The 128,036-nt window shown below is 32.8% G+C and overlaps 4 protein-coding genes across 7 annotated transcripts; 3 read left to right on the top strand and 1 right to left on the bottom strand.

Annotated features, from left to right (window-relative positions):
- Window positions 1-9,044: 9,044 nt before the first annotated feature.
- LOC134724612 (degenerin unc-8-like) lies at window positions 9,045-54,345 on the top strand. The gene is made up of 14 exons (XM_063587739.1): window positions 9,045-9,179; window positions 15,041-15,454; window positions 20,460-20,567; window positions 22,665-22,786; window positions 27,736-27,816; window positions 29,721-29,812; window positions 30,115-30,278; window positions 33,001-33,087; window positions 36,179-36,299; window positions 39,384-39,459; window positions 45,363-45,420; window positions 49,792-49,880; window positions 51,813-51,888; window positions 53,818-54,345. The coding sequence occupies exons 1-14, from the start codon at window positions 9,159-9,161 to the stop codon at window positions 53,953-53,955; spliced, it is 1,647 nt and encodes a 548-aa protein (XP_063443809.1). The 5' UTR covers window positions 9,045-9,158; the 3' UTR covers window positions 53,956-54,345.
- Window positions 54,346-62,422: 8,077 nt separating this feature from the next.
- Window positions 62,423-92,587, top strand: LOC134726142 (degenerin unc-8-like). The gene is made up of 12 exons (XM_063590541.1): window positions 62,423-62,530; window positions 72,298-72,696; window positions 74,637-74,821; window positions 77,800-77,880; window positions 79,346-79,437; window positions 80,432-80,595; window positions 82,256-82,382; window positions 83,265-83,340; window positions 88,577-88,634; window positions 89,297-89,388; window positions 91,190-91,265; window positions 92,020-92,587. Exons 1-12 carry the CDS (start codon window positions 62,423-62,425, stop codon window positions 92,347-92,349), a joined length of 1,788 nt encoding a protein of 595 aa, XP_063446611.1. The 3' UTR covers window positions 92,350-92,587.
- A 7,877-nt stretch (window positions 92,588-100,464) lies between these two features.
- LOC134724611 (zinc finger protein 112-like) lies at window positions 100,465-116,518 on the top strand. Its single transcript, XM_063587738.1, has 4 exons — window positions 100,465-100,496; window positions 109,586-109,905; window positions 111,607-112,086; window positions 112,945-116,518. Exons 2-4 carry the CDS (start codon window positions 109,779-109,781, stop codon window positions 114,807-114,809), a joined length of 2,472 nt encoding a protein of 823 aa, XP_063443808.1. The 5' UTR covers window positions 100,465-100,496; window positions 109,586-109,778; the 3' UTR covers window positions 114,810-116,518.
- A 2,433-nt stretch (window positions 116,519-118,951) lies between these two features.
- LOC134724610 (BTB/POZ domain-containing protein 6-like) lies at window positions 118,952-126,010 on the bottom strand. Of its 4 annotated transcripts, XM_063587733.1 has the most exons (5): window positions 125,834-126,010; window positions 124,274-124,349; window positions 121,785-121,963; window positions 121,055-121,317; window positions 118,954-120,129 (listed from the first exon to the last, which is right to left on the bottom strand). In XM_063587733.1, exons 4-5 carry the CDS (start codon window positions 121,297-121,299, stop codon window positions 119,103-119,105), a joined length of 1,272 nt encoding a protein of 423 aa, XP_063443803.1. In that variant the 5' UTR covers window positions 121,300-121,317; window positions 121,785-121,963; window positions 124,274-124,349; window positions 125,834-126,010; the 3' UTR covers window positions 118,954-119,102. The 4 variants fall into 4 exon arrangements, with proteins under 4 accessions (XP_063443807.1, XP_063443803.1, XP_063443806.1 ...); XM_063587737.1 differs by lacking the exon at window positions 121,785-121,963 and having other exon boundaries at window positions 118,952-120,129; XM_063587736.1 differs by lacking the exon at window positions 124,274-124,349.
- Between the last annotated feature and the right edge of the window lie 2,026 nt (window positions 126,011-128,036).

Here is a 128,036-nt window from a genome sequence, read left to right as displayed (position 1 = left end):
TGCATATGCTAATGCAGATCTAGTGTCTCCCATTCACAATGGAATCATTAATTATCTCTTCAAGACATCAGTTACAACAAATGCAAGCTCCCTGGCCAGCTGATCGAACATATCAATGACCCAGTCGTTGCTATCACTATCACTTGGAATATTGATTTATCCCAACAATGTCTCCAAATCCCAAGGTCTCAACTACCTGTGGTACAAAGATTCATCTACCGTAGCTTCAACATGGACTGTTTAATCAGCAACTGCAACATTAACCCCTCCGATTTCGTCGATCTGTATCCACTGTTTGTCATTGATGTGAGTCACTAGTCCAAGCGATTGAAAGGGTCGACCGTTGACATTCAGATCCTGATCGAGTTCGAGCCCAAAGTACCTGCAAACACCGAGGCATTTGCACTTGTGATTTCCGACAGAATCCTGCAGTTTGTATCCGATGTTCAGAAGATGAACATCGTGTACAAAAAGTTAAAAAATGGATAGAATTCACCTACTTTGCCAGCCGCCCTGCCGATGTCTATGCGATCGTGGTGAAGGTAATTAAACAAATGAGAGGAATGACGGTACCGAAGAGTAGAAGCAAAAATATGTGACAATGGTGTACCATTAATAAATGGATAACACATGGTTGCAGCAAATTGCTAATAAAACCAATCCCAAGCATGCGTTTTTATTCATCGTTTCTGGAAACGATAGCCAAATCCTTACCCGGTTCAACCCCCACTGCAACTCAAGGAATCCAAGACCTAATGGCATTGGTAAACCTGGAAACCAATTATTCCATCCCTAACATTCATATACATACAGGTAACAATTCCTTCCGCTACTCTCCCGATGATGGTGCCAACTGATTTTCTATTGCACTGAGCAAGGTTCCTATGACACCGAAGACATCAACAATGAAATCCAGCGGCAGCTACGCTCAACAAACACAAAACGAAGATCATCATCGATGCCAACCGGGCGACCATGAACGCAACACTGACCGTCGTCAAACAATAGCATCAACACCGTCTTGGGATTCAAGTGGTAGATTTACAGGTTCGGTATGATCACAAACTGTTATACAGAAGGGGAGCACATTGTAAATATCATCAGAATCAACAGCATTCTGATGAATACTAGTAGTGATATCAACCATGAAGTTATGTAACTGTAAACAGCAGTCTTCAATCTACATTTTTTTTTCTCCCGCAGACGGTCCTGGTATGATAATCTTTCAATCACAAAGAACCTATCAGTGGTATACTTGCCAGTGATCTTGCGAATGTGTTTCGAATCAACTCGATGCAGAAATTTGAAGGTATCAACCTACCTTGAATGCCTATAAACGCTTGGACAAAGCTGTATCTGTAGCACTGGGCGCTTGTTCTGTAGTTAGTTTGGTGTTAACCAGCAGTACCCTTGGTTCAGCTTTGACCGGTACAGGTGCTAAAGGCACTTTTCCTCTGGGGTTTCTAGCTTGCTTGAATGATACTACCGTAATGGATCTAACACTAATTTCTAGGCATGTAACGAAAAAAAAAGAAGGAAAAACCACGATACCTTGCGATTGCCCCAATCCCAAAAGTCCTTGGTTGAGCAATGTGTCAGCTCTGTTTTAGCTAATGATGAACAGATCGATGATGCAGAGTTTGGGAAAGTCGTCACCTGCCTCAAAAACAACTATGACCATAAAGATTATCTGCAGCAACCCATGTCCAATTTCAGCGAGGATCTGTCAAAATGTTCATTTTAGGTTTTTCCCACCATCCCCTATACAACATATCCTAACACTTCCAATCATACCGTCCTTATCAACAATATAAAAGTCGTGGTAATCATACCCCGTGGACATGTTTTTTTCATCCCATGGCTCACGATTTGCACAGCTCCATCGGTTTCTGTCTTTGCCCAGACGGTGGTCAGCTGTTTAAATTTGTTTAGTCTTTCACATCCCCAAGTGCGGATATTTTCCCCTTTCCAGCACAAGGTTATATTTTTGGCGAACCCACACTTCGTGTCAACATCTTTAATGACTTTGACAATCCAGGGTGAGTCCTGAAATACTTCTCGCCATTTGAGAGTTTCCTCATCAGTATTTTCAAAAATTTCTACCACTTGCGCCATATTCTCTCTCTGATCATACATATTTGTAATCTTACAACCCATTATGTTTACCATCTGTGTTTTTTTTTTGTGTATTTTCTTTCTTCCACAAAGAAACATTTTCCCACGACCCCAACCCCCACTTTTCCCCTTCAACCCCAACCACCCACGTTTCCCCCTCTTAATCTCGTCAACGAGCGTGCAAGATTTTCGGATTTTTTGGTCCGGTCTCAGCAGAAGAATCAAACTGTTCACGCGTATTTCGATATTTTAAAAGTCCTTCGTTACTCCGTGGATTAAATTGACTATATACCATTTGTTCCTCTCTTTATAAGCTTCCAAATGAGGATTAAGGTGTATCTGTAATAAAGGGCTGAAGGGTCACAGCATTCCATTCCGCGTAGTTTGGCATTAAGGTCCTCTGTAACCCCTGTAATGGTCATTGCAGCAAAAAAAATCCTGAATTAAGAGCTGACAGTTTGTAGCAGTCCATTCCATGCTTTATTCAAAATAAGCTATTTTCTTAATGTTCAAGCGTATTTCGATATTTAGGTCCTTCGTTGCTCCTCTAATATGCGTAGCGGGACACATGGACTATAAACATTTAGTTCCTCTCGTAATAAGCTTTCGAATGAAGTATTAGGTATATCTTAGGGGCTGAAGGGTCCTTGCAGTCCATCATTTCATTATTCAAAATTGGCTATTTCTGAATTTTTACCCGTATTTTGGCATTTAGGTCCTCCGTAACCCATCTAATGTTCATTGCGGCACATAATGATTATACTCTGTTTATTCCTCTATCAATAAGCTTTAATTTGGTTTACAATTTTTTCCTCAAATAGGAGCTGACGGGTAGCAGTGGTCCATTCCATTATTCAAAACGGGATATTTCTTAATTTCGTATTTCGATATTTAAGTCCTTCGTTACTCCTGTAATATCCATTGCAGAACATATTGACTATAAAACTTTTGTTCCTCTCTTCATAAGCTGTCGATTGAGGCATAATATATTTCTGTAATTAGGGCCTGTAGGGTCATAACAGTCCATTCCATTATTCAAATACCCATTGCATTATTCAAAATTTGCTATTTCTCAATGTTCATGCGTATTTCGATATTTAAGTCCTTTATTACTCCTCTAATATGCGTTGCAGAGCATATCGACTATATACCATTTGTTCCTCTTTTGATAGGCTTTCGATTGAGGTATAATATATATCTTGATTAGGGACTGAAGGGTCAAAGCAGTCCATTCCATTATTCAAAATATACATTTCATTATTCAAAATGGGCTATTTCTTAATTTCCACGCGTATTTCGATATTTAAGTCCTTCGTTACTCCCCTTGTGTCCAGCGGAATATATTGACTGGAAACATTTTGTTCTTCTCTTGATAAGATTTCGATTGTATATCCATTTTATTATTCAAAATTGGCTATTTCTTAATTTGCACGCGTAATTCGATATTTGAGTCCTGCGTTACTCCTCTAATTTGCGTTGTGGAACATATTGACTATATACCTTTTGTTCCTCTCTTGATAAGCTTTCGATTGAGGTATAATATATATCTGTAAATAGGGAATGAAGGGTAATAGCGGTCCATTCCATTATTCAAAGTATCCATTTCATTATCTAAAGGAGTAGGTCCGGTAAGGATCGATTTTGGCCTCAAATTTAAGTTTCATCTGACGAAAGATTTTGACCACTTTTTAAACACTTAAGTGTCTATTTCATATGATTCAATTAATCTATGTGCAAGATTTTAACCTATTTAGTCATTAAAAACGATCCAATTCAAGCTCAAATATGAAAAATCTATCAAATATGCGAAAAATGTCACTTTTCAGATGGTTTTTGTCAAAAACGAAAGTGGCCGCATCCGTGTTCATCCTCAATCTTTACCTATGTTATGTATTATCATCAAATACAACTTCCATTTCAATATTTTGGATGAACACGAATGCGGCCACTTTCGTTTTACCCGGAAACCGTCTAAAATTTAACTAAAATGCTGGAAATGTGAAGATTTCAGTAATTTAGCACGACTTCATGGTGCTAGTACCCAATATATGTGCATTGTATTGTCAAGAACAGCCCATATTATCGTAGCAGAACCATTCTACTATCCAATAACTAAGAAAAAGTTTAAATTTTAACAATTTGTAAAACTGCTATATTTTGGGGCCAAAAAGAGGTCTTACTGAACCTTCTCCATTGGCTATTTCTTAATTTGCACGCGAAATTCGATATTTCAGTCCTTTGTTACTCCTCTTATGTCCGTTGTGGAATATATTGACCATATAACTTTTGTTTCTCTCTTGATAAGCCTTCGATTGAGGTATAATATATATCTGTAATTAGGGGCTGAAGGGTCATAGCAGTCCATTTCATTATTCAAAATACCCATTTCATTATTCAAAATTGGCTATTTCTCAATGTTCAAGCGTATTTCGATATAAAGCTATTTCGATATAAAGCTATATGCATTGGATCTAAACAAAAGCTTTCCATTACATCAAATGAAAACATTAATCTTGCTTTAAATAGACAACAAATTATAGAAAGTACATGTGAAAAGGTTCTAGGTGATTTTATTGATGCATCTCTTTCTATGTCTTCGCATATCGATAATATAATCAAAAAAGTTAACTCTTCTTTAGCTTTACTAAAAAGGATAAAGAAATATGTAAATCACAAAGCTAGACAAATGTACTATAACGCTTACGTTTTACCTCACTTAGATTATTGTTGTTCATTATGGGGAAACTGTAATAACTTTCTATTAGATAGTTTACTAAAACTACAAAAAAAGGGCAGCAAGAATACTTTTAGACGAACATGATTACACTAAACCTTCAAGAGAACTATTTCACGAATGTAACATTGTGCCAATCACACACAAAATACTTTATCACAAATCATTACTAATGTATAAGGCAAAACATGGCTAAGCTCCAGAATATATGTCCAGTCTTATTGTATCAGCTTCTGCAAATCAAAAATATAATACGAGATTTTCATCCTCAGATAATTTTATTATTCCAAAACCAAATACAGAGATGTATAAGTCTAGGTTCTCGTACACTGGACCAAAAGTGTGGAATGCTCTACCTAATTCAATAAAAAAATCAAATACAGTATCCGAATTTAAACAAAAATACAAATCTATGTACTTTTAACATTATCATCATATTTGTACTGTAATGCAATATGATAATTGTTTATTGTATTTTAAATTGTATATAATCTTTATTTATTATTATTATTGATGCATTGTTTATTTTTAATGTAATTATTATTGTATTTAGAAAGCCTTATTGGAAATTGGTGTAATCCAAACGAGTTACTCTCTCTAAATAAAGATACTATTATTATCATCATTATTATTATTATCATCATTATTATTATTATCATCATTATTATTATTATCATTATCATTATTATCATTATTATTATTATCATCATTATTATTATTATCATTATTATTATTATCATTATCATTATTATCATTATTATTATTATCATTATCATTATCATCATTATTATTATTATTATCATTATCATTATCATCATTATTATTATCATCATTATCATTATCATCATTATTATTATTATCATCATTATTATTATTATCCAAGTCCTTCGTTACTCCTGTAATATCCGTTGCGGAACATATAAACTATATACCTTTTGTTCCTCTCTTGATCAGCCTTCGATTGAGGTATAATTTATATCTATAATTAGGAACTGAAGGGTCATAGCACGTATTTCGATATTCAAGTCCTTCGTTACGCCTGTAATATCCGTTGCGGAATATATTGACTATATACATTTGGTTTCTCTCTTGATCAGCTTTCGATTGAGGTATAATTTATATCTATAATTAGGAACTGAAGGGTCATAGCAGTCCATTCCATTATTCAAAATATCCATTTCATTATTCAAAATTAGCTATTTCCTCATTTTTACGCGTATTGTGGCATTTAGGTCCTCCGCAAATCCTCTTACAGTCATTGCGAATCAGAATATAGCTATAGTGTTACAGTAAAACAAAAACTATATTTATTTCACTATTCACCGCTTCAATTTGAATAATGAAACATAAACCATTTCATTATTCATTACTTCAGCGCGGTGTACTCGCATATGATAGTGAAAATGAACTAGCTGGATTCACACTTTATATACACTAAAAACTTTTTCGGAATATTTTACTAACGTTTCTAGGATGTGATATATGTTCATGCTTGCTCATTATTTCACATACAGAATACGTTCTTTCGTCGTACAGTTCTTTCGTCATTTCGTTCGTCCGTGCGTCCGTTCGTCCTGCTTCAGGTTAAAGTTTTTGGTCAAGGTAGTTTTTGATGAAGCTGAATTCCAATCAAATTGAAACTTAGTACACTTGTTGCTTATGACATGATCTTTCTAATGTTTACGCCAAATTAGTATTTTGACCCCAATTTCACGGTCCAATGAAGATAGACAATGAAAGTGGGAGTTGCAGGTTAACATTTTTGGTCAAGGTAGTTTTTGATGAAGTCCAAATAACTTGAAACTTAGTACACATGTACCATATGGTATGATCTTTCTAATTTTAATGTCAAATAAGATTTTTTACCCAATTTCACGGTTCATTGAACATGAAAAAAGATAGTGCTAGTGGGGCATCCGTGTACTTAGGACACATTCTTGTTATATACTATTTGAGTTCCTCCTGAAAACGTGGATTACATATCTCTATTTACAACTATTTATTTTAAATCTACTAGAGAGATAAAAAAAATCGTGATCGCGGCTTGCAGACTCCCTGAAATGCTTATGATGATACACGACTTTGATTCCTGTTTCTGAAACTATTTTTATGCACTGGTATATTATGTTGAAAGTTTTTTTTATAAGTTTGTCAATTCTTCTGCCATGAGCAGTTTGAATGTCAAATTCGTAGCATCTTTCTCAGTTAAATGAAGTATGGAATACGGAATCAATTAGGTCGAATTATTCACTTGCAAGTGAATAATTCATCATCGATGTTTCTTAGTTTTAATTGACAAAATTGAACCATACTGGCTGCTAAAAACGAGCTATTACTTCTCTATTTCACTTTAATTAATGTGTGAACAAAAACTCGTAAGTTACATTTTTATGTATGATCTCGTAGCTAGTGCCTTTTTAAGCTGTGGTAATGTTTATTATATGTATTTCATAAATAACTGTCACACAAAGCTAGAGCTATACTAGAGATTCTGCAAAACTTCGACTTGTGAGTTTTGAATGTCAACTTAGTTTCTTCCGTCCCAAAGATTGTTCTGTTCTTATTTCATAAGTATTTACTGTTATGGTTTATATAAAAAAAAAAGACATTGGCTACGGTTACATGGAAATGTAACAATAATAAACATATATATTATTGTTACATAGCAGACTAAATGCCGGAATGGTTGGTTGGATAAGGACCTGTTTAATTACGAATGTAACCATGATTATTGAGGCTAGTACGGTTACATTGCGTTATTGTTACATGAAAAACAGCAATGTACGATGGGAGTAGTAAAATGTACTAAATAATAAAAGTTGAAGACATTTATTTTATATTTACAATACATACTTTTATTAAATACAATTTCTTTACTGTATTTTTTTATTTACAATGACAGTTTCTACAAATCCGGTAAGAGTTTTTTAACATGTACATACAGAAGTTCCCAGTATTTAAGTTATAGTTGCAAACTTTACTTTTGATGTATTATTTTTTTTAGAACTGCGTTTGTATAGCTGTATGAAATTTGTGTCTTTATATTGTTTCAGTTTCGTTTAAGACGCATCGCAAGTTAATTGTCCTCCCTAAACAAAATTGTTAATAGGAATCTCTCCATCCATTGTTCAAAGTATAATGACAGTAATAAGAGTAGGTGTGCAGTTAAATAAAAAAGTGAAACTATTGAACAAAAAAAGGCACATTACATCTGAGAAACAGTGTACATGTGTATCCTTAATTTTAGAATTCATTTATACTTTTTCCATTATTCATAACCGGTTTATTCATAACCGTTTTTTTTTTAACCGAACCCGATTATGTGGAAAGTCTATCCAAATTATTTCTGCAAAGAATTCCGCACAAGCCGGTGTACAGTGCTAGGGTATGTTTAGGGCTTTATAGCTTGTTGTTCTGTGTGAACCTAGGCTCCGTGTCGAAGACCTATAATGATTTACTTTTATAAATTGTTATTTGGATGGAGAGTTGTCTCATTGGCACTCACACCACATCTTTTTATACTTACATAAAATAATAATGGAAATGGGCAATAAGTCAAAGAGACAACAACCCGACCAAAGAGCAGATACCAGCTATACACTGCAAAATAAGCAATTCAATTTAAAAATCTTTCTTAAAATTATTTATATTTTGTAATTTTTAGAATTCAAAATGTCTATTCAGTATTATATCAAACTTCGCTTTAATTGAAAAAGAAAAAAGAAAGAAACATTCGTTTATAGTTCTATTTATTGCCACCTTAATTTGTGAAAAATTAGAAAACTAGTGGCGCAAACAGAGCGTTGGCGCAGTTAAGTTGTGGCATAAAAAGGGGGGGGGGGGTAAACAAATCTTGTTCAATTTCGTCGACAAAATTAAGTCGAATGCTGAAGCCATTAAACGATAATGTTGTTTTACACTTAACATGCAAATTGAAGATTATGATATACATATTGAATTCATTATATTAGCTGAATAAAAAAAATATTCCCATGAAATACCAAGACGCAAGTAAAATTATCAAGTGCTGTAAACCAAATTTTACATGTTCGCTAAGTAATGACTGTAATTCGTAGTACAATAATCCGGTTCATTGTGTCTATTGGTCAATTTCGTGTTTTACATTTTGTATTTTTGTAATGGCAATACACTGTGGAGTGACGTCAGAGTGGTCAAGTTAGCTCAATGTGAGTATTGTTAACCTCGTTCATTGATTTGTATTGAGAAGGGTTAGCAATCGAATGTTTAGTAGCGACAACATTGAATTACTCTGAAGGAATTGTTCGATCAGAATATCGTCTGCTGAACTATGGATATAAATATGAACGACGTAAGTTTTAGACTAAATTAACAAAAAAATAAGTTTATGGAAAGGGAGATATTTACATATCCATAGCTGTCATAATTAATACTTATTTTGGATATTATAGCCAGATTCTGTCAAAATGGAAAACTGCGCTTTCCCCAAATTGATTTTAAATCCAATTATATTCTTTTGTTTAGTGTCATATTTCTCTATTTTTATTCCTCGGCACATCATTCTGCTCCATTCTGTGAACCCCAACCAGACCCTCAACAATTGTATTTTTTCATAAACTTGTAACTTCTCAGGAAATCAGGTTAATGTTATTTATCTATTGGATTGTTTTTGCTGTATTTTTCATGAATACTTGCTATTTAAAAGTGTGTTTACACTGAAAATATTCCTCGTTTGGCTGTGTGATGGGTTGTCTCCAACCTGTAAAAGATGCACCCATTCATATTTTAGGGATTGAACACTCTGTTGAACAGGTTGGGAACAAACCCCTTGTATGGTGATTATACCTGTATAGGAGGGATAAAATTATCCTTCTATTCTATAGAGGCGTATTTTTGTTTAGACTGGATTTAGATCAAAATGGGCAGAATGGCATTCTCTACTTATTATGGCAGTAACCTACAACAGTTGATGTACTTGGTTTAATATGCATATGCCCAGTTTGCTGCTTATTTGACTAGATATAAAATCTATTGTCCACCTTTCTATTGTTAGATTTAACATGAAATTTAAAGGTCAACTGTTTCTTTTGATGTTAATCAGGTATTCAGATATGTATACAATAGATTGCAAGTTTTGTCACTTTAGCAGAAAACTGGTTATCCCAAGTTTTAGTAAAGTGCATATGTTGATGCATATAATGCTAGAGAATATAGCCAATATAACTAGAAAAAGCCATTCTGCCCTAATTTGCCTTAAATCCAGTGCAAACAAAAATACCCCTCTATAGAGGGATAATTTTATTCCACTAAAGAAGGATTATCCCTCTATACAGGTATAATCCCCATACAGGAGGTTTATATATATGGAAGTGTTTAACGACCTTGATTGGCCTTTCAGCCCTCGCACGGTCGGCAGGAGGTTTATTCCCAACCTTTTCAAAGAAAAGAAAGAAAAAAAAACCGCTTTCAACGAAAACACTATGTTATATTTCATATGTCTTCACTTAAAAATAGAGGTAAACATATATGTGCTCATTTTATTTGTGGTCTATATTATTATGGTATACTAATCCCCTAATAGGAGGGATTATGCTTGATTTTCATATGATGAGGACATAACCTGTTATTCAGTTTAATTTAGGTCTGGAGCTAGCATGTCAATAACTGGTAATTTATGTATCATTGTATCACGTAGGGAAAGTGATCCGGCGGCGGCGGCGGCGGCGGCGGTGTTAGCTCACTTCTTAAAAGCTTTATATTTTAGAAGATGCTTCATACTTTGTATATTGATGCCTCATGTTACGAACTTTCCGCCAGTCACAAGTCCAATGTCTTTGACCTCATTTTCATGGTTCAGTGACTACTTGAAAAAAAAGTTCAGATTTTTTGTAATGTTAAATTCTCTCTTATTATAAGTAATTGGATAACTATATTTGGTATGTGCGTACCTTGCAAGATCCTCATGCCTGTCAGACCGTTTTCACTTGACCTCTACCTCATTTCATGGATCAGTGAACAAGGTTAAGTTTTCGTGGTCAAGTCCATATCTCAAATACTATAAGCAATAGGTCTAGTATATCCAGTGTATGTAAGGTGTACATGTCCAACATGTAGGTGTCATCTGACCTTGACCTCATTTTCATGGTTCAGTGGTTAGAGTGAAGTTTTTGTGTTTTTGTCTGTTCTTATACTATATGCAATAGGTCTACTATAATTGGTGTATGGAATGATTGTAAGGTGTACATGATTAGTTGACAGGTGTCATTAGACCTTGACCCCATTTTTATGGTTCAGTGGTCAAAGTTAAGTTTTTTAGTTTTGGTCTATTTTTCTAATACTTTATGCATTAGGTCAACTATATTTGGTGTATGTAAATATTTTATGATCTATATGTCGGTTACGCAGGTTTTATTTGACCTTGACCTCATTTTCATGGTCCATTGCTTAGTTTTAAGTGTTTGTGTTTTGGTCTGTTTTTCTTTATCTATAAGCAATAAGTCAACTATATTTGTTGTATTGAAGAATTGTTAGCTGTACATGTCTGCCTGGAATGCTTCATCTGACCTTGACCTCATTTTCATGGTTCGTTGATCAATGTTTCATTTTCTTGGTTAATGTTGAGTTTATGTGACAGTTGTAATAAAGCTTTATATTTATATAGATATAGGAAGATGTGGTGTGAGTGCCAATGAAACAACTCTCCATCCAAATAACAATTTAAAAAGTAAACCATTATAGGTTAAAGTACGGCCTTCAACATGTCTATCAAGATAGTATCAAGGATAAGTAAAGAAGGCGAGACATTTCAGTGTGTGCACTCTTGTGTTTATTTTTGATGTGTCCCATTCTCGCTGGGGTAAAGCTAATGACCGTTACTGCATTCACGGTCATCCCAAGATGTTGGATGGAAAATTAGGTCAGTTTCTGTATTGTCTGTTAACGTGTTTCTATATCAATTTTTTTACAAAGCATACACTGATACGATGAAAATGTATAAAAGATTCACATGGAATTCACAAATAACTACCAAGAAATGTGCATGAAACGGGAAAGTCCATTTGAAAAAATTGCTAAGATGACCGTAAGTCATAATTAAAATATTTGCAAGATGACCGTAACATATAACAAGGATGACCGTGATTGGTAAAAAGATGACCGTAACTTATAAAGGATGCGGGACCGTAATTTGTAAAGGCTGACTGTAATTTATAAAGAATTACCATAACTTTTAAAGGATGGCTGTCAATTTTAAGAGATATCCGTATTTGTATTTATAGCTTTTTGTTGAGTTTGTATTAATAGGGGATCGGTTAGCGGATATACATATGTTTCATAAATTTCTTTTGAACTATTTGCCGTATTTAAGGGGCATGACAATGATAGTAAATTGCACTTTACCCGTTAACAATTTGTTATTTCATATCGGTTAAGAATATGCTTCTCTTATTGGATAAAAAGAGACCAAATGACATTCATTATTCTTCAGTAATAAATTCCATCGGTCATTAACAGAACAAGACGGACCAGAAAACCGGTCGTTCACGGACGTGGTTTCCCTCTGTTAATGACCATTAGGGCGTGGTTTCTCTCTTAATGACCGATGGGGCGTGGTTTCTCTGTTTAGAGAGATGTGTCTTTAATAAAAATAAAAATCCAGTTTTCAATATAATATTTAAGTTGTTGAATTGTTAACCATATATCTTCGTAAATTAAAAAAATATAGAGTATTTGAATTAGTATTCATTTACTGAAAAATTGCATTAAAATGAATGGCAGCATTACTCCGACTAGTCTTCATATTTGCCATAGAAATCGCATAACTACTCGAGTTTCCTTTGGACATTTTGAATTTATGAGAATTTTTAAAAACATGGTTCCTCAATGAAATAAACATAATAGTTTTTGAAGAACTGGTCATTATCGTGATACATGGACTGCCCGAAGGACAGTGGTATTGACTGTGACAGCGATAATGACCTCGCCTTCGTCTCAGTCATTATCACTATCTTAGTCAATACCACTGTCCATTGGGCAGTCCATGTATCACGATAATGACCAGTTTTTTCAAGAACTATTATGTAAATATCGACGTCAAATTTTTATTACAAATTGACAGCGATACGACGAAAAGTTGAAGAAACATGAATGTGTCCCTTGTACACGGATGCCTCATCTATACTATCATTTTTTATGTTCAGTGGACCGCGAAAATGTGATAAAACTGTAATTTGGCATCATAATTAGAAAGATCATATCATAGGGAAAATGTGTACTAAGTTTCAAGTTGATTGGACTTCAACGTTATCAAACACTTCCTCAACCAAAAGCTTTAACATGAAGCTGGACAGACGGACAAACGAACAGCCAAACGAACGCACAGACCAGAAAACATAATGCCCATAAATGGAGAATTAAAACATTAATTAAACAATTGAATATCCATTAATCGATCCCATGTATATGGTTCCAGAGGAAAGCAGATTAAAATCTTAATTTGTCTTGATATATGAATAATATTTCAATATATATACAAATTGACAAGGTTCCTCTCTTATGATACGCTATTCGTTCAGGACTATTTAAAGAATCTATTTTGCTGGAGCTCACCTTCACTAGTTTGATGGTATTATTTCAAAAACATTTTTTTTCTGGTGTTTTATTTGCAAGAAAAAATGGAAGACGATATAATAGCAATGGGTGTACATTCATTGGCATTTTTTAACAGGTGTATTTATTATATGTCGTTACAATGAATCTCAGAAAGAAAAGAAATCTTTTTGGTTGTATAGTTGGAGGCTGTGCGCCGCATTTTTTTTTTATTATACTTGTTTGGTGTCATTTTATCGCGCTTTTGTTGCATGTTTTCCCCACTTGTTCATTTGCGGGTCTTGTTGGAAATTCATTTTAAAAATCAAGACCTCTTCTGTAAAAAAGATTTTAAAAAGCTATGTATTTGAAGCACGTCTTTATTTTCTTCTACCTATAGGATAATACTCTCATATAAATACGTTTATACCAACACGATTTATAATAATCATTTGATACAAACAAGGGTAGTTATATAAAATCGGATATTTCTTAAACGCTAATCATTTACAAATTACGGTCATCCTAAAACCAATTACGGTCACTCTTGTTATATGAATTGCTGATTCTGTTACGGTCATCTCGATTGTGATTTACGGTCATCTAAGCGATTTTTTAAAATCGAAATTCCTGTTTCGTGCACATTTCTCGGTAGTAATTAGTGATTTCCGTGTAAACATTTTATAAATTTACATCGTATGAATGTATGATTTGTGAAGAAAATGATATAGAAACACTTTAACAGGCAATACAAATCCTGACCTATTTTTTCATCCGACATGTTGGGATGACCGTGGATGCAGTTACGGTCATCAGCTTTACCTGGAGTGATTCTGACTTCGAACTCGGACTTCTTTTAACCTGATTTTACTGTACGTATTGCTATGTGTTTGTTCTTTTAACCTGATTTTACTGTACGTTTTGCTATGTGTTTGTTTTTCTACATTGACTAGAGGTATAGGGGGAGGATTGAGATGAAAAAAAAATCCACGTTTAACTCCGCCGCATTTTCTTGGCCTGTCGCAAGTCAGGAGCCTCTGGCCTTAGTTAATCTTGTATGGTTTATGATTTGAGTTTATTTATATATTTCGGTGTTTAGAATGACGTCCATTATCACTGAACTAGTACACACTTTTGTTTAGGGGCCAGCTGAAGCAAATGACCCATTTCCATTCTCAATTTTATTACATGTATCTAATTGTCTCGCCTTAACGGAGTCGAAACACAAGACTTAGGTAGTGAATTTTCTTTTTGGATCAAATCTATGACAATGCTGGACTCAAGAACTGTAAAAAGTTACAAAACGATCCAGTGAAATTGTAGAAGCAACTTTTACGGTCTTATTTTACAAAAACCTCCATTCAGTCAGTTCTCGGGGCCCTTTACAGCTTGATGTTCGGTGTGAGCCAAGACTCCGTGTTGAAGGCCGTACCTTGATTTATAATGGTTTACTTTTTAAATTGTTACTTGGATGGAGAGTTGTCTCATTAGCACTCATTCCACATCTTCCTATATCTAATTCGTATTATTTATAAAATAATTTAACTGAATAATACAATATATGATAGAGTATTTATGTTTTATTTAGCAGAAATTGAAACTAATCCTGTTTATTGTTTATTTAAGAGTGGTACTGGTAAACATGGCAGAAGCAGAAGCAGAACATCTATAGGCTCAGCAGGGAACACAAAGTCTTTCAGACATCTTTTTTCACGATTTTCAGAGAAGACATCTATGCAAGGTATATTCTACATATACAGTGCTAAGAAAAGTGCACAAAAGATCTTCTGGGTCTGTCTTCTCATCGCTTGTACTATTGGGATGAGCTCACACTTGTACTATCTTATGAGTCAATTTCTGGAGTACCCTGTGAATACAAAAATTGAATTGGGATTTAGTAACCTCATTTTTCCTGCAGTGACTATTTGTAACGTGAATCCGATTCGTAGCAGTAAACTATATATGGCTACAGAAGAACTCCAAAAAGTTGCCGCACAATTGCAAGTTAGCGATTTTTGGGGATACGAATCATCGACACAGGTATATATAAAAACTAAAGCATATGTTATCACAGTTGATATACTATAATTCTTATATAGAGTGTAATAGTTCTAATATAACCTCTCTTTTCCAAAATCTTTTAAGAACTTCAGGAAAATACTTCCTGGAGCTGGCATGTCAGTTAACTTCTAGTAGTCGGTTGTTATTTATGTATTATTGTCATTTTGGTTATTTTCTTTGGTTACATCTTATGACATCAGACTCGGAGTTCTCTTGAACTGAATTTTAATGTGCGTATTGTTTTGCGTTTACTTTTCTACATTGGCTAGAGGTATAGGGGGAGGATTGAGATCTCACAATCATGTTTAACCCCGCCGCATTTTTGCGCCTGTCCCAAGTCAGGAGCCCCTTGCCTTTGTTAGTCTTGTATTATTTTAATTTTAGTTTCTTGTGTACAATTTGGAAATTAGTATGGCGTTCATTATCACTGAACGAGTAAATATTTGTTTAGGGTCCAGCTGAAGGACGCCTCCGGGTGCGGGAATTTCTCGCTACATTGAAGACCTGTTGGTGACCTTCTGTTGTTGTTTTTTTATTTGGTCGGGTTGTTGTCTCCCACTCCCCATTTCCATTCTCAATTTTATATTTTGTGGACACATTTTTCCTGGATACTTGACCATCTGTTTTACTCTTGTACTGTTTTTTAACTGTGGTTAAAGTTTTTGAAATTTTGATAACTTTCTTTAACTTTCCCGTAATTGTACCTAACTTGAACAGAAGCTTCATTATGATCATAAGATAGTATCCAGAGGTAAATTTTGGAAAAATAAATTTCAATTTTTTCCATATTTTACTTTAAAAATGAACTTAGTTTTCGGCCAGGAAACATTAAATTCACTCTGTGGTTAAAGTTTTTGAAATTTTAATAACTTTCTTAAACTATCCTGGGTTTGTACCAAACTTGGACAGAAGCTTGTTTATGATCAAAAGCTAGTATCTAAAAGAAAATTTTGTTAAAATTTATTACCTGTGTATCTGAATTTAACTTATAAAGGGACTTAGTTTTTATTCCAGTTTAAATTACAGACAGTCTGCAGTTAAAGTTTTTAAAACATTCTGTATTTTTTAAAACTTGGATGGAAGCTTCTTACAAGTAAAAGATAGTAACAAGAGGAATAATTTTATTGATTTTATTCTGCTTTTGCTGAGCCTGAGATTAACAGCAAAAGTAGGCGAGAAACTGGGTTCCGCGGAACCCTTAAGAATTTTTGTAATGCAAATAAGGCCGTTAGTTTTCTCGGTTGAATTGTTTTACATTGTTATATCGGGCCTTTTATAGCTGATTATGCGGTTTGGGCTTTGCTCATAGTTGAAGGCCGTATTTTGACCTATAGTTGTTAATTTCTGTGTCATTTTGGTCTCTTGTGGATAGTTGTCTCATTGGCAATCATACCACATCTTCTTTTTTTATGTTGAATAGATTCTTCTTAATTATTTTTATACACTAAACAGTTTTGAACAGTTCTGCCCTCTGACATTTCTATTGTTTTATTTTCTACCATGTTTATTGTTTACGTAGTCTTTGAATTATAAAATTAATACATTGTCATGTAACCATCATTGCTTTTTTTAGATAGTTTTTGTAATGTAATTTGCAAAAAAATACCTATATGGTCTAAATACTCATATGGTCCGGCCCGTTCATAACCAAACGAGTATTATACTCATATGGTCCGACCATACGTGTACGGTCGGACCATATGAGTATACGCATATGGTCTTGACCATACGAGCATGGTCCAAATACTCATATGGTCCGTAACATGTCCATTGTTTTAATTGAGGCTAACACGTATGGTGCTTGTTTCCCTCAGTGGGTTGCGTCTATATAAGGCCTTTGTCCATTATTAAAGGTGAAGCTTACATGTGTGGGTGTATGTTTCCCTCAGTGGGTTGCGTCTATATAAGGTATGTGTCCATATTTGAAGGTGACACGTACATGTGTATGGGTGCTTGTTTTTCTTAGTGTGTTGCGTATATATATAATTATAAAAAAGAAGATGTGGTATGATTACCAATGAGACAAATCTCCACAAGAGACCAAATGATATTAATATATCAACCTCTTATGCCGTTTTCCGTGGTGAATATATTTATTTATTAAGGAGGATTTCTTATGCTTTTAGTCAATCAGAAAACAAAAAGTTTATAGTCAAATAATAGTTTTAAGATGACACCCTTCCACCGCAACGCTCCAACCATAGAGCGTTTTCAAAATCCTGACTGTGGTGTACTGTTCCTTTCTTCATTGTCAACTCTGACTGTCCATCTGGTTGAATCAACAACAAACGACTTCATTGTGATTAGTTTACAGATTAAATATTTATGCAACATGAATAATAATCTTAAAATATCATTACAAATGTTCGGTCTACAAGATATGCATCTATAATAAGGCTTAAACCGCAGCCGGAACTACACACCTTTTACATCATTCTGCGATATCAGTACTTTTTCAAAATAATGTTGATTGCACTTTATTTTTGAAATTTTCAAACAGTATAAGTTACGAGCTTTTATCCTTTTTGTTGATTCTGCGAATTTGTCGCAGAAAGCTGTACATAGGAATTGTGAACCGGTGGCGGCGCCGGCGTTATCTCACTGCTTCAAAGCTTTATATTTTTGAAGATGGAAGATCATACTTTATAAAATTGAGAATGGAAATGGGGAATGTGTCAAAGCGACAACAACCCGACCATAGAGCAGACACCATAGCCTCATGTAACGAAGTTTGTCAAACGTCCATTGTCCTTGACCTTATTTGGACTATTTGATAAAAAAAAGTTAACATCTTTTGTAATGTTAATTTCTCTCTTGTTATGAGTATAAGCATAACTATATTTGGTAAGTGCGTACCTTGTAAGATCCTCATGCCGGCGTCAGAAAATTTCACTTGATCTCGACCTCATTTCACGGATCAGTGAACAAGGTCAAATTTTGATGGTCAAGTCTATATCTCAGATACTATAAACAATAGTTCTAGTATATTCGGCGTATGGAAGGATTGTATTGTGTACATGTCCAACTGGCAGGTGTCATCTGACCTTGACCTCGTTTTCATGGTTCAGTGGTTAGAGTGAAGTTTTTATATTTTGGTCTGTTTATCTGTGTACTGTATGCAATAGGTCTACTATATTTGGTGTATGGGATGATTGTAATTTGTAAATGTCTATAGCTGACAGGTGCTTAACCTCATGTTCATGGTTCAGTGGTCAAAGTAAGATTTTTGTGATTTGGTCTGTTTTCTAACACTAAATGCAATAGGTCAAATATATTTGGTGTATGGAAATATTTTATGGTGTACATTCAGTCTAGCAATTTTTTTTTACCTTGACCTCATTTTCACGTTTCATGCTCAGTGTTAAGTTAATGTGTTTTTGGTCTGTTTTTCTTAAACCATGATCAATTGGTCAACTATATTTGTTGTATGGAAGAATTGTAAGCTGTACATGTCTGCTTGTCATGCATGTTCATCTTAATTTGACCTAATTTTCATGGTTCATTGGCTAATGTTTAGTTTTTCTCGGTTAAGTCTGTTTCTTAAAAACTTATATAGGTCAACTATATAAATGTTGTTCTCTCACTAAAAAATCCTAAAAATTGACCACGGTGAATATGTGGAACAGATACAATTAAGTCGACCTCATATCTTGACTTACATCTAGAAATTGACAATGAGGGTAGGTTGAAAACAAAAATTAAGGACAAAAGGGATGAGTTTAGCTTCCCAATGAACTTTCCATTTCTTAGTAGTAACATTCCAGCAGCGTACACAGTACTTTTGCATAGGTACTATTTATGTACCACAAATCTGTCGTGACTAGAAATCTACTTTTGATATTCAGTACTATTGTGTTACTTACGAATTATTGTAATATGTAAGTACCTGTGTATTACAGTACTTGATTTGTACTTAAAATTTAAGTACTACATATTTTTGGTTGCACGGTATGTTACAATTTCAGCATTTTGAACGTGTGTCTTCTTCAAATCTCAAATGAAGTTATGTCAGATGTTCAAACATGGAATTCGGTGATCATTGTTGGTATCATTTTTGAACCAATATTTTGAGTACAAATCAAGTATTGGAAAATACAAGTACATACATATTACAATAATTTAAAAGTAAAGAAATAGTACTAAATATTACAAATAAATTTCCAGTACTACAGATTTTAAGTTCAGAAATAGTGTACTATTCAAAGGTAGCTGTGTAGTATATATCTCCCAATTGATACGATATTCCCGTGCTTATATTTCGTATCATGGTTTTCTTGATAAAGGATTGCTACTCACAAGGAAGCTAGTAAACCAAGAGTTCCAAAATGGTGAAGTTGAAATCGTCCCTTCGTAAATTTTACGGACGTCATCACGAGTTGGTTGACCGTTATGGAATAACCGTTTCACAGATGATAACGGATTTGTTCGTTACGTCGAAACTACAATCCCCTTCCCTTTTCATGAATATGACCTACCGAATTACACTTTTTACAGGGTTTGTAATAACATGAGCAACACGACAGGTGCCATATGTGAAGCAGAATCTGCTTACCCTTCCGGAGCATCTGAGATCACCCCCAGGTTTTGGCGAAGTTCGTTTTGCTAAGTCTTTAATTTTTCATGTTGTGTCTTGTGTACTGTTAATTGTCTGTTTGTCTTTTTCTTTTTGCCATGGCGTTGTCAGTTTATTTTCTATCTATGAGTTTGAATGTCCCTCTGGTAACTTTTGTCCCTTTTTTATGCTTCTTCTAAATAAAATATTCATTCATTCAAATAAAAAATCTTCTCTTTTATCATAATTATGGGATTAAACTTCCAAACAAGTAGCAAACAAACACAAAATCAGTGTTATACTTCAAAAATGTGTTGTTGGTACCTATAAATTTCTTTATTTATTTCAAAATTACCTTCTTTGAAAATAAGAAGAATATACTATTGAAATAATTCGCACAAAAATAAAAGTTAATGTCATGTTTTAATTCAGAAGTATACAACACACAGCAGTACAACCTCAGGACAGAGCAGTACTACCTCAGGAGATATCAGTACCCCCTCTGGAAACAACAGTACTACCGGGCCTCCGGTCTGGCAGGTATGTTTTAAAATCGTTTCGTTTATGCAGCACAAATTTGGAATGAGCTGCCTAACCATTGTCGAAATGGAAAAAAAATCTTATGACCAATTCAACAATTGATAAGAACACGGCATCCAAAAAAAAAACCCAGCTAATGTCAGTGCATGTATAAAGTGCTTTTATGATTGTGCTTTTGTTTATCCCCTCTGTTTTGTTTGAAGGTTTAATTTGTTTAGTTTTTTAGTTACTAATACATGCTGTGCTAAAGCATTTTATCTTATGCTATGTTTTAAGATAAACTTTATCGTGCATACTATACATACTAGTATGCTTTTAACTTTTATATGTCATCAGATCTATTTTATCTTACTGTATGTTGAGAGTTGTGTTTTTAGGGAATTTTATATGTGTGTATATATTTTGTTATTCCTTCAATTTGAAAAGCTCAATAGAGCTTTGTTTATGTGGTTTAATGACTATCAAAATAAAAAAAAAATGAATAGAATTGAACATGAATTGACTTTGAAATATTGGCTTACTTAAAATGTTTTAATTTGATCAGTGGAACCATTATATAGGTAGTGGTATAAGTTATTTAGATGCATTAACACAGGCACATCTCTCTTCCAAAGAAATTATTCAACACGCTCAACTTAGTCATCATCTTTACTTTGCAAATGTTGCTTACTTTAACTGTATATGTATGTTAAACCAATAGTTGTATTTCAATGACATTTGTTAAGTAGTTTCATTTGCACTGGCACATCCCATTTTCATGGAAATTATTTGGCTCCATCTATTGACAGTTATGCATGTTAAGTTAAGTTTGTAAACAGTTTGAAAAAAAACACGCTAATGTAAAGTCAATTATACTTCGTATGCCGTTATCCTCGAGGCCCAAAACACAACAAATAGATAATAAGGTTTTGGCAGTATTTGGCCACAGCTTTATCTTGAATAAAATATAACATATATGATATATAATATGTATTTAAATTGGCAATCTTGCTCTGAAATATATTTATCAATGTCTGTATTTAATATATATGTAAATTATAATGTGGCTACCGCAAATTATGGCAGACCACTAATATAAATATATTTAAGTAATATGTCTGGTACGAGAAGTTGACTGATGAGCCCTGGTAATCAGAGGCTATCATTACTGTTCACTGAATATATGAATGTTAAATCCAGCGCAGCGAAATGTGCTCTGCCAATGTCCAACTTTTACATCTACTTTATGTTCACTAGTTGTCTCCTACTCTCCTAGTCCAAATAATTATGACGTCTTGAAAGGCTATTATAATTTTTTTCTTTGACGCCTTACAGTCGAAGTAAGGCGTCAAAGAAAAAAAATATAATAGCCTTTCAAGACGTCATAATTATTTGGACTACTACTCTCCCATCTCAGTACCATTAGCAGAAATAAGCTGAAATATAAACTTAAAAGCAGTATCTGGTTTCTTACTTCCATTCAGAACAAATACACATGTTACACAAAATTAATTTACATTGGGAGGGTGGTGGGTTTTTTAAGAAGATTATTTTCTCGTCCAATTTTCGTCTTCTGAAACCTTGCCGTCGTATTTCGAAAAGACCAAAGCGAGGTTGCGATCAAACTAATCCACACAAAAGTTAAATACCCAACAGTGAACCACCACCTACCCAAATTAAAATATTAGAGTTTGTACCCAATGGATAACGGGCTTTAAAATTGTAGATTTTAAATCCTTTTGTATAACCATTTACAAGTCGATTTATGGCGCAGACAACTCAGCATGGATCATCAACTTTGAAACTTTTACATTGTGCACAAATTACACAAAAAGTTAGGAACTACTTCTTTTTCACCATTGACATTTCTCAATTCTATTGGTTATTTGGTCAAGCACCACCATGGTTCATTACCTTAAATGTTTTATGTATTGAATATTAGATATTGCCACTGATATTAAATATTTACGTTATACTATCGAATAACAAAAAGCCAAGACATATCTCTGTATCGTCAATTAATTTTATCAACATTCACATTTTTTTATTAAAAGTTAAATACAAGCCAGATAAACATTTGTGCCAACAGTTTATTGTTTACATTCTACTACATTTTAGGAAGACCTTGATTACGACTATTCTGATTACTATATTGATGAAGATGATGATATTGGAAGCATAGTAGACCTGAGACTTGTGATGCTAGAAAAATTTAGAGGGTTATATAAAGAAGAAAACCGGTAAGTTTGTTGATTTGATTTTACTTTTTGGGACTCAAAATGAAATAGCTAATTGGACGCATAGAACAGCTGGATGACAAATCACTGTCTTCTGATGCCAAATTTAAAAATAACATTTCCTCGACTCCTCAACTTTCGTATTCTAAACTTCGTACTTTATTTGACCTTTTTCAACATTTTTTGATTCGAGCGGCACTGACGAGTCTGTTGTCCACGAAACGCGCGTCTGGCGTAAATATTAAATTTCAATCCTGGTATCTATGATGAGTTTATGTACTAAGCTTTAAATAATTTAGACTGCAAATAACGAGGTCTTATTTGTTTAACGGCTGAAAAACGACGAATCAAAGAATTCAAATTTATGTGAAGTCAGTATAGGACAATAGTGTTGATGAACATCCCATGCCCTTTTGTTTTCCACGTAATGATCATTACCAATAATTAACAAGTTCCGGGTTGTTTCCCATACTAATACAAAAAGATGGTCGACAGATACCAGACGAACACTCATATGTCCAGAATAAACGGACAACCCAATTGCTCGAAAAGAAAAAGCCCGATAGACAAACAATTAAAGTACAAAGAACACAGCATAGAAAACGATAGACAAACAATTAAAGTACAAAGAACACAGCATAGAAAACGATAGACAAACAATTAAAGTACAAAGAACACAGCATAGAAAACGATAGACAAACAATTAAAGTACAAAGAACACAGCATAGAAAACGATAGACAAACAATTAAAGTACAAAGAACTCATCATAGAAAACGATAGACAAACAATTAAAGAACAAAGAACACAGCATAGAAAACGATAGACAAACAATTAAAGTACAAAGAACACATCATAGAAAACAATCAAAGTACAAAGAACACAGCATAGAAAACAATTAAAGTACAAAGAACACAGCAAAGAAAACAATTAAAGTACAAAGAACACATCATAGAAACGATAGACAAACAATTAAGGTACAAAGAACACATCATAGAAACGATAGACAAACAATTTAAGTACAAAGAACACAGCATAGATAACAAAAGACTGAGCAAAATCGCAGAAGCCGATGAATAAAAAAAAATGTCAGAAAGTGCAGGTGAAAACACCGACCTCATTCTACGATAGCTATTTAAAGCTAGGTTCACACTGCCGATCAGATCAACTCAGTGATCTCGATTGTCCAAATTTCCACGACCAAGCGAAACCAAATTATTGATCGGGCATGTAAACGACTTCTACCCGACTTCTATTCGACTGTACACGAACTTAACTCGACCATTCGCAACTCCTTGAAGACTCCAACACGACTCCAACCCGACCAATAATTGTATACATATTCGATGATTCCGACCAAGTTTACGTTCTCTACACGATCTTTACTCGACTAGTTAGACCAAATCAGCTATACTGGATCTCCGTCTGAGCTCGGCCAGACCAGATCGTATAGGGGTCGTAGGGAAAGTCGGGTGTGTACAATTTCAGTATAAACCGTCTGAATTTTTTATATCACCCGCTGCAGCGGTGAGGGCGCTAAGTGTTACCATTGTCCGTCCTTAAGTACGTATACGTACGTCCCAACAACTAGTTTCAGTTCTTTAATTTTATTTTGCCTAAATTAAATTCTATGAAACGTACGTTTGAGCAATGTTTAATAACATAAAACACAGATCAAGTGCGAATTGGGGTGGCGTCACTTTTATCGTTCTTGGGTAATGACTCTCTATAGCGTTATATGCAAGCTGGGGCATTATCTGTGTCCCATAGAGACACATTCTTTGTTTATTTAGTTCGAATTCGTAGTTCACAAAATGTCGGAGAAAAGTTATATATTTAAAGTATCTACATGGAAATAAAGTAGTTGGATTATTTGGCAAATTTGTTAAAGCTAAGATAGACAGGTTAATAGTTCTGACGGAGCTTGCAGAGAGCATAGAAGATGAACAAAAAGAGGTAGACAGCAAAGGGTGCCGGGAATCTAGCTGATACAATGACCGACACAGCGTGGGCAATATAAATTGTAATCACAAATATACTGAACTCCGAGGAAAAAGTAAAAACACAAAAATACTGAACTCCGAGGAAAATTCAAAAAGGAAAATCAAAAACCAAAAGGCAAAATCAAAAGTCCAAACACATCAAACGAATGGATAACAACTGTCATATTCCTGACTTGGTACAGGCATTTTCTAATGTAGAAAATGGTGGATTGAACCTGGTTTTATAGCTAGCTAAACCTCTCACTTGTAAGACAAGAAACTAACTAGAAAGTGCCTTATCCAATTTCAAAATCAAAAGTATGAGAGATTTGCAGGAGCTCAACAAAGAGGATCCCAATAGTTATAAATGCTTCCTGAAAGTAAAGTAGGACGCTGATGTGTTATGGGAGTTTTGTTGTTCTTTTCTTGAGATTTGTCACTCAATAAGTAATGATGTTAGATAGCAATATACATTAATTTTACCTTCCCCTTTGTTTGCTTTCTAACAAATTAAGCCTTCTGTTTGTGTTATATAAGTGCATACATGTATGTATGTAATCAGTAATTTCCATAGATCTGATACCCAGTAGTTGAATGGTTAAAGATATTTCTTTTTTGTGTATCCATGGCAACAAACTGCTCTTTTTTTTACTAATAATATGGCAAAAAGGGGGTAAATATGTCAAATGTTTTCCCAAAGTTTAGACCAAAAATAGAATTTCAATCTTCTGGAGGATACTTTTTCTGAAATTGTTTACATATATCTATCGCGAATTCAAATAAAAATTCATTTGTCTTTCTTCTCTTTTTTTATATAAAATTGCGTTAGAAATTGTAGTAAAAAAGTGGTTGTAAACATTCGACCGTACGGTGACATAACGCTGTTAATTACTGTGTCATTTGGGTCTCCTGTGGAGAGTTGTCTCATTTGCAATTAAACCACATCTTATAATTTTATTAAGAAAAAATGTGAACATACAGAAAATACGGATAGTCGAACAAAAATGTTCTATACAACAGGTAAAATATGGATGTTCTTAAAAACTAACTTTTTGAAAGCTAAATTAGTCATCAGCTGTGTTATTGTGAGTTTTAATGCACAATTACTTTCATATTTTTAAAACATTCTCTAAGGCCAAAAGGCAGCATCTACTTTCCTTCCGGAACACCTGAGAGCATCCCAGGTTTTATTGGGTTTCGTGTTGCTAAGTTTATAGTTTTATATGGTGTGCTATGTAGACTGCTGTTTGTCTTCTCGTCGGCTATCGTTTTCGCTATTGCTGTGTCGGTTTGTTTTCGACCTTTGAGTTTGATTGTTATTTTAGTATCTTTTGTCTCTCTTAAAATTTTAAACCTCCTTGGAAAAGTAAAGACACGTAATCTACATGGAGGAATTTGTGTATTGTTAAAAAATAAATAGAGACAGCTGAAGGACGCCTCCGCGTGCGGGAATTTCTCGCTACATTGAAGACCTGTTGGTGACCTTCTGCTGTTGTTTTTTTATATGGTCGGGTTGTTGTCTTTTTGACACATTACCCATTTCCATTCTCAATTTTATACAACATAGTTTTGCAGAAGAAAAGTTACGGGAGTTAATCAAAGCGGCACACACATTTATAGAATATTGTATGGCCGAGTGGAGATCGAAGAGTCGTCGAATGTTGTCGCGTAGAGATCGGGTATTGGTCGAGTTGGCCTGGGATGAAAAAAATATATAGGTCGCAGTGATTATGAAGCGATCGGGTACTGGTCGAGTAAATCTGGACCACATATTGTACAGGTTGGCGTTGATCGGGAAATGATCGGAAATAAGTCGAGGAAAGATCGAAATTATCGAGTACTGAGTGATCGGTAAACTAATTGTTTTCCGACCAAACTCGATCTCCATATTACCCTTTCCCGATCAATTCGACCAGTACTCGACAAATTCTCGATCTCTTCTCGAGTGACTGGCTTCTCGATCCTTACTCGAATGTTTTTGACATGTCAAAAACTCTCGGGTAGAAAGTCAGATAGATGACGACCAAGGTAGACCACCCGAACATTCTTGTCGATTGAGTCAGACCAGTCTCCCGATTGCTTAATTTGTCTTGATAGGGATTGATCGAATTGGTCTGATCGGCAGTGTGAACCTAGCTTTAAGAAAAATATCCTGACTTTAATGATGTCGAAAAGACTCTTCAACATGTCCCTCTGCACCGCCGGCCGCCTAATTTAAATACATCTGCAGAAGATGCTGCAGATAGTTGCGAATCATCAACTGAATTCATCACATCAGACACGGAATAAACATATGACACTAACAAAACGAGTTAAAGAAGGCATATGTACTCCTGTTGTGTTTTGGTCAATTTTTCTCAAACTTTAAGCAATAGGTCAACTATATTCTAAGATTGGAATGATTGCAAGGTGAATATATCTGTCAGGCAGGTATAATCTGATCTTCACATCATTTTCATTTGCCAATGTTTTCTCTGACTAATAATTGGTCAACTATATTGATGCATGTATTGACTTTAAGGTGCAATTATCTGTTGTCTGTCTGAAGAAAGTTCATCTGACCCTGACCTCATTTCATGGTTCTTTTGTCATTTTAAAATTCCATGGTTGGATCTATTTCTTTATACTACAATCAATGTCATCCATTTTCAATGACTGTTTAAAGGTGTACATGTATTTCCAACTTGGTTTATCTGACCTCATTTTCTTATATCATAAATGTTAGTGTGATACTTGTTGGAAAACTATATATTTAGAACAATCAACATAAAATCAAAAGTCAGTATAGTATGCGAGACCTTTCAACATGTGTACTCTTGTTTCAATTCAATCGTAATGTATTTTATTTTGATTCCTGTAGTAGAATAAAGGTGACAAGAAGTCTTAACACAAGTATATTTATTCTTGTTCCTCTACAGTCAACAACCACATATTTATTAATTTGAGTTCTTGGTTTTCATTTTTTTTTGCAGTACAACCAAAGAAGAAATGGGACATCGAATAGAAGATATGCTGATATCATGTACTCTTGGAAAATTTAAATGTTTTGCAAGGTGATACTTACACTAAATATTTGGGCGTTTTTCAATAAAAGCGTAACTTTCAGCCCTAAAAAAAGTGGAAAATCAACTTGTCTAAAATTTAATTTCAAGAATTAATTTGAATACCTCTATTATAGACCTGTTTGTAAACAAAAATTGCAATCTTAAATATTCTTTAAAATGATATAATTTTCATAATTTGCGTACTGTTTACTTTAAAAACTAGAAAAATCACATTTTTTTCTCTGAATTGGAAAACCATTTTTATCGATAAAGAGGAGACAGTACTTCACATATGAAGGTACAACTCGTGTTACGTAGTGGACATTTTGATGCGTTTCGTAGTGGACAAAACCGTTTCGTAGTGGACAAAAAGTTTCGTAGTTGACATCAACCCTATTATATGTTAATAAAAACATAATAAAAATTACATGAAACTAACCCTTGTTATTTGTTTTGCACGAATATAATTGAAAAAAGATTAAAAAAAGACTGCATGGTAGTGGTAGTGTCCACTACGAAACGTTTTTCTCCCATACTTGTTTCGTAGGGGACCGTTTCGTAGGGGACGTATTCGCATGTTTTATTTTCCCCCCACAATCCCTATATTGCAATAGGATAAAGATTGACTTTATTCATCAAAGCATGTATTAAGCTGTACACTGATATTTTTTTCATAATTTTAAAACCAGATACTGAAGGAGATTTGACCCGTTTCGTAGTGGACAATTACAAAAATACGGTATCACTCTGGTGCATTTAATGTGCTCAATTTTTCTTACCAACAATTTAATTGCCGTTATAAAAGCATCACTTCTTTTGTAAGACCCTAATGTTTATATGTCTTGCAAACAAAAATTACACTGATTTTATAAAACTGTTTTTTAGCAAATTTTAATGACCGTTTCGTAGTGGACATTTGGTTAGGGACACACCTTCTGAAATTAAAAATCCCATGTTAAAAGCTGTTTATTGAAATAAGTTGTCTCTAAACATACTTTTGAATTATTAAAGAATTTATATTAAGTAAAAATAATATTTATTTCTACACTGTTTTACGATATTTTTGAGTATGATTGTTGAACAGGCGGTCTAGGGACATGCCATTTTGGTTGTTTTGGACCATTCAGGAATCAATATCTTATCAATCCCTCTAAAAAATAAACTGTTTCTTTGCTTTAAAATGTTCAACTAATTCAATGTACTGACTGCACAAAAAATTACTTGCAAAGATCAAACACATGTTTTTTTTAAAGTGGCTAGGACAAGAAAATACGTTTTTATTGAAAAACACCCATTTACCATGTTTCTACCTTAGTATATGTATTAATACATTCTGTGAATATTTGACAATAATTTGTTTCCCAAATTTATTATTACATTTTCCCCTCTCTTTCAAATCCAATATATGGTATCTTAATTAATTTGATTTTAGATTGATAGAAGAGAGAGGGACAAAACATAGCTTTCATATTCGGGAGAAGCCAATTTAAAAAAAAAAAAAAATTTCATTGGATAAAAGACATTTCCTCTGTGCAGGCACTGCATGGGTTTTCCTCTTTTTCAGTTGAGTTTTTCCCTAAATATTTTGCTACGAGTAATGTTCTTAAATGTTTGATTCATTCAAAATGGGGGTTTCAATGTTGTTTCTATTTTCTTATCTGTTCAAGCATGATATAGGCATTGTACTTCTTCAATTTGTCAATTTTGACTACCTTTTTGTATTGTCTTATTTAGAATTACATACTTCTTAACCACGAATAATTAACTTGATTTTAATAATCCATAATCTTTAATAGCACAATAGCCCTGTGTACACCAGTCTCGTTAAGAGCGCCCATTCGTTTCAGTTCTTCATCTTGGAGAATGAATGATTTTATATTTCTATCTGAAAATTATAAATTTGTATATTACAGCAACTTCACGGTAGTACCGCATCACGTGTATGGGAATTGTTTCACACTTATAACAGGAGATAGGAAGATTTCCAAAGCAGGACCATCAAATGGTAAACTTTTAATTTGTTTAGATTTTGCAACTTATGTATACAATTTAAAGAATCCAGAATTTATATATCATGTTCAACCATAAAGATTGAAACCATAGAGTCAATTTTTTGAAAGAGAGTTGTTATATATATTAAAGACCATGCGATTGATAAACATAAAATAAATACAGGAAAATGCGCATGTGAGATTTGATAAATTTATCAAAGGTCTCATGGCATTTCATCTGGCAATTATAACGGTTTAAACCATTGAAAAACGTGAGCATTTATGCATTTCAATACAATTAACTTGAATCTTTTAGGACTTTCGTTAGTTCTTTATATGGACAGACTCGAATATCTCAACGAGATTTCCGAAGGGTACGGGGCACGAGTACAGATACATGACCGTGATACCTACCCATATCCAGATGAGGGAGGGATTTTTGTGCCAACAGCAAGTGAAACAAATATAGGCATACGCATGGTAAGATATTTTATTATTTTGAAAAGTCAATTACAATGCCTAAATATTTCCCATTGTTAATTTTATCATATGAGAAGTCAGTTACAATGCCCAAAAATTTCCCATTGTTAATGTTATCATATGAGAAGTCAGTTACAATGCCTAAATATTTCCCATTGTTCATGTTATCATATGAAAAGTCAGTTACAATGCCCAAATATTTCCCATTGTTAATTTTATCAAATGAAAAGTCAGTTACAATTCCCAAATATTTCCCATTGTTCATGTTATCATATGAAAAGTCAGTTACAATGCCTTAATATTTCCCATTGTTAATTTTATCATATGAAAAGTCAGTTACAAAGCCTAAATATTTCCCATTGTTAATGTTATCATATGAAAAGTCAGTTACAATGCCCAAATATTTCCCATTGTTAATGTTATCATATGAAAAGTCAGTTACAATGCTCAAGTATTTCCCATTGTTAATGTTATCATATGAAAAGTCAGTTACAATGCCTAAATATTTCCCATTGTTAATGTTATCATATGAAAAGTCAGTTACAATGCCCAAGTATTTCCCATTGTTAATGTTATCATATGAAAAGTCAGTTACAATGCCCAAGTATTTCCCATTGTTAATGTTATCATATGAAAAGTCAGTTACAATGCCTAAATATTTCCCATTGTTCATGTTATCATATGAGAAGTCAGTTACAATGCCCAAATATTTCCCATTGTTCATGTTATCATATGAGAGGTCTGTTACAATGCCTAAATATTACCCATTGTTAATGTTATCATATGAGAAGTCAGTTACAATGCCTAAATATTACCCATTGTTAATTTTATCATATGAGAAGTCAGTTTCAATGCCTAAATATTTCCCATTGTTCATGTTATCATATGAGAAGTCAGTTTCAATGCCTAAATATTTCCCATTGTTAATTTTATCATATGAAAAGTCAGTTACAATGCCTAAATATTTCCCATTGTTCATGTTATCATATGAAAAGTCAGTTACAATGCCCAAATATTTCCCATTGTTCATGTTATCATATGAAAAGTCAGTTACAATGCCTAAATATTTCCCATTGTTCATGTTATCATATGAAAAGTCAGTTACAATGCCCAAACATTTCCCATTGTTAATGTTATCATATGAAGAGTCAATTACAATGCCTGAATATTTCCCATTGTTAATGTTATCATATGAAAAGTCAGTTACAATGCCTAAATATTTCCCATTGTTCATGTTATCATATGAGAAGTCAGTTTCAATGCCTAAATATTTCCCATTGTTCATGTTATCATATGAGAAGTCAGTTACAATGCCTAAATATTACCCATTGTTAATGTTATCATATGAGAAGTCAGTTTCAATGCCTTAGCGTACTATTCCTTATTATTGTCTATGATTCTTGTCTCGCTTGACGGAGTCAAAAAGCGAGACATAGGTACTGTATGCTGTTTCCGGTGTCGGCGTCAACAATGTATTAGATTGTGATTAGGTCTAGTTTATGGGGGAACCACTATTGGTAAGTTACTGTTCATTGGTTTGCGGTTGAATGAATATTGGCATTTCTCATTTCTATAGAGATTTGTTGGTCCTCCCCCTCAATCACGGTCTATTGACTTTGATACTTTTGCTTAGTTTTTGTTGAGCCTGCAACTTTTGTCGCAGAAAGGTCGACATTGAGATAGTGATCCGGCGGCGACGGCAGCGGCTTTAACTAACTTCTAATAAGCTTTATCATTTTAGCAGGTGGGAGACCTGGATGCTTCATACTTTGTATATGGATGTTTCCGTTAGTCACATGTCCCATGTCCTTGACCTTATTTTCATAGTTCAGTGACTACTTGAAAAAAAAGTTCAGATTTTTTGTAATGTTAAATTTTCTCTTATTATAAGTAATCGAATAGCTATATTGGTAAGTGCGTACCATGCAAGGTCGTTTTGGTGGTCAAGTCCATATCTGAGATGCTATAAGCAATAGGTCTAGTATATTCGGTGTATGGAAGCACTGTAAGGTGTACATGTCCAACTGGCAGGTGTCATCTGACCTTGACCTCATTTTCATGGTTCAGTGGTTATAGTTCAGTTTTTGTGTTTTGGTCTGTTTTTCTTATACTGTATACAAAAGGTCTTCTATATTTTGTGTATGGAATGTTTGTAAGGTGTACTGGTCTACCTGGCAGGAGTCATATGACCTTGACCTCATTTTCATGGTTCAGTGGTCAAAGTTAAGTTTTTGAGTTTTGGCCATTTTTTCTAATACTATATGCAATAGGTCAACTATATTTGGTGTATGGAAATATTTCATGATCTACATGTCAGTCGCGCAGGTTTTATTTGACCTTAACCTCAATTTTTACGGTTCATTGCTCAGTGTTAAGCTTTTGTGTTTTGATCTGTTTTTCTTAAACTATAAGCAATAAGTCAATTTTATTTGTTGTATGGAAGAATTGTTAGCTGTACATGCCTACTTGGCATGGTTCATCTGACCTTAACCTTATTTTCATTTTTCAAAGGTCAATGTTTAGTTTTCTGGGTTATGTTAAGTTTATGTGACAGTTGTAATAAAGCTGTATTATTAGGACTATCAACATGATATCAATGATCAGTAAAGAAGGCGATACATTTCAGTGTGTGCACTCTTGTTATCATAAAATGTGTGTTTTCACTTCAAATGTTGTCGAAGCCTTCTAATAATTATTTAAATACTAGTACACTAATGTTTAGGTTACCATTGAAAGACAAGATGAACCATATGGAAATTGTAGTGAAGATACATATAAAGACGTATATGGATATAAGTATACTCGATATGTGAGTACATAACAATTTTTTTTAAATTAAAAACCATGTGTCAGTTAATATCATTTTCTAATATATACAAATGAAATCAAGTTGAAATTTGGGTCGTAAAACCATGAGTCGAATAATATAAGCAACATCCTGAATAAAAACAAGAAAAAAAGTAATTAATTAATTATTAATTGTATCTGTTCACAAAATATCTGATTAATGGGGCTCGAGGGTCTAGATATTATTTTTTTTAATTTTATATAGGATTTTGCTATATTTTTCTATAAATTGACTTTATCTTATACTCAATAAAAAAATGAAATAAAAATATGGGATCACAGTTCATTTACGCTCACAATCTGCCTTCGAAAGAAGCATACATTTTTGTTAATGTCCTTTTCTTCTCTTGAACTAATAGGCGAAATAACGGTAATATCGAAATAAAAAAAGAACTAAATTACAGAAATCGCTTAAATTTGACAATTATTTAGTTTATATACAGGTTATTGGAAAAGACCAATAAAAAATTTAGGTCACCTATGAGTTAAAAAAGATATTTCAATTTTAATGCAAAATCAAAGAGCTGAATATCTCTGAGGGGAAAGACGGCCCTTGTTTCTATTTCATTTTTTTTTGTGACAGTACTCTTAAGATTTGTAATTCTTTTCCTAAGAAAGTTAGGACTGAAAAATCTATTCAGTTTTAAATTTCCATTTATAAAGTTCCCAGTAACAACTCTCATCACAGGGATACAGGTACTAATATAAAAACAATACAATTGAAATAATCTGTGTGAATAGTTATCAAAAGTACCAGGATTATAATTTTATACGCCAGACGCGCGTTTCGTCTACATAAGACTCATCAGTGACGCTCAAATCAAAATAGTTAAAAAGCCAAACAAATACAAAGTTGAAGAGCATTGAGGACCCAAAATTCCAAAAAGTTATGCCAAATACGGCTAAGGTTATCTACTCCTGGGGCAAGAAAATCCTTAGTTTTTCGAAAAATTCAAAGTTTTGTAAACAGAAAATTTATAAAATGACCATATAATTGATATTCATGTCAACACCGAAGTGCTGACTACTGGGCTGGTGATACCCTCGGGGACGAAACGTCCACCAGCAGTGGCATCGACCCAGTTGTGTAAATAGTTATCAAAAGTACCAGGATTATAATTTTATACGCCAGACGCGCGTTTCGTCTACATAAGACTCATCAGTGACGCTCAAATCAAAATAGTTAAAAAGCCAAACAAATACAAAGTTGAAGAGCATTGAGGACCCAAAATTCCAAAAAGTTGTGCCAAATACGGCTAAGGTAATCTACTCCTGGGGTAAGAAAATCCTTAGTTTTTCGAAAAATTCAAAGTTTTGTAAACAGAAAATTTATAAAATGACCATATAATTGATATTCATGTCAACACCGAAGTGCTGACTACTGGGCTGGTGATACCCTCGGGGACGAAACGTCCACCAGCAGTGGCATCGACCCAGTTGTGTAAATAGTTATCAAAAGTACCAGGATTATAATTTTATACGCCAGACGCGCGTTTCGTCTACATAAGACTCATCAGTGACGCTCAAATCAAAATAGTTAAAAAGCCAAACAAATACAAAGTTGAAGAGCATTGAGGACCCAAAATTCCAAAAAGTTGTGCCAAATACGGCTAAGGTAATCTACTCCTGGGGTAAGAAAATCCTTAGTTTTTCGAAAAATTCAAAGTTTTGTAAACAGAAAATTTATAAAATGACCATATAATTGATTTTCATGTCAACACCGAAGTGCTGACTACTGGGCTGGTGATACCCTGTGAAGCTTGTTTCCAAATCCTACATTTTGAAATATTTGTAAAATTTCATGAATAAATAGGTTTAACTACAAAATGCAACTTTTTTAATTTAATTTTTTTTAAAGTGTTGACTTTAGTTAATAATAACTCATAAATTGGGGTGTTCCTAATTTGGAGGAAGATTTTCAAAACAGAGTTTTACAGAAAAAAAAGAAAAAAATTGTTATTCTCCCCAATCTCATGTACCTCCTCGGACTTTGATTACTTTGAAAGTTGTTGACCCATAAATTAAAATATTGCATGTTGATGTTTGAATCATCTACAGCAAACATAATTATGTTTAAATTTAATAGATACCATTTTTAATTAGTGCACAATCTTTGAGAATGATTTAATTAACCAGTGAAGGATATCCCTGCTTCTGCGTAGTGTGGCCAAGGATTTGTTTAGTGTCTAACTATACAAATCCTTGGTGTGGCATTCCAACAATGACGTCACTATACAATATAATATAGCTGAGACTACTATAACACAGAGATTGGTGTTATAGTAGTCTCAGGATATATTTTGAATATTTCGTCATACTGATTTTTCCGGATTGTTAAAGAAAAGTAAATAGTGTAAAGGAAGGCTCAATAAACGATATTTTCGATAGAAACAGAAGGGAAATGTGTAAAAAAGTGTTTAAAGTCAATCTATTCATTTGTGTCTCCCCATCTCATCAATCTCAGTAAGATTTGTTAGAGGGTTTTCAACACTATAAAAACAAAATGAAAGATGTGAAGGAATGTAACTCTGGTCAACCCCATAGGTGATTCATGGCTTGAAGCCGTCTTTCCCCCCAAAAATGGCATCTTTGCACCAAAGGGAGATAATTTTGAGCTTTTTCAATGATATCTAAATTTTAAAAGTCACCTGGCGCCAACACGAATTGATTTTTGGAAATGAGTTTTGTACCGTATGATAAAGTAACAACTACTTAAGGTAATAAATAAAATTTGTAATGAAAAATAAATGTGTAATTTTTTTCTGAGAATCTTATACCCTTAAGAACTGCATACTCATGTTTTGATGCTACATTTGTAAACTACACACTGTTGTTCATATGTAAAATGTAATTTAACAGTAAAGGCATTAGTGTCATCGGGTGGATAATGAATTTTAACACTAGATCTTGAACTGAAGGGGAGCTTGCCAACTCTGAAGAAGAGCCATATCTTATGATCACCTTCGTTTCCCCCTCCCATATCTCCCTTAATTATATTTATTTGAAGAATTGTCATTTTATTTTACAATTTTACTATGAAGCATTATTTTTAGCTATGTCAGACTATGTGTTCCCATAATAAGACCTTCCAAAAATGTGGCTGTCATGTACCAGAAGCGACGGAAATCATTCGTAGGCCGTCCGATGTAATTGAAGTATGTACAAATCACACAGGTATGTACTTGAAGAAATTGTTAACTTGAACACCGGTAAAAATATAATTGATTTTAAGGTTTTGTGGAACTAGACAAAATTAAATAAATCCTGTGATTTTGGTAATTCTACATCTTATTATGTTCTGCCTTGTGGATAACATGTGTGTCGTATTTATTAAAAAAAATTATAATCAATAGGTAGAAAATCGTCAGGAAATAAACTTAAGTACGTTGATTTCTTACATTTATACGAAATATGAATCTATTTAAGATAGTTAAGACGTATTTAATAAAATTCCGAAGTCATGTAACTGGCATGGTATGAAACATTAGGTTTGTCATCTTTTACCACATAACAAATATAGCTGGTCTGAAATGTACACTATACATCCCCTTATTAAACGGTGCAAACAAGTTGCTCATAGTAAGCTCTCATTAAATCTAACGTTAGAAACTAGAATTATATTACACATGAAGTTTTTATATGAAGATTAGAGGAGCATTTTGTAACTATTTCTTTTTACATATGACACAAGAATGCAATCTGGTTTCTACAGAAATATTTACATTGCAATAAATGTCTCTGCATGATGCAACCAACTTAGTTTGAATGTTGAACACCTTACTTGCAAATGCTCATATGAGCTTTTGCTTCACATAAACATTTTATCAGACCACTCAAACGAACAGCTGCTAATAGTTTACTCGTATGATTTTATCATCCAATTATCTCCAGATAGTGATGATGGAATTGTAATGAATATCAGAACAAAATGGGTGCTCCAAAATGAATATAATTTTTAATTTAAAAAAAAATCTTGAATAGCAAGTAAATTCACAAAAATACCAAAGATTTTTACAGTCAATACAAATCCTTGAAAAAAATGATTTGCGAGGAAAGTTCAAAACTAATAGTCCCTAATCAAACAGCAAAATCAAAATCTCAAACACATCAAACAAATGGATAACAATTGTCATTTTCCTGACTTGTTACAGGTATTTTATTTGTGATTAAAGTCATTGTACATATGAAAGCAGAGTCTGGTTACCAGAGACATATACATTGTAATACATTCGGAAAATAGTGGAATAAACCTGGTTATTTCGCTAGCTAAATCTCTTGCTTGTACATATGTATGACAGTCGTATAAAATTATATTGACATAATGTGTGAACAATACAAACAGAAATGACAGGTAAAAAATTCAAAACTAGGAGTGCAGCAGTCAACATTGTGCTATAAGTACACAACCACGTTATATGTAACAAAGAAACACAAAAAGGCATATAGACAAAGCACATTGGAAAATAAATTGAAGACAAGAATCCATTGATTATACCATGGAAAAATAACACAATGACAGGATGTTTAAGTAGAGTCACGTTAAATGAATATTAAAACATAAGATAAATATATGTTACTTTTTGTCGAGCCTACGACTATTGTCGAAAAAGCGATACATAGCGATCCTACATTCAGTCGTCGTCCTTTCTTAAACTATTCTGGATTTCTAACATACTTGAACACAAGCTTGTTAATGATCATAAGATACTATCAAGAAACAAATTTGGTAAAAATAAGCCTATGTATCCGTATTTTAGTTATAAATGAACTTAGATTTTCTTCCAGTTAACGTTAAAATGTTTAAAATTTTAATAACTTTCTTAAACTACGCTGGATTTCTACCAAAATTTGACTAAAGCTTGTTTATCATCAGAAGATGTTATCCAGAAGTAAAATTTGTAAATAAAATTCCTTTTTAACCTATTTTACTAATAAATGAACATTAAAGAATTACGAGATATTCATATTTTGCAACCGCCGTCATAGTTAGTATTCTAAGTTTTTCATATTCCCGATTTCCAAACTGTGGCAATTATAATACATGTTTTTAAACTCCGTTTTACAATATAATCTACCACTGTGTCTCACTATTAAATTTGCAAGTAGACATACAGTGTTTATATTTTTAACCGGATCAATGACCATAACAACATACTTCATTGATGAGTTTATTCTAAAACACCTATATTTAGATAGACTAGTATCTATAATACTAAAATTGCGAGGTCCAATTTGTCAGCCGTCATCACGTTAAAAGATCTTAAAACGACGAATCAAAGAATTCAACTTTATATACAACTTATATAGTACAAAGGTGTAGATTAAAAATTACAACACTCCAGGCCCTTTTGTTTTCCACGTAATTAATATTGCCAATAATTAAGAAGTTCCGGGTCGAGTCCGATACCGATACCAATAGTGTAATCACCTGTTACTTATTACCTTATCTGTACGTTCCGCATCTGACAGGGGCACCACCAAACAGTGTATGCAGGATTAATATGCTATATACACGGGTCATAATCACAGTATTGTAGTATTTTAATCAGTAAGACTTTCTGAGATAACAATACGAATACTAAAAATCTGGACTAAAAATAAGGCGTATGGGTACAGTTTTCAATTTGTTAGCGGGCATGAGTGATTCAAAACAGCGAATTAAAGAATTCAACTTAATTTATAACTAATATAGGAGAATGCTGTTGATTAAAAAATACTCCATTCCAGGACCTTTTGTTTTCCAAATAATTAGTATTTATCATGACCAATAATTGATAAGTTCCAGTTCGACGGGTTCAAACAGAAAGATTTGAAAGCAGAGAAAACTGTGTATCTTATAATCGGCATGATTTTATCAGATGACAATACTATTACTAAAGTAAGGCTTGCGCATAGTTATATACTTTAGTTCAGTCACGGACCCGCGATGTCACGGGTGTGTTCTAGTATGATAAATAAAGGCAACAGTAGTATACTGCTGGTCGAAATTAATAAATCGATTAAGCGAATCGGTTAAACTCCGCCCTGTGAAGTGAAATAAATCAATAACTATTACAAATTGTGTCTTTGATGGAAAGTTGTCTCATTGGCACTCATACCACACCTTCTTTGACTATAAATTAGTCCACTTTAAAGTCAAAGTGTGAAATGTACAGGTATTAACAACACAATCAGAATAAAAAACCAGAGAAAATTATTTAAAATAGATAAAGACGCTCAACCAACATGCAAATTATGACAATTTTTCTTTGTTGGCAGAACTGAAATGTATGCATGATGAGCGAAAAAGACAACAGAAAAGAAAAGAAGAGTGTGAATGCTTTAATCCTTGTAGGTATGTCAGTCTTTTGAGTCTTATAAGTCTTGCTTTTAACATAAAAAATAACCATCAGTACACTCACAATGTATTACTATTCCAGACCGTATGAGTATTTGGACTGTACGCGTAAGGTCTGACTAATATGTAGAAGTTGGTCAAATTTATTAGATACACAGGAATATAACAGATCAACATATCAAACTTATATCTCAAATTAAAAAGTTCAACAATAATTGGAATGAAAACTTAATATTTTAACTATTTAAAAAAAATCACGCTTTTTAATCTGTTAATCTCCTGGGTGCATGAATCTGATTGTAGTAAATCTTTACATTAAGGACTATCAACATAATATCAATGATTAGTAAAGGAGGCGAGAAATTTCCGCGTTCACGCTTGCTGTTCATTATGTTCTTATGGTTGTCATGTGATTATTATTCTTGACCTCATTTATGTGATTCGCCTGCTTAAAAAATCTTTCTGTATGCCCATGCGACAAAATGTCGGGGACATTTTGATTTTAATCATGTCCGTTCTTTATTGGCTTGCTGAGTCAAAATTACAACCTCATTTGATTCCGTACTACATTATAACTGTTTTATCCATTTCTTATTGTTTATTATAGGTTTTTTTTCTAATTTGATATTAAACGTTTTCGTATGTTATGAATCAAATAAATGTTGTCCCTTTCAGCTAAGTTTTTTGGTAATTTCTTTAGTGTCTCTGGTTTATGCATACAAATTTGAAAGAAGTATTTGAATTTAGTGTTAAACTATGTTATATGAATTCAATACATTAGCATTTGCTTTAAAACATACTTGTTCTATTTTATAACAAAATCATAATGTACATCCCTATGCAAAGAAATTAATAAACCAACAAGTGCTGAAAAAGCAATGTCAATCCCAATCCGAAATTTCTTCCTCACTAGCAACGAGCAATTTATAAATATTCTTATTCCCCTTTCGCATCAAGTAAAAACGTTATCTAAAGGCTTTATGTTATTCATGTCTGTCTGGTATGGTTTTGTCATTTGACATTTATCGATGACTCGTTCACATGGATCATTGAGTTTTAGTTTATATTAAATTGATAATGGAAATGGGGAACGTGTCAAAGAGACAACAACCCGAACATAGAGAAGACAACAGCAGGTCACCAACAAGTCTTCAATGTAGCGAGAAATTTCTGCACCCGTAGGCGTCCTTCAGCTGGCCCCTAAACAAATATATATACTAGTTAAGTGATAATGAACGCCATACTAAACTCTAAATTGTATACAAGAACTAAAATTATAAATAATACAAGACTAACAAAGTTCAGAGGCTCCTTACTTGGGACAGGCTCAGAAATGCGGCGGGGTTAAACATGTTTATGAGATCTCAACCCTCCCAATATACCTCTAGCCAATGCAGAAAAGTACACGCATAACAACACGCACATTAAAATTCAGTTCAAGAGAAGTCCAAGTCTGATGTTAGAAGATGTAACCAAAGAAAAAAACCAAAATGACAATAATACATAAATAACATCATACTACTAGCAGTTAACTGACATGCCAGCTCAAGACTTCAATTTAACTGAATGAAAGATTATGTTTTCATCATATGAATATCAGGCACAATCCTTTCCGTGAGGGTTTTAGTATCATACCATCATAACATATATGAGAAGAACATAACCCGTGTCATGCCAACAACTGGTCTTTAACTCTTTACCATTCGGCAAAAATTGCACTTTTTTTGCCGCAGAGGAACGATCAAATTTCAATCATTCATAACTTTCATATTACTGTTTGTAGACTTATCAACTAAGATTTTTTATTGAAAATAGTTTTTCAGTAATTTTAATGACCGGTTTGTAATTTTTTTTGTCATGTTTGATCACGTGATAATCAGTCCGATGTCACGTGACAACAACAAAAAAATCGGAAAATTGTATAAAATTTCGATTCAAAATGTAATTTTTTGAAGTTTATTTATAGAAATAGTATCAACAGAGCATTCAAATACAATGTTAGGAATAACATCGCCACGAAAAAGAACCCTCAATGGTCTATTTATGTGAGAAACAGCAATTTTTATAACCAAACATGCTATGTGTTGATTTGGGTCAAAATTGCTATTTTCGAGCTTTCTGGGTAAAAAACGTAGCTAAACTCTGCAACTGAAGTGCATCCACACTTTTATCCCTACAATCATTTAAAAGACAGAAAACAAAAAGTCTGGCAGCCTCAGCACCCCTTAGTTACCGAGTTGTAATATATTATCTTAATATGTATGTCTCTATTATTCTATAAACGACTATAGCCAAAAGACAGACAATTAACTTTGTCACAAGGAACAAAGCATTTTCAATTTGAATTTAGAATTAAATTAAATTCAAGTCAAGATGTTTAATATTGGTATTGGTTTTTGTCGAGCCTTCGGTTTTAGTCGAAAAAGTGAGACTAATCGATCCTGCATTCCGTCGTCGTCGGCGGCGTCAACAAATATTCACTCTGTGGTTAAAGTTTTTAAAATTTTGTTAACTTCATTAAACTATCCTGGATTTCTACTAAACTTGGACAGAAGCTTGTTTATGATCATTAGATAGTATCCAGAAGTAAATTTTGTTAAAAAACAATTCCCATTTTTTCCGTATTTTACTTATAAATGGACTTAGTTTTTCTGCAGGAAAACATTAAATTCACTCTGTGATTAAAGTTTTTAAAATTTTAATAACTTTCTTAAACTATTCTTGGTTTGTATCAAACTTGGACAGAAGCTTGTTTATGATCATAAGATAGTATCAAGAAGTAAATTTTGTAAAACGATAAATCCATTTTTTCCGTATTCTACTTTAAATGGACTTAGATTTTCTGCCTGCAACACATTAACTCTGTGGGTATACTATTTTTGATTTGTTCCAAACTTGGACAGAAGCTTGTTTATAATCAAAAGCTAGTATCTAGAAGGAAATTTTGTTAATATTTTGTACCTGTGTATCTGTATTTTACTTATGAATGAACTTAGTTTTTCTTCCAGTTAACATTACATCCAGTCTGCAGTTAAAGTTTTTAAAATATTTATAAGATTCATAAACTATCCTGGATTTTTACCGAATTTCGAAAGAAGCTTCTTACAATCAAAAGACAGTATCAAGCGGAATATTTTTATTGATTTTTTCCCGTCGATTTTGTTGAGCCTGCAATTTACAGCAAAAGTAGGCGAGACACTAGGATCCGCGGAACCCTTACAATTTTTTTCATTTTTAAAAGAACACACAATGTGGACTGGTGTGTAAACCAGGGGGAAATAGGGGAAATGGTGGGGGTTATTATGATTTAATGTCAAAACCAAGTAACACAAGTAGTAAGAAATGCATTTTATTTATACTATTTGGACTCTGGAACCACAATATGCACGTTTTTACTGGTATGGGCAGAAATTCTAAGAAATAGTTGCTGAAAGTTACTGACATGCTGACAATGTTCACTGTTTGTATTCGTTTTTCGTAGAATTTAATCAACACATAACTGAAAGAAAACAATCCATAATGAACCGATTTTTGTGGTTTATTGAAACCAAACACAATGTTTTGATAATTCAAGATTTACACAATCCTAAAGTTTTTTCTACTAAATTTTAGCTGATTTTTATGAAAACGATGATAGTTTAATTGCTTTATTTTACCATAAAGGTCAACCCCAAAATACACAACTGCCATTTTAACGTGTATCTGAAACTCACAGGTTTCATTTAAGCCCTTGGTGAAATCTGTTGATAGTCAAATTACAGAGAACTTAAGGTTTGAATCCAAATTTTACGCAAAAAAGTGCTTATGACCCGAATTCGGGTCAGAGGAACGGTAAAGAGTTAAATAAATGTGTTTAGTTCCTATGCAAAGACCCTATAAGTGAATCAATATTAACGCCAAAATATGTAATCTTTAATGACCTGATAAAAGTATCGTAACTATATCCCTATTTAAAGGTTTTGTAGCTTCTGAGGTGGATACTGAAATTTTTGTGCTTTAAAATGAATATTTCCATAAAATATTGGATGTGAAATACCTGAACGTGTAAGAAGTCTGCATGCTGAACTATATTTACGAATGATGTCCTTATACCGATGATAAAATTTAGTAAATGTTTTGACGAGTTTGTAATATCGATAACCATGGTGTAATAATTTTTCAGTAATGCATATTTTTTTTCGTTAAAGTCTTAAACATTCTTACTTACACGAGCGAATCGTACAATTTGAGATATATTAACACCGTAAGATGGTGACAAGGGAACTCCTTCATCTCTTCTATCATAAATTTTAGTATTAAGCTTTCCGTTAATGATATAGATATCATGATCGAGGAAAGGGCAGTTGTCATTGTTAGTATAAGCTTTATTTAGAGTAAGTTCAACAGGATTAAAAAAAATGGAAAACAACACGTTTTATAATATATTGCGTCCGAAGCGGTTTTCTGGATTAACCTTCATTAGGAACGCTCAAAGCCAAACATTTGAAATCCGAAGATGTATAAGTACCGAAAATCGTTGAAGAGTTATATGTCAAAAATACCATAAATAAATAGCCAAATTAGTCTAAAGCCAACTTTGCCTGAGGGAGTTGAAACCTTAGTTTCATAATAATTTCAAAATTTATAAACAGACAATTTTAGTAAAGTATGTTAAATCATGTCAGTACCGAAGCACTGACTACTGAGCTGATGATACCCTCGGCGACTGACAGTCCACCAGCAGAGGTATCGACCCAGTGATGTAAAAAATGGAAAACAACACGTTTTATAATTTATTATGTCCGAAGCGCTTTTCTGGATTTACCTTCATCAGGAACGCTCAAAGCCAAACATTTGAAATCAAAAGATGTATAAGTACCGAAAATCGTTGAAGAGCTATATGTAAAAAATACCAAAAATAAATAGCCAAATTAGTCTAAAGCCAACTTTGCCTGAGGGAGTTGAAACCTTAGTTTCATAATAATTTCAAAATTTATAAACAGAATAAATGTCTTTAGTATACATACTGAAATCATCAGTATTTAGAGCCAAAATGTCATCCAGATATCTAAAAGTATTATTAAATTTGTGTATCAGATGTTGTTTCGATGGGTTTTTGCTAATTTTTGTCATAAATTGTAACTCATAGCAATACAAAAACAGGTCCGCAATAAGTGGTGCACAGTTAGTCCCCATTGGAATTCCAATAACTTGACGATATACGGAATCTCCAAAGCGAACAAAAATGTTATCAAGTAAAAATTCAAGCGCATAAATAGTATCAAAGCATTGTCCAATTGACATAGTTCTTTTGTTTATTGCTACTAAAAATGATCTACAGGAGTTTGAAGACATATACTCGCATTCCGATTATTTAAATGCCCAGTTAATAAGGGATGTGAATTTTTTCTTAATAAGAATATGAGGCAAAGTGGTATATAGGGTAGAAAAATCAAAACTTTGAACAGATTTAAAATCACCAATATATGCATGCAATTCATCAAGTACTTCCAACGACACTCCAAAAGTGATTAATTCTTCTATTTTCAAAGGCCTTATTTGACAATTAATTATCAGGTTTTTTTATTGTACCAAGTGTACTAGTAAGTAAAACAGACAATTTAGTAGTTGAACAATGGCTTGAAGATGTAGTACACTATGATAATGTATAAAGTTAATCTTAGAGACTTTCAACATAATTTAGTTCCTCAAATATAAGTGTATCAGCGTATGCACTCTGTTGTATTGTATTAGCATAAAATCGAAACGGATGTATGCATAAAACCACTTAAGTTAAGAAATTCAATCGTAGTACTAATTTATCGTTGGACATGTGGAAATATCCGTTCGTAGGGAACACATCTTAATTTGAGTAGTTCTCTGCATACGGGCCCATGTGCCTAAATTGATTTTCTTTCCAGGGAAAACCAATTTTTGAAAACCATCAGTCACCGAAATTGGCCATCGGAAAAATATCTGGTAAGTATTATTCAGAAAAAAGTTATTTAGAAATCGAAAGATAAAAAAACTTAATGGTCTTAGATTAAGATGACAATTTGTAGATGTTGTACTTCCATTTAATAAAAAAAAAAGAAAAAGCCTCTGATATAATAAGGATTAAGACGATTAATGGATTTGAAATATATTGATATAATTGTTCGTGCATAAATGACTGCATTATAAGCCTCTAAAGGCTGGTTGGTATAAATATACATGTTAATTGACTGCTAATGTTTAGAATTGTAATATATTGTATTTCATGTATATGTACAAAGTTGTACTTTAAAAATAAAAATATCTATCTATCTATAATCGCCTCCATCCATGTTACCAGAGCTATTCCACTAGTCTGTAATAGGTTATATTAACAGACCTACAAGTTCAAATTTAGTTTGTTTTCGGTCAATTGGAATAAATGTCGTTTTGGGCGTCGCGTATGATGTAATAAATCTAAAAACTACACGTTTTCATTATTTTATGCGTGAGGTGATCGGTTCTGATTGAGGACATCGTGAATGCGTGAGGGGACGTGAAATCATATCTTTATATCCAAGCTATAAGTTGTTGAAAGTTGCCAATATTTGTTGAGATTGTTTATGAACACGTTGAGTGCATAAGTAAAATATGAAATAGAAGCTTGAAATAAATTTTGGGAATGTTGGTTTAATATTATATCTTTTACGAAGAAGAATAAAAACTGTTTTACTTTCTTGAATGATTCGAGTAAAAATTTTAATTTTCCGTATTAGCCCAATATGTATTTTGTACGAAAATAGTTTTCTCCTCTTTATTGTTTATTTGGGAAAAAACGATTGTGAAAACACAATAGTTGATGTTTGTTTAAATATTTTGATTTATACCTCACCTCACCTCATCTATCCTCTTCATGCCGGTCGGCATTTAAGGCCCTGATACATTCTTTCCATTTTACACGGTCTTTATCTTGTTCTTGCTGTAGCCCAGCTGTTCCATCCAAGTGATGTTCTTTCAGTCTCTACAGTCCGTCTCCAGGTGGTTTTGGGACGTCCAACTTTCCTCTTTCCTTCAGGTTTCCATGTGAGTGCAACTGAGCATATTCTGTTGGTATCCATCCTTAGTACATGGCCAATCAATCTCCATTTTCGTTCTATTATATCATCACTTAGCTTCTTTGTTCCAGCTTTTATGTGAAGGTTTTCATTAGATATTGTATCAGGCCATCTTATTTTCAGTATCTGTCTTAGACATCTGTTTTGGAAGGTGTTTAATTTCTTCTTGTCTTGTTCGGTTGTTTTCCAGGTTTCACATCCATATAGTAGGGCTGATGTGACTAAGCTGTTAAATAACCTGACCTTCGTTTTAAATGACAGTACCGACGATCTCCATATTTTTCCTAGCCTGCTAAATTGGGCTTTAGCTTTCATCAACCTGTTGTCCATGTCATTGTCACAGCCACTTTTTGTTGTTATTATTCCTCCTAGGTAAGTGAAGAAATCGACATCCTCTAGGTCTTTCTTATTCAAGTTCACATGGTTGTTATTTGTGGTGTTCATCCGCATTACTTTTGTTTTAGAGGTGTTAATCTTCAGTCTTATTTTGCTGGCATTCTCTTGAAGTTTATCTGTTTTCAGTTGTATGTATTGGAATTTGGAAGACAGTAGTTCTAGGTCGACAGCAAAATCAAGGTCCTCTAGTTGGTGGTAAATTTCCATCTGATTCCTGTTTCATGATCTTTAATTGTTTGCTTCATGACAGTTGTAATCAAGCTTTATATTTGGTCTATCAACATAATATCTATGATTAGTAAAGAAGGCGAGACATTTCAGCGTGTGCACTCTTGTCAATATTTTGATCGGTTGAATAAGAAAATTACGATTTAGAAATGTACATACCTTTTGAAGCGGTGATAATTACTCCACTCAAGCACAACCGGACGATCCTCTCACGTTTTTCATTGCAGAACCAAATTTTCTGCATGTGTAGATTACCAGCCGTGATAATGATCCCGTTCTTCTCCCTAATAATCAAATTTATAAGAAATGAAGTAAACCACGAAAGCAACAAGATGTGCTTCGTACCTGTTCAACGGTCAATAGACACCAATGTGATGATGAACAGGAATCTGTATTGCAAAAAATACATTTGATGTATAGTTTTGAGAATGCTTTTTAAATTCTGCTTGCTTAGTGGCTTAGGTTTAGATGATTTTTGTCATCGGATACAAAGGCACGCAATTAAGGAAGGGAGCAAACTAGATATGTCAGATATCATCCCATAAACGTAACAGAATACTAAGTAATGTCATACACAAAAACAAATAGTCGAGAACTTTAAATCACTTCTGTTATGAATATCAATAATGTGGTCATTTTTATAAATTTCCTGATTACACAACATTGAATTTTGTCGAAAACTAAGTTTTTTTTTATCCCAGGCATACAAGGATTACCTAAGGCGTATTTGGCACAATTGTTTTCGAATTTTGGATCCTCAATGCTCTTCAACATTGTACTTGTTTGGCTTTATAAATATTTTGATATGAGCGTCACTGATGAGTCTTTTATGTAGAGGTGTCACACATCAGCGTATTGCCCCCGACGTACGCGGGGCGTGTTAACAAGTCATGTACGCTGTCAAAAAAGCTAGTAATTTTTTATGCATTCCACCTGTCAATCATAGCTGTAACAAGCATACCTAAGCGTTTATCGGTCGTTCAAGAAACGTATGTTTGCCTATGCCTGGCGTTTGTCTAACGTAGATGGGAAGCACTCAACGAAGGAAAACAGTTTCTTGAACGTATTTAAGACGCGTCCCGGTCGTATTTTGGACGTTCTATTATGGGGTATTTGATAAAAACACACCCGCATACGATTAAGTTAAAGTCGAACGATCACGAAGCGTATACAACAAGCCCTAAACGTGTCTCAAACTTATATTAAACGCGCATGTAGAGTATGTATAACGTGCGTTTAGCGTATAGGTATACGCTATACGCAAGCTTGATCCTTGAGTTGTAGCGGTCACCAAGCGTTTACCTTTGTATTTCGACGTACTTCAAACTAATGTATACCGACTTTGTCAATTTTCTCTGTACGTTTGGTGCACGCCGGTCTATACGCCAATGTGTGACGCAGGCATTATTTAGATCAAACGCTCGTCTGGCATACTAAATTATATAAATCCTGGCACCTTTGATAACTGTTTAATTTTTATTAAAATCACAGATACTTTTATTTGTATTACTTTACAAATGAGTTTTATTTTTTAAACTGATCTTCCTCAAAGTCTTCTAATGGTCACTTGCTGTCAAATTCATTTTCACCGATTTGTCTCAAATTCTCATTGAAATTTTCATATAGGATTCATACTAAAACTTATATCGAAATAAAGTTCTAAGATGAACAACTTACGATGCATAAATTCAAAATTATGTACCGGCATTTTGTTTGTATTTAGTTAGTCTAGGCGCCGTCTAATTAACCATCCGGCTGACCTTCCGAAAACTAGGTCGACGGTTATACATGTACGACCCGTTGTAAACATAACCATAGACACAGAACTCGTGTGATTGGATTTTTCTAGGTCTGTTTAATTTCATATTACAGGTTAAAATAATGTGATAATAATCGTTTTTACCTGTATAACAATGAGTTTTTTTGTTGATCGAATCCGTCAATCAAATTGTTTGCTATTGTTACACTTTCAATGTTGTCTTACTACCTGAAACACGCCTAGCTGTTTCGTAACCCATCTCTATGAGATTCAGCTATGTGGTTACATTGAAGCTCCCATGAAATTCATGATGAATACGGATTTAATGATATCAAATTATTCACCTTCAATTTTTCTTAGCTTATTTTGACAAAACTGAACCGAACGGTCTGCTAAAAGCGAATTTTTATTTCACTATATCAATTTCATTAATGATTGGACCTTAAACAATCATATTTTTTGTTGTTATATCTCGTTTCTAGCGTCCCTTTAACATAATTATAAGATATTCATACAGTGCAAACCTAGACAATACTATTACTGACATATGCGCAATATACACAATACCATATACAATTGTATATACATGTAGATATCAATTAAAAGGCTTCTTTGTAAACAAATGTAAAGTTTTGTTTTGAAAAATTCCCTTTTTTATAATTTAGATATACGTTTGAGTATTTTATAAAACATATAATGAATTTGACAGCCAATGCCCCTGCCCCTTTAAATTGAGAACTAGGAATATAAGTGTAGCCTTAACATGTCAAATGCCGTTTGAAAAGAATCTACATTTGAGTTCCATGACATATACTCTTACTTATACTCTTTTACTTATAGTAGGCATGATATGTGATTATATAATATCTTTCTTTTCAGCAAACTTTGAAAGAAGGGGTATGCTTTAATATTAAAAACAAATGCTATGAGGCTTCACTTTATGATACCGAAGACGTCCAATCACGAAGGTATTTAATACAAATACATAGAAGATAAAATCTGATTCATCTCGATTCATTATATCTTTATCTCGATAACACGGAACTGTTATATGACGATCTCGGTATAATAATCCGAGATCTCCATAAAACAGTTCCGTGTTATTGAGATAACGATATAATGAATCGAGATAACAATTAATAATCCGAGATCTCGATATAACAATTTCGTTTTATCGACATAACGATATATATATATCTTTTATCGAGAAAACGGTAATGTTTTATCGTGATCTCGAATTAGAAACAATATTTTCAAATTTTTTGTGTGTGTCCCCTTACGGCCTCCGTAAATAAAAGCAAAAATGGTGAAATGAAGTAAATAAATGTCGGTTCTGGTTTTTATAATTGGTTACTACACATCAATGTCAATATTACTGTTTAATTAAGGGACGACATCAAAAGATCAATGAAGGATAAAAAACTTAATTCAAATAGTTTGGGGTGGGGGTTTAACTTGCTGCAAGTTTTGTTTATCCTACATCGATTTTACATATATGCATATATGGGTCAATAATTTTTTCCTAAGTTAAGTTAAGATGGGGGTAGAGGGATTATTAAAAAAACTATCTGAATTAAGTTTTGTATCCTACATTGAACTTTTGATGTCGTCCCTAATGTACTACATGTATCAGATGAAATAAGAGAAAATTACAAACTACAATTCATTTAAAATCTTTTGAATGTTAAATGTATATTAAATTCAAACCTTATGACAATGGCACGGTTTTATCATGAACCAGTATATAGTATCTTATATTGCAAATTAAAGATCTTTGAAAATCAAGTTGACCTTTGTCCTTGAACTCTATTACATCGTTATAAAAGAGATCTCGCATCGAATAACGCTAAGTCTCTTCCTTTTTGTTTATGGGTTGTATCATCATATAACTTTTTTCAAACATTCTATGATAGAAAACTTCTATTACACGGTACCATTTTAACCAAATTTCTCTTGTTACTAAAATTTTGGGAAAGATATCCGACAAGACTGCGACCTACAGTCTTGATCTCAATTTCCTTTTGTTTGGCCAATGACCTCAAAACTAAAGTTCCTTGGTCTCGATCAATAACAGATTAATAGTTACACATACATAGTCAAAAGCTATTTGAACAGGAAGAGAATCGAGCATATAATTTGTTAAAGGAATTTTGGCGATTATTTTACTTAACATTGACTCCAAAAGTATAAGGTTTAAATATTTTTAATTGGAATAAGTGACATAAATCGCTTCTTCTGATTAACAAAATACCTTTTTTAGTTATATCACATAATACGTTAATTCATACTTGTTTAAAAAAAATTGGCTAAAAACGTTACTCTCGTTTTGCATGAGGTCCATTCTGGTTGACCTTTATTGTTTTTTATGTGAGGTTATTCAAATATATCACCATGAAAACGTATTATAAAAATTCCAAAAACATATTAAATGTCACAATATCGTTTTTCGATACAAACAGTTTAGTAGAAACGTATACGAAGTTCCACTTATGTTTCAAGTATGTCTTATACAGGAAGAAAATAACATTTCTAATGTGTCACCAGATAGCTTTGGTCAAATTCAATTTTGAAATCCTGAGGTTATAATGAGCACTTCTGATTTGTTGGTCTGTATCTTTATAGGTGGTAAAGAAATGAATGTTCGATCAACTATCTAATGGACACAGGTATCTTGGGAAACCTCCGTTCAATAAACAATAATCAATCATTCATCAATAATCAATATTCAATCAATAATCAATAATCAGTAATCAATCATTCATCCATTATCATAATCAATCATCAAAATGAAATACCCGAGTATCATGGTATCGTAAAGATGAGAAAACGACACTTTAAACTTTGTGTCCGATATCGGGAGTAAATTATTTCCACTATTATATAAATTTTCCTGTTTTTAGTTTAGACTACGTTAAAATTGACATATTTTACGAAGATCTGAATTACGAGAGGATAGTGGAAACTCCAGAAATTGAGGTGAGTATGAACTGTTACGGGGCGCCGAATGGGACTCTTGTGGTTTTGTACAAAATTCAATTCTGTCATAACAAAATCATTTTTGTCTTACAAAACTATGTGCTACAGACTTGTTTTGTGAGAACTTCAATTTTGTGATGACAAAATTCATTTGTGTAGACAAAATTCATTTTTGTCATGACAAAATTCATTTTTGTAGACAAAATTCATATTTGTCATGACAAAAGTCAATTTTGTCTACAAGGTATGCAAATATAAACATATTTGCATACCAAATTGACTTTTGTTACCTGATATGGAAATTAAATCACAAAAGTCAATTGTGTAAGGTAAGATTCAATTTTGTGAGACAAAATTGACTTTTGTGAAACAAAATTAACTTTTGTGAGACAAAATTGACTTTTGTGAGACAAAATTGACTTTTGTGAGACAAAATTGACTTTTGTGAGACAAAATTCAATTTTATCATTTTTGTTGAGACAAAAGTCAATTTTGTCAATTTTGTTGAGACAAAAGTCAATTTTGTTAATTTTGTTGAGACAAAAGTCAATTTTGTCAATTATGTTGAGACAAAAGTCAATTTTGTCAATTTTGTTGAGACAAAAGTCAATTTTGTCAATTTTGTTGAGACAAAAGTCAATTTTGTCAATTTTGTTGAGACAAAAGTCAATTTTGTGACGACAAAATTAATTTTTGTGACGACAAAATTGACTTTCGTGAGACAAAAATCAATTTTGTTGAGACAAAATTCAATTTTGTTAATTTTGTTGAGACAAAATTCAATTTTGTCAATTTTGTTGAGACAAAATTCAATTTTGTCAATTTTGTTGAGACAAAATTCAATTTTGTCAATTTTGTTGAGACAAAAGTCAATTTTGTCTCACATTGGTCAATTTTGTCTCATAAAAGTCAATTTTGTCAATTTTGTCTCACAAAAGTCAATTTTGTGTAACAAAAGTCAATTTTGTGTAACAAAAGTCGATTTTGTATGCAAATTAGTTCACAGAAACCAAACTAAACTAATTTGAATACAAAATTGACTTTCGTCGCTCAATTTTCAAATTAGGTAACAAAAGTCAAGTCTGTGTAACAAAAATGAATTTTGTCATGACAAAAGTGAATTTTGTCCGCTGATAGATAATTTTGTATGACAAAATTACAAATTTGTAGTATGATACAAATTTTGTTAAACTGAACTCATTTTTGTTGAACAAAAGTCACTTTTGTCCGTACAAAATTGAATTTTGAGTACAAAACCACAAGAGTCCCATTCGGCGCCCCGTAACTGTGACATATCGGGAAAAGAATCGTTTTTTGACTGATTTTTATCAATCAAACTATAGAACTTGAAAACGAGTTCATGGACCCCTTTTCTAATGGCATTAGGTTTGATAATGTGTGAAGACTTTTTTTGCACCAAAGTTTATGGAATTCAAAACTGAGTCACAGACGAATCTTTTATTTTAAATAAGATAGACAAACAGCAAAAGTTTAAATTTCGTCTTCATTTGTCTCTTAAAGTAACACACGAAGGAATATTTGTCATAACATATTTTAATTGACTGGGTGAAAAATAGCTTGTATGCAAAATTTCGTTGTAACATCACCACAGAATCAAAACTGTATCGTTTGCCCTTAAAATCCTATAATATCCAAAGGCAATTATTATTATATTTAATTGAGTTATGTGATCTTATAAAGTGAGGATTGTTAAGTCTTTTTATATATCGTTGTTAAAGATACTCTTAAACGATTTCAATGGTCTTCACCAAACTATACAGTTGTCTGATAGAAAGTTATCCATCCGTGACACAAAATCAGTATATGCACAGCAAACCCTTCAATTCAATAATCTTTAAATAACTATTACAAGTTCTTTTATATTGATAGCGTCTAGTTTTAAAACCTGTATAACTTTTCTCTTTCCAGAATGCCCAGTTTATGTCAGATTTTGGTGGCGCTGTAGGCCTATGGATTGGATTCTCAGTTTTAAGTTTTTTCGAACTTATACAGTTACTTGTAGAGTGCATCAAGCTTGCTGTTACATGTAGATGTTTCAGAAATTAACAAAGGAGGCAAATCGAGAGAAGAAGAAAATACAAATCGAGTTAAACAAGACATAATTCAGAAGCCTTAATTGATGTGGAGAATTCAAAATGAAACTTTTCTTCAATAGGATCTAGATTTAACGTTTACAACAGATTATGAACTTATAACAAATCTAAATATATTTCAAAACGAACCGTGATAACATAAGACAATCAGCTGATCATGATATTTTGTAACTATATGTATATTATGTCTTACAAATTTTATACATATTTATTTGTATTCTAAAATAACTATATAAAATGATGTGTAAAATGTTTCATACACAACTCATAGTGCTCGCCAAGACAATTTACCGTTTTGAACAGCTAAAAGGAATTTGAGTAAATATAACAAGTGTTCATTCATCATCTATGTGTTTGTTGTTTTTTTACATGAAAAGATGGGGAATTGTTATTTTGTTTTCTTCAGACCTTATCTGTGAATACCTAAAACCTGACAACTAATAAAACTTGCAATAAACTTCTTAATAAAATCATTCGGATTGTGAATACATCGCAAATCTCTTTGAAGCAACAATCCATCTTCCACTTGAAACGATATTTTAGACAATGTTTCGACTTCGAGCATCATATGAAAACATTATTTGATAAAAAAAAATCATCTGGTGTATTAAAATTGGCATTGTTAATGTCCCTGAGCTTGCAATCCTTTCATGATTCATCTATCGGTTTCTCCTGACAAAAGTCGCAGAAGCTCGACATAGGGATAGTGATCCGGCGGCGGCGGCGTTAGCTTACTTCTTAAAAGCAACATATTTTAGAAGGTGGAAGACCTGAATATTTCATACTTTGTATATAGATGCGTCATGTTACGAAGTCTCCGTCAGTCACATGTCCAATGTCCTTGAACTCAATTTCATGGTTCAGTGACTACTTGAAAAAAAAGTTCAGTTTTTTTGTAATTTTTTATTATAAGTAATAGGATATTTATATTTCGTATGTGCGTACCGTACCTTGCAAGGCCCTCATGCCCGCCAGACAGTTTTTACTTGACCTTGACCTCATTTGATAGATCAGTAAAGAAGGTTAAGTTTTAGTGGTAAAATTCATATCTCAGATACTATAAGTAATATTAGTAGTATATTCCGTGTATTGAAGGATTTAAGGTGTACATGTCCAACTGGCAGGTGTGATCTTGACCTTTTTAATGGGTCAGTGGTTATAGTTAAGATTTTTGTTTTTGTCTGTTTTTCTTATACTATATACAATAGCTCTACTATATTTCGTTATGAATGATTGCAAGGTGTACATGTATAGCTGATTAAGGTCATCTGACCTTAATCTCATTTCATGGTTCAGTGGTTATAGTTCAAGTGTTTGTATTTCTGTCTGTTATTCTTATACTATATGCGATACCTCTTATATATTTGGTGTATGGCATGATTGTAAGGTGTGCATGTCTAGCTGGCATAGTTTTTCTGACCTTGACCTCATTTTCATGGTTCATTGGTCAATGTTTAGTTGTCTTGGTTAATGTTAAGTTTATGTGGCAGTTGTAATTTATATATTTAGGACCACCAACATTATAGCAATGATAAGTAAAGAAGGCGAGTCATTTTAGAGTGTACACTTTTGTTTATGTAGAACATGGTGGATTAAACCTGGTTTTAAAGCTAGCTAAACCTCTCACTTGTATGACGGTCGCATCAAAGTATGACGATCGCATCAAATAATTCCATTATATTGACAACAATTCGTGAAAAAAAACTCGGGGTGATATCAGATGTGCCGGAAGGGTAAGCAGATCCTGCTTCACATGTGGCACCCGTCGTGTTGCTAATGTTATTACAAAGCCGTTAAACAGTCTTGTTTGGTAGGTCTCATTCGTGAAAAGGGAACGAGATTGTAGATACAACATCAGGAATATATCCGATATCGTTTGCTAAACGGAAATTACTTATCGGTCAACCAACTCGTGATGGCGTCTGTAAAATTTACGAATAGATGATTTCAACTTCACAATTTGGAACTAAAAATGGAAAGGTCAAAATTTGGAAGCTCTAAAGGTTTTTTTAACCCACCCATTTTGTCAATTTCTGGATGCAAGTCAAGATATGAGGCAGACTGAATTGTAAAAAGTCCCTAATCAAAATTTTATTACAAAATGAAAAGCTCAAACACGTAAAACGATTGGATACAACTGTCATATTCCTGACTTGGTACAGGCATTTTTCTTATGTAGAAAATGGTGGATGAAACCGGTTTTATAGCTAGCTAAACCTCCACTTGTATGAAAAACGCATCAAATCCATTATATTGACAACGATAGTCGATACGTGAACAAGACAGACAGACATAAAAGGTAAAATTTAAAAAAAGGAGTACAGCAGTCAACATTGTGTTTAATATCTTAATCACAATAAAAACAAACAAATATTTAACAAAGAAGCATTAAAAGGCATATATCAAACTTAACAACCTCATTTATTGCATGCTTGCTTATTTTTGAATTTCATTTTTGTATGTCAAATCCACCCATAAGGGATTGAAAGATTTGAAGTACTGGGACCGAATAGTTAGATTAACTTTAACATTACAAGTTGTGAGGTTACTTTCATTCTTTCGATACATTTTACTGACGTCATCACGAGGGTTGAACGTTCTGTTTCACAGATGATGACAGATATATGCCCATTTTCATTAACACAATTCCGTCTCTTCTTCCTCGAAAATGAAATCACCGCGGAATTCCAACGCGGAACCAGAATTGCAAGGGCCTTGTCAAGCTTACATTCAGAGTGATACTTGTAAAAAGTCATATGCATCTATCATATATGAAACCTCCTTCCAAAGTTAACATCTGTAATATTATACTTTTTACAAAGTTTGTAAAAGCATGAGCTTCCAAACTGATGGCCTACCTGGAGCAGGAACGCGAGACATCTCATCTATACTATTAAACGAGAAGACCTCATTTTGGGTGTCGCTTCTCTTCTTTCCACAATAAATTAATCATCATGCCTCTGTGTCCTATGGGTACAGTGCATAATCGCATTTGTCATCCATTCATATGATTATTCAGATTGAGTTATTTTGGGTGAAAAACGAGAAAAAAGACGTCCGGATATGTTTCCGTCATTTGGGCGAAATTTTAAGTCAGATTAGACTTCCGGCGTTTTTCTGTATACTCTGAATACCTTAATACTACGAATACAGTGTATTTTCTGTCTATAAATATCCGTCATTGGACTAAATTTAAGTCAGATTAGACCTCCGGTTTGCGTTTTTCTTTTTACTTTGAAACATATACTACGAATAAGGTGTATTTTCTTTCTGATATCATTTTCAAGTTTACTATCCACGGCAGTCACAGGGTTTATTTAATAGAGAGGGTCTGAATAATATACAAATGACCGCTGTGGATAAATTATTAAACTGAGAATTGACTGTAAAAAGAAAATACACTTGTGGGACGTCTGGAACGGGTGTTTTTAAGATCGAAATTTCATGATTGACCATTTCGGGATCCGGGATTTCTTTTTTCGAATTTTGAGATGTCGAGATATTTTATTTGTATAATAAATTCAGAACCTCGGGATTTCATGTTTTTAAGCCCGGGATATTGGGATCAGGGCCCCTCCGTAGTGGCGGATCCAGAAATTTTCATACGCAGGGGCCCGTTGACTGCCTAAGAGGGTCCCGCTCCGGTCAGGCTTCAGTGATTCCATATATATAAGCAACCAATTATTTTCAAGAAAAGGGGGGCCTAAATCCGCCTCTGGAACGACCACCCCCCTTAATGAATGTTTATAATATACAGATAAGCGCTAAAATTATTCATGTGTCATTAAAATTAATAGAGAAAAAACAAACAACAAAAAAAGGATTTTTTTGTGGAAAAAGGAGGAGCCGGGCTAGAAAAACAATTATCCTGTCCCAAATTACCTATGACTTTTGATACTTTTTCTGAAATTCTCAAGTCTCTAAATGTTTTACAAAATGAAGAAGATGTGGTATGAATGCCAATGAGACAGCTCTCCACAAGAGACCAAAATGACACCGAAATTAACACTTAAAGGTCACCTTACGGCCTTCAACAATAAGCAAAAGCCGATACTGCATAGTCTGATATAAAAGGCCCCGAAATGGCAATGTAAATAATTCAAATGAGAAAACTAACAGCCTTATTTATGTACAAAAAAAGAACGAAAAACAAATATCACTGAACCACTGAATTACAAGCTCCTGACTGGAATGTTCACAATACATGTAAACTAAATGTATGTTCATAATAGAAAACAAAAAATGGGAATTTTGGAAATAAAGGAGGAGGGTTAAAAAACATTTTCCTGTCCCCAAGTACCAAAAACTTTTGATACTTTTCCTGAAATGCTCAAGTCATTAAATCTTTTACAAAATTCTTCCTACAACACTTTACATCCTTTCACATACGCTCTGAATGCCCGCGATTTCGCGGGTGTGTTCTAGTGTAATACTAAAATAACGAGGTCCAATTTATCAGCCGTCATGGGGGTAAAAACGACAAATCAAAGAATTCAACTTTATATAGCTGATATAGGACAATGGTGTTGATTAACATTATACCTCTTCAGACCCTTTTGTCTTCCACATTAAATATTGCCAATAACATGTATAATTAACAAGTTCTGGGTCGAATCCGATACCGATACCAATAGTATATTCACCTGTTATACCTATCACCTTATCTGTACGTTCCACATCTGACAGGCGTACCACCAAACGGTGTATTTAGGATTTTGCTATATACACGGATCATAATCACTCATGATCACTTCTAAATTCAATCATTGTCACATTGTTCCCTATTGTAGTATTTCAAACAGTATGATATTTTAAGATGACAATACGAATACTAAAGATCTGGACTCAAAATATTGGTATTTTTGTCCATCTGATGAGTAAAGCCTTTTTCAACTGATTTTTGTCGAGCCTTCGACTTTAGTCGAAAAAGCGAGACATAGCGATCCTACATTCCGTCGGCGTCGTCGTCGTCGGCGGCGTCCACAAATATTCACTCTGTGGTTAAAGTTTTTGAAATTTTAATAACTTTCTTTGAATTGTACGAAACTTGGACAGAAGCTTGTTTATGTTCATAAGATAGTATCCAGAAGTAAATTTTGTAAAAATAAAATTCCATTTTTTCCGTATTTTACTTGTAAATGGACTTAGTTTTTTTTCTGCCAGGAAACATTACATTCACTCTGTGGTTAAAGTTTTTAAAATTTTAATAACTTTCCTAAACTATCCTGGAAATGTACAAAACTTCGCCAGAAGCTTGTTTATGATCAGGAGATAGTATCCAGAAAGAAATTTTGTAAAAATAAAATTCCATTTTTTCAGTATTTTACTTATAAATGGACTTAGTTTTTTCTGCCAGGAAACATAACATTCACTCTGTGGTTAAAGTTTTTAAAATTTTGATTTTACTTTCTTAAACTATCCTGGAATTGTAAGAAACTTGGCCAGAAGCTTGTTTATGATCAGAAGATAGTATCCAGGAGTAAATTTTGTAAAAATAAAATTCCATTTTTCCCGTATTTTACTTATAAATGGACTTTCTTCCAGTTAACATTACATACAGTCTGCAGTTAAAATATTATAAACATTTTTAAGATTCTTAAACTAGCCTGGATTTTTACCAAACTTGGACAGAAGCTTCTGACATTCAAAAGATAGTATCAGAGGAATAATTTTATTGATTTTTTTCATCATTTTTGATGAGTGTGAGATTAAAAGCAAAAGTAGGCGAGACACTGGGTTCCGTGGAACCCTTACAAATTTTTATAGTTTGTTCTTATGTTGTACGGTTATACCACTGTCCCAGGTTATGGGGAGGGCTGGGATCCCGCTAACATGTTCAACCCCGCCACATTATTTATGTATGTGCCTGTCCCAAGTCATGAGCATGTAATTCAGTAGTTGTCGTTTGTTTATGTGTTACATATTTGTTTTTCGTTCATTTTTGTCGAGCCTTCGACTTTAGTCGAAAAAGCGAGACTAAGCGATCCTACATTCCGTCGTCGTCGTCGGCGGCGGCGGCGTCCACAAATATTCACTCTGTGGTTAAAGTTTTTGAAATTTTAATAACTTTTTAAAACTATACTGGATTTCTACCAAACTTGGACAGAAGCTTATTTATGATCATAGGTAATATCCAGAAGTAAATTTTGTACAAAAATAAATCCATTTTTTCCATATTTTACATTTGAATGGACTTAATTTTTCTTTCAGTTAACATTACATACGTGTAAAGTCTGCAGTTAACGTTTCTAAAGCATTTATTAGATTCATAAACTATGCTGGATTTTTACCAAACTTGGACAGAAGATTCTTACAATCAATAGATTGTATCAAGAGGGATATTTTTATTGATTTTTTTCCTCGTTTTTGTTGAGCCTGCCATTTACAGCAAAAGTAGGCGAGACACTGGGTTCCGCGGAACCCTTACAAATTTTTTTATATAAATAAAGCCGTTAGTTTTCTCTTTTGGATTGTTTTACATTGTCATATCGGGGCATGCTATAGCTAACTATGCGGCATGGGCTTTTCTCATTGTTGAAGTCCGTACGGTGACCTTTAGTTGTTTATGTCTGTGTCATTTTGGTCTCTTGTGGACAGTTGTCTCATTGGCAATCATACCACATCTTCGTTTTAATACGTTTATATAGGTACAGTTTCCAATTTGTTAGCCGGCATGACGTGAAACAGCGAATCAAAGAATTCAACTTTATTTATAACTAATATTGAACAATACTGTTGATTAAAAAATACTCCATTCCAGTCCATTTTGTTTTCCAAATAATTAATATTACCAATAATTGATAGGTTTCAGGTCGATGGGTTCAGAAAGATTTTGAAAGCAGAGCAAACTTTGAATCTTATAATTGGCATGACTTTATCAGATGACAATACCAATAATAAAATAAGGCATACGCATAGTTATATACTTCAATTCAGGCACGGACCCGCGATATCACGAGTGTCTTCTAGTAGATAGTTAAAAAAGACGGACAAATACCAGTACACAAACCACATCTCCAAAAGCTAAAGGTGAAATTATTGTCTGTCATATTTTCCTGATCAGTGATCAAAGTTAAGTTTTCGTGGTCAAGCCCGTATTTCAGATACAAATAAAAGTATATCAACTATATGTGTTGTTGTGGTATGGAATGATTGTAAGGTAAACATGTGTTTCATCTGACATTGACCTCATCTTTATGATTCAATGATCAATGTTCAATTTTTGTAGTTTGTTTTTCTGGGTTATTGTGCTTAGTGGATATTATGATTGTAAGGTGTTAATGTATGTCTGACTGTCGATATAAATTCAATCGCCAACTAAACTGGCATGACATTTCAGTGTCTGAACTCTTGCGTTTTGCCTAGCTTTGATACAAATCGAATTTTTAAATTTTGTAACAATGTTAAACATTCGGTCTTGTTAAATAAACATTTATTTAATAAACTCTTACCACATCTTCGTATATGCAATTAAAACTCTCGGCTGTAAGGTAAACGCCGTCGGAAATAAGACCCGATTGTTTAAAGTTAAATATAACCATCTAAACAACTGTACTCAGCATGATGATGATAAAGCACACGTACTTGTCTCGGGAAAAAAAACCCGCTTTATAAAGGTATATAGGATTGAATTTTTTTTAGATAATTGCCTGTTTGATAAAGTGAAAATACAATTATATATACTTAAAAAAACTAGTCTATTAAAACTATTTACTCGTTCATTGTGTGTTTATTGTGTCGCTTCGTTTTTTGATCGAGTTAAGTCATTCCAATTGATATTTTATAGTGTGTCTGTCCATGTTGTAATGTTATACCACTGTTTCAGAAAAGGGAGAAGGTTTGGTACCATTAAAACTTTTAATCCCGCTGCAATTGTTGTCACCTGTCCTAAGTCATAAATCTGATGTTCAGTGTTTGACGTTTGTTTATGAGGTTCATATGTGTTTCTCTTTCTCGTTTTTTTTAATATAAATTAGACCGTTGGTTTTCCCGTTTGAATGGTTTTACACTAGTTATTGTTGGGGGCCTTACAGCTTGTAGTTCGGTGAGAGACTAGGCCCCGTGTTGAAGACCGCACCTTGGCCTTTAATAGAAATACTTTTATAAATTGTGACTAAAATGGAAAGTTGTTTCATTGGCACTAATACCACATCTTCCTATATCTATGTACCAATATTCAATCACCCCTTTAAATCGCTCCTATCACTTATAATGTTAATCATTCATATTTTCATATTTTTAAATGTAAACATATAGGATAATCGCATCACTTAAGAAGAATACTTAAAGTAACCAGTGAAGCAAGAAAAGACTATCACTTTATAATTTAGCTACTTTATTAAATGATAACTTTAGTGCTGAGAAGTTGGCTATACTTTATTTCATGTTAACCCCATTAAGTGGGCTGAAAAGTGTTAGTAATGTACCTGCGACAAAATTCACGTACTTATTCGGGATTTCAAAATAAATCTTGGCCTGGACATCCTACTCCAGACAATGGACAACAAATGGGTAGACAAGACAAAGAGGTAAGTTGGTTCACGTCATATAGACAGAACACCAGTGACTACATTTTATATGGGTTTTTTTCACGAACAACAATGATATGAACTCTGCATGTGTCTGAAATAAGTCTTGACAATATGATAAATATTTTGAAATTTCAAGCTTCAGCAAAACAAAGACATTTTTGAGTCCGTACAATCTTATATCAGAATAACACAAAGATTTCAAACAATCAATTTACATTCTAAATTTCTAATTTACAACCCTTCACTCCATTTCAGTTTTTTCATTATTATTCCTTATTTTATTGGTTTTTTTTTCTTTTATTTCTAATTTTCGTTTGTAGTATGTATTACATGCATTCCTCCGGTTTTTTTTATGTCATTATCTAATGTACTTTGTGTTTATATTTATATTGGGAGAGAACGTCTCTAATGTTGTTATAACTTGTGTCCAATCCCTTTTGCTACTTTTGCAAATAAAATATGTATTAACTAAACTTAACTTCAAGCTTAATATTTCTCATTTCAAACTCCGTCTATCTTTCTGTCGTACGGTTCATCTGTCCGTCCCAATTTCGTGTCTGCACTCTAACTTTTAAACGTTTTCTTCATCCAAATTTTATGAAACTCATACACAATGCTAAGAACCAAAATTAGAAGAATTAAAAACCAATTCTTCAGAGAACAATTGAAGGTCTTTCCACCTCGATAATTAGAATGAAATTTAGAAAAAGATGTTAGAAAGGGTAATTTCTTGTTGATGTTATTTGATACCTCAACTGATTTAGAAAAATAAGATTAATAGGTATATGCAGAAGACTTTTAAAATTGTTTTATAATGAACAAAACAAATTTAAAGCAAAGGTCAAAATCTAGTACGTCAAGTTGACCTTTGACCTTGACCTCAATTTCAAGGTCATAGGTCAGTGATCTCAAATCAAAAGAGCACAGGTCAATCACTTGTATGGTTGTAGAGAAATAATGATTTCAAATACAAAAGGGGAGAAAACTCCTAAAAGGGTTGACCAAAACACTTTGACTTAAACGGGTTGAAGTTGCCCCTTGTGGTAAACAGTAATTTGGCAAACACATCGTATCATTAACTGTTACAGTTTCTTTTGAATAACGATAACAAGCAAAATTCAAAATTTATATCATGACCTTGACCTTTGACTTTGACCTCAAATTCAAGGTCATAAGTCAGTGAACTAAAATTAGAAGGTCCGATATCAATCACTTGTATGGTTGTAGAGAAATACCGATTTCAAATGCAAAAGGGGAGAAAACTCCTAAAAGGGTTGACCAAAACATTTCGACTTAAATGGGTTGAAGTTGCCCCTTGTTGTAAAAAGTAATTTGGCAAACACATTATATCATTAACTGTTACAGTTTCTTTTGAATAACGATAACAAGCAAAATTCTAAATTTATAACATGACCTTGACCTTTGACCTTGACCTCAATTTCCTTTATATGGACCAAGGACTTCATATCAAAAGACTGTAGGCCTCTACAACCTATACTGTATGAATTAAGCCAACATATTCTTTATTTTAAATTTTCAAAGGGAAATAACTCCCATAAGATATCTTCTGATCACCTCAGTCAAAGTAAAACACATCATTCTTAAGAGTAGACGAACAATTTGGTGAAAACAGTTTGTAAAAATCTTATACGATTTTAGAGATATAGCGATAACAAGAAAAAGGGGACGTGGAGTGATAACTCCTATAAGAATAAGTGTTCGGTCACACAGGGTGAGTTTTGAAATCTCCATTACTGAACAACATCGTTGGCCAAACATCCATTCAATATGTTTTAAAACAAAAAAGCATCTCAGACGACAGAAGAAAAAAAAATTAAAAAAAATAATCAGAAGAAAAACAAAAGGTCTTTCCACGAAAAGTGGAAAGACCTAATTAGTTCAAATTTGGGCAGAGAGTCACTTATCTTTCTAGAGTGTAACATTTCTTTTTTACTTTTTGTATTTCATGCAAAGCATGAGCGGGAGCATTCGTGTACTGACACACTGAGACATATTCTTATTTCTAATATGTATTTACGTATTCAAATAATAAAGATAACCTCTGACAGATCTTAACTTAATATGATTCATATTTCATGTTTTAAAAAGTCATATGATACGAATGACTGGTGAAAAATAGTATTTATCCAATTCTTGAACCAATGCATGTATATATCATAAACTTATTCTTCTGTGCACGATTTTATTATGTTTTACGCAAACATATCTTATAATCGTATTTTTTTCTATCTCTCTGTCTGTTATGATGTGACAATATTGCAGCTACTTAATTGTCGTGTTTTGAAGCCGTAGTTTACCGATTGTCACCTTATAGTAAACAATCAACAAAGAAGCATGGCTATTGAGCAGGTGTATAACATGTCCAATCAGATAATTTTAATAACAGATCTTTGCGTATTGCGATCACCGGATTTTCACACAAGACGGGTCAATTGCATACGGGAAAATGTCGGCGAATGCTTCCCTGAATCAAGCAATTAAAGAAAAAGTAAACTTCTTCTAAATGTGGACAAAGTAAAGAATTTTCTTCAGAAAAAAACTTTATGTACATAATGAAAACTATCCATTTAGTTATAAAAAATATATGCATCATTTTTTTTAATTTGAAATTTCATATGTCAGACTTTAACATGAAGATAATACTCTGTTAATATTAGCATTTCCTTGGTAAAGTTAATTAAAATATCTCTAATTAAAAAGTCAGCAAATATTGACACCGTAAAAATGTGAAGTAGGGAACGACCATTTAACTTTCAGATGGGGAAGAGGGATGTTTGTTTTTTTCTTAAAAAATATTCGGATCCCCAATTTGATGAACAAAAATATTTTGGTAAAGAAGGTAATTTGTTTTTTATTCTAAATGCTTATTTCCCCCATGCCTAAAAGTGTTGAATTAAGAATAGATAATTTAAATGCATTAATTTTGTTTACGCTCTACGCGAAAAAAAATCTGACTAAGAGAAAAAAATCCACTCCCTTGAAGGTAAACGGTTGTTCCCTTACTTTCAATTATATGGGGAAAGGATCAGACGACATAGTGTTTTTTGTATTTACTATAAGTTGTGGTACAATTTACATTAAAGTTATGAATTCTAACCGTAAAATTGTATACTATAACATAAATATCTTTTTTATCAACTCGAATCTTAAACCTAGTCACCCACAAAATAAATTCGTACCTTTCTCTTATTACATATGACACGCTATATAATATATATAGTATTTGACTTAGCATCCAGAAACCTACTTTTGCACAAATTTCTGCACTTTGTCGTGGTGACCTAAACGAATTTCTTCCTCTCATTAAATGGGTCATTAAAAAAAAACTACACCTATACTTCAACTTTTATTCTAATGCAAAATGCAGTTGTAAGTGTTTAAATAAAAGTTTGTAGTATGAATAAGAACAGTAATAATAAAAACGATTTAGATTAATTTTGATCAGATCCTGTGTTTTCGTAATTCATGTGCGTACAGTGTCAGGTTAACACATTTCAAATAATTATTTTCCCATTTTCAGATCTGCAAAAGGGATTTTTAATGTTAAAAATAACTCTCACGAAAATAATATATAATAATAGATACAGTATTCACAGAGCGCATTACATAATAATAGACACAGTATTAACAGAGCACAATATACAATAATAGATACAGCATTCACAGAGCGCAATTTATAATAATAGATACAGTATTCACAGAGCGCATTATATAATAATAGATACAGTATTCACAGAGCGCATTAAATAATAATATATACAGTATTTACAGAGCGCAATATATAATAATAGATACAGTATTCACAGAGCGCATTATATAATAATAGATACAGTATTCACAGAGCACATTATATAATAATAGATACAGTATTCACAGAGCGCATTATATAATAACAGATACAGTATTCATAGAGCGCATTATATAATAATAGATACAGTATTCATAGAGCGCATTATATAATAATAGATACAGTATTCTCAGAGCGCATTATACAATAATAGATACAATATTCACAGAGCGCATTATATAATAATAGATACAGTATTCACAGAGCGCATTATATAATAATAGATACAGTATTCACAGGGCGCATTATATAATAATAGATACAGTATTCACAGAGCGCATTATATGATAATAGATACAGTATTCACAGAGCGTATTATATAATAATAGATATAGTATTCACAAAGCGCATTATATAATAACAACAATTACTCGACTGAAATCTTCACATTTTGAAAAATGAATAAAAATACACAAAAAACACATATAACTTAATTACAATGTACCAACTTATATGAATCAAACAAGCATATGAAAATTTAAAAGAGAATAAAAAAGAAATACAAGAATTAAAAAATAAAAAGATGCATTCTCAATTTTATGTACCCTAAAATATACAAAACAGTCAGCCTAAAATAAATTTAATGAAGTCAATTAAAAGTATACAAGAAATCCTTTAAAGTAGTTTTAAATAATGGAGTCATGAGTTACTTTTTAAAAATGTTTTACGAATTAACATTCTGAAGGACTGTTCCAGAGTGTAGGCGCGGCCTTGTCAAAACGCCTTTCGCCGTAGCTTTCCGTTCGAACGTCATTCGGGGGATGTAAGAGCATACTGTTATCCGACCTAAGGAGTCTACTCGGTTTGTATGGCGTAATTAAATCTTGATGGTAGCTAGTAGCCTTGCCATTCTGGGCTTTGTACACATTTTAAAGAAGTTGCTGGTCCATACGGATGGTTCTCTCAAAGTAAAGTCCAAGATTTTTCACACAATAAACGTCGCTTAATTTTCAGACGGAAATTGGAAAGATACTTCAATTGGTGTTTTGGTGTCACGATTATTTATAAACTCTGTTTTGTCTTCATTAAATTTCAGTATGTTGGCACTCATCCATAATCACCAATATCAGAAAAAAAACATTTTTCTATGCTTTAGGACAGATCGCACCCGTCTCCATGCGGTCTTATGATTTAATAAACGTGAGTATCGTCTGCATACAAATGGTATGACATGACGTGGCACTGCAAATCTCACCTACTGGTTTTGCGAAAATACGATACAGTTTCGGTCGTAGGATATCGTTAGATTGTACTGATCCATATCAAACAATGTTTCATCCAAGACACAACTTGTAAAAGATAAATCATTATAGGTCAAAGTATGGTCTTGAACACATAGCCGAGGTACCAACTGAACAGTAAGCTATAAAGGGCCCCAAAAATGACTAAGTCTTAACCCTTTCAAACGTGTTGTTTGAAATAATAACTTTAAATCAGTTTTGCATTTTCAAAAATCGATTTAAAAAAAAAATATGACCGCAATATGACGATTTATCCTAGGATGGTGTCAATACGATACAGATAATTTTATTTAGCTTCATAAGGTGGAAATGACAAACTGGCCAATTGACTATTAACCCCTGATAGTTTGTAGCGTGGAGTATAATAATACACCGATAACCTTAAAGCATAGTTTCGCAATGATTTTTTTATCATCATATTTTAAAGTCTGCTATTTTTTGGGCCTCTATTGCATTGCTTATCAATGGGAAACAAGGCTCTTACCTTATGTTGACATGGATGGAGCGTTGTCAATGGTACTCATTCCACATCTTCTTATATCTTTCTAATTAGTTATCAAAGATACCAGGATTATAATTAAGTACGCCAGACGCGCGTATCGTCTACATAAGACTCCCACTAATATATTTATAAAGCCAAACAAGTAAAAAGTTGAAGAGCAATGATTATCCAAAATTCAAAAAAGTTGTGCCAAATACAACATTTGTCCATGCAGTTCTGCTTATAATATCAATTAAGATGTATGATATGATATTTCATTGTATTATAAGTGTTGAACTGGGACTAAATGTAACATCAATTGTTGTGAGTGTTCTGCATACTTCAACTTTCGTATGTCTAAATGATGGAATTCCGTTATCTTATACAAAGCTTAAAAAGTTATCTTTCAGAAACTAGAAAGCAAAATATTGAATTATTTTCTCTTAAATTCTTTTTTAAAAGTTAGGACACGATGCAGACATCTCAAAATATTTTTTCTTTTGTCATTTTAAAAGTCGAATAGAAAAAGTTGTAAACATTTGAAAATAGAATATTATTCAGGCTGGCGAAACGTCCTTGTTAAACAGACGAGATAGAGATACAAACTCGTTTAAAAGATCAAGTTTTTCTAAACAAAATGAATACATCTTTTTCCTTCTTACGAAATAATGTCTTTTTCTTATGTTTCATGTTTTGAACTGATAATACAAATATAGTTTAAATTTGAAACCTGATAACTAATTCTATTTTTTTTTTTAATAAAACCGTACTATTGCGACAAGTGCTTTTGAATATATATTATATTTATATTCATTTTCTGAACCAGTGCATATTGATGTTGGCTGATTTTATTGTTTGGTGGTTTTTTTTTGCAATTTGCAGCATACGTGTCACATATTGATGTAAAATTAATAAATTTTAAAAAGAACTTATTTTCTCTTTTACATCTTAAATGTAACGAAGGGTGAAAGTCACACAACCCATATTCCAAGGTAAACCTTGCTTTACTTCAAACGAAAATGTCACTTTTAAAATACATAGATTAATCACCATGCATCTGATAAGGGTTATCTTAACTTTGACTATCGTTAAGTTAAAGTGTAAAATCTTATGATTTCATTAAAGGAGATTGAAGGTTCCAACCGACCAAAGGTCGTATACCCTTTATCTAATTTTAAACCCAGATAAGTAATGGAACTTTTTTTTTCAAATTTATGAATTTGCGCCAGAAGCGCGTTTCGTCTACAAAAGACACACAAATAACACTCGAATAAAAAAATGCGAAAAAAATAAATTACGAAGTTGAAGAACCAAAACAAATCCTGAATTGTTTGCCAAATACAAGTAAGGCAATCTATTCCTGCGGTAGAAAAGCCTTAGTATTTCAAAAATTCGAAGTTTTGTAAACAGGTCATTTAAAATTTTGACCATATCAATGATAATTTACGTGTTTTTCAACAGGCTGTTGGCATCCCAATGGGAACAAACTGTGCCCCTCTACTTGCCGACTTGTTTCTTTATTATTATAAGGCTGACTTTATGCAGGAACTTCTTAGGAAGCAAGACAAGAAGTTAGCAATATCCTTTAACTCTACTTTCCGCTATATAGATGACGTTCTTTCACTAAAAAATTCAAAATTTGGTGACTATGTGGAACGTATCTATCCCATCGAATTGGAGATAAAGGATACTACAGATACAGTTCAGTCGGCTTCATATCTTGACTTACTATTGTGTCTGTATTTATATTGTATGTTTCTCTGTAAACTTGTATCTATAGTTTTTAGAGAATTAAGTATCTATCTATCTATCTATCTATCTATCTATCTATCTATCTATCTATCTATCTATCTATCTATCTATCTATCTATCTATCTATCTATCTATCTATCTATCTATCTATCTATCTATCTATCTATCTATCTATCTATCTATCTATCTATCTATCTATCTATCTATCTATCTATCTATCTATCTATCTATCTATCTATCTATCTATCTATCTATCTATCTATCTATCTATCTATCTATCTATCTATCTATCTATCTATCTATCTATCTATCTATCTATCTATCTATCTATCTATCTATCTATCTATCTATCTATCTATCTATCTATCTATCTATCTATCTATCTATCTATCTATCTATCTATCTATCTATCTATCTATCTATCTATCTATCTATCTATCTATCTATCTATCTATCTATCTATCTATCTATCTATCTATCTATCTATCTATCTATCTATCTATCTATCTATCTATCTATCTATCTATCTATCTATCTATCTATCTATCTATCTATCTATCTATCTATCTATCTATCTATCTATCTATCTATCTATCTATCTATCTATCTTCCAATTGTGACGTTTCCATTTCTAAGTAACAACATTCCAGCAGCACATGCATACGGGGTATATATCTCCCAATTGATACGATATTCCCGTGCTTGCATTTCCTATCATGATTTTCTTGATAGAGGGTTACTGCTTACAAGGAAGCTATTAAACCAAGAGTTCCAAATGGTGAAGTTGAAATCATCCCTTCGTAAATTTTACGGACGCCATCACGAGTTGGTTGACCGTTATGGAATAACCGTTTCACAAATGATATCGGATATGTTCCTTACGTCGTAACTACAATCCCCTTCCCTTTCATGAATGTGACCTACCGAATTAGACTATTTACCGGATTTGTAATCACATAAGCAACACGACGGGTGCCACATGTGGAGCAGGATCTGTTTACCCTTCCGGAGCACCTGAGATTACCCCCATACGTGCTGACTATAATCATGTTAATACCCTCGGGAATAAAACCTCTACCAGTGGTGGCATCGACCCAGTGGTTGTTATTATTGATATTTCTATATTTACGTATGTTTTTCATTCATGTAAATGACAGGGACGCCATTTTATATTAAAGATCCGGAGAGCTTGTGGCAGAGTCATATTTGATATTTTAAATATGAAATTATTGATTATTAGTTTTAATGCAGTGTTTGATATTTTAGTTACTTCTAATGTTTATTAATAAATATATAATGATAATTCTCCTAGGTTGTTATAACGAACCATCTAATTGTCATTCCTCTTCATTGGTGTCAGAGACATATACTCATAATATGGAAACCCTTATCTGTCTTATGTGGCATATTCTATTATATATAAAAAAATATATATATTATAACATGAGGACGATGTTTCGCATATCATGATGACCTTCGTGTGTCCTCTAACTGAAGTTTAAATACTACAAATAAGGGGTTTTCAATAAGAAGGTTCCACATGGTCCATCATTAAACATCTGTACATTTTTCAGATTCTTTAATTTTCCATATGAAATGTTAGAAATGTAAAAAAACATTTAAGTCGTTACAATAAAATAAGATGGGTATTTCAAAGAAAAAAAACATATTTTCTTCTTGATACTTTAATGAACGAATGGTATGGTACAATAATGTAATGAAAATGCGCAACAACCGATACATTTTATAAACAATTTCATAAACATTTATGAAGCATTTTAAGAGAGTTTTGGTGGCCAAGGGTTTTCATCATAAGTTCGTTTATAATTCTGTTAGAAGTTTTAGTTAAAATTTAAATAGCTGTACGATGGTATTTTTTGGTATCTAATTTTTAAATAACATCATTATTTGATTAAAGAGGCATTGAGTGTCAAATTCATATCCACCGACTTTTATTTATAACATACTAAAACGTATATCCAAATTGTAAAAAGTATAAACTCCACAATTAAGAAGGCTTGATATCATCGTTTTGTGTGTATTAAAGTCAAGACGCCAGATTATCATTAATTGAGTTGACATCCGAACATTGCTGACGGTCGTATCATCGTTATAAACATAAACAAAGAGCTGGATACAAAGGGAACTCATGCAATTTAAATTGTCTATGTCTGTTTCATTTCATATTAATATAATAGGTTAAACATATATGTTAATCGTCGTTTTTATTAGAAGAATGAATTTTCGTGAATCGAATCAGTCAGTCAAATAAACAATCTGGATTCGCACTGTAAATAATTATGGTGAGTATTGTATAAAAAGAAAGACGTGGGATTATTTCCCGACAGATACATCCAGCTTTCCTTGACAAATACTAAAGAATTTCAGAATGATAATTCAAATTTTATATTGTCCATTTTAGGATGGGAAGAGCAGAGAATCTTTGGATTCAGCGGGGAAAACAAAGTCTTTCAGTCGTCTCCTTGAACGATTTGCTGAGAAGACTTCAATGCAGGGTGTAGGCTACATAAACAGTGCTAAATTATTGTACGCCAAGGTCATTTGGACATTTCTTCTCATCGGCTGTACTGCAGGGATGGGTTTACATTTGTACTATCTTATTTATCACTTCATGCAATTTCCTGTACAAACAAAAATTGAATTGGGATTTAGCAATCTTATATTTCCTGCAGTGACAATTTGTAACGTGAATCCAATTCGTACGAGTAAACTAGATATGGCTTCTGAAAACATTCAATCACTTGTCGAGACATTGAAATGGTCTGATTTACAGAAGTCCGACGAAGAAACAACGACACAGGTATAAATAATAAACAAAAGCTAAGGTATATAGAGAGACTGAGTAAGTTTACGTTTTCGTTTCCTATTGTTGATTTTCCTATTTTGTACAGTAATCATCCTTATTCGTACGATTTAGATATTTCCCTGCCGTATATGAAAAATTAACTCATTGTTGACGTTTGTGAGTGCAAATCTAGATACGACCCATGTTAATTAATTGACTGTTTCAAAACAATATATATTCTAAAGGGTTTTTAATTTATTTAACATAATAGTAATAACTTTGAATATTGTCATTGTATGTCTTATTGAAGAACATTGACTTTGTGTTAAATAATCTAATATGTACATGACCAAACATATGTTTACAATAATTGCTCTTCATCCTGTCCTTACTTGTTACAGAATTGCACACCATCATGCTTTTCTCAGGTGCTTTTTTTGGCGTCTCTTTATACTAAATGCATTGAAGTTTACTAAATAAACTCATCATTTATACACGGAGTAAAATTTTATAAACGCGTCAGACGCGCATTTCATCTACAAAGACTCATCTGTGACGCTCGAATAAAACAATAATTAAAAAAGACCAAATAAAGAACGAAGTTGAAGAGCATTGGGGATAAAAAAAAATACCGACAAGTTTTTTCAGAAATTTGTCTTTGTGTAACCTTTAAGTCTGTATGGATTTGTTTGTAATTAAAGGGTTTGATTGACCTGTAAATGAAAACATTCTAGTTGACACCCTATTATTCTTTATTTCAATTTTTCGATTTCTTCGATAAAAACATCTATTGAAATTTCAGAAAGGTTATACTGTATATTACAAAACAATACGACATTATTGAACCAACGAGTTTGTTAATGATTTTAAAGTATGACTGGCAGTTGTCTGACAATTTTCAGCGAGTAACGGAGCTATGAAACTTTTTAAATGCATATGCATTTTTATATCTGTTTGGTTTAAATATGCATGTGGAATGTGTTTCTTTCCTAATATTGAAACAGTTGGTGGTTGCACAAATAAGCCAAATACAGTATGAAGTTGAAGAGCACCGACAAGTACGTCGTCTGAACCAGTGACAACTCTACAACAGATTTATCCATCGGATCATTAACAGAAATGTGATACATAGCTGTGTATATTTTACTTTCGGCTTATTTATCTCTCAGTCACCCCGTCTAAATCTATCACAAGTCAATTGTTTCGTAAAGGGTGTCTGTTTAATGTGTTTGTGCATCTCAAGAACATAATACAAGACCTTTTTACGCAAATATGGCTATATAGCTCTTTACATATCTTTTAGAAATGGCAACATTCCAGTTTCTATCATGAAGGTAAAAATATTAGAAACTTGCTTTGTAGAAATGTTTAGTATTTAGTTTGGAATTCTGGCTTTTCTGTAAATTAATGCTTGGATATAATTAGTTTTCCAGACAATTCCAATTAGACCATTCTCTTAATATTAGATAACAGGGTTTTCTTCCTGGATTGTGTAAAATTTACTAACAGAAAAGCACATGGAGTACAGATGGAATTCATTGCTAGTACTTAAACATTGTTTCACCAGTCAAAAAATATCTACTGCTGAAGATATTCATATGTCTAAACTGTACCTAGCATGCCCAGAGCGCCTTACCATTCGTATTGCTAAAACAAACATTTTGAATCTTATGCAATCTGTGTTATATGTGTAAGTATTGGTCAGCAATAACCTTCACAAAGATTGAAAAATTTTAGATTTTAAGAAGATTGAATGTGATAAAAATTTTAGATTTTAAGAAGATGAATTGTTACAGCGGTTGAGTAGTTATAATATATCCTATAATACATATTAATTATCTATATTTCTACAGTAGTTTTAGTATCATTAATTTGTTAAATGTTTTGGTTTGATTCGAGCATTTGCTCCGAGGTAAACGCAAATAAGATGTGTTTTTCATTTTACTACATTTTAGGGTGCCAGACGGAGAAAACGGTTTGTTGACGAGCTTTCAGAAATAAATAAGAGTACGTTTTCTGATTATGGTGAAATGAATTACTTCTATGATTATGATTATGATGATTACGGATTTAGTGACCAACAAGACGAAAGACTTTGGATTTTATCTTGGTTTAGAGAGTTATATAAAGATGAAGATAGGTTAGCTCCTATTTCAAATTCGATAGAGACTGTCGATTAAACGAAAACTTTGAGGGCCAAGTTTAGCTAAATTAACGATAAGATAATTGTTAACTTCCGGGTGGTAAAATGTCTCTTCCGGTATAATTTGATAGTTTACTTGAAGCTGATTCCAAAATATATGGTTCTATATACTTGTATATTACTCCAACTTCCAAGCAAGGACAGAAGCTCACAAAGTTGACAATCAATTGATGATATAAATGTTGGGCATCACTCGAAATAAAGAACACATGGTCAACCAATCAAATGCATAAGGGGGAATAACTCTCATATGGAGTCTCCTTATAGCTTCGGTCAAAATTAAATGTAACATCCTGGAGCATTTTGGAAAAATAAATTTGAAGTTTTCTTTTACAGTTGCGAAGGAGATCTGAAATCAAGAAAACAGTGTTTTGGGAGATAACTCTTACACAGAAAAGTGTTAAACCGGGTCAATTCCAAACCGTATAGACTATGCTATTATATAAAAATAATAAGCGACATCTTTTAAAACAAAAATACAACGCAAGAAAAAAATTTGGCGAAAGGAATAATCAGAACAAAACCAATATGTCTTTCCAAGGAGAAGTGTAAAGACCTAATTATTTTGTTTAGCTTGGATTATGTAAACATCATTTTTTTATTTACCTGTGTTCTTAACTGTGGGGGCTCGTATCTACGGAAGCGTATTAGCGCAACACATGTGTTTCTCTGTATTTCTTCATTTGTTTGAGTTATAGCGCAAACCTTTGCGAAATAACGCGAATCATTGAGATTTAAGGGCATACGATAGATCTACAGTTACAGGGAAGGTAACATAGTTGCTAACGTAAAATGTTATTTTCGCGACGTCAAACATATCGGAAAAGATGCATTTTCGATGTTTTTCCTCATTAAAACTGATTAATTAAATAACATATACACGAGTTCATGGACCCCTCTTTTTTTTCTTAATTTATGAACATTTGATAAATATGACTGAGCTATTTAAAAACAAAATGCATATATCTATAGGATAGTTATATAGAATAAATATAACAAATAACAGCATGTGTTTATCTTTTAAAACAAAACAAAAAAGTTACGTTTTTCAGTCGAAAGGAAAAATACGTTATCAAATCCAAATTTTAAACAAATATCTGAAAGATCGACCTTATCTGAAGCAAAAAGTAGCACATGAAGGTATATAATTTTTTTCAAATATTTGATTAAATCAGGTCAACAAGGCTTAACATACGCAATTTTTTATCAAAATTTCAACATGGGAACAATACTATTTCGTATGCCTAATAATTTTTACGCAAGCCTTTTGAGTTATAACGCACGCAAACATCTGCGAATTAACGCAAACGGTCTTTGCGTTATAAGTTGAACGCCATCATTTGCGTTATCGCGCAATCATTTGATGTATACATTTAATTTTGAAATGAATGCTAATTTCAGAATGACACGAGATGGCTGTTATCCAATCAAATCAAACGTATCATAATGAAACATGCACTTAATGTAAAGTGTTATTTCCGCATTTTATTGGCGATGTGTAACATTAAAATATCTAACTACAAATAAACTCATCATAGATACCAGGGTTAACATTTTATATTTACTCCAGACTCGCGTTAAACCTACAAAAGACTCATCAGTGACGCTCGAATCGAAAAATGTTTAAAAGGCCAAATAGAGAAACGAAGTTGAAGAGCATTGAGGACCAAAAATTTCTAAATGTTTTGCAAAATACAGCTAAGCCTAAGGTAATCTATTCCTGAGGTAGAAAAGCCTTAGTTTTAGAAAATTTTAAGTTTTGTTAACAGTTAATTTATAATTATGAACATATCAATGATGACTGAAGTCAGCAGTGCTGACTACTTTGCTGGTGATACCCTCGGAGAAATAAATCTCCACCAGCAGTGGCATCGACCCAGTGGTTGAAAATAACCTCTTCATAGATACCAGGGTATTTTCAGTAGAAGAATACAGCTATTCCAAAATTTGAGAAAAGGAGATGGGTAATGTGCCAAAGAGTAGAAAACAACACAGCCACCAGTGGTTTCTGGAATAGCGAGAAAATTTAAACTAGGAGGCGGGCTTCAGCAGGCCACTTAACAAAATGTGAACTAGGATGTCATCTTAAAACTTCAACCTTCTAGACATCATTCTTCAAATCCATTCAATAACAACACTTCGTTCTTTCAGCTAGCTGATGTGTACTGATTGATATTAAGTCTTAAATGCATGATTTTTTATTAGATGTTATCGGCTTTGAACTAGCTGTTAGTAACTGCGAGTTCTCTTAAATCTGTACTTATCACCTTTTCACGTTCATTCTATGTTTTTGTAAGATGTACTTCTATTTGTATCTTTTTGATAGTTAAGAAGTACTCAAAGGTAACCGGATTATAATTTAGTACGTCAGACGCGCGTTTCGTCTACATAAGACTCATCAGTGACACTCATATCAAAACATTTATAAAGCCGAACAAGTACAAAGTTGAAGAGCCTTGAGGATAGTTGTGCCAAATACGGCTAGGGTAACCTTGGCCTGGGATATGAAAGTCCTTAGTTTTTCGAAAAATTCAAACTTTTGTAAACCGGAAATTTTATAAAAAAATTACCACATTATTGATATCTAAGTGTTGATTACTGGGCTGGTGATACCATCGGGGACGAAACGTCCACCTATTAAGCCTTTTTCAACGGATTTTCATAGTTCATTCTTATTTGATACTGTTACAACACTGTCCCAGGTTAGGGGTAAGGTTGTCTCCTTTAAACTCGTTTAACCCTACCAGTGGCCACCATATTCTGAACGTACATGTACCAAACGAAGAGCCTGCAAATTAGTAAATTCCATATGAGACTCCCCCACTATGTGATATTTACTGACCCCATATACATCGTATTAGGTGAATTTTTGACGATTTGATTTCTTAATTATATATTGAACATTTGTATTACAGGGACAACAAAGTAGAAATGGGGCACCAAATAGAAGAAATGCTGATATCATGTACTGTTGGAAAATATAAATGTTATCCAAGGTGATATATTCTCATTTCGCCTTATACATTTATTAAATTAAACCCGTTTTGCCTTAGTACAAATTTAAAGTAAAAAAAGTTATCTATTTTATGAAGAATGTCTTTGTTCTTGTTCTTATTAGAGATGACCAGTAGGTTACGTAATATTTCATATTTAACTGAGAGAAAAAAAATACAATCATTACAAATATGTAATTTGTGAATCTTTACTGAATTACAAGCACAATTCTAAATTAGCATGCTCATACTTCAATTAAACTTTTTGTGTTCCATAATGTAATGGATAATTTTTACATTTAGATTTTTCTAATTGCATGAAATTCATAAAATTACACTTTTATCAAATGAAACAAATAATATTTCAAAGGGAGCAACTTTTCTACTGACAGATGTTTTTATTGTAGATTTTTTTTCTGATTTCACAACTTTTGAAATCATAGAAATGTTCAATTAGATTTATAGAATACAGAAATAACAACTCAAAAGAAACACTTCCCTAATTACTTGTTGATTAAATAGTTATGAAGACACAGAGGTTTAATCTGTTTATTAATTCTTTTATCAAAATTCCAATCTCGCCTTAGTAATTTTTTTTCCCTCTTTTACCTGGAATTCAAATCTAAGGCGAAATAGGAACACACCAGTGAGGATAGATCTAGAACTTAAACTTGAGCTGATACACGAGGTACAAAAAATCAACCGTCAAAAATTCTTATTGTTAAAAAACATAACGCAATAATGATCGCCATCTAAAACAACCACATAAAAGCACATTCAAATGTGTTTTTTTTCCAATTTCATCTCGGGTAAAAAAAAAAATGTATTCTTGCCAATCATACCTTATTTTTTTGAAAATTGTTTTTGCCTTTGTGTTAGATATCGAAAAAATCCATCGGAGTTGTTGTGCATCTTGTAATTTCAGTAAATTTTTTAACAAAAAATTTTTTTTTTAATAGCTTTGATGTTATGCTTTTTTCGTTCACTGACTACGTCAAGTCCAAAATATGGCAAGTACGTAATCCCCTTTTTGAAGCAGACAGAAAAAAATATCAGGCTAATACTATCCTTTTTGTGCTTCTTTTTTATATATTTGTTTGTTTTCATAGTGATTAAGATTATTACACAGTGTTGACCCTATTTGTTTTACCTTTCATGTCTTTTTGTTTTGTTCACATCATTGTCAATATAATGGATACAAGTGAGAGGTTTAGCTATGTATGAAACTAGTTTTAGTCCACCTTTTTCTACATAAGAAAATGCCCGCATCAAGTCAGGAATATGACAGTTGTTACATCCATTCGTTTGATGTGTTTGGGCTTTTGATTTTGCCTTTGATTAGGGACCATCCTTTTTGAATTTTCCTCGGAGTTCAGTATTTTTGTGATTTTTCTTTTAACAAGTGGAAATTAACTGACATTCAATTTTTGATATTTCTATATGAAAATCATATATTTCTATATTACAGCAATTTCACGGTTCTACAGCACGATGTATATGGTAATTGCTACACATTGAAAACAGGAAGTTTGAAAATTACTAAAGCAGGACCCTTAAATGGTAAACTATTATAGAGGAGAGGCGAAATATACCAAAGGGATATTCAAATGCATAAACCGAAAACAAACTTACCATGGCATCACAACCAAAAAATGAAAATTAACGAAAGCTAAACAACAAAACATAAAACACCACATAGAAAACTAAAGACTGACCAACATGTCTCCTACCAAAAACAGTGGAGTTCTCAGAATTAATCTGGAATCCTTTTGTTCCTCGAGTAAGTACATACCCGGTGATAGGTCTACCTCAGTAGGTCACATTCGACGAAAAGAGGGCGTAATTCTGGTAAAGATTATTTGAACATAGCTGTCATCATCTATGAAACGGATATTCCATAACTGTCAACCAAATCGTGATGACGTCCGTAAAAAGTTTACCACTAGGAACTGTTTGTTTCATATCTTTTTTTGTAAGCAGAAACCCTCTATTTAGGAAAACGTAATAAGAAATACAAGCTCTAGAATATCTACAAACAAGGAGATACTCCATAAACAGTAAATACTGAAATGTTTCTACATAGAGATAGAAAGTTCACAATTGGGAAGCTGAATTTTTTTCTGTAATAAAGTTTCAATATGTAAGTCAAGATATGAGGCATATTTTGTCACCAAAATTTTAATATTGAGCGAACATCATCTTTATATCGGAAAGCGAAGCTAAAGGGCAATGTAAGCGTCTTTTCATTTGTCATAAGAAGCTCTTGCATAAAGTCAGTCCCATAAAGAAACATATTTTAATCTCACACTGTACTGCATACACTTGAAAGTATGCAAAACAAATATCACATACAGCCTTCGAAATCAGCATATGGAAGTCAGTTGGAGATATGTAAAGTGAGACGATAGGTCAAGTGAACCCAACTAACAAAGTATTAAAATCGTTAAGTAGGAAATGTCATTGTAATTGATTATGCCTTAAACAATATCAAACATACTACATGTATATGGCACTTACCAAAACCAAGAAAATGAAAGAAAAAAAAATCTTGTAGGGCTCTCATTAATTCTATATATGGACAAAGAAGAATATCTCAAACAAATCAGTGAAGGATACGGGGCGCGAGTACTGATCCATAACAGAGACACCTACCCATATCCATTAGAGGAAGGGGTTTTTGTACCATCATCAAGTGAAACACAGATTGGCTTACGCATGGTGAGATATTTGAAAGTTTTCTCAATAGCTGGGGCCTTATAGACGAGAAACACGTCTCCTGTGGCATTACGTAGTTGAACCAATATATATATATCTGTTCATATAAGCACCATGTTAAATGTATTTCTTTAGTTGGATGGACACAACCAAAATATGTTGATATCGGTTGATGTTAAATAATTATGCAAAAATATATACTCATGTGCAAACTATTTGTTCTGGTAATGCAGTAAATGGAAAATAGTACTCTGTGTTTTCATCTTTACGCCAATATTGCTAATAACGAGTTAGGTTAGTTGTAAAAACGAGTTAGATAAGCGAAGTCGTTATACCAAGTTATCTCAGTCGTTATAACGACTTGAAAATAAAACTCCACCCTGACACTTACCGACTTCTGTACAAAAGATACGACGTATCCTATGATTCAAGTATGAATTTTAAGATCATAAAAACAAAAATTTTATGAATAAAAATTCTGATTTTATGAAACTTTATGTAGGAATGGTTTGATTTTATGAATGAACATTTTGATTTTATGAATAAATAATTTGATTTTCTGAATGAATATTTTGATTCTATGAATAATATTTAGGTTTTATGAATGATTCGTTTGATTTTATGAATGAATATTTTGATTTTATGAATACAAATATATTTTTTACAAACAATTATTTGTTTTTATGAACAATTATTTGTTTTTATGATCAATTATTTGTTTTTATGAACATTCATCTTTTTTGTTATGAACAAAAACTCATTTATGAACATATCTTTATTTTTTATGCATATTTAATTTATTTTAGGAACACATATTTTGATTTATTGAATATATATTTTATTTTTATGAAAAAAATATTTGTTTTTACGAACAATTATTTAATTTTATGAACAGACATTTCTTTTTATATGAATATTGCAACGTTTCACACGCTATAGTCAGTTTCTCTTGGAAGTATAATTTTTGAAAACCTGTTTCATTTCATCAGACTTCACTTTATGTCTTCTTATCGTATATAGGTTACCATCGAACGGGAGGATCAACCATACGGAAATTGTACTGAAGATACTTATATACGCAAATATGGATACAAATATACACGATCTGTGAGTACATATCATTTATCCGAAATCTATAATCTGCCAAAATGCATATAGATACGAATACAATAAGACGACAAATGGCAAGCAAAATAAACAATAAGTTGAAGAAGGACAAACAACACCTTGCCATTCAAACGCAAATGATATATGTTATTACCTATTCGACAAAATATTCAATTATGAAGTTATATTGTCATGATAAGGCTACAAGTTAATACAAGACCGATTGGGTAAATATCTTAAATCTAGAAAACAATGAACATATGAAAATAGAGAAGACATGTGTGCCCTCGGTAAACAATAACCCAATTGTTACCATGCATTGGGGAAATGTCCTATCATCTGGGAAGAAGAACCAGCTATGAACATCAGCATTGTTGAAAACTAAAACTTCTTGGGCCATAAGTCATCAGAAGAAGGGTTGTTCTTGATATAATTTCTTAAGGGTTGTCCTTGATATAATTTCTTAAGGGTTGTTTTCTTAAGGGTTGTCCTTGATATAATTTCTTAAGGGTTGTACCTGATATAGTTTCATTATAATGTACTATTATAATTTTAGTTTTGTCAGACATTATGCTCTCAAGAATTGTTCTTCAAAACATGTGGTTGTTATGAAGATGATGTGACAGAACTGTACTACCAGATAAACACCGGAGAATCTGAAAAATTTTGTCACACAAAACAAGGTAAATGGTAATCATAAGATTAAATAAATCACACCCAATCAAAAAAGATTCAATTAATGTATTTGGCTCTTGAAATAAAAGAAAAACTTCGAATTTTAATGATGGAAAATGGACAAAAGTAAACTTCGACCGTTGGTTTTCCCGTTTGAATGGTTTTACACTAGTAATTTTGGTGCCCTTTATAGCTTGTTGTTCGGTGTGAGCCAAGGCTCCGTGTTGAAGGCCGTACTTTAACCTATAATGGTTTACTTTTTAAATTGTTATTTGGATGGAGAGTTGTCTCATTGGCAGTCACACCACATCTTCCTATATCTATTCGATCATTATTGCATTCGAAAATATATCTCGTGAAGAATACGATCTATTTTCCGATTTGAAATTATATGATTCAAAAACCAGTACCAAAACATATCTTTTATAAAAGTTTGACACATAATTGAAGTGATCCCTATGACATTTTTAGCTTTTGTCATGGATAATCTAAAGCCCTAGACTAATACCCAAACAGAACAAGCATTATAAAAGTTGTCTCTGTGATATACGCCAATGAGACCGTTATCAAATGCAAAAGAAGACGTACTTCTCACTTACAAATGGTATCAAGTTTAATTTTATCATCATCTAAATTAGTCTGAAAAGGTTGAAAATAAAATCCAAATTTAATATGCATGAGATATTAAAAAAAAGTAATAAAACATATTGACGTTGAATGCTGCAGTTATATCATGCATAGTTTTGTATTTGATAGTTGAAGAAAGACGAAAAGTACACACTAACTATTTCATGAATTTTAAACATACATAACTGCACATTGCCTTACAAGAACTCAGCCAATACATATCATCCATTTGGCTATAATGAACATTCTACTTTTTTTGACAGACACTCAATGTATGAATAAAGAACGAGCGAGGCAAAACAAACAAAAAGCAGAATGTGACTGCAAAAATCCTTGTAGGTACGTCTTTTCCCGAACATTATACGTTTTACATTTTCACATGTTTGTTTATTTGTGTTTCATAAATTTCAAGATTCACTTTTTCGTTTATCCTACTGAGAAATGATGTAGGTGTATTCTTATTCCAGTTACACTTAAATTAATTATGCTAAGTAATTATGACAGAATGTGGTAAAAAGATGCAAGAAGATGATGTATGACTGCCATGGGACAATTTTTTTTTATCAAAGTCACAATTTGTGAAAGTAAACCCTTAAAGTTCGGAGTGCGGTCTTCAACACGGAGCTCACACCGATCTTCAAGCTATAAAAGGCCCTTAAACGACTAGTGTGAAAAAAAATCAAACAAGTAAATCAACGGTCTAATCTATATAAAAACGAGCAACACTTATGAACTACCACTGGACATCAGGTTTAATCTTTTCATCACTTTTTTAATATTTAATTGTACCAGGCTATTCTTAAACATAGCATGGTACTTTGTATGCAAGTTAAATTGGCATGACCAATAATTCACGATTAAGTTAAGTTTGATCACTTTTGTGTTCATATTGTGGCTTTATTGTCATGTTTCGTTTTGTACAGTTCAGTATGTGTTTTTTTTTCATTTTTTTCTTCATTTTTTTTCATTCTATTATTTTTGATTTGTTTAAAATTGCAATCGTGTTTCTACATTTAAAATAATACACAAACAAATTACTACATTTTGCTCATTTGTCCCAGCGCTGTTTATATAAAGCATTTAAATATATCTTGTGAACGCTAGCCAAGAGACCAAAGTCACATAACTCCTTTAAAATGGTCAAACACAAATCCTGATGCAATAAATTGTACCTAACATAATTGCAAATCATTCCTTTAAGTAACTCTGATGAGTTCATTAACAAAGTGAAACAATTACACTACTAAAACAAGAGGCTCTAAAGAGCCTGTGTCGCTCACCTTGGTCTATGCACAAATCATAAACGAAGCACACAGATAGATTCATAGCAAAATTGTGCTTTGGTGATGGTAATGTGTTTGTAGATCTTACCTTACTGAAGTTCTTGCTGCTTACACTTATCTCTATCTAATGAATTTATTCAAGTAGTTAAAATCGTTTGTAAAATTTTTTAAAATTTATGAAAATTGTTAAAAATTGACTATAAAGGGCAATAACTACTAAAGAGGTCAATTGACCATTTTGATTATGTTGACTTATTTGTAGGTTTTACTTTGCTGTACATTATTGCTGTTGACAGTTTTTCGCTATCTATAATAATATTCAAGATAATAACCAAAAGCTGCAAAATATTCTTAAAATTACTTATTCAGGCGCAGCATTCCAACAACAGGTTGCCTGATTGGTCTGAAAATTTCAGGGCAGATAGATTTGACTTTATAAACAATTATACCCAACGTCAGATTTGCTCTTAATGCTTTGGTATAAGCCAAAATCTACATTTTACCCCTATGTTCTTTTTTTTAGACATGGCGGCCATCTTTGTTGGTTGGCCGGGTAACCGGACATATTTTTTACCTAGACACCCCAATGATGATTGTGGCCAAGTATGTTAAATTTGGCCAAGTAGTTTTAGAGAGGAAGATTTTTGTAAAAGATTACAAAAATTTAAGAAAAATTGACAAAAAATGACTATAAAGGGCAATAAACTCGTTATGGGGTCGACTGACCATTTTGGTGATGGTGACTCTTTTGTAGATCTTACTTTGCTGAACATTATTGCTGATACGGTTTATCGCTATCTATAATAATATTCAAGATAACCAAAAACGGCAAAATTTCCTTTAAATTACCAATTTAGGGGCAGCAACCCAACAACGGGTTGCATGATTCGTCTGACAATTTCAGGACAGGAAGATCTACACCTGATATGCAATTTTACCCCCATGTCAGATTTGCTCTAAATGCTTTGGTTTCAGAGATATAAGCCAAAATCTACATTTTACCCCTACGTTCTATTTTTATCCATGGCGGCCATCTTGGTTGGTTGGCCGGGTCATCGGACACATTTTTAAAACTAAATACCCCTAATGATAATTATGGCCAAGTTTGGTTTAATTTCGCCCAGTAGTTTCAGAGGAGAAGTTTATTTGTAAAAGTTAACGATGACGGACAACGACGACAACGACGACGGACGACGGACGCAAAGTGATGAGAAAAGCTCACTTGGCCCTCTGGGCCAGGTGAGCTAAAAACAGAAATGATTTTTTTCCAATAAAAACGGTCTCATCAAAATGACGGTATAATTTGTCAATGACATATGATGACAACCACTTCTTCTAATTTTAGTTGTGTCCGTAAAACGGCACAAAATTAGTGGCGTTATTAAATTGTTATTGTTACATAACACCAAAAAATCTCATAACTCCTGTAAATATGTTCTGACAAAAATGACGATTTAACACGGTCAATTTCAGATGATGAATGTGAATGGTCTCAGAAAAGTTGATTTCACGAAATGCCATTGTCGCAATACTCCAAAAATAGACCAGGTCTTATACGTAATTGAGAATGGTCAAACTAAAATTGATGTTACTTTATGATTTACAACTCATAATGCAAAAGAATCCTAACAGGTATGAGAGATTTGTTTCACATGATGGCATCGGTATAATAAAACATAAAATGATCAAAGTCCCTTAACTCCCGTAAATGAGTTGAAATCAAATTGACAACAAAGTACGATCTTAAGTATATAACGACAAAAGTATGAAAATTATTTGTCAAATGGTATCTGAGATAGTCGTGTATTTATGGCGTGTTGGAATTATTACTCCTTCCTACAGCGGCGCGGCGCGCGGGTAACAACAAGGGGATATATACAAAAATCACCAAAAGCATTACACAGTAACAAAGACTAAAAAATCACCTTTTCAAAGAGTAACGAATAACGTTTGCTTCAGATTGTCAGACTGTGCATGCAGTAATGAACTTGGGTTCTATCAGTTTTACGTTGAATTCATGAAAAGGAAATCAGTTTCATAATAATTAATCTAGGATTGTCAGACAGTTTTATTGGTTGTATCGTTGATGAGAACTCACAATCAAGTTTTATAAGAACTAATGTTGGATTGCCAAACAGTTTTATTTGTGGTGTCGTTGATGAGAAGTCACAACCGCTAGGTAGAAATAAACGTTCAATAAATCATGACGTCTTGCAAGGCTATATTTGTGACGTCGTAAGAGGAGAATAGACTTGCAAGACATCATAATTATTTGAACTAATATAACAGTTTCTTCGTCCTTTGGTGTTATCGCCAGCACAGTTTTCAGTACTTCTGTGTCGACAAAATATATCCCCTATATGGTTATACATTATGATTATAAACTTTTAAATCATTCGAAGCACGAGGTCACAATACCTACAAGCATACATCGAATTAGTCGCATTTGAAACTTTTTTTTATCAATAATTGGGTTCTAAATTTCTTTTTGATTAGGACAGTTTACCATCATTCGAATATGCTGTTAATAAAATGTCACAATCTGGTAAAGAACATAATTGATAAAATTGTAGATCAGACGACAATATTGGTACCATGAAAATATGATGGTATTATGTTGAGAAACATACATATCATATCGGTCAACCAGTTCGGAGTATTGACCGTAAAACGTGTGAAGTGTCAATTTCAGTTGTTCTTCCTCATAACACTGTTATTGTGTAAGGAGCATATTTGTTAATCAAGTTCACAAAGTGTAAACATGCACGAGTGAAAAGTATTAATTGAGATTTGTAAACGGTATTCAAAGGAACAGATGGTGTGTTACTGCTAAGAAATAGGAATTTGATAATTGGAAAGTTGAAATCATCACGTATGTCATAGATTCTAGTTTAAATCGTCCATCACTATCATTATTGAGGAAAATATCAAGATAAAATGCAGTCTTTCTACTTTCTATTGTATCCTGTATTTACATTCACAGAGACATATGAGATATAAGTACTAGATGTATACAAAATTGGTATTAATTTTAATATCAGCTGTATGCTGAAATATAAGGCAACACCTCAACAAATGTGGTGTCGTTTCAAAAGCCAAGCATTTGGATATCAATATTATGGCAATTTCTATTACGTTTATTTTTTCTATAATTCGATTCACTATTTGTGTTTCTTAACCAAAAGCTTAAAAATATGTATTCGTATTTGGTATTTTTGAAATACTTAGGCTTTTCTACCTTAGATTAAGGAAGCAGTATTTGCAGTCACTGATGAGTCTTTTGTAGACGAAACGCGCGTTGGGCGTAGATACTAAATTTCAATCCTAGTATCTATGATGATTTTTTTTAGTTTATTAACAGCCTGTTAGTCAATGCCATTGCTGGTGGAGTTTTATACTGCGAAGGTTTCACCAACCCTGTAGTCAGTGCTGACATAAATTATCAGGCATATGGTCTTAATTATAGAATAACTGTTTTCAAACAAAACTTGGAATTTTTGAAATGCTAACGCTTTTCTATCTTAGGAATAGATTACCTCAGCTGTATTTGGCAAAACTTTTATGAATTGCTGGTCCTCAATGCTCTTCATCTTCGTACTTTAATTGGCCTTTTTTACTTTTTTTATTCGAGCACTGATAAGTCTTTGATAGACGAAATGCGCGTCTGGCGTAAATACTAATTTCAACCCTGGTATCTATGATGAGTTTATTCATCATATTTTTGCAACTGATTATTCTATGCTTTTCGTGCTTGGTTTTGGTTTAGTCTTCCAATTGTTTCGATTCGAATACTACTGATAAGTCTTGTGTAAACGAAACGCGTCTAAAATAAAAAATCAAAATCCTGGTATCTTTGATAAGTATATATACCATATTTAGGTAACTATATATCGTTCCTCGTTGTCGAATAAGGAGTCACGTTAGTGAGACGGTCTGCCATTATGCCTATAAATTGTATTCTTCTTTGGTCAGAATTTCCGTTTCAGTCGATGTGTTTTTACTTTTTTTGCATGTCAGTTCTTTTATACTCGTTTTCTTTTAGTAGTGTGCCTTTACTTTTTTTCCTTGACACCTGATAGTTTCACCTAAAGAGTGAGTCACAGCGACCTTAATATTATGTTCAATTTAATCAGAATACATCAAGACGTTTTATGCACAGGCACTAATCTCAGAATTTTTTTCTTATATACCTTATTAAGTGCCTGTGGTTTTATAGTAATTATTGTACAAGGACGATCGAATGAACTCTTAAACGGAGTGAGAATAGTCACTTTGGTAATTTGTCATTTCAGGGAAAATCAATTTTTGAAAACCATTAGCTACCGAAACTGGCCAACTGAAGATTTATTGGTTAGTACACTCCATTTAAAAAAAGGGAAAAAAATTGATATCACAAAAATAATTATACTCAAAAATGGAAAAGTTCGGCTATATCAAACAACGAGACTGAAGAAAATTGTGGGTTTATCCTGGTTCTATAGCTAGTTAAACCGTTCACTTTTATCACAGTCTGGTATAGGTGTTGTAACCTATACGTAGTCCTTCCGTGTAAGATTTATAGATGTTGTACATCAGTTTAATACCAAATTATACCAAAGGAATAAAACCCCAAAAAACACAGTATCGGTAGGAAAATATTTGGATAAACTTTTACAATGCTAGTACAGAAACAAGTCGACATACAAGGAAACACTATTAGCTGTATATTTGAATACAAAATGTTCACTAGATCAATCCATAAAATGTAATAATTGCTGTCAATTAAGTTTTTTTTAAAGTCAGAACTTTGATAATTTACACTTCAATGTGTTATTGGAAGAAACGAAGTGAATATTACTCTATATCTCAGATTTGCAATGTACATATTATATCTATTCAGGAACATAAACATATGTCTCTTATATAAATATACCAGATTACATTATGCATATCTGTTCTTTTCTGCTCAGAAACAAAACCAGGCAAGATGCATTTTCTCATGATATTTTTGAAAATAGTATATTTCTTTTCAGGTTACTTTAGCAGGTGTTGTATGTGATAAAATTCCAGGTCAATGCCAAGATGCGTCAAATTTATATGGGCAAACTGAACTCTACAAGAAAAGGTATCAAATACACATGTTTCTTAAAAACTATAAAGATAAATTATGCCTTCATTTATTTTCTCAACACGACCATCATCATATATTAGTTGAACGATTGAAACGTTTAGCATAGGCTTTAAGCAAAATGCAGAAATGTTAACTTTTGGTTCACATGTCGTTATTATTAGACAAATCACAAAATCCAAAAACATAGTACCTTAGTGTAAGTCAATTTGTTATTCACGATTCTATATATAGATGGACCTGCCTCGCAGATAATACATATAATCTGTAATGATTATTCATATAAGGCGGTCTCGTCACGCTTTGTAATTGCTATCGATATTTAGTTACTAATAGTATGTGAATATTTCTGTAAGAAAAGATGTTTTCCCTCTTTATTCAAGTCCCGTTCTGTCATTGTTTTGAAAAACGAAATGGTTTAAATTTGGGGCGACATGGTGGGTGGTATGAAGAAAAGTTTAACTTTTTGTTACCAGGTAGTGATCCAGATTGTTTGAGTTTGTATATGTGTATGCTCTCTGTAGTTTAGTTGTGGTAATTCATTCCCTGACAAGAAACACATAGACATTGCGTGATTTTAGATATTGTCTAATTGTATTTAGTCGTAATAGTGTAAAGTAACAATGTCTAAACATTTAGAAACAGTGTTAGCCTTGTCTACGTGAACACACACTATCAGTTCTAAGGATAATTCTTATGAATATATCATAGGCACTTGTCTCTGGACAAGATTATTCCTATATACCCTAATATTACATTATGTCAAGTTATATAGGAATTTTGTTATGAGACAAGTGTCTACATATCAAATTTCAAACGCCTTATTTTTCAAGTAATATTGAGAATGAAAATGGGGAATATATCAAAGAGACAACAACCCGACCAAAAAGCAGAAAGCAGATTATGATTATGTCTTCATCATATTGAAATCAAGTACAATCTATCCAATTAGAGGTTTAGTATCATACCATCTTAAAATATATAAGAAGAACATAATCCGTATCATGCCAACAACTGGTGTTTATTTGCGATGTAAAGACACTATGCGAACATCAATATAAATATCGACGTATGCAATCATAAAATACGAGAAGAACATATCCCGTATTTAATGAATATATTCTGGTAGTAGAGAAAGTTACTAAATATCTATGGTAAAACGTACTATTATAAACACTAACTTTATTTTAGTAATCATGCCTTACTCGGTTGGTTGACCGTTATTGAATATCCTTTATACAGTTGATTTCGGATACGTTCTTTATGTCATAACTACAACCCCGTTCTCTTTTCACGAATGTGACCTACCGAATTAGACTATATACCGGCTATATGTAATAACATGATCAACACGACGGATGCAACATCTAATGCAGGATATGCTTACCATTAAGCTTCCGAAGCACCTGAAATCACCCCCAGTTTTTGGTGGGGTTCGTTATGTTGTTGTTCCCCGATTTTGTAACATTTTGTTTACGCATCGTTGTCGATATAATGGAATTTGATGCGACTGTCGTACAAGTTAGAGGTTTAGCGCTTTAAAACCAGGTTCAATCCACCATTTTCTACATTCGAAAATGCCTCTACCATAGTTGATGTCCATTTGTTTAATGTGTTTTATTATTTGATTTTACCATTTGATTAAGGACTTACCGGTTTTTTTCCCCATTTTTATGATTTTACTTTTTCAGACAATACGACCCTTTATATTGTCGCATGTCTTTTGAATATCTTTTCTTCATTTACAAAACTTCTGATGTGTATCATTGATTACATATTGTTTAAACTTTTATTTTAGTTTGAACTACGTTAAAATCAACATTTATTACGAAGATCTGAATTTTGAGAGGATAGTAGAATCTCCAGAAATCGACGTGAGTATATATGATTAATTTTAAATGCCATCATTTACTATACTGATAAAGTTCTTGCTATAACCGGGCAGAAATTAAAAGATCAAGTTTCCAGTGTTTTAGGGGAGGTGATATTTTGACATTAGATTTCATAGGGGTGATCAAATTTGTCAAATGTTCTGCTAAAAGTTATACAGGCCTATAGAGTCTTTTTCTTTCTAAATCCATAAAAATACTACCGGTTTATCAGTCATTTTAAGAAAGTCTTGATAACTGCGACTTTAATTAAGAATGGACATACATGACAATAAGGAAGGTCAAAGATGCCAAATGGATGTACAGGTCGATGATAGTCAAACTGATACAGTGATGGCATTGGAAATTTAAAAAAAAAAGTTTACAAAAATAAAAACAACATTAAAAACTAAAGACTGTGCAACACAAAGCCCTCCACAAACCGTGATGCAAGGTTCTAAGGAGAGGTAAGAAGATTCCCACTCCATGCACATGTGGTAACTGTGGTGCTACCTATGTAAGTACGATTAGTCTAATGCGCTGATGTCACAATTATTTTTAAAAAAAACACCAAGTCGTGTACTGATGTGATTAGACAAACGAATATAAGATGCTTCCAAGGATATCAACAATCTAAACATAAAAACGTTGTTTTGGGTTAGTGGTTTGTCAAAACATTTCTGTTGGTTAACTCTTCGTCGAATCATTATTAATTGATTTTTAAATATTGAAAAGGTAACGATATTTTTTATTATTCCAGAATGCGCAGTTTGCTTCAGATGTAGGTGGTGCAGTAGGACTTTGGATTGGATTATCTTTCTTAAGTATGTTCGAAGTTGTACAGCTGCTTTTAGAGTGCTGTGCATTTGCTGGTCATAAATGTACAAATAGAAGAAGGAGAAGAAACGGAAGGCACAGACACAATAAATGGCTTAAAACAAAGGAAAATATATACTCAACAGAAAAAGATAACAAAAAATCTAACTTTTCTAAAAAGGAATCGGAAAATAATTTACAGCTAAATAAACGTTATCAGAATCTATATACTGAGAGGTCGCACAAATATAATTATATTGACAACAGAGTATGAACTGAATACTGTAAACCAACTTATTTTCGCGGATACTTTATTTCGCGTTTTACCCTTTCTTGCCCACTTCGTGGCTATTTAACTTCGCGATTATCTGATTTCCTTGATGAAGTTTATTAAGAAAAGATCAAAGATTGACATATTCGCGACGATTTATATTAGCGTTATTATTCTACTCGCGAAAGTCGCGAAAATAAATCGCTCGCGAAAATAAGTTGGTTTACAATATCTAGAATTGCATCAAACTGAGTTGTGATGTTACAGGATAACCATCTTGTGAAATATAAAATGCTGTAATCATTTGTATCTGTCTTTCTTGATGTGGTTTTGTTATGCTTGTGTAACGTGAAACCGGACGGAGTCAGTTTTAAAATATTTAGTCTCGGGTTCGTGCTAGTTTCTTGTGATTTGATTTGAAAAGCAATGCAAAATGTCTAAGTCTAACAGTTTACGTTTCGCTATCAACTATAAAACAAATACTACATAAATTGAATTTCAACACATAACAACCTAACCCAAATCTGGTAAATTTAGACCCTTTCTGTCTGATACTCGTTAAAACCAAATGTTTAGAACTATACTATATGCTGAAACCTAAATGTATGGAACATTATCAAACTAATGTATGAAAAAGATCAATGTTAATGCAACTTTCGTATAAAACCTTGTTGAAAATATGTCTTTAACTGCTAGAACAACAGGGTAAAACTAAGGTATAGTGTATCAGCAAACACTAACTGCAGTATTGAGAGATGTGTAACGCAAAACCTAAGTACCAGCCCTGTTTGGAGAATTTATACAGAACGAACTGTCTCAGCCTATCTATATCCTGACAGCAGGTTTCAAACACCTTACTTCACTTAAACTAAACCATCTGCCTGCTGTTTCTTTTTCAAACTTTCTGATCTGATCTGCTTCTTTCACTGCTTTTACCTTAACGACTACCGTTGAAAGATTTTAACGATCTTGCTGGCTATAATGCCCTTGTACGGTCGGGGCTGAACGGATATGATGATGGAAGTGTTTAACGACCCTGACTGGATTTATATCTCTCGCACAGTCGGCTTGGTGCCCGAAGTGCGTTTGGTGAGCTTTAAATATTTATGCAGTTAGTGATCAGGAACAGGCGGAAGACGGCATTTTGAGGACGCCATTTTGATGCCGCAATCTTGGGTTTGTACGTTGTTTTGGTATGCTTTGGTGACTATTTCGATGTTTAATTGCATTCTGCACTCTTCACAACGGCTGTTTTCATGGCCAGTTTAGACAACTCGGCAGCCCGCTTACCACGATGATGGAGTACGTAGCGATGACAATAAGCGTTTTCAGGACCAAAGTCGTGAGACAGTGAAATGAAGGTCCATTATCCAATACCTAGGATACAGCCCTCGGACATCAGTCGACATAACACTCCCCCAAACATAATAGGGTTTGGAGTGTATACTGACGCGGGTATTTACACTGTTTGACTTCTGTACAGCGTTGGATAGGTTGGATCGAAAATAGTACGTCGTCGATCCATCTATAGTAAACCCTCGTTGTAGGTAAAGGAGAGATGACGAATCTTGACCCAGCACGTCCGTTCAGCTGTAAGGACTGAGACGTGACTGTGATTGATGACGATTGATGCATAATTTTAATGATCAACGGAAACAACAAATCGTTAAAAAGTTATTAACGAACTTGACTGGCTATACAGCCTTTGCACCGGTGATTAAGGGATACAACAAATGTAAATTTTTAACGACCTTGACTGGCTATACAGCCCTTGCAAGGTCGGTATTACGGATATGATGATGGAAGTGTTTAACGGCCTTGACTGGATAAACATCCCTCGTGAGCGTTCAGATAGATTTGTGTCATCGGTCAGGAACAGGTGGAGGACGCCATTTTGGTAGTTCGCCATCTTGGTTTTGTGAGTTTTTTGTTAACTTTTTTGATGTTCTGTTTTTTTAACAACGGCTGCTTTCAGGGCCAGGTTGTTCAGCTTGGCAGCCCGATAACAACGAGGATGGAGTACTGGTCGATGAATCTTGGACGTAGTATTAACGATTTCAGGACCACTGTCGTGAGACATTAAAATGAAGATCCATTATTCAACACCTCGGATACACCCCTCGGACGTCAGACTGTATAATACTCCCCAATCAATAATGGGTTTTGGAGTGTATGCTGACGCGGGTTCTTCGTCTTCTTTAGTTACAGAAAACCATTTTGATGATTACTTTCCGGCGAATGCCTGATTGAGGGTGCTTTTATAGTTAATTTCAATTTTTGTCGAGCCTGCAACTTTTGTTGCAGAAAGCTCGACATAGGTATAGTAATCCGGCGGCGGCGGCGGCGGCGGCGTTAGCTAGCTTCTTTAAAGCTTAATATCTTAGAAGCTGGATTACCTGGAAGATTCATACTTTGTATATAGATGCCTCATGTTACGAAGTCTCCGTCAATCACATGTCCAATGTCCTTGACCTCATTTTCATGGTTCAGTGACCACTTGAAAAAAAAGTTCAGATTTTTTGTAATGTTGAATTCTCTCTTATTATAAGTAATAGGATAACTATATTTGGTATGTGCGTACCTTGAAAGGTCTTCATGCCCTTCAGACAGTTTTCACTTGACCTCGAACTCATTTCATTGACCTCATTTGATGCTTCATGTGCCTTTGTTTAGCTGTCTTGGTTAATGTTAAGTTTATGTGACAGTTGTAATAAAGCTTTATACTTAGGACTATCAACATAATATCAATGATTAGTAAAGAAGGCGAGACATTTCAGTGTGTGCACTCTTGTTCTTTTAGGTATTAAACTTTACAATTTTTATTAAAATATTAAGATAAAAACAATAGGCACATTTGGTTTAAGTGAGAAAACGTTTTAAGGAGTACTTAATGGGTAAGTGCATCCTTAAAGTTGTATGTAGACGTTTTGTTTTAAATTGCAGGTGGTAATTTATTACAATCTTTGATTGTTTGGCTGAAGACTGAGAATTTAAAACTGTCTTTGTTGCATTAAGAGAGCCGTGGTGTAGTGGTTAGTGCATCGGACTGCTAACACAAAGCTTTCTGCTTCGATTCCCGTTCGGGATGAAAATTTCAGGAACTCAATTTTTGGCTCTCCCTTGACACCATTTGCGAGTATGGTCTTAAGGAAACGATGGTAGTCCGTCGGAAGGGGATGATAAACGGCTGACCCGTGTTAAGAGAGAACCATATCTCTTGCACGTTAAAGACACCCTTAATTGTAGATTTCGAAAAAGAGTAGGCTAATGCCGCTACAAGGCAGCACTCGCACCCGTAAAGTGGAAAGGGATTAATATAAGTTGCAAAACTTGGTTTCCAATCCACTATAAATAAATATGTTTAAACTAATTGAAGTTGTCTATATGTTTGTTCATGAGTAGATCTTGTTTTGGACTGGCTTTTTATGAGAATATCCTGTTATGGTATTGCAATTTCGTTATTGATTACTTTGTGGAACATTTGTACTCTGGTTTTAAGCCTTCGTTCTTGTAGAGTTTGCCATGATCTTTTCGCCCTAAGTCCGTGTTGAAGTTCATATAGTATATTATTTGATTCGAGGTGTTTCATCATAATGCTACCTAGTATATGTTCAAGTAATTTACATGAGATACAGGTAAGTGAGATAGATCTATAATTTCCAGGATGATGTTTGTCTCTTTTTTTATATACTGGTGTAACGTTTGCATGGTTCCAGTTTGGTGGTACTTTGCCTGTCTCAAAAAATTTGTCGAAAACGATTGTAAGTATGTCTGAGGTTATTTCAATGTTTTCCTTCAGTATTTTGCCAGCGATAGTATCTGGTCATGTAGCTTTATTTGGTGTTTATGTTTTTATGAGTTTGTATACACCATCCGATTGGTGTTAATTTGTTCCATTTCAGGGTATATACTTTCTTCTTTCAATGGTATTTCTGTGTTTGTTTTTGATGTGAAAACAGATTGAAATTGCTAGATTAATATGTTTTCTTTTTCAGAGGGGTTTGTATGAAGGGTGTCTTCACTGATTACGTAAAGATTTATTATTTTTACATTTTAAGAAAACGTGGGTTTCATCTTGAACCGCATTTAAATTACAATGTTTACATATTCTATTTTCTCTTTGAATTCTTTTATATCTACCCCTCTCTATTTCCAAGAAATGGTCACTTACTCGCACTTTACATAATAATTTTCTATTTTCAAAACTTTTTTTAGAAATGTATTTGTCTATTTCATATTCTCATCTCTTTTTGGAGTTTGATCTTTATCTCTTCGTATTTATCTTTGTAAATTAAGTCATGATTTTTCTTTTGATAGAGTTTGTTTTTCTTTCTTTTTTAGTCTTTTAATGTCTTTATTTACCAATGGTAATTTTTATTTTTTCTCAATTACTTTAGTTGGTATATCTTTGTTGATGGTCGTTTTGGTTTTAAAGAAGGTCCATAGATCATCGACAGTTATATTTGTCTTGTTTGCTTTCAAATAATCATATATAAGGGTGAGATCTTTCTCTATGTTCTCCCAGTTTTCTTTTTTGTATATTAGTGATTTATGTGGTTGTTGTTTTGATGTTGGTATGGCAAAGTTGATTTCACAAAGGACAATGTCATGGTCGCGTCCTCCAATAGGTTGGAGGGATTTAACTCTTTTCACAAAGGATGGATTTGTAATGCACATTAAATCTAAAGTTCTATCATTTCTGGTTTTCTTGTTAATTACTTGTGCAAGGATATTAATTAGGCGTCAAATCCATTTACTTGTGATGATGTGTATTTATTTGATACTGCTAGTGGTGCTCCTCCATATCCGTCTTTTCTATTTTTATTGTATACGGTCACGTGTACTTAGATGGCGATATATACTCGTATGGTGATATAGTATTTGAGAGCCAGGTTTCTGTGCCATAAATTATGTCTGGTTCACAAGATTCAATTATTTGTTCTATTTCAGTTTTGTTTTGTTTTTCATAGACTTAAAATTACTGGTAGTGTCTCAGTGGTGTTTTACCTGGATTCGGTTTGTTTTTGTTAATTCTGTATTTATCCTGGTTTTTTTTTATTAGGGTGAAGATGTAAATTTTGGAGGGCTGATGTTATCCAACCAATTGGCTCATTCATACAGATCATTACTTACGTCTGATTCTGAATAACTGTTTGGTATCTAAATTGTGGTGTTGAAAAAGGTTGTGGAAAAAATTGGCATGCGCCGTGGTGCCACAGTTGATGCATTCCCATGATATGTTACTCTTTTGTCTTTGTCTAGATTTTGTATAGCCCCTCTTTAAAAAGTGGTGGTATAATGATTTTTCTCTGTCTGTCCATCAGACCATCAGACCATCCGTCTGTAGATTCAGTACGTCCGTCCCATGCATAGCATTTTTGTCGCATCTGTTATCAGGAAACTACATTACAGGGATATCTGAAATGTGGGTTCAGTGTTTATATGCGTCACAATTGATGCGTTTCCAGATTCATCACTCAACAACATCCTGTTTACTTTATACTTTGAGCGAGGCAGAGGTACCATAAGTGAGCAGTAGCTCACAGATTCAACTGTTCGTTTTGCTTTAGTTATCGAGCTAATATTAGGTTTTTTATATATTACATATTCGTGTACGCATTTCGTACTTATCCCAGGATGACTTCCTTCTGAATCTCGCAGATTGCGGGACATTCGTGCCCTTTTTTTTAAACATCAAAACGAAAAATGCTGAATGTCCATCAGCTAATATTACAGACATATTCGTGTTAATGATATAAATACACACTGCACATACGGTATATGCTTTGTTACAGGCTGATACTCTGACAAGTTGCTAAATGTGCTAGCTCCCAAAAATGCAGGAAGATAAGTGACCCTTCCTTTAAATTATTCTTACTCCTTAATTGACAAATAAAGTCTGTTCTGACGCTCAAATGTCGCATTACTGTGTAGTAGCAGGGGGGAAACATTTCAACGTTTTTGGTTTTAAAATATAGTAAGCTATGATCAGGACGAGGACTCACTGTGTCCAGCGCCCTAGACCCCACAGCCAACCAGGCTATGAAATAAATCTTTCGTCAGTTGAGTAATGCCTTTCCTCGTCGTCTTTATGTGGAATTGTTACACATATCAGTTCGCAATGTAGACTCGTTATCATAATTCAAAGTAGAATTAAAAAACTACGACATTCGAAATGAGAATCAATCTAATTTAAAACATTATGTATATGGTCCAAGAAAATTAAATATAATATTAACCCAATTTAGATGTTCGTCATCTTTCTTGAATTCTGACTTGTTTAGAGCTCCCATTATAGCTGACCCAACATTTAAAGTGGTTTGGATATTGAGGACATGCACCATTTTTTTCTTTGATTGTCCTTTCTATTTAAATGAAAGGGCTATTATGTTTAATAGTCTCAGCTGGCTTCCCGAAGCCTTTGATTTGGGCTTAAAACTACTGGGTTTTTTTGGAAAAGACACTCTTTCCTATGATCAAAATGTGCAAATTGTTAAACAAGTATTCAATTTTATAAAGAGATCAAAACGATTCCTCGTAGTATAGTATGACATAGGTAAAACGCACATCATCATCATTATCATCATATCCTAATCTCTGTCGTTCTTTCCTCATTCCCTTTACTTTTTTCAGTATAGATAAGTAATATTTATGTTGTTTATATTATATGATGCATGCTCACGTTCAATTTGTATTGTTATACATATTGTATTGTGGAGAAGACTTTATAAGTATGTTTTACTTGTGTCTGATCCCTTTTTTGCTTTGACCAAATAAAACATGTTTAAACTAAACTAAAAAAATGCTTTTTTACAAAAAAATGTGTTGTATCACTTGGAATGTTTTCCCATACAAGTGATAGTCATTACATTGGGGGTGACTCCTCATTATTTTAGGGGTGGTCCCTCATTTGATGGGCTGTTTCCAACCTGTAGTACAACGTTATGTGATTGCAATGTTAATTTATTTATTTATGAAATGCACATGTATACCCATGGGGGTTGAAGGCATAAACAAACAATACAATACAATATACACAATGGAAAAAATAACAAAACATCATATATAAAGTGATAAAACAGTAATATTTATGCAGGCGTTGTGTCCACTCCCCTTAGTGCAAATGACTTTTTAATGAACGGAACAGTAAGCTACCGTGATAATATAAAATGAAGATAGAATTAATTGTAATCTATCTGTTTCAGATAATTTTAAGTATTCTGGACATATATTATTTATATCTTTTTCAAGCTGATTACGTAAAGATTTATTAATTTTACATTTTAAGAAAACGTGGTTTTCATCTTCAACCGCATTTAAATTACAATATTTACATATTCTATTTTCTCTTTGAATTCTTTTATATCTACCCCTCTCTATTTCCAAGAAATGGTCACTTACTCGCATTTTACATAATAATTTTCTATTTTCAAAAATATTTTTAGAAATGTATTTGTCTATTTCATATTTTGTTTTTATTTTACTGTACATACAAGAATATTTTACTGGTTTCATTAGTTAATTTTATTTGTTTAAAGGAAATATTTTCAAAGCTATCTTTTAGTTCTTTTTTGATATTTTTTGAGAATGAACTCTTTTCTTGTTTATAGTTTATATCCTGTATTTTATTTATGTCTATTGTATTTACATTGGCTATATTTTCTACATATTATGACTTATGAGAACCATGAAAATATACCGTTAGTGCTAATTAGCCATTTAGATAATCAGAAAGCATCATATGATAAAGGGTTATTTTCATCACTAGAAAATTCAAATTATTGCTTCAATCAGAGACATATAATAAAATTGTATTATATGTCTCTGCTTTAATGATTGTACTTTAATAAAGACATCTATGGGATACTGAGCTAGTTCTGCTCATTCTTGCAGCTATATTGACAGATTGTTTACGAAGTCCCAGTATATATTTGCAAAATTTTAAATGCGTCTTCTCGACTTGGCTACTATCAATCATTGCTAGAATATCAAATTTACTCATGTCTTTAATTTGTGCTTGTCTTTCAGCTCTCCATTATTTTTTCATAAAAATTCATATAAGATTAATGCGATTACGGAACTATTCCGGAAACGACTTCACATTTATGTGTGGATGAAATGCAGTTGCACCAGTTGCACGTCAGCCTCAGGTCAGTCAGGGGTACTACTTGTACAAGTGTATTTTATTTACTTGAAGAAGTAAAAAAATATATACATATATAAGTAAATAAATAATGTTTAAATAATCTCCCCTTCATTTTCTCAAAAATTTACTTGTATAAGTAAATTTTTCTTACAATCCAACAAAAATCCTCAAGTTTTGAGATGTAAAATCATGCCTTTAATGATTTTTCCGAGGTTTGCTCAAATTTTTTAATTAAAGTTCAATGTTTCATCTCATTAGTTCAACAAAGAAACTGATTGCGCAAAGATCTTAAGTATTTGCGCAAGGCCTTCAAAAATTGCTCCTTGGGGGCTTGTAAATGAGCAGTGTTCTGAAGATAACAGACAAATGGGATTTTCATTGTCCATGAAATTGCACTGAAATGATTAGTAAAGACATCTGCAAAGAGCAGATAATTTAAAATTTTATTAGAGCAAAGAAATCCAAAGATTTCAATAAAAGAAGATAGGATGACTTTTTTACTTCTACAAGTAAAAAAATCTGAATGTCTAAGGGACATAACTCAGCCAATATTTTTTTTTACCTATACAAGTAAATAAAATTCACTTGTATAAGTAGCGTACAAATTTACTTATATGTGTATATTTATTTTTACTACTTCAAGTAAATAAAATACACTTGTACAAGTAGTACCCCTGACTGCAGGTAATAGGTCTCAAAACAAGGTCAACAGATACCAGACACAAAATGTAGTTGCAAAGGAAGTTTCTGTCATCATTACACAATATATATGTAACATTTGCATTGAAATTGGAGATAACTCTGCAAAAAAGGCAAACATATCTTGTCTGGCAAAACAGCCATTTGAAGTCAGAGTAATCTCGGACTAAATTGATACAAACTTATAAAGGTGTCAGACCACCAATTAAAAATCCCTATCCGTTCAACCAAATTTTGCAATTTTCACAGCTTTCTAAATATTTTACCTTAAGTTTAACTTCATAGAAACCAGGTATATCCTGAATTGTACATGTATCAGCATTCTACATGCCAATTTTCACCATACCTTTAAAGCCTTACAAATTAACTGACCATCAAACAGAGATACTCAAAAAAACAAACCTGGTTTTCTGAAAATCTAAAATTAGTATACTATGGAGCGCATTAATCCTCAATTTTTAATGCAAACTCATAGACAAGTAAATTTTGGCTCAAAATGATCTAGATATATGTCTCTTTCACCAAAAGTTTCATTTCTGCATATTTGTTGGTTAGTTTAAGTAAACAAGTACATCAAAAGCACTATTTTGTGTCAGAGTAGGGCTACTTTAATATACGTTCTAAATTGGAGGGAGTAATTGGTGGTCTGACACCTTATAACTGTACCTGATTTTTAATATTTTAGCCCTCTTTCCAGTATAATAAACAACTCTGCAGGTGTTTTCATATCTTTTATCAAGCTACAACCTAGATTTCGTAATTAAAATTAGTTGACCATTTATTAAATTTTTCAACATGTCAAATACATGTAAAGAATTTCAAATTTAAGAAAATTCATTGAGCTAATATTCTTATTTAAGTGGTTTAAAGTTTCTTTAAACAAGGTAGATGCTGAACAAATATAATTTACAAACATAAACAATGCCAAATTTTCACAATATTTTTCAAAATGGTCACAAACTGAACAGCAAAGGACAAGATACGATAAGGCAGGTTTTGGGCCCCCCAATTTTTAAATTTTGTTTTGGAAAGCTACTTATTACATTAAAATATTCCCTTAGGTTTGAAGTTTGTTTGGGTGAACTTCGAAAACCATTAATTTTAGAAAATGGGTGAGGTGAGGTGGGTAAAAGGGTATCAAAAACATCAAAAGAAGGAAAAATATAATGATTTTTGGCCATTGTTTCTTAAAATATAATAACGTGTGTCAAAATGACCTGGCCAGAAAAAATTATGGCGATTTAGAAGACATCAAAAACAGTTCTCATGAATAAAAAATATCCAAGGTCACGTTGTCGCCGTCACTAAAAAAATAAAAATTTGTTGTAAAATCACTCGCTATATGAATAATGATTACAATATTTGAAAAATAACAGAAAGTTAACCTTCCCCTCACCTCACCCAGTTGCTAAAATTAGTGGTTAGTGGAATAAAATTGAGAAAGGAAATGGTGAATGTGTCGAAGGACAACAACCCGACCATAGAGCAGACAACAGCCGAAAGCCACCAATGGGTCTTCAATGTAGCGAGAATTCCTGCACCCGTTGAAGTTCATCCAAACAAACTTCAAACCTCAGGGAATATTTTAACATAATAAATAGCTTTCCAAAACAGAATTTGAAAAGAATGAAAAAAATACATTTGCAGGGGGCCAAAAACAGGCCTTGTACTTGGTCCATGTGGTGGTCCGAGTACACAGTTATTGTCCTTTGATTTTCGTTGTCCACGAATATAGTCCTTAGTGTGGACAGTGTGTTACTTGCCAATTTTTGTTATACCCCTTCCAAATTTATTTCTCCATGTTTTATGCCTCATATAGCAAGTTGGGGGGTGAAATGACACTGTAAAAAAATTTGGGTCATAAATATTAATGTAAAGTAGTGATTAGGCCCAGCTGAAAAAGGTCAAAAATTAGCACTTCGGAAGCTGTCAAAAGATTTCAAGACCCCCTTAACATAAAATTGTCCATATTTTGAGTTAGAGCTGATGAAGTTTTCTATAATTTTGATATAATTTGTCCCAAAAGTAGTACAACACACTGTAAAAATATTATTGAGAAAGCGCAGGTGGGATTTTTTTAATTTTAATTTATTGTCTAAAAGAAATGCACTACGAAATAACTGTGTACTCGGACCTAAGAGGTGAAATCAGGAAATATAGAATCTGTACTTTGGCAACTTCCCTGAATGATTTGATGGTGTCAATTTGTCAAATAGCATAAAACTAAAGGATTTAAACTTTTATTTGATAGAATTTTGGCAAAAATGACCAATTTTGGCATTATATGGTCAAAATAAGCATTTCATAGCTTTTTTCAATTTTGATGCATAATTGGCATTCTGACTTTCTATCTGACATGTTTTCATTTGTCAATTTTTGTGTTTCTATGCTTTAATCCAGTTGTATTACTCATGTGTGAACTCTGAATCTACAGAAAAGAAGATTATCTCAGACAATATGAGCAAAATGTGTTGTATAAATGACCCTCGTCTAACGCCCTGTTTGGATCAAGTTAAATGTGAGGAGCATGGCACATAAAAGTTGAAGTCCATAATAGAGACCTCACTAAATTTGTATAAAAAGCACTCAACAATGTCTTTTGTACCTGTTTCATTTCACATAATATCTTTCTTTACTTCTGTAGGATAGCATGTGGTTCAAATATAAGCCTGTTGAGACTAAAATTGCATGCAAGTTTTTCACTAAAAAGTGAAAAATCTTTGTATCAGACCATACTGTCTGCTAAAAAAGTTGAATGTAAGAGCCTTTTTGTGCTCAGGTTTATTGTATCATGTCACCTGAGTATAGAAATGATAGAGAAGACACAAATTTTTATTTCCTATAGCTTCAATATGCATTTTTAAATGTAACTATGTGCTACGGCCTAAATTGACCCTAAATTATTTTTAGTCTTACTTGGCCTAAGACCCTTTTAAACTAGTATAATATGTTATTTGTAAGTTTTCTTTCCATTTAAAGTACATTAAATACATATGTAAGGATTATTTATAATCAAAAAGCTTTACAAATTTAAAATTGCTGGAAAATATAACATCTTCATGTAAGGCCCCCCTTCATTGGAAAACCTCCATTTTTAGGCACAGGCTCATATAAATTTGACTTTTGAATAATTATGCTAAGTCTGATAAATCAAATGAGTACTCTATTGCTTTAGATACATGATATATTATATATTAAGGCATTTTAAAAGTATTTTTTTGCAATATTTTAATTTTAAAAGCCCCAAATGTTGATAGTTGAAATTTCTCAATTTTAACGTCTAAATTTAACACGCAAAGTTGAATATAGAATTAATCATATTGTCTATAATATATATCCTATTGCTATGAAACTTTGTAAGCAGTCTTATAATATATTAAGCTTTAGTCATACCAAGTTTTATTAAGATTGGTCAACTTTTTCTATCCTATTAGGTCCGAGTACACAGTTATCGTCCTTTGATTTTCGTTGTCCACGAATATAGTCCTTAGTGTGGACAGTGTGTTACTTGCCAATTTTTGTTATACCCCTTCCAAATTTATTTCTCCATGTTTTATGCCTCATATAGCAAGTTGGGGGGTGAAATGACACTGTAAAAAAATTTGGGTCATAAATATTAATGTAAAGTAGTGATTAGGCCCAGCTGAAAAAGGTAAAAAATTAGCACTTCGGAAGCTGTCAAAAGATTTCAAGACCCCCTTAACATAAAATTGTCCATATTTTGTGTTAGAGCTGATGAAGTTTTCTATAATTTTGATATAATTTGTCCCAAAAGTAGTACAACACACTGTAAAAATATTATTGAGAAAGCGCAGGTGGGATTTTTTTAATTTTAATTTATTGTCTTAAAGAAATGCACTACGAAATAACTGTGTACTCGGACCTGGTCCTTTGCAATTTCTGTGATGAAAAATGCACACAAAGAATTGAGATTACCCATAACACTTCAGTTTTGTACATTTTGTGAGCATAATATTATATAACATAGTCGAACACAAACTTATAACCCTGTCAAAGTATCATACTTTACATAAATTTTAAGAAAAGCAATAACAAAAAGGAAAAAAAAAAACTCATACTAGCAGAGTTATCTCCCCTTCCAATGTTAATTTCATTTGGAAATTAATTATGAAAGATTTTTATACAGTGTTCACACTATGAAATCTTAACCTGGTCGAACCCTTCAACAAAAATAGACACGCATGCACAACATCTTGTAAACAGCGTCTGTGACAACAACCGAAATGAAAACCGCCATGGTACTGTTCTTCTTTCAGTTGTGACTGATACGGAAAAATTGGCGGAATATTACAAATTTAAAGCGAAACAATGTGTCCTCAGTACACAAATGCCCCACTCGCACTATCATTTTTAATGTTCAGTGGACCGTGAAATAGGGGTAAAATCTCATCAAAAACTACCTTGACCAAAAACTTTAACCTGAAGCGGGACAGACAGACGGACCGATGTATGAAAGGACGCACAGACCAGAAAACATAATGCCCCTCTACTATCGTAGGTGGGGCATAAAAATAGGTTTGCTAGGTTGAGAAGAATGAGAATGTATTTGATGGCAAGAAACAACTTATTATTGATGAATAGACTTTACAACCAGCAGAAAGGAGGATATGGAGCAAACCTCGTTCACGGAATTGGTAGGACTGTATAGTTCCAGGTTTTACTGAGAATGGATCCAAAACTTCAGAATCAACAAAGAAACATTTGATTTTTTAAAAGAAAATTTACATGATAAACCCTCCTTAAATGTCCTCCAGTTCATCATAATATCTACAAGTTGTTCTGCCATTTCCACTCTATTTATTTGCATTAAAGTAGTTTCTTTTAAGAGTTTTAATTCTCTGTCTACATTCCAGTGCAGTATGAAGATACCCCAAGCCACCCATTGTTCTTATAATTGAAGAAAATACATGGGTGTTTCTTGTTGAATTGTCCAATTCTGTCTGAATTTTCCCTTCTCCCCAGGTTGAAAGTAAAGCCTTCGTCTCCTGTCACTCCAGGTTAGACCTCTCTTTTTTGAAGAATTTTGTTCTGCATCCATATCTATATTCTGTATTGGCAATGACAGACGGCAGAAAACGTCACGTAAAGCTATGGCAACAACCCCACATTAACTCCACTTTGCGTTCACACTAGAATGTGGGGTAACTAATTCAGGTTCGCCCCACATTAACTCCACTTCAGATGAGGGGTAATTTTAATCCGGGTTCGCCCCAGTTTAACGTGTTCACACTATTAAAATTTAATCCGGATTAATTAATTTCGGGTCGAATTAAAAATGCATAGTGTGAACGGGGTATTAGTTTTCTTCAAGTTCGATTTTATGGGACTTTTTTCTGTGTATATTTGGGGCTTAATGATATTACAAAAATGTAGATAATAACTAAAACATTTTATGTTGCAATTAGTTTGAGGTTTAATCTTAGTTAGACTGGACTATCAACCATTTAGAAGAATCTAAGACAATTTTAAAAGGAAAGATTGGACATGTAGAGATTGTATGTTCAAATAATGGTACACTGCAATTATCATCAAAGAAAGTTTTAAATCTTCTGACGTTTTTTTTCCTTTCCAGCATTTCAACAAACTCTTTATTGTCTTCTATCATTTTTTCAGCTCTCTCTTTCCGAGACTCATAGCATATTTTAGTGAAATTTATATTGATATTACTGTTATAACTGCTGTATCTGACATCAGCATTGGTATTGTCTTTTTCATCTTCAAATGGCATTTAAGCAACCCTCCTCTTTCTGTATTGGTTACTGTAACTCAGTCTCTGTGTATTTTCTCTCATCTGCTTTAATTACCCATAACATTCATGTAGTAAAATTGATTATAATCAGGTTCCCCTATTAGCAATTTTTTATGTTTAGTGGTATTGATATCTTTTATTGTGAAAGATTAATTAAAAAATAAATACCAACAAATGCATATAATCTTAGTATACATGTACATGTACATGTATTATTAGAATATCTGTAAAAAATATACGATGACATACGTGTAAATGCCGAATTTACAGTATTAGAGTGTAATTGTTTTCTGGAATTTATTTTAAAATATCACAGATGATAATAAGTTTCGTATTTTTATTTTACCTAAATAGAATTATATTAGATTCAAACAATATTTTTAGGGGATCAGAGGCAGAATCTGTTTTTTTTTAATGTGGGTCTAGTTATCTTTAAAAGTTAAATAAGTGGAAATTATAGTTATTTTTCACTCAACAGAAGTGGGAAAAATATATTTTCCCTACATCCCACCTGGATTGGCCATAGAAACAAATATTTTTTTTAACCTCCATCTGAAAAATACTTTTTAGGTGTAATACCACCATTGATTTTCCCCTATTAGTCTTTGTTAAATTGGCACTTTAAAATAAAATGTACAGTATTTACCTTTATTTCCAGTGCTACAGTGAAAATTTCACACTACATTTCATTGCATATAAGAAAGTAACCATCACCGGAAGTAAACAACCTAATTTTTACACTGTTATAATTTACTGGTTACCTTAACTTTCCAAAATATTTTATAAGACCATCAAATCAAAAAGGGTATGATGCTTATGTTCTTATTCTTTACCTCAACCGAACATAAAACATTTATCAATATAATACAAAACTCTCACATGGGAGTAGCCACTTGCAAAAGTCAAGTGCATTTTATTCAGGTAATAAGTATACGTCATTAATTTTATATCAATGAAAATTATGAAAATTGTCTGTCTCTAACTAGCACTGCAACATCAATATTTGCGACTCTTCTTGGACTATCAACCTGTAAATAAATAATTTTCATTATTATTTATTTGGAAAAAAGCATCTAGAGCACTTGACTGCAATGAATCGAATGACTTTAACTACTATCAAACCACCCGTGCATATAATTTTTCCCGCATACTTTATATATCCAATCAAACAGACCTTTCTATAAATAGCATAAACACATGTTCCTTACCAAACAAAACAAGTGTATCGATATATGTACAACTTTGATAAATATAATTTCAGACACCCAACATACATGTTTATGAATTTTTTTTAAGTGCATTGAAATGCAGGGTTAATTTTCTACAACTGTCAAATTCAAGGGAATATTTTTTTAGATCTACTTTCGTATACAACCGGATATGGATATAGGAAGATGTGGTGTGAGTGCCAATGAGACAACTCTCCATCCAAATAACAATTTAAAAAGTAAACCATTATAGGTTAAAGTACATTACATACATTTGTACTGGTCATGATTTGGTGGTATTACACTTTTATAAGAAATATAAAAACCATGCAAAAACAAAACAAATCAAGAAACAGATTCTTCTCAATTTTTTTTTTTAATGAAGTGATATATCATTCAAGTAGAAAGGCAGCAAGTCATTGCAAGTGTACTTTATATAAACATATTACATTCTGATAGAAATTTGAAGAAAAAACTCTCTAAAATAAAATTGAGAATGGAAATGGGGAATGTGTCAAGGAGACAACAACCCAACCATATAACAGACAACAGCAGAAGGTCACCAATAGGTCTTAAATGACAATTTTTACATCATACGGTTACATTTACGACAAAATAAATGTCGATAAAAAACCTCCTGATCTGAGTCCTAATCTCCTGATCTGAGTTTCACAGCCCATCACATGTATGCTAAATTACTGAAATCTTCACAATTTTAGCATTTGAGTTAATTTTTAGCTCACCTGGCCTGACATGCCTGAAGTGAAAAATGTAAAACAATCTAAAGATAAAAATAAGGACCTGATTTAAGTTAAAACTAAAAAAGACTTTTTTAAGAGCAAAAATACAAATATGATATACAGCAACAAAAGACAACCAGTGAAATACAGTCCTCTCATTTGGAACAGCGAAATACAGAATGTAAATTTTGTAGCAGGGTTATATTAGTTAGAAGGCACCAACCCTTCCCTATCATGGAACAGATGCGTAATGGCACAAACCAAGAATAAACTAAGCAAAACCATAAACGGAAAACAAATATGAGTAACAGCAAAAAATGACAATCCCTCAATATTATTTGTCAATCAGAAGTTCTGACTTAGGACAGGCACATATAAAATGTGACAGGGTTAAACTATTGGCTTCCAACCCTCTCACCTCAACCACTGAATTGCAGATTTCTGACTTTAGACAGGCACATGTGTATGTTTCTTGCTTTAAAGAACTTCATTCAATTAAGGTGTTGATTGTCATGCAACCATTTTATCTCTACAATAAACATGTACCAAAATCAGAGGTCAATATCATACCTGAAATTATAGTTGCAGTACTTCATAAACTTCTGTTATTACTTATTACTCATTACAACTTTTAAACACTTCATTTTTTTTTATATATTTTATTTCATTTTTCCAGCTTACATTTGGCTTAGTGGTTTTAAAACACAAAAGAAAGGAGAGGAAAACAAAGAATAATGTAATGGAGGCGACAGACGAAGAATAATGTAATGGAGGCGACAGACGAACATCTATTGAAGTTAAGTTTTTAAGTCATTCAAATAAACTGCAGCTGTACTTCTGAGCTATGATATAAGAAGAAACAAACTACAATGGAGAAAAACATACCAATAGAATGGTCAGTTGGTGACTGTATTTGGGCCAAATTTTCTGGATACCCCTGGTGGCCATGTATGGTTACAAAAGAGGAACAAAGCAATGATTACACCAAGATCCATGGCAAGTAAATTTATTGTCAATAAAATATAGAATAGAAATGTAGAATACATGTATGCTAAAGAGACAACAACCCGACAAAAGAGCAGATAACGGCCATCAATGAATCTACACATATCGAGAAAATCCCGCACCCTGAGGTGGGCATCAGTAGGCCCTTAAATAAAAATGTGTAAAAATGACCACAACTTCTTTTAGACTGTTTGACAGAAGACTTTTGTATTCGGTAGAGAATACAGGGGTGGGGATATTTTGCTATGGTTTAAAATAGCAATTTAGTTGGCTTTTATCTTGAAAATTGTATTAAAGTGTTAACATCCAGTTAACATTTAGTTCTATAGTTAAGTCAAAGATAACTGAAATTGTCAACAGACACCTTTGTGGTTATTATGCCTTGAAATAATGATACTTGAGCAAATCTGACATGGGTAAAAATGTTCATCAGGTTAAGTTGAATCAGATAACCTGTTTTTGGGTTGCTGCCCCTGAATTGGTAATATTAAGGAAATTTTGCAGTTTTTGGTTATTATCTAATGTATCTCCCTCGTGCAAAGCTCTGATTCCTTTCACGGATTTGGCTATACTTTTTGGACCTTTTGGATTATAGCTCTTCATCTTTTATATAAGCTTTGGATTTCAAATATTTTGGCAACGAGCGTCACTGAAGAGACATGTATTGTCGAAATGCGCATCTGGTGCAAGAAAATTGGTACCGTTAATTTTATTACAACCACTGGGTTGATGCCTCTGCTGGTGAACTATTAGTCCCCGAGGGTATCACCAGCCCAGTAGCCAGTACTTCGGTACTGGCATGAAGATACAGATTTTTTTTTTGTGTTATTAAAATTTGCTGTTACAAAATATTAAAAATAGTCAAAAATTAAGGAATGTATCTCCCTCGTGCAAAGCTCTGATTCCTTTCACGGATTTGGCTATACTTTTTGGACCTTTTGGATTATAGCTCTTCATCTTTTATATAAGCTTTGGATTTCAAATATTTTGGCAACGAGCATCACTGAAGAGACATGTATTGTCGAAATGCGCATCTGGTGCAAGAAAATTGGTACGGTTAATTTTATTAGATACATTATAGCACCTAATAATATCTAATAATGCACAGTACATGTATCTAATACATGTACTATTAATTAAGATTTTAACCTTATTTTACATTATTTCCAAAGCATCAGTAAATTCAGGTGAGCGACACTGGCTCTTGAAAGTCTAGTTTTATTTAATCTGGATCAAACCTGGTCACAATCTGATATGTTTCACATATAAATGTATAATATACTCAGTATACATGTATGTACAATGTACTCAGTATATATACAATGTACTCAGTATATATAATGTACTCATATATATACAATGTACTCAGTATATATACAATGTACTCATTATATATACAATGTACTATAATAATGTACTCAGTATATATACAATGTACTCAGTATATGTACAATGAACTCAGTATATATATATATGTAAAATTATTTCCACTGTTGCTAAAGTGTAAAAAATTGAAAACAACACTTTATAAATTTCATGAGTCCGAGCCACTTTTTGGGTTTAAACTTTATGAGGCTATCTCAAAATTGAATATTTGAAAGCCAAGAATGTTTAAGATTGTATATTTTGGCATGATGACCAATTCAGGCTTATATATAGAAGCTGAAAGTTATAGAGTTCTATTTTATACAGGTAGATTTAGAATGTACCATGTACAGTATTTTGGTGATGGCTTTGAAACAGGTTGGGTGTACAGTAGCTCCACACTGAAGTTTGAAAGAATTAGCGCATTAAAGCAACATTCAAAGGACATGGTGAAATTTACAAGATTATTTGACGCATTGTTTAAGATCCCTTCACATTTGAAAACAGCTTTGAAAATTGCTATTCAGGAAGGGGAAATGTCCCTTCAGTTATGCACCAGTGCACGATTACTTAAGTATGGCTTAACCTATGAACCTATGCAAGATTTCAGTGAGAATATAAAAACTGAAATTGACAGAGAATCACGGTGTGTCAAGGATAAACAGAGTACATGTATAAGGAAAAGGAAAGCAAGTGATGACAACTTGCATAGTAGAACAAAATATAAAAGGAGTAAAATTTCAAATGTCCAAACTCTAGAACGTTTAAAGGAACAGATCATTCAGAAAATTGGAGGAAAGAAAAAAGGTAAATTGTAAAGTTTGAAAAATTTATTTTAAAACACAGGACATGATGATGTTATATCCTCTTTAGTGATCACTGTTATATCCTCTTCAGTGATCACTGTCAAATTGGAATGTTCAAGTGATTATTGTGCTAAAACAAATGACAAAAGATACCAAACAGACAGTCAAAAATCCTAAAGAAAAACTTACACTATCATGACATAAACCCACCAAAAAATTATGGAAAGACTAACAAATAAAACACTAGTTTTTACACTAGTCATTTTGGGGACCCTTTATAGCTTGATGTTTCATGTGTTTGGGGTGTGAGCCAAGGCTCCTTGTGGAAGACTACTTTGACCTATAATGGATACCTTTTAGAGGCTGTGACTTGGATGAAGAGTTTTCTCATTGGCACTCATACCACATCTCCTTATATCTAAAACAAATTATAAACATGAAAAAACTAAAGACTTGCCACACAAACCCCACCAAAAAAGTAAAAACCACTGTTGATCTTAGGCACTCCAGAAAGGTCAGTATATTCTGCTTCACATTTGACACTCATCATGTTGCTAACAGAAGAAACAAATTTAACATGTTCAATGCTGCTACAATCCAGGACAAGAATATCACACTCTATGTAATGGTAGATTCTACAATGTATATAATTTATGCTTATTGCGGATAGATTTTTCTTTTATCAGTCAAACTATATATGTCACAAGTGGACAGATTTCAACAAATGACATTTTTAACTTGACATTTTATAATATATATATGGATCCCACATGATAGTTTACCAGAAGCAAAGAAACATAAGGAAGAATAGTGTAAATATTTCACTGCCAGGTTATTAAATAGCTTTTTTCTATTGTAGATGATCATTTGTCTTTCAACTTAGCTGATAATTTGTCATTTGATGAAGAGCACATTAGTTCTATTGGACCACAAGATGCAAACAGCAGTTCTATTGGACCACAAGATGCACGCAGCAGTTCTATTGTACCACAAGATGCACACAGCAGTTCTATTAGACCACAAGATGCACACAGCAGTTCTATTGGACTACAAGATGCACACAGCAGTTCTATTGGTCCACAAGATGCACACAGCAGTTCTATTGGACCACAAGATGCACACAGCAGTTCTATTGGACCACAAGATGCACACAGTAGTTCTATAAGACCACAAGATGCACACAGCAGTTCTATTGGACCACAAGATGCACACAGCAGTTCTGTTTCTATTTTCCAAGAGGAGGAATTTAAACCTGATTGTTTTGTAAATGAATTTATTATTTGTGAACCAATATCTTCAAAATTATCATTTGGAGAAACTGAAGAAAATCTATATAAAGACAGTTACACTCATCATTCTCGTTCTGAATCTGAAAACCGTACATTCTTGTCAATAGGCCATCAATTGGATTTAGAAAATAACCATTTCAATTCTAAATTTGAATATCAAAACAATGATAATGTATGTTCTTGGCATTCAGTAGACATTCCAAATGGAAGTTGTTGTGGTTCCAATTGTGAATCTAATAATCACAATTACTCAGCTTCCTCTAGATGTTACAAATCTGGTTACTCTTTAAAGAAATCTTGTTCTGAATTAGATAATCGTAACATTACAGCAGTGTCTTCTAAGAATTATTTAGACCTGGGAAATAACAATATTAAATTAGAAAATCAGAACATTAAAGTAGCCTCTTATGAAGATTTCCTTGACTTCATAAATGAACAGTATGTATCAAAAAATCTAAACAGTTTGGGAGAAACTAGTAAGGATTATTTAGAATTTAGAAATAAAAATACTGAATGGATGAATAAAAACATACCAGATGTATCTTCTTGGAAGAGTCTAGACATTAAAAACAATGATTGCAAATCTAATAGAAGAAACATACCAGATGTGTCTTCTTGGAAGAATCTAGACGTTAAAAACAATGATTGCAAATCTAAGAGTGGAAACGGAACAGATGTGTCTTCTTTGAAAAATCTAGACGTTAAAAACAATGATTGCAAATTTAAAAGTCAAAACAGGCCAGATGTACATGTACCTTCTGAGGATTATCTAGCATGTCTAAACTTAAAAAACAATGATTTCAAATCTAAAAGTCGAAACGTAACAGTTGTATCTTCTAAGGAGAATCAAGACTTAAAAAATGATGATTACAAATCTAAAAGTAAAAAAGGAACAGATGTACCTTCTAAGGCGAATCTAGACTTGAAAAACAATGTAAAAGAATCTGAATGTCAAAATGGAACAGATATATCCACTAAGGATTATCTAGAATTTAAAAAAAATGAAAACAAATCTAAAAGAGAGAAAGAAACTGATGTAGCCCGAATCAGTAATCTTAATCTAAAAGATGATAATAACAATTCCAGTTCTGCATCAAAAAATTGTAGCTGCATTGTATGTGGAAAAACCTTAAAGAAACCTTGTAATTTGAGACTTCATATGAGAACACACACTGGAGAAAAACCTTATGTTTGTGACATCTGTGATAAGGGTTTCTCCCAATCCTGTGGACTTAATACACACAAACAGTTAAAGCATTCAAAGGACAAATCTTACGTCTGTGATTTGTGTGGTAAAACATTTGCCATCAGAAGTTATTTGGACCTGCACTCTAGAACTCATACCAAAGAGAAGCCATATCATTGTGAAATATGTTTGAAATCATTTACACAAAGATCCTCATTAACAACACATTATAAAACACATAAAAAATGAACTTCATACCTGTAATACCTGTATTGAGGAATGCAATGATTGTTCTCATATTTACATGTATAAATTTATTGTTAACCTTGGAAAAGGTCATGCATCTTAGTTTCTCAGGACTTGAATAGAATCTTTTCTTTTATTTTCCTCAAACTGAAGAAAATGTATATATTTTTTTTGCAATAAGCTTAAGATCTTTAAGTTACCATCCTTATTTTTCAAAAATAATCAATTCAGAATGCAACAATTTTGAATAAATTAAATTAGGGAAATTGTTTTATCTATTATTGATTGTTTTAAATGAGTCCATAAATCAATTACTTTATAACAAATTCATGATGGATTCACATTCTCTTTTTCTTGCTACTAAATTAAAGGGTATGATTACATTGATTTACAATACTAAATAGTCAAATTATCTCCCCCTTGATTGAAACCTTTCTTTAGAAGTTATCACTACTCTTATTTGGAAATATTTGAGCCAAAGTTATCTCCCTAGTAAAAATGATTTACTTTTCTTTTCAACAGTTGTAGTTGATATTTTTCTTAAAACTATTGATTAAATAAGATAAAAATATTGAAGCAAGTTTCCATTGTTAGGTGACCAACAAATATTATTTTTAGCAGGGTGCTTCAAATTTTATCAAATGTTATTGAAAGGACATTACATGTAACTGGGGTTTACATATTTAATACTTTATTACTGCATTTATGTCTTGAGACGATTGGAAGCAAAGCTTTGTCATTTAATTTTTATTCACTTTTAGAAGATTTATTATGCCCCCTTTTTTTTTTAAATACAAAAAATTTTGGGGGTGGGTCAATACACAACAGCATAGTGTATTTCACAAAAGCAAAAAATTGAGAATAAATTCAAATCATATTTGTCTTATAGTCTGTGACTACAGTTATTCTGTGTCAGAAACCTATTATGGTTACAATCCAAATTCAAACCTGTATCAAGCATGAATAAATATATTGTATATAGATATAGGAAGATGTGGTGTGAGTGCCAATGAGACAACTCTCCATCCAAATAACAATTTTAAAAAAAAGTAAACCATTATAGGTCAATGTACAGCCTTCAACACGGAGCCTTGGCTCACACAGAACAACAAGCTATAAAGGGCTCCAAAATTACTAGTGTAAAACCATTCAAACGGGAAAACCAACAGTCTAATCTATATAAAAAGAAACGAGAAACGAGAAACACATATAAATTACATAAACAAACTACAACTACTGTACATCAGATTCCTGACTTAGGACAGGTTCAAACATGTGTCCATTTTTGCAACAACAGTTCAGTGTTGGACCTATAATTAGATGTAGTCCTAAAGTTCAACAATGTTTTGTTAACTCATTTGGTAGTCAAGTTTATTTCAAATTTGTTATAAAATTTACTCTTTTTTTTTAATTGTCAAATTAAATTTCACACGGTTGCATGTTGAAGTCGTGATTTGATATACATCAGCCTCAATTCGCATATATATGTATAGTCAGAGATCAAAGTGGTTCACAACTTGAAAATTCCACTATAAATTTATTAAACACTTTTTTCTCTCACAAATTCTCTCAAATGTCATTTCTTGTACAAATTAAATGAATAATTTTGTTAAATACTCAAATGTCTGCAGTTTCACATAATACTTGCGTTTTGCTTTGAATTATGATTTTAAGGTAATTAATGTTTAAAGGGTCCTGCACGAAAAGCATGTTGATTGGTTATAAAATAACACTTAATTTCAATACGTGTGTCTAAATAATGATTTTTTTCAGCTATTGAATATTATAATGTATATTTAGAAATTAGAATATGTCATGGTAACAATAAATGACTATAGACATCTTTTGAATGTTTAAATATAAAATCTTAAGATTTGTTTTTTTCTTTGTGTCTTGAACAAAGGGACAGATGGTCAGATGTTTAACAATATGCCCCCAAACTACTAGGAGTCTGTAAAAACAGTTATAGTCAAATGTCTATTAATATTTTTTGCAGTTTTAAATGAGACTTTACTTTGGTAAGATAATGCATATATACAAGTTCATTTATTGATCTTAAAACTTTGCCAAAGTGAGTCATCTGTGCAGTGTCTGTACATCTTCATCATAAAAAGGGCAGTAAAATGGACTGTCCTTTTTTTGTTTCTTTTTCTTTCTTTTTATAGGCCCGTCGTCTTTTAGACGGGACGTATTATGGTATACCGTTGTCCGTCCGTCTGTCCGTCCGTCCGTCTTCCACACTTCGGACAATAACTAGAAAACACTTTCACCAATTTCCATGAAACTTAAGTGTATTGTTTATATCTATTGGCGTAAGCTCCCTTTCGTTTTTTTTTTATTTCAGATTTTAAGTTTTGGATTTATGGGGCTTTATTCATAAAAAAGGGGGGATTTTCAACACTTCCGACAACAACTCAAAAAGGCTTTCACCAATGTCCATGAAACTTTGGTGAATTGTTTATATCCATTGATGTAAGCTCCCTTTCGTTTTTTTTAATTTCAGATTCTAAGTTTTGGATTTATTGGGCTTTATTCATAAAAAAGGGGGGATTTTCAACACTTCAGACAACAACTCAAAAAGGCTTTCACCAATGTCCTTGAAACTTTGATGAATTGTTTATATCTATTGATGTAAGCTCCCTTTCGTTTTTTTTAAATTTCAGATTCTAAGTTTTGGATTTATGGGGCTTTATTCATAAAAAAGGGGGGATTTTCAACACTTCGGACAATAACTCAAAAAGGCTTTCACCAATGTCCATGAAACTTTGTTGAATTGTTTATATCTATTGACGTAAGCTCCCTTTCAATTTTTATAAATTTCAGATTTTAAGTTTTGGATTTATGGGGCTTTATTCATAGAAAAAGGGGGATTTTTAACACTTCGGACAATAACTTAAAAAGGCTTTCACCAATGTCCATGAAACTTTGGTGAATTGTTTATATTTATTGATGTAAGCTCCCTTTCAATATTTATAAATTTCAGATTTTAAATTTCCATGTTATGAATTTTCATGCTTAAAAAAGGGGGGATTTTCCAATTTTGGGAAAATAACTTACACTTTCACATAATTTTTGTGTGCATTTTTATTTATTATTTGGGGGGGGGGGGGGGGGGGTTGTTTGACAGGGCTCACACTATTTCTAGTTGATCATATAAATTCATTTAAAGCATAAAAGACAAGTTAAAAGAGCAACGGGCGTATCATGCGCTAAAGCGCAGCCCTTTATTCTTTATGTAGTTCCACTTAACAGAATCTACTTTTTAGATTATTTTAATTTGTTCTTGTCTTGCTATTGGACGAACTAAACAACAATCATAGTTGTATGTCTTGAATATGTATGAACTATTTGCCACTGGACGTTTAGCAAAAAATCATTGCAACATAACTTGAATATGTATGAACTATTTGCAACTCTCCATCCAAGTCACAGTGTATAAAAAGTAAACAATTATAAATTATGCCAAAGTACGGCCTTCAACACGGAGCCACTGAACACCAAGCTATAAATGTTACAAACGACTGGTGTAAAACAATTCAAAAAGGATGACCGACGGTCTAATCTATACGTGTTTCTCATTAATAATAATAAATGTCAGGTCTTTTAATGGCCAGTAGTATAGACTGAAGCTTGCAGTTGATTGGTAACTGTTACAAGCAAGAACCGACTTCTCGTACAGTGGCTATATTATATGTATTATTGGTGAAATTAAAAATGTGTGTTTACACACTGAAATTTTAAACATCACGGTGTGCTGTTATGTGAGATTCATATATGGGAGTTGCAGTACAGGGAAACAGGCAATAATTATTGCCCATATAAAAATAAGGAGATGTGGTCTGATTTTGACGTCAATTAAACCAAGATGTGGTATGATTTTCAGTTAGACAACTATCCTAAAACGGTTAAAATGAAGTGGACAAGTAATTATTATACCTGTCTATTTTTCGTTGTAGTTTTTGTTTGTGGCTTAAATTGTTGTATGTCTTTTCATTTTTACCTATCGTGGGATGTTGTTTTTCTCGAATTCATGATGGTTTTGACTGCCCTTCCCATCTTCTTACTTTATTCTCAGCCTATCAACAATAATCTTATTTTATTTCTTTTTAACTTTTGCATGCTATTTGTATACTATACTACAATTTTTGTAAACCGTTTGTTTACTTTTATTCCAAATAAACTAAACAAATTACAGAATGACAACAAACATACAGGGTATATATTGTTAGTTTTAGATAGTGTGATATTATGTTCCTTTGTTAGTAATACATCCGTCCTTTAGTAGCTATATGTTGCTTATTCAAGTTGCCTCCCGACGATGATCCCAGGAATTTGTCCACTTGTTTCATTGGTACCATTCAATGAGGAAACGCCAAACGAAAATGTTACTGACAAATCATCTTCCATTATCCGTGTTGCGTAATTCTTCCCTGTGAAGGTCTTCGGTCCTTTCATACACAACTGAATTGTGTACCGTACGTTTTTAGTTAGTTTGACTGGGTCTATAAACATAATTTCATAAATTTCTTGACCTTCTTTTGAAGATATGGATGTGGTTGTTGATGTCAAAACTGTAAAGAACTGAATGATTTTAACTGTTATATCATGATCACCCTTGTAATCTTTTGACCCAAACACAATTATTCCTAAAAGTAACCCGTCAAAATCTGTAGAAAACTCTATTGAATCAACTGAACCATCCAGAGTCCAACTCTGGTGACCTTCATTAGCGATGCATCTGTAAAATTTCACCGGATTAGGGAGACGTAATTTTGATGGGAAATTTTCGACATTTATACCATCAAAAGATTGAAATACTCGTATTATTTCATCTGATGACAGTATACGACGAGTTGATACATGATGTGTGAAGTACTTACGATCCATTAAGGGAAAGCGTATATCATGTAGAATATCTCCTAAAGATTCTCGGATATGATCGTCCGTCAACGGCATATCTTTGTCTCCACACTTATTTTCACCCCATTTTACAACTTGTTCGAATATGAAATCTTCTTTGCATTTTAAACTATCCGATTCAATTACGAGTTTAAGACATTCGGGAGAAAGAGATGACAAACTTTCAGATACCAAACATTGTTTTCCATGACGATGAATGTATTGCAAGGATTTGTGTTTTAATTCTTCAAGGTGAAAGTCATTGGCCGTTTGTAATACAACACAAGCGTGATCTTCATCTATGAGCGTTGATAAAAATTGACTACATTCACTTTTGACAGTTTGTAACATATATTTTTCAGCTCCATACAATAAACCTTTCACATTTGATGTATTTACTTCTATCTGGTCAGTGTACATAAACCTGACAAACATAAAAAAAAAACCAGTTGTTTATTTACATACGTTTTTTTCCTATTTGGAAAATTCTAAATAATATACGTTGTAAGACGGGCTTTTCGTTATTTCTCCCTGTTGGATTTGCATGGATTTTTAAATGCAAAGCTAAAACTAAAGGCCACGAAATAAGGGAGGGTTCACAGGCTGATTTAGGAGGCATAGGGGGCCCGCCTATCCCTTTTCTGGGAAATATCTGGTTGATTATATATATAGGGAATCAATGAGCATTCTGGATCCGCCCTGGGGTGAATGTGTGATTTTGTCCCCATCTTCCTTTTCAACCTAACAGTTATGCATGAAGGTGGGAATTTCTTCAACACTATAAAGTAACTGTAAGTATTGAATTATTACCTTTGTTTTCATCAGCGGATCGCTAATAAGATTTCAAAATTAGATTTCAATGATTTCAATTAACATCAGGTTTTCTCAAAATAAATCACTGTGTATTTTCTGTCTGAACAGATACATGTAGTTATGATTAGAATCTTTTTGAAAGTGCTGTATTTTTTGGTCATTTGTAATACCGATAATATAGTGTTTGAGCTGTTTTAATTGATTTATTTATGTACGTTTAATTGTGAGCTTTAACTGTTCAAGAAATGTAAATTTGTTTTATGAGAGATGAAAAGAAGGTTACTTGGGTGTTCTAACTTCATTTAATCAATTAATTTACGCATTTTAGTGTTGATTACATATATAAATATATATTTCATGAGCATATCGGGTAACTTTTATAATTACTTGTTCAGACTTCGTGAATTCGAGCTATATACGTATAAATACAAACTCTATTTTTTGCTGTTGACGGTATTATGTTTTGAATCATTTTCTGCATTTATGTGTTTGTGTTGTTTGGTGTATACCTTTCGTCTCCTTTTATTCATATTTACCTGACGAGTTGTGTGAATATTTCATTATCAAGATCGGGAATGGTTATTTCTCCCTTTTCTGCCATTGGTCCTTCAAACATACTGTAGAAGACAGGACTAGCGCTGGCGAGCATGCATCTATGAGCTTTGAAGATCTTCTTGTCAGTGCCAACATAGAAGGTGACATCACACATCAATTGGTGATTTAACATGTGAAACATTCTCTCGGGTAGTGATCTACCATTTTGCCAATCTCGTGACTCCATTATTCATCCACGACTATACTGAAAATATATAAAAAGATTAAATAGAAATATAGTTGGGATTCGTTGAATTCATTATTGAACCTGATTTATTCATCTTTTGGGTAAAATGAGTTATTTCACAAATATGCAATGTATTGCACTAAAGAAAATTCGTTTCAGAACTTGTCTAGGCCATTTGGAGCCTAAAAGTAAGGCATTTTGTCTGGTAGCTGAAGACGGTGTATTGATTAGAATTAACCATGGAGATGTTCTTATGAAACGCTTTTTGAGTAATAAAGAAAAGTGGTCAACTGGCTAAATAAGTTGACCATTGTCATATATCATTAATTTCCATCATTGACGTATGATAGATTCAATACACGAGTAATCCGTGGTCAGTGCTGACTGACAAAAACGATTAAATATCATATGCATGTGCATTATAACTAGAATAGTTATGCGTAAATAATATAAATACAAATGTATATTAGAAAATCATTACTTACTTTAAACAAAGGAATCACAAATAAACACAAATATCGACTGAACCAAAGGTTTAGTACACCTGAAGTTGTGTAAATACGAGGAATATCGATCGTTTCCTTGACAATCAATAGTTATGGGTATTTATAAGACAACAGCCGTAGCAACACGAGCAATCCTCGTCCATTTTGCTTCTTTGCATCTAAATATCGACAACAATAATATATATGTACCATTTATATGCTAGAGCGATACAATCAATAAGTTCTATAGTGTTTGTAAATAGAGGCATTTTTTTCATTTTGAAATGCCGTTTTTCGAAAACATGTCTACGAAATTTTGTTTCAAAAAATTGAAATATTTTTGCTATATATATATATAAACGAGTCTAAATTGAAAACTACGTTCAAACTATATGATTGCGTTGGATAAAAATCGCAATTTTTATACGTGTGCATGTATAACAGATTTTGTTTTAGAAGGGTCTAAATACAGCACAAACAACATTTTCCAAAAGACCAAACAAGTGAAAAAGTATATTCAAACAAAACGCATTTGACTAACAGGTCGAACAACTGATGTTCTTAAGCACTGCTGACTGCCATTGGCGATTGCCGTATAAAATTGAATACGAGATGTAACAAAATGGATCTTAATATAAATTTGATACTAAACAGAAAACGACAAACTTGTGGCCAAGATGTTATGCCACAAACACAAGGTGTCAATATTTTTAGCTCACCTGTGAGCTAATGCCATCACTTGGCGTCCGTCGTCGTCCGTCGTCTGTCGTCGTCGTCTATCGTCGTAAACTATTTCAAGAATCTTCTCCTCTGAAACTACTAGGCCAAATACTTCCGAACTTTAACTGAATATTCCTTAGGGTATCTAGTTAATAAATTGTATCCGAAGTTTAGATCTATCAACAAACATGGTCGCCAATGCTAAAAATAGAACATAGGGGTCAAATGCAGTTTTTGGCTTATATCTCAAAAACGAAAGCATTTAGAGCAAATCTGACATGGGGTTAAAATGTTCATTAGGTCAAGATCTATCAGCCCTGAAATTATCGGATGAATCAAACAACCCCTTGTTGGGTTGCTGCCACTTAATTGGTAATTTTAAGGAAATTTTGCAGTTTTTGGTCATTATCTTTAACATTATTATAGATAAAGATAAACTGTAAACAGCAAAAATGATCAGCAAATTAAGATCTACAAATAAGTTAATGTGACCAAAATTGTTAATTGACCCCTTAAGGGGTTATTGTCCTTTAATGAAAATTTTTCACAATTTGTTCATCATATTTGCTAACTTTAAAAAATCTTCTTCTCTAAAACTACTCAACCAAATTCAACCAAACTTCAACTGAATGATCAGTAGGGTGTATAAAATAAAGTTTGTGTTTTATTTTCTATTTCGTCAAAAAACATGGCCGTCATGGCTAAAAATAGAACACAGGGTAAAATGCAGTTTTTGGCTTATATCTCAAAAACTCCAGCATTTAGAGCAAATAAGACAAGAAGTTAAAGTATTTATTAGGTCAAGGTCTACCTGTCCTGAAATTTTTAGTCGAATTGGGTAACTAGTTTTTCAGGTATAATGCTCCTGAATTGATGATTTTAAAGAAATTTTTCAGTTTTTGGTTATTATCTTAAATATTATTATAGATACAGATAAACTGTTCATAGCAAAAATGTTAAGCAAAGTAGAATCTACAAATAAGTCAATTTGACCAAAATTGTCACCAAAAAAGTGAAAAAGTATATTTAAACAAAACGCATTTGACTAACAGGTCGAACAACTGATGTTCTTAAACACTGCTGACTGCCATTGGTGATTTCCTAATAAAATTAATCACGAGATGTAACAAAATGGATCTTAATATAAATCATTTGATACTAAACAGAAAACGATAAAAAAAACAAAAAAAAACGGGAAAGACAACAAAACACAACACAGAAAAATAAATACTAAGCTACAAGAACTCCACCAAAAACTTGGAGAGATACCAGGTGCTCTTGAAGGGCAAGCAGCTCCTGATCCACATGTGGCAACCGTCCTGTTGATTATGTTAGTACAAACCCAGTAACAAGTCTAATTCGGTAAGTTACATTCGTAATAAGCCGAGGGGATTGTAGTAACGATATTATGAATATATCCGCTATCATTTGTGAAAAGATGTTCCATAACGGTCAACGAACTCGTAAAATTTACGAATGGATGATTTCAGCTTCACCATTTGGAACTATTGGTTTAAAAGCTTCCTTGTGAGCAATAATCATCTGTCATGGAAATCATGCGTATCAATACAAGCCTGGGAATATCGTATCAATATATATAGGAAGATATATACTCCGTGCTGCGCGAATGTTACTACATATAGAATTTGAAAGTTGACAATTGGGAAGCTCGAATCATCTCTTTGGTCGTAAAGTTTTGTTTTCAACCGACAACGATTGTCAATTAATTTCTAGGTATTAGTCAAGATATGAGACAGACTTTACTGTACCTGTTGTATCCTTTATATCAATTTCGATGGGATAGATGTGTTCAACATAGCCAGTCACCAAATTTTGAATTATTTACTGAAAGAACATCATAATTATATTAAAGCGGAAAGTACAGTTGAAGGATATATTTAACTTTTGAAGTCAGCCTCATAAGAATAAAGGAACAAGTCAGCTAGAAGAGGGGCACCGTTGGTTCTCATGGGAATGCCGATTTTTGTTGAAAAACACGTCCCCCAAACGTAACAAATATGTTGTCAATCAATAAATCGAGCATCTTGCTAATGTAAGTTGCAGAGAACTTTTAATTTGAATCCAAGTGTTTTTTGTACAAAGTATAGGATATATGATCCCTCCCTGACAGACAAGATACTTGTATCTACGTTAGCCATTCTTTTTTATGAAACAAAGCGATGTCAAATGTTTCAATTTGTCTTTTAGTTCGGAATGAGGAATACATGTGTAAAGTGTAGAAAGTCTAATGTTTTAATACTTTTGAAAGATAAAAGAGTCTTAGATTGTATATGTACTCTAAAAGATTTATTTTTTTAGTATCCACATCTGAATCACGCCACCTCTGGAATAGGCACTTTCACGATAACTTTGAAGCCCGTCTTTTTTAAAAATCGTCATTCACTAAACGCAGACATTTTAAATTTATCAGTCATTCTCTGTAATCGCCAACATATATAGTGTCGCAAAATTTGAAACAAGTATCATTGAAAGAATATATATTAAACAAATAAAACATCTGTATACACTGGGGAACATATATCTTATATGTTTCCATCCAATATTTTATCGTTTCTATCATAACAGATTCTTTTTCTTTGTAAATATGAGATATTTCATGTTCATACTTTTATTTTTAGTTAGGTTAGTTTTTGAGGTGAATGCTGACATTTTTGTGCTTAGTTAAGAATAATTTAAACCATAAAAAATTGGATGGGAAAGATCTGAAAGTATAACTATAAGATGTCTGCATGTTGATTTATATTAAGAATGATGTCATTGTACCGATGATAAAATTTAGTAAATGTTTTGACTAGTTCATGATATCGAAAACCCTGGTGAAATAATTTTTTCAGTAATACATAAATTTCTCTTGCTAAAATCTAATACGTTGTTACATACACGAGCGAATCGTACAAGTTGAGAAATATAAACAAAAGGGAACGTCACCATCTATAAAAATGGAACAATTTGAAATGAAAAATTGTCTTTTTATCATACATTTTTGTATAAAACTTCCCGTTCAAGATGTAAATAAAAAGATGATTTAACAATAGGAAATTAATATCTTTGTTCACCTTTATCAGCATGCCATTATCCTGTTCCTTATCCAAGTGTAAGTAAGGCAAACATTTCTGTGTCTTATGTCGTACATGTACGCTGTTATGTACTAGTTAAGAGACAAAGACCATCACCGAAAGATATTTATAATGCTAGTTTTATCAAATTTGGAAAATGTACCTTAGTTTTATTTACTCGACATTTAAATATGCAACATCAAAATTTTCAACATAAATTATTTCCTTATACATTAAAGATTAGAAACTTACCTTTACGCAGGTATAGTTATATATAGATAGATACATGCAGAGCCTTAAAGTTCAAACCATTCCGTTCAGTATTTGTATATTGTGCCAGGTAGATATACACTAATATAAATATACAAATAAAAACAAATTTACATGACCCACGCCATAGAAATTTAATATATACTACTTCTAAACTGAGTGACGACAACAAGTTTTTAAAATTAGTTATTATATCATACACGAAGTCAAGCGGATATTAGTTTATACTGAATTGAGTTACCGTTCTTTGTACGTTTCGGGGATCTTTTCCGAGTATGTATGATCATGATGATACTATGTCATTGTGTTTCTCATTTCGCGCGAGGGCCAAAAGAAAAAAAATATATCAAACTATGACAGTAAAAAAAACTCCTAAAGGCTTGGATAGAGAATATTTCAAATTCTAACTTGGCTGAAACAGAAAAGAAATCCACGAGAAACCATTCGATGGAGATATGTGCTTGAAGACTAAGCAGCATATGTTTTAAAAGATCTAATATTATGTGAAGATATGTGTCCAGTGTCTGTATTGGAAGCTGCTTGGTGGAACTTTTATGTTTTATGTTTGCATCATATGAACTCCTTCTTTCTATGTTTACTTGTACTGTGCATGTACATGACTTGACATCTGTGCTTTATGTGTTGTACATTTTGTTTTTTTTGTGGGTTTGTTTTGTTGTATTTTTAAAGCTCTTTAGAGTTTATGTCTGTAATTGCATTGCATTTACATGTAGTACCAACTTATAATAAAGGTTTATATCTTGTATCTCATTTTTTTTTTAGATTTCTTCGGTATTTAAATTTTGGAAACTTTTTGAGAATTACTCAGGCTTAAATTATGTTGTTTCAACCTCAAAGTATATATACTAGTCAACAAAAGAAACGATACAAGACTTTTTTTCAAATTAAAGATAAAGTTTTCCGTTCATTGGACCAATATTGAAGGTAGTAATACTTAATCATTATGGAAATATAAATCTGTTTAAAAAATAAAAAGTTTTTGCTTTCGTGACGTTTTTCGCGAATTTTTTTTCTTTACAAAATTTACATAAAACGACAATTTTGAAAACAGAAGTTGCAACTAATGATGCCAACCTTTCATTTAAAGGTAAAGACAGTGTTTGCCATCAATTTGTTTTTAAAAATCATACAGTTTCTTCGTTCATTTGTTAAGCAAAGTTCGACCCCACGAGAAATCGTTAAAATGTATATATACAGTAACATTATCAACAGATTTACCATAGACAGAATGTGTAGAGTGATATTCAAAAAGCGGTAACAATCTTAAAACTAATCCAAAAGGTTCCAAATTTACTGTGTGTTGTTTTCATATCTGAAGCATTAATTTGAGACGAAAATAAAAAAAAAAACGTTTTTGCATTTTTTGAGATTTCAAAAAACACCTTTTTCCCCAAAAATTTGAAAAAACAATATTTAAACCCATTCGTTACAACATGAACATAACTTGATTAGCATATTCAATATTTTTTAAAAACAAATTTGAAATTTTATTTAGTACTTCGAAAATTATGTGTCGATTTTTTATTCAACTTTCCGCAAAACTAATTTGCACCCTAAGATCGTTTACACGGAATTTAGATACTTTCCGACAAGTTTTAATAGGATTTAAAATCTAAAATTTAAATCAGTTATCGGTAGTGCTCATACCACTGTCCGTCGTTATACTACATCGTCAAGTAATAGTATTTGGTTTCTAGTTGGATTATCGATCTTTGCAAGTGATTGATTTACCCATAATCCTCCTTTTTGACGTCGACATTTAGGAAAAGCAGACGCATTTTTTAGCCATAGATTTATCTTCTAAAAAATCGGAACCAATCTGACACATAAGTTGTTAAAAACCTTATTTGTTTTAAAACTGTTTCAAATAATATTTATCAATGATTTAATTGTCGTTTATTTTGACTCGATGGATACAATTGTCGAAGGGTCATGGCAAATTATGATTTTTAGAAGACGGCATGGTCAGGTTTTATCGTCATTCCGAGAAGAAAATAGATTACTACTACATCGAATTATTTCTAAATTTTATTTCCGATACGCAATTTTGACAATTTGAATTTAGTTCAAATTTAGAGCAAACTTCTAAATCTAAATTTAGCATTATTTTGGTTGATTAGAGACGCACGTTAAAAGTTGAGATGGCTGGATTATTGAATACAAA

This window comes from Mytilus trossulus, chromosome 7 (genome assembly GCF_036588685.1).
Source record: "Mytilus trossulus isolate FHL-02 chromosome 7, PNRI_Mtr1.1.1.hap1, whole genome shotgun sequence".
Taxonomy (NCBI): domain Eukaryota; kingdom Metazoa; phylum Mollusca; class Bivalvia; order Mytilida; family Mytilidae; genus Mytilus; species Mytilus trossulus.
Note: the sequence above shows the minus strand (reverse complement) of the source record. Positions and strands in the feature narration are given on the sequence as shown.

Excerpts from the sequence above, each read along its gene's own strand:
- LOC134724612 (XM_063587739.1), top strand. The coding sequence starts at position 9,159 with ATGGATATAAATATGAACGAC. Across the intron at positions 45,421-49,791 it reads GGCCATCGGAAAAATATCTG|CAAACTTTGAAAGAAGGGGT; the intron begins GTAAGTATTATT and ends CTTTCTTTTCAG. Across the intron at positions 49,881-51,812 it reads GAAGACGTCCAATCACGAAG|TTTAGACTACGTTAAAATTG; the intron begins GTATTTAATACA and ends TCCTGTTTTTAG.
- LOC134726142 (XM_063590541.1), top strand. The coding sequence starts at position 62,423 with ATGTACCTGCGACAAAATTCACGTACTTATTCGGGATTTCAAAATAAA. Across the intron at positions 74,822-77,799 it reads TTATATAAAGATGAAGATAG|GGACAACAAAGTAGAAATGG; the intron begins GTTAGCTCCTAT and ends TTTGTATTACAG. Across the intron at positions 82,383-83,264 it reads ATTTTGTCACACAAAACAAG|ACACTCAATGTATGAATAAA; the intron begins GTAAATGGTAAT and ends TTTTTTTGACAG.
- LOC134724611 (XM_063587738.1), top strand. The coding sequence starts at position 109,779 with ATGGAGAAAAACATACCAATAGAATGGTCAGTTGGTGACTGTATTTGG. Across the intron at positions 109,906-111,606 it reads TGATTACACCAAGATCCATG|GTAGATTTAGAATGTACCAT; the intron begins GCAAGTAAATTT and ends TATTTTATACAG. Across the intron at positions 112,087-112,944 it reads AATTGGAGGAAAGAAAAAAG|ATGATCATTTGTCTTTCAAC; the intron begins GTAAATTGTAAA and ends TTTCTATTGTAG.
- LOC134724610 (XM_063587737.1), bottom strand. The coding sequence starts at position 121,299 with ATGGAGTCACGAGATTGGCAAAATGGTAGATCACTACCCGAGAGAATG. Across the intron at positions 120,130-121,054 it reads ATATTCACACAACTCGTCAG|GTTTATGTACACTGACCAGA; the intron begins GTAAATATGAAT and ends TATGTTTGTCAG.